We start from the raw sequence: 120,594 nt of genomic DNA, 5'->3' as shown, positions 1-120,594 counted from the left end.
TATTGAACTTGGAGCCCACTAAAATCTGCAGATTTTTAAAAATACAAAATTTCTTTCAAACTTGTGTTGAGTTTTTTAAGGATATTCATTCCTATTACATTTCGTCTTTCTCATTAATGGATTCTATAGATATTTTTGAAAAAAATCTCACATAGCAGGTCCATGGGTGTTTGGGCTCTGACTAGTCTGAAAATATACATATTAAAAGTCAATATATGGGGCAGCTAGGTGGAAGAGTGGATAAAGCACCGGCCCTGAAGTCAGGAGTACCTGGGTTCAAATCCGGTCTCAAACGCTTAATAATTACCTAGCTGTGTGGCCTTGGGCAAGCCACTTAACCCCATTTGCCTCGCAAAAAAACTTTAAAAAAAAATCAATATATAACATGCAAATATGAAATATAAAGTTGCTGACATTAAATTGTGAGATACTGAGGGCAGGGCTGGTCTTTTGCGTTTCTTCACATCTCCAGCACTTAGCACAGTCTGACACATACATAGAAGATGTTTCATAAGTACTTGTTGAAGTCTAGCTGATAAATGGCCATTTGTAAAATGCCAAAGTGGTCAACCCAACCAGCCAACTGCTCCTCTATTTTAGTCTATTGCTTTTATCAATAGAACTCACTTTCAAAAACGCAGTATCTCTTCAGATTATATGGTATAAGGGGATGTTATTGGGATTTTTTAAAATAAAAGAAAAATTCAATTTCCTTTGATAATGCTTATATTCTTAGCCCGGAGTCATTTCAGCCTCAAGTCCTTCAATTTTCTCATATACCTGTGTTCTCTTTTCCTTATCATTTGGCCAGTTGACAAAGCTTCCTTTGTTTTCTTTCTTTTTATCTCTCAGAGTGAGAAAATGGCATGCGGCTGTCTCCCAGGCTGGTGATTTAGGTGTAGGACAGGAGCTGAGGTGGGGGAGCAGCAGCCCTCCCTGCGGGCAGAGCCTCTTAGTTTGCCCGAGGTTGTTGGGAGGCTCTGACACCTGAACAGACCAGACTGGGGGTTGCGGTGATTGGAGAGAAGGTAAAGGAAAGGGGCAAGCTGTTTCCAGTGACTAAGAGAGCCTTTAGCTACTCCAATGCATCATGGTTTCATTAATGTGGTTAGACCGTCCCCTCCCACCTTCCCTGTTGTCTCCCCAGTCCAATTCTTGCCTATGTCTTCCTGTGCCTCCCACTTGGCAGATCAGCCCCTTTAGCTCTTGTGAGACCTTTGTTCTGGATAAAAGCCCCATTGTAATCTTGCTCCGGGAGATCCCTTCTGGAAGATTATATACAGTGCAAGACACCACATTGTATGAGGAATGATAACACACTAGAGAATATTGAGGGAAGGGTGACCAGGAAGATGAGAAATATGAAAACAATGTCACGTGAAGTACATTGGAAGGAACCAAGCATATTCGGTCAAGAGAAAAAAAAAAGGCTTAATGAGTAGATTCCCTATGTGAAATAGTTGAAATATAAATATAAAGACAAATTTAGATTTACTCTACAAGCTATGATGAATTGGAGCTATGAGAGGGTGATAGGCAGAATGAAAGAACTTCCTAACAAGGAGAGCCTTTCAACAATTCAATGGATTGCCTTGTAAGAGTGAGCTTTCCATCATTTGAAATGTTCAGGTAGAGAGGTTAGGTGGCTACCAATGAGGAAAATAGAAAAGACTATATGACCTGTCTAAAACCCAGGTGCCACAGTGCGGGCGCACACCAGATCCTGCGTTAGAAGACGGCTCAAATGTCACAACTGACACACTCTGTGGGACCCGGGGCATGTCCCTTTCTGGGCATGGGACTCTGGTTCCTTATGAATCAAATAAGAGGCATGCGTTAGATAGTCTCCAAGGCCCCTTTCAGTTCTAGATGTTATATGGATACCAACAACTCTCAACTCAAGATATCATGGAAGAACTTCAGTAAAGGTCTGTCTCACCTGGGTAAAAGAGGAGTATAGCCTAATGAAGGCAGGAGAGCTGGAAAGTCAGTGGGGGCTCTGAGCCACAGCACAACTCAGACCCAGGCTTAGCAGGCCAGCAGTGCAGCCCACCAGCAAAGAGGGTCCCAACCCACTCAGAAGACAAAGTTCAAGCCCAGGAATACTGGTGCAACAGGTGGGACAGAGTTGGGCTACCCTAATGAAGGGAACAAACTGCTAGTACCATAGGCAAGTGGTAAGCCAGGACTCAGAGCCCCTAGCCCCATCACAAAAAGCCCCAGCAGCAAAATGAGCAAAAAACCCCCAGAACTGGAGACATAGAAAGCTACTATTCTGATAGGGACAATGAAAAACACCATATCAGAAGAGGAAAGCAGTGACAAATTGACCACATGTGAAGCCTCAAAGAGAATTTTGAATTTCAAATCAAAAACCAAAAAGACCTCTTGGAAGAGCTCAAAAAAGATTTTATAAACCAAAAAAGAGAGGAAGAAGTAAAATGGAGAAAATAAATGAAAATCATACAGAAGAATTATGAAAAATTGGCTGAAGAAAATAACCAAAAGTAAAACTGTCCAAATGGCAAAAGAAATCAACTCCTCTAAAAGTAAAATTAACCAAGTGGAAAAGGAAGCCTAAAAGCTAACTGAAGAAAACAAAACCCCCAAAATTAGAATTGGACAAACAGAAACTAATGATTCTATGATACTCCAAGATTCCATCAAATAAAACCAAAAGGTTAAAAAATATAGAAGGAAATGTAAAGGAGAGATAATTTATAAATTATTGATCCACTTGAAAATCTCAATCAGAAAAAGAGCCTAGAAAATATCATGGGGGGGCGGTTAGGTGGCATAATGGATAGAACACTGGCCCTGGAGTCAGGAGTACCTGAGTTCAAATCCAGCCTCAGACACTTAATAATTACCTAGGTGTGTGGCCTTGGGCAAGCCACTTAACCCCATTGCCTTGCAAAAAAAAAAAAAGAAGAAAATATCACGCAGGAAATTATTATCAAAAATTGCCCTAATATCTTAGAATAAGAAGACAAAATAGTCCTTACAGGTATTCTGATGTCCTAGATTTGTTTAAATGACCAGTACTTTTCCCTGCCCCATAACTACCAAATTTGAAACTACACTCCAGGGCTTTCATCCCTCCAGGGAAAATAGTCACAGTCTTTGCAAATCAGGCTGTGGGTCCATCCACAAGCCATGCTATAATCAGTTTTAAGCCTACAGCATATCCATAGGTATTTATTCCAACTATCTAGACAATTTAAAGCAAATAACATCCACTTTAGAGCTACAAGTTGAAGGTCTACATAATGTTCATAGTAATGCAGTCCATTAAAAGGTTCTCATTTGGTCACACTTGTAACCTGTTTGAACCCATTATCCTAGGGTCATCATATGCCAGCCTGCCTTTGGTCAGTCAGTCCTGACACTTCTTTTGACCATTTTATGCCCAGAATCCTTAGACTCAGTGATTCACAGTCTCAGTAGGGAGTCACAGAGGGGCCAGGCAGGACTGACTATCAATTCCATTTCCATGGGGTCTCTGTGTCTGGAATACTGGACAGAAAAGTGATGACCCCTGGATTCAGCCCTCTTCCCCCATCTTGGCAGAGTTCCTTTTAGACTGCTGAGCCTTTGGCTCAGGCTTCAGCATGTTCAGAAGTGTTCAGTGAACATTCTCTGGTCCTGTCTTTCTACTTGTGTATCTACCAGAAGACTAGACTTCTTGATCCCTGATCATGCAGATGCGTGCTTGATTTGCTCACTCTCAGGATTTCAACTTTGGTCTGAATACTTCTCTCCTACAACCCCCTGCTTGCTATAGACATTTCTTAGCTCCTGCTTTTTTTTGGGGGGGGGGGGGTTGTAAGGCAATAGGGTTAAGTGACTTGCCCAAGGCCACACAGCTAGGTAGTTATTAAGTGTTTGAGGCCAGATCTGAGCTCAGGTATACCCCTTAGCTTCTGGTTTTGCCTTCCAGTGAAATGTTTATTATCATTGTAATGATTACTATTTTGTGCTTCAAGAACCCCTTGAGGGTTTACAGTGATGGTCCAAGATAAAGTAGGCAAAATGAAAAAGAAAAGGAATCAATAAATTGTTGTTAACCTAAAATTAAGAACCTTAAAACAGAATCAAATCAACAACAATAAATAAAAATTAGACATGAAGTTTTATTCTTTATCCACCACCAGTAGGTAATGGAGACCAATACATTAACAATAGAGGACAACATCTTAAACTTGCCTGAAGGCCATTCTATTATTTGATATCAGAGGACCATCCTGCTGTTTTCCCTGAAGGAGGCAACATGTTTTGAGTTTAAGTTACATGAGGGCAGGGTGAGTACTTATTTTTGAAGTCTAAAGAAGCATTGGATTCTTTCTTGGATTAAGGAGGGTAGGACAAATCTTCCTTTCAAAGTCTAAGGAGGACACATTCCATTCCTTGCAATAGCTAAGAAACATCAACCTTCTTCAGGAATAGTTATAAAACCTTATAGTAATTATTGTACTTTAACATTTCCTGACATTTTGATCAAAGATAATGTCATTATGTAGCTGCTGGCTACTTGAGTTTGGTTCTGCCTATGAGGAATCATTATTCAGACTTGGAAAGCATAGGTGGAAATAAAACAAAAATCTATTTAAAAGCTTACAAGCCATAGGAAGGGCGAGAGAGAGAGAGAGAGAGAGAGAGAGAGAGAGAGAGAGAGAGAGAGAGAGAGAGATAAAAGAACAGCCAAGCAGTGTTGGCTGGGCCCTGGTCAGAGAAGACTGGCCTTAAGCCAGGTTTTAAGTCTTGCCTCTCATCCAAAGGGCAAAAAGTGAATTCCCTTTCCCTATACTAGAGCCTGAATTAGGTAGAGGGTAAAGCAAGGAGATCAGGATGAAAAACAAGAATGGGGGGGGGGGGGGTCTCCACCCAAACAACTTTTAAGATTATAATTATTTCTGTTACAATCATAATTCTCTACAAGTCAATTTATATCTCAAGAGTCAGTTTACATCTCCATCCAAATTCTTTCTGTTACATTCACAATTCTCTTCATCTTTTCCCTGCATTGGTGACTCTGATGGGACTCTAACCCACAACCTTTGCATTAGAAGTCCACTGTGCTATCCATTCTAAACATGGCCAAAACTAAAATGGAAAATTTTGTTGCATATTACTTTTTGGACATGTGCAGTTTTTAAAATGTCTTTTCAGTACATTTGTTTGTACTATTTTTGATCTTTTTATTGCAACTTATGTGGTATCCATCAACAAATCTGTATTATATTGGAACCCATGTTTTTAGGTTCCCTGTTCCTGATTTCATTCATCAAAGTTGGACACAGCTGTTATCATCAATAACAATGAATTAACTTACAGATAAAAAGTTTTTTTCACATAAAGGGACTTTTACAAATTTTATCACAATGTTAAATAATCCTACATAGATGGTTCAAATCATGAATGATTTGTATATCTTCACCTTAATTTATATATAAATAGATGAAGCAAACTTGACAACTCTAATTACACAATTACACCCCCATTTTGTGCAAGGATTTTGCCAGAATTCTACAACACAGATATTCTTGCAACAGGGTTAGATTTTCCACTACATTCCCCATTTTAAAACACTCAAAGTAACCTCAAATACTCAATTCAGGGATGAGGTAATTAAGGACAAGTAGATGGGGGGCCAATAGTTCCAAAGATTCTTTTTTTAAAAGGGCTTGCTTTATGCCAGGGGAAATCCTTACAAGGCAGGGGCAAGGTACTTTACTAAAAGTTTATTGGCCTCATCTCAAGAACTTGAAAACTGAGATGGGGATAGGGGCCTATATTGTTTTGAGCATTGTAAGATACATAGTACAGAGAGAACAATTTAATTAAATATAAAACATATTTCCCTGTCCAAAATGTTTCCTCTATGACATGCCACAATAATTCAAATTAACAACATTCACAAATGGTAAATCAAAATTCCTTTACTTAATCCCTAAATTTTTAAAACTCAGGGATTCTCTTTTAAAAGCATTCCAGGTTATGCAGCAGTCCATGCTACTGTAGAAACTCACAAGTGGCCAGTCTCTGGTCACTGAGGAAATTAAACTGTTTTAAATTCCTATCAAATTGGGCCAATTAAAACTGGTCAAAGAAAACCCAATTTAGGGCTACATAAAATGAGGCTCTGCCCTTTGATAATTCTAGCTGTTACATTTACCAGTATTAATATTATAACACTTAGGCCACTCAAAATACTATGATCACAATTATGCACCTTTAAATTTAAAAAAACTTTCAAGGAGCACCTAAGTGGCACAGTGGATAGAGCACCTGCCTTGGAGTCAGGAGGACCTGAGTTCAAATCTGACCTCAGACACTTAATAATTACCTAGCTGTGTGACCTTGGGCAAGTCACTTAACCCCACTGCCTTACAAAACCCCCCAAATACTTTCAAATTAATACAATATAAATTTTTAGTAATGCATAGAAAAAAATCAACCCATATATGGTTATCCAATAAAAGGCAATTGTATAGCTTTAATACATTTCTTAATTTGGGTAGTTCCTGAGTTCAAATCCAGTCTCAAACACTTAATAATTACCTAGCTGTGTGGCCTTGGGCAAGCCACTTAACCCCATTTGCCCTGCAAAAACCTAAAAAAAAAAAAATTTGGGTAGTTCCTTTTTCCTTCAGAACTAAATTTTGAATTAAATCAAATCTGAACTTATAGATCCTTAACTCCCGATACATACATATATATTTCCTTTTTAAAAATAAAACAAAGCAAACACAAACATACACAAATATATTTATATAGATAATTATCAAAAGAAATAAAGACTATATGTTGAAATTTTAAGGGCTCTGGCCTAGCCCTCCTAAATCTCAAGGAAAAACCAGCAAATTTTTCTTTATTCTCAGGTCCATTGGAGCCTAGAGAAGAGCTGCTAAGGAAAACAACATATAGATGTCTTTTTTAAGTTATTATTGTTGTTGTTATTGTTATTTAATCATGCTAATTAAGATGGATCAGAAAATAGTTTTAGGGCCAATTATGATTTTCTTTAGGTATCACATATATATATAGAATTTCAGAGTAACTTTAAATTGATCACTAAAGCATGTTGGATCTTTCCTTTTTTTTTTAAGGCAATGGGATTAAGTGACTTGCCCAAGGTCACACAGCTAAGCAATTATTGTTTGAGGTCAAATTTGAATTCAGAATAAACAAAACATTAAACTTGCCTGGAGACCATTCTATTATTTGATATCAGAGAACTATCCTTCTACAATACTATTTTCCTAGAAGGAGGTGACATTTTTAAAGTAAGTTCCAGAAGGGCAGGATAAGTACTGGTTTTTGAAGTCTAAAAGAGAAACAAATTCTCTCTTGAATTAAGGAAGGCAGGAAAAGATCTTCCTTACAAATTATAAGGATTGTAATTCTTTTCTGGATTAAAGAGGACAGGACAAAGTATTCCTTTCAAAGTCTAAGGAGGACACATTCCATTCCTTGCAATAGCCAAGAAACATCAACCTTTAATCCAGGTATGTATGTATGTATATATATACTTAGAGTAATTATACTTTACCATTGTACATAAAGATCTCCATGGATCACATTTAAAAACTATATATTAACATTATATGTGTTACTATTATCTTTCTTTTACTGTATTTTCTCCTAGTTTAAATTTGACTTGGGCTTCCCTCAGGAAAGTTGTGGGTCACAGGTGGTCCATGGCCTATGTATTCCATATCTCTTATAATTCAGTATAATGTTGTTCAATTCTGTCTAATGCAGAACAGGGGAACCTTTTTCATTTGGATATTTATAACATTCTCAGGCCCTACTAATTTAAAAATTAGCTTGCTAAATTTGATCAAACATTTAATTCACCCCTAAAAAGCTCTTAGATTTATTGAATTTCAGGTCCCACCTGTGGTTGTCTTGGTAGCCCCAGAGCAAATGATTTCATGGACTGGATAGAGCCAGTTGTTCCCTGCCCCAGTCTAATGGCATGTGAAGCTTGATTCCCAGAGGGTCCTGCCTCTTCTTGGCCTGTATCACTCGGGGACCTTAATCTTCTAGTTGCTCTTGCTGTCCATCGGGTAAGGCTAAACTGAGTAGAGAGGATTAGGCCAGTGCTGCCATACTCAGATTCACCAATGTCACTTTGGTGGAAGTCTCCAGATCTCAGCTACATTTACTTATGTTCTCAGTTCAGCTCATGTTTGCCTCAAGCATGCCATCTCTTCATCTCATGATGATCCAGACACCCAGGCCCTAGGGATGAAGGTTCCAACATCCATGCTGGTCATCCCTGGCTAGAATGATCCATAGGAACTTGTGGTTGGCTGGATACTCAATTCTGGGTGGCAGCATTCAGCTCTTGTCAGCATATGTCAATGTACTGGATGTGTCAATGTACTGTCCAATGTACTGGATGAGCCCTAACTCGGACCAATGGAGTAGTTTATGTTCAGTATTAGAACAAAATGAGACATTTTTAGACTGTTTTTTTAGCTGCTCTGTTATCTTCAACTAAGCAACAAACATCTATTAAGCACCTACTTATTATGATCCAGGAATAGAGTTAGAACTGAGAAGACAAAGATAAATAATTCCATCTCTCCAGGAGCTATTTTATCTTACCTTGCTCTTTATGATCACCAGCTTTAGGTTCTTTATTTTTCAAATGAGGAAATTGAGGCTAGGATAGTTAAGCAATGTGTCTAAGGTCACACTGTTTTGGGGAAGAATATATGTGCCTGTACATGCAAGTTAAATATACAGAGAATACACCCAAAGTTGTCAGATATAGTAGAGCAGGGCACTAGTAATTCAGGTTAATAAGAAAGGTTTTGTACAGAAAAATGGCTCTTGAGCTTTGTCTTGAAGGAAAAGAATTCCATGAGTCAGACATGAGGGGAACCTGCATTCCAGACACTGGGAATGGCAATGACAGAGAGATGGGAAATAGGAGATATGGGGATGAGATTATCATGTGTGAAGAACAGAGAAAAAGCAAGTTGGACTGGATTCCAGACTGAGGGATAGGGAGCAATTTCCAGTGAGACTGGGTCTAGGTTGAAGGGCTTTAAAAACTAAACCAGAATTTATATTTTATTTTTGAGGCCATAGGAAGGCAGTGGAATTTACTGAGTAGGGGAATTTGCTGACGTGGTCAGATCTGACCTTAAGGAAAATCCCTTTGGTAGCAATGTGGAGGATGGACTGAAGAGGGGAAGAGTGGAGGTAGGGAGACCATTGTAGAGGCTATTGTAATATTCTAGGCAAGCAATAGAAAGGACCAGAATTCATATGGTGCCTGGATGAGCAAAGTCAAGTCAATAAGCATCTATTGAGTACCTGTAATGTGTGCCAGACACTATGCTAAGCCCCAGGGATACAAAGAAAGGCAAAGAACAGTCCCTTGCCTCAATGGGAAGTCTAATGGGAAAGAGAACATGCAAACATTATGAGCAAACAAGACATATAAAATAAACTGGAGATAATCAACAGAAAGAGAGAAGGAATTGAATATGAGAAATTTTAGAGGGGGGGAAATGGCAGGATTTGGCAATTCATCTGATTCTCACTAATCTTACAGTTTCAATAACTTATGAGCTAGGAGTTGGATTATCTCTAGTTTATACAGATGAGGAAACAATGTCAGAGAAGTGATTTGTTCAGGGTCACAGAGTCAGTAAGTGAGGTAGGATTCAAATCCAGACTTTACAAATTCAAGTCTACTGCATCTATGTTTTCTGACAAGTTTGATTGTGATTTGGATCAGTCAAAGGGTCATTATTTCTCTCATATTAGTTGGCTTGTATAACAGGGAATTCACCAGTGCCCTTCTGGTAATCTGAGCAATTTATATATTTGTAGATATTTCATTCCATTTCAGTTAAGACTGTTATTATATCTGCAGTCTTAATGGACTTGCTCATTTCATCAGTGCATCAATCAGGGACAATTTTAGGGTATCTGTGATGGAGAGAAAGAATTGTGGAGTTTAGGGGCAGTTAGGTTGTGCAGTGGATAAAGCACCGGCCCTGAAGTCAGTAGTACCTGGGTTCAAATCCGGTCTCAGACACTTAATAATTACCTAGCTGTGTGACCTTAGGCAAGCCACTTAACCCCATTTGCCTTACCAAAAAAAACAACCTAAAAAAAAAAGAATTGTGGAGTTTAAACAAAGATCAAAGACAATTACCTATAATTTTTTAAAAAGTTACCTTATTATGTAATTTTGCTCTTTCATATTTTATTTTTTCCTTAAGGATATGATTTCTCTCTCAATACATTCAAGTTTGATCACTGTATAGCATGGAAGCAATGTAAATTAAAGACTATCAGACTGCCTTATGTGGGGGTGGGGGTGGGGGAGGGGAGCAAGATTGGGGGGAAATTGTAAAATTCAAAAAAAGATTGTCAGATTTATTGGCATACAGTTGGGCAAAATAGTTCTGGATTATTTTAATTTCCTCTTCATTTGTCACGAATTCACCACTTTTATTTATGACAGGTAATTTGATTTTCTTCTTTTTTTTAATCAAATCAGAGAAAGTTTTATCTATTTTGCTATGTTTTGTTTTTTCATAGAACCAATTCTTAGTTAATTCAATTGTTTGGGAATTCATTTCTGGAACTATTGTTCAGTTCTCCTTATTCTTTTTTTCTTCTTCCTCCCATTTCCTATCCCAGTTGATTGTCTTCTATATGTTTGTGGTAAAATAAGAAATAGCCACCCCTAGGTGGCTATTTTTTTTAAGAATAATGATAAAACGATTACAGCAAGTTATCACTAGGATAATACACTATGATCAAGCAGGATTTGTACGAGGAATGAAGAATCTGGTCAATAATAGGAAAACTATCAGCATAATTGAACATATCAGTAACAAACCTAACACAAATTATATGATTATTTCAATAGATGCTGAAACAGCTTTTGACAAAATACAGCACCTATTTCTATTAAGACACTATAGAGCTGGGGGCAGCTAGGTGCCACAGTGGATAGAGTGCTGACCCTGGAGTCAGGAGGACCTGAGTTCAAATATTGCCTCAGACATTTAATAATTATCTAGCTGTGTGATCGTAGGCAAATCACTTAACCCCATTGCCTTGCAAAAACTAAAAAGAAGAAGAAGAAGAAGAAGAAGAAGAAGAAGAAGAAGAAGAAGAAGAAGAAACTAGTAACTAAATTTATCTGGAGGAACAAAGACAAGAATATCAAGAGAAATAATGAAAACTGCAAATGAAGGTGGCCTAGCCATACCAGATCTGAAATTATGTTATGAAGCATCAGTCATCAAAATTGTTAGGTACTAGTTAAAATTAATGATGGATCACTGGAATAGATAGGTACAAAGAAACAGTAGTAAATGATTATAGTAATCTACCATTGGTAAATACAAAGATTCCAGCTTTTGGGATAAGAAATCACTCTTTGGTATAATCTATTGGGAAAACTGGAAGACAGTATGTCAGAAACTAAGCATAGATTAACATCTCACACCCTATATGAAGATAAGGTCCAAATGGGCACAGGATTTAGATATAAAAGGTGATATAAGGATAGGAGAACAAAGAATAAAAAGAAGGGGGTGGCTAGGTGGCACAGTGGGTAGAGCACAGGCCTTAGAGTCAGGAGAACCTGAGTTCAAATCCAGCCTTAGACACTCAATAATTACCTAACAGTGTGAACTTGGCTAGTCACTTAATCCCATTGCCATACAAAAACAAAACAAAAAAAATTAATAAATTGAAGAATAAATAGAAATAGAACAAATAGGAGAACAAGAAATAGTTTACCTGTCTGATCTATGGTGCAGTTTATGACCAAAGAAGAGGTAAAGAACATTATAAGACAGAAAATGGATAATTTTGATTACATTAAATTGAAAAGGTTTTGCAGAAATAAAATCAATGTAACTAAGATTAAAAGGGATGCAGTAAATTGGGAAACAATTTTTATAACAGTGTTTCAGACAAAGGACTCATTTCTAAAATACATAAAGGAGTCAAATTTATATGACTACAAGTCATTCCCCAATTCATAAATGGTCAAAGGATGTGAAAAGGCAATTTTCAGATGAAGGAATAAAAGTTATCTATAGTCATATAAAAATTCTCTAAATCATTATTGACTAGAGAAAATCAAATAAAAATAACTCTGAGGGACCACCTCACACCCATCACAATATGACTAAAAAGGAAAATGATCAATGGTGGAAGGGATGTGGGAAAACCAGGACATAAATGCATTTTTTTGTGGAATTGGAAAGTGATTCAATCTTTCCAAAGAGTAATTTGGAATTATGCCGAAAGGGCAATAAAACTGTGCATACCTTTTGACCCAGCAATACTATGACTAGATCTGTATCCCAAAGAGATCACCAAAAAAGATAAAAAAAAAACCCCACATGAACAAAAATATGTATGACAGTTCTTTTCCTAGTGGCAAAGAATTGGAAATTGAGGAGATGTCCATCAATTGGGGAATGACTGAACAAATTATGGTATATGAATGTGATGGAACACTGTTGTTCTCAAAGAAATCATGAGGGAAAAGACTTCAGAATACCCTGGGAAGCCTTGCAAGAACTGATGCTGAGTAAAGTGAGCAGAACCAGAATATTATATACACTAACATAAGTCAGGTAATGGTGGACTATGATGGACTTGTTCAATTCAGCAGTACAATAATCAAAGACCATTCTAAAAGTCTCGGTATTGTGAAAATACCATCCATATCCAGAGAAAGATCTGAGGAGTTTAAAGTTTACAAAACTTAATATTTTCAATTTTTGAAAGTTGTCTTATGTATTTTGTTTTTTTCCCTCTATTTTGATTTTATTCTTCTCTCACAATGTAACATAGATGTATGTTTAGCATGATTATACATGTCAGATCTGTGTGGATTGCTTTCTATCAGGGAGGGGAGAGGGAAAAGAGGGAGGGATACAAATGTAAAACTCATAATCTTGCAAAAAAGGATTGTTGAAAACTACGGTTCCATGTAGTTGATAAAATAAATATTTAATTAGGGAAAAAATGTCAATATTGCCAAATCAATTAAGTCCACCAAGTACAATAAATTTTTTTCCTAAATTCATGATATAATTAAATGAGATCTAACCAGGATCCAAGTCTCTTTTCTAATCTTCAATGCCCTATATTCAACATGACCCCAGTCCCTCTCTTCTCCATGCTTATTTGTACAGCTATGAACATCTGGATAAATGTATCCCTCCCTGAATCTGCTGGGTCCAGAGAGCAATTCAGCATTTCCAAACACCTTTCCCACCTGTTTCCAGATGACTCTTACAGTTCAAACACTGACACCAGACCCTGGAGCTAAGCAAATGGTATTTTTGTAGCTTTCTTTGTATCATGGTTGGTCTCCTCCAGAGCAGTGGATCATCCTCCAGCTGTTTGGGTTGGGGGAGGAGGGAAGGAGGAGAGTCCTTGCCAGTTGGAATTCCTTCAACTCTCTTAATCTTGTTATTCTTTGTAGAACTTGACTCTGGAGAAATTTAAAAGTTATGATAATGAAACCCAGTTTACCCATTGAACCCTCTCCTTGCTGAAGCAGAATTGATTCTGGGTTGGATGATGTTCTCTGAGATCATCCCCAGCATGCACCATGCCATGTGAAGTAGAAGATCCACATGGACACAGATGCAATGGGAAAAAACCAATAAGATCAAAGACAGGTGATGACCTCATCTGCCTTCAATGAATTCTCTCATGTATGGTGATGGTGCCCACCAGAAGAGATTGCAGCCATTCTACGTCCAAGCTATCTAAACCTGTGACCTTCTCACCTTAAGTCAAATGTACAGAAATATTCTGTGTTTGCTGAAGCCAACTCATTTTAAATGAGTTGATATCTAGAAACAGTAAAGAGGTACAATGTTTTTGACCTTTCATCCTTAGCACTTGCACCAATTATCTCATATATGTTCTATCTATTAAGTCTTTCTTTAAAAGGGGAAAGATAATTCCGAAAGAATGAATGAAAAAAAGCATTTATTAAGATTTACTGCACTGAGCCCTTGAGAGAAAAGTTGAAAAAATCAGGTAATCCCTTTCTCAGGGAACCCTCACTATAATTGGGAGAGACATTTATATGAAAAGACCTGAAGTCCTAAGGTTATTAAGACAAGCTGAGTGGGACTGAAGGGCATAGCAACATAGAAGATGGCTAAGGGTCAGAGGACCTTAGCAAACGGAGCCAGAGCAGATGGTAAGACATAATGGTCCTCCATTTTACCTGAAAGTTTACATTTAATATCTCCCAGCTCCCTTAAATGAAAGGAACTGTGGAATAAAGATAGCATTGCTAAATCAGTCCACAAAGTATAATGAATTCTTACTAAATTCATTATATAATTAGATGAGATCAAAACCTTTCCCATTTCAGAATAGAATTTGAAAGTCTTAAGAGTTCAAGGGTGAGTTTTGAATAGCTATAGTAAGAGTGTCAGGAAATTAGAACATGGCAGTGATGTGCACAGTCCTTCCCATTGAAGCTGGGTCTTTTCTACCTTTGTTTTTCTCAGATACTGGGATCCTGGTCCAAGAGCTGACCCAGTGGAAGACTTCTGTTACATTTGGGGTGGATTTGCGTATCTACAGAACATGATTGAACATGGGATTATAAGGAGCCAGGCCAAGGCAGAAGTGCCCAAAGGAATCTATCTGCAGCAAATACCTTACCCAAGCTTTGTAGATGTGTGAGTCAAAGCAGTGTCTTGATCTTTGTCCTTGATAAGCTAGCTGGGGCAGCTGGGAGGTGCCTGTAGTGTGAGGAAGGCTCCAATCCTTTCAGTCTTTGATCTCAATCTGGGACCAGAGAAAGAATTCCTGGGGGGAGAGGGGAAGGACAGGAGAGAGATGGCCAGGTGGCCAAACTGAGAAAAATGTTCCATAGAACCATTGTTTCCCTGCTCTGATGGGAAGAACATCAAAGGAAGTAAGACAGAATAAAGAGTTAAAGCATTTTTTGTCCATTTGAGAATCATGGAATTATAGAATTCTAAAATTGAAATCGATCTTAGAAGGGAAGAAAAAAGGGAAACATTCTCAAAACTAGAGCACAAAAGTTAGGTTTGTGAAGCACACTTGTGGAAAGCCACAAAGGATGGCCAAGGCACATGAATTCCAGATTCTATAGTACATTTGTTGTCCTTCATAAGGACCCCAGTCAAGGACCCTTTCTCCACTAAATCAAGGCTCTGCATTGAAATTCAGTCTGGTTTCTAGGAGCTACTGAATAATGCAGTCCCTTTACCAATTAACGTTCCCATAATGGATGTTTGATGAAAAGGCAAAGGAATGTGAGCAAGGAAAACTGACCAGAGTGGAGGGAGAGCCTGGGTTCAAGTCCAACCTCTGACATGTGCTGATCCTGGGCAAAACATTTAACTTCTCTATGACTCAGCACCAGTGAGATTCCATTTGTGGTCCAGGAGATACTGATCATCATGAGTAGAGAATTCCTCTCTTGGAATTTTCCACACCAATGAAATCATAGGTCTGGGACAAGGTCAAAAAAGAATATAGGCTTTTAGCTCCTAGGGCTCTTCTTCCTCTGTTAACACATGCTCACTACTGAAACTTTATCCTTGATGGCCAGCAGCCACCTAAACATCTGGTCCTATGGTTTTGTTTATGGACACAAGAGTGCATTCCTTCTAGCCATGCAAACTCATTTACCAAAGGTGGATGGAGCCAGCAGTTAGCTGAGATTGGCCAGGATGGTGATACTTAAAAGTCAAGCAAAGCTATCTGAATGGTAGAGCAGGAAAAAACACTGGTTTAAGAGTCAAAGGACCTGAATTCAAATCCATTTCTGCCACTTACTACCTTTGTGACCTGGGGAAAGACACACCCTCCCTGGACTTTTGTTTCCTCTTCTGTTGGACTAGAAGGCCAATGAAGTTCCTTCTAGATCTAGCCCTGCAATGCTGTCAGTTTATTCATGTGTGTCCAGCCCATACACAATGAACTTTATTCATTGAGGGTGTCCAATAAATAGCAGGGTTAGACAGGAGAGAACCAAACTCAGTCTGGTCTACAGGTTCTCATCTCTTTCATAGCCCAGTGATTCTTACAAAGGGAAAACTTCCAACCCTTAACACCAGCTACCTTTGGTCACAACTTCTGTCCTTCCTGGAATCTATTTTGGGTTTGAAGACAGGGAGGAAGTGGAAAGGGGTTCAAGGGAGGAACCCCCAAACAGGCATGTTAGTACCAAACAGATGGGGGGAGGCAGGAGGAGGAATAGCAAGAAGGGGAAACTGACCATTATGGTCAGCATTGTGGGAGACAGCTGCTGTCCAGATCCCAGTAGTGCAGGCCTAGTGAGCTTTCTGGAAGACAAGCTCCTGTAATTCTGGACAACAAATGTAATTTAATTAATTAAGGTTGCCCAATAAATCGAAGTGAAAGCAAACCTGCATTCAGAGTCAGTTACTGCCTTAAAATCTGCTCCAATTAGACATTGAGCATCCATTCCCCCAAAGAAGTAGGATTTGATCACCATAGCAGGGGGCGGGGTGAGTATATATGGGGTCCTGGGATGTTTAGAGGTATAGGAGTGTTCAGGAAAGACTGGTGCATGTGGTATGGACTTTTGGGTTACTTCCAGGACTGCTTTCCACCTTTGGTTTCATCCAGATTCATCTAACTCTCACTTGTGTTTCCAAGAAGCTGTCGTATCCACAATGACCACAGCCTAGTAAAGCATTTTAGCAGACTGCTTAAATAGATTGAGGGTATCCAAGGGGTCTCAATAGTTGGGGATGAATGTGGCTATTCCAAGCTTGTAAATACTTCCCCCAGTGGAATGGGTGGATGGGAACAATTTATTCCAGTGACCATGAATGCAGCTAAAGCATGTGTTGTGGAGTACTAAGAGCTTGGTTAGACATCTAAGATGCTAAGGTCATACCCATTATCTGAAACCATCACCAGTTGTGCTGATTTTTGTCTTGCTACAGGTTTCTTTGACTCTCGAAGAGAGAATAAGACTGATAACATGAATGCTGCCTCACTTAAATACAATTTATGAATGAGTCAAAAGATATTATCCATACCATTTTATCATTTTTTTCTTGTGTGGTGAAAAGCAAATTATATCAAAAGATATCCATAATATTTTACCATTTTTATTTACCTGTGGTGACAGGCAAGTGATGAGGCAACAGTGAATACATTGAGAGCTGTAGTCACAACTCTTCCCAAAGACTGCCTGGGTCATAGTATTGTTATCTCCTTGGAGTGAAGCAGTAGTGGGATTCAGCAGCCCTGTGAGTGTGTCTGAGCAGTTTTCTAAGGACTACAGTGCTCTCTGTGTGTGAGGGACTATAAAAGGTGCCCTAAAATTGTCTGCTTTGCCCAACAATCTGTCCTGCTTACTGCAGATGGTGATCCCATCCTGCACTCAAAACACACAAACCAAAATAAATACAAAAAATGTTTTGAAGATGATTCCACTTGCCATTGGTACATAAAATGTGCACATACTTATGAACAACATGAAATCTAGTATAACTGAAAGATGAATAGCTCTTGTTGCAAGCAAACTCAGCAGGTATTGTATCCAATAGCAACCCTGAATGAAATAAGGCTGGCAAATGAAAGTCAGCTTACGTTGGATGCAAATAGACTTTTTTTCTGGAGAGGCCAAAATGATGGGGAATGCTGTGAGACTGTCATAGGTTTTGAAATCAAAACTAATATAATCAAACAAGCTTCCATGCCTCTCAGAATGAACAACAGACTCATGACAAAATAATTGCCACTTTTAGGAAAGCATCACACCACCATCATCAGTGCCTATGCTCTCATCATGATGAACTTTGATAAGATCAAGGAAAAATGTTATGAAGACCTGGAGACCCTCATCATAAAATTCTGGATGACTTTAATGCACGAGTAGGCAGAAACTACCAGACACAGTAGGGAGTTCTTGGGAGGAATGGAGTTTGAAACTACAATAGCAATGTTCACTTATTTCTGAAGACTTGGGTATCTCATGACTTTCTCATCACCTACACTATCATCTTTTTTATTTTATTTTTTTAGGTTTTTCTGCTAGACAAATGGGGTTAAGTGGCTTGCCCAAGGCCACACAGCTAGGTAATTATTAAGTGTCTGAGACCGGATTTGAACCCAGGTACTCCTGACTCCAGGGTTGGCCCTTTATCCACTGCCCCACCTAGCCGCCCCCACTATCATCTTTTTATGTAAATGCAATAAAGCTTCTTGGATGTTGAACTCATTGTCATATCAATTTAAGATCCGGAGAGTACACCAGGGCCTTGTCAGATTCCATTGGAAGTATGTTAGGAAGATTCTGAAGATCACATGGCAAGATAACCTATTTCACCAGAAACCCTTTCTGAGCTAAACTGCAAGCAATTCAGACTCTACTGCCATGATGTTCAAATGCCAACCTTATGTTGCCTAGTGGCATATTAAATGGAGAACTCATGCAAAGCAGGGGCACAGGGATGATCAGAAGAAGCTAAAGGACTCTCAAGGTCACTCTGGAGGACATCGTTTTGTGGACAACCACTGCCCAGCATGCTGGGCCTGTGTCAAAGTGGGTGGTGTGGTCTTGAAAGAGTTTCAGGAACTCAAAGGAATCATGAGAAACAGTAAATAAGGAGACATTTGTGTCCGGTGGAAGAGCTTTTGATGCTTGTATTGATCCCACCAGTCATAGGGAGACGCTACTTCTGGAGCCCCAACATAGTGATGTCCTTTTGGCCCTCTTCCAGAATGAAGGACAACAACCAACCAAGGGCCCGAGGCCAAATATGAACTCGGTAAGACGGCAGGCTCCCTGGCAGCGGGCCCCGAAGCCTGCGTTGGCCACCAGTTGTTCCATATATTGAGACAGTTATCAAAATATTTAAAAATAAACCGAGGGACTGGCGGTGAGGGACACCTGGGGGATCTCTATTTCGGCACACAGAATAGTTCAATGCGAGGGGGTCTGAGGAGTCACAGTGCAGGAGAGGCGGCCTCCAGCCGGGCCATCAGTGCCCGAGGAAACGCGTCCGGGCCCGCCGACCCCCAGCCCGAGCCCGGCGGGTCTCCCCACGCCCTCCACCTGCTGTTATGGACAGCCCGGGCCCCGCCCTCTCGGGGGCCGGGCCAATCCGCGGGCAGCGGGGGAGGGCGGACCGCGTGCCGAGAGGGGGAGGGGCCCACGTGGGCCGCGGAGGCCGGGCCGGGGCCGGGGCCGGGCCGGGCCGGGGCCGCGGAGGCCGGGCGGGGCGTGGCGGGGCCGGGCCGGGCCGGGGCCGGGCCGGGCCCGGGGCCGGGCGCCTCCTCAGTCCTGGAGGCTCGGGCTCTGCCTCCGACCTGCCCGGGGGAGGCGGCCCCGCATCGGCCCCGCGTCGGCCCCGCAGGACCTCCAGGTTGGCCCCGGCCGCCGCGGCTCCGCCGGTGAGTGGGGGGAGCGCTCGGCCCGGCCCCCCGGCCTCGGTGCCCCGGGCCCCGGCCCCGCGGGGCTGAGCCTCCTGGGCCCGGGCCGTGCCGGGATGGGCCGCCCTCCGGGCCCCGGGCTCCAGCCCCGGACCCCGGGCCGCAGGCGCTCCTGCCGCCCTGGCCCCGGGCCGCGCCGGGGAGTCGGGGCCCTGCGGGGGCCGGGCCGGGGGCGCGCCCCGAGTTGTCCCGAGTCGGCCCTTCCCTGGGGGGGACCTGGCCCCACTGCCCGGGCCCGTGCCCGAGACCTTCTCCCCTCGCTCCCCCCTTCCCTCCCTTCTCCTTCCTTTGTTCCTCCCCCCGCGCCCCTTTTTCCTTCCTCTTCCCTGAGGCCCCCGGAGCCCGGCTCGGGGTGGGGTGTCCTGGGCTGACAAGCGCCTCCGCCCCCCCGGAATGAAGCGCTTCGGGGGCGCGTGTCGGGGGCGGTGGATGAGGGAGACGGCTGGAGCCAGACGGCCGGCCCCGGGCTGGGCCCTGCGGAGCCGCGGACAGCTGCCCAGGGGCTGCTCCCGGTCTCCAGGTACCGCCGAAGCTTCCCCCGGGGCCCTGGGCACCGCTTCTGGGTTTTCTCTTGAGGATCTCCACATCCCGCGGTGGAGAGAGGACAGTTGGCATAAAGCTGTGCGCCAGTTTCATGTGGAAACGCTTGTAAAATGACCATTTGCTGAGGAAAGTTAAGAAAGCGAAGTGGAGAGTATTCATGTAGGAAGGTGCATCACGTCTCGGCTTTCTCAGTCTCTTACGGGGCTGTTAAGGCCGGGGACTGGCAGAGAGACGATTGAGTACCAAATCTGGCATTGGGCAGAGAGTCCTGCCATGTGCCGGACACTGCCCCGGGCCCAGGAGATAGAAGGAGAAGAGGCGGTGGTCCTTGTCCTCAAGGAGAGTCTCTTCCAGTGGGGAGTTCTTACAGGATAGAGATGAATCCGAGGTAGTTTAGGGAGGGAGAGCACGACCATCTGAGGGCATCAGAGAAGACTTCAGGCAGAAGGTGGCATTTCAGCAACGCTTTGCAAGAAAGCAGGGTTTCAAGAGGTGGAGGGAGGGAGGGAGAGTGTCTCTGGGGTACAGGGACAGCCGGTGCAAAGACACCAGGGATTGAGGGCTCTGAGCAAGCCAGAGGGAGAGCTTGGAGGAGTGACCTGGTTAGACCCGAGCTTTAGGAACATCTCTGGGGACTCTGTGGAAGATGATTTAAGAGTGAGAAGAGAGTAAAGGCAGGAAGACCAAAGAGGAGGTGAGAAGTGAGGAGAAGCTGAGCTGGAGTGGAGAGAAGAGGAGGGTAGGTCATAGAGATGGAATTACATAGGGTGGAGGAAAGGATGCTTGGACTCTGTGGTGTCTTCTTCATCAGAATGGGAAATAGCTATTATGGGCATCCCTGTCCCACTTTTGTGTCTTGCCCAGTATCTACAGTCCAAGAGACTTGAAACAGGGTCATTTTCTTTCAGGGAACCTTGAATAATTTTGATGAAGGAATGAATGGTAAAACTTGATCACACTCACTTCCTTGGAGCTGTGCTAAATGCTGGAGATGAAAATACAGACAAGGCAGAGAATCCTGCCTTCACCAAGGAGTTGACACACTAATGGGGGGAGAGGCCCACCCACCCAGAGAGTCAGAAAGCTGAGAGTGGGCTTTGAGGTTTCCTGGTTTGGAAATGTGCAGCAAGTGACTGAGGTGGTGGAGAGCCCAGCATCCCGGTGTCCTGGGTTGTCTGGGAGGAGGATGGAGGCCAGTGCTGCAGTGTCCTTGAGTCAGCTGGAGATGCCTGGAAGGAATTTCTACAGAAAGGAGAGTTTGCATAGAGAACCATTGCAACAAATGTGCTCTCAGTTGCCCTTTTTTTGGATATTATAAAGTTTGAAACTTTTTTTCATGGTTTTGGCATCTTCTTTCAGTTATCTTCTATAAATCAGTCCCATAACACCCTCAAAATTGTGTTGCTTATAGCACAAAACTGTTTATTTACTTGGTTCCAGTTCTGGTTGCTTTTCTCGTTTTTGTTCTCTAGAGGCATCTCTGTCTCCCCTGTAAACCTGTAAAGAGATTTGAGATTGCAAACTCCACAATTAGATCATAGGATCACAATGATTTTTATGGAGAGCATGTTTTTATTGATTTTTTTGTTAAGCAAATTAATGCTTCCATGAAATTTAGATAGATTTTATGGGAACAGGCTTGCTTAATTTTTAATTTTCATTATTGAATGTAGATCCAAAATAAAGAACTCTTCATTTTGGATATATAAAAGAGCAGTGGGAGGAATGTGATGTATTCATTATGTAGGTACTGACCATTTTAGAGAATAGTATATTTAAGGGCATTTCTGAACTTGGAAGGGGAAAGGGGGTAAGCTTTAAGATAAGAGACACATTACTGTGGGTAAGCTTACAGAAATTTCTATCCCCCAAAAGTTGTGTAGTTAAAGATAAAAATCTTAAAGAGGAATTTAACCAGATTGATCACTCACACAGATAGATGGTATGGGTAAAAATAGCTCAAAGGTTGAGGCTTGGAGTATTGTTCTGAAGGGAAACCATACATTCTCCCAAAATGTTTTATCTTTTTTAGAAATAAAATACTGGAAGCTTTTAGTATTTATCATCTTTCCATGTATTAGTACCTAATAATTGTTTTCTTTTTTTTATTTAAGGATTTCCAATTTCTCTTATCAGAACTTTACGGGATGGATTTCAGAAGCACTGCAACAATTAAGATATAGTAGAATGGTGCAAGCAACAAGCATGGTTTTACCATTTGCCTGATTATCTCTTTGAAGTCTTTTTGTTATTCCCAATTCTGGAAATTAGTGCACTGTCCTGAGAGCAACTCTTTGAGCAATATACATTCCAATTTAAATCATTGTAACAGCCCCATTATTGAACTGGAATACATCAAATATTGGTTAATCATGTCAGGGGATTTGCAGAGTTGTTTTGTTTAAAAGAAGCTTTCCTCTCAGAAGGTGTGTATCAGGTACTTTGTTTTTAGCATTATCTCAAGAATAAATAAATCTAGTTATGTTTCCATGTATCTAGCACCATTAGTAACAGAATTTCATTTTGCTGCCTGGTTTATTACTATTATTACTATTATTTTATTACTATTATTTTCTAACATGATTGAAGTTCATATGAAGTGGTAGTTGTGACGTTGGAATGCTTTACTTTCTCAAGCACAATATAATCTTTTTGCCAGTTGGATGTGATATAACACATAGTAGAAAGTTGGTAAATCTAAGCATACTGGAAGAGAACAGTATTGGACCTTCATATTCAAATTGGAGAAAATTTTAGGACTGAAGTTTAAACTTTTCAAGTTATTAAGTCAATTTATTCATCTTTAACATACTATTTTTTATAATTCAAAAGTTCATTATTGGCATTTTAGCCTAGATTCATTTTCCCTTAGGTCAAAAATTGTCCATGATAATCAGATTTGAATTACTTTCTTTTCCCCAAATTCAACTTTAATTTCAATTCTTAAAAATTTGTCTATTATGTGGCAGCACATCATAAATTTTACCCAGAAAGACAGAAAAGACTCTTAAGATTTAACCCAGGAGATTTAATCTTGAGATGAAATTATTACTTTCCTTTTGTAAAGATTTTGCAGAGAAAATATCCTCCTATTAGCTATCAGCAAATATTTATCAGGTCCCTAGAATATTCTAGCCACTGCTATGTAATAGAAATAGAAAGATAAAAGTGAAACCACTACAGCTCTTGAAGGGCTTATTCTTTATTGGCAAAAACAAATACAAAAACATTTACAAGTCCAGATAATATAATTTTGAAGAACAGACATTGCCAACCTCAGAATCAGGAAAATCTTTTTATGGAAGGTGTTTAGCAGAGCACTGAAAGAACCTAGACTTTAAAAGTCAGAGATGAGAAGGGTCCAAATTCTGGACATGGCAAGAGCCAAATACAAGAGAAGGGGATGGAGAACTGTTTGTGAGGAGGAGCATGAAGGCCAACTTGACTGGACTGTGGATTATCCTTTCCACCTTTAAATCTGTGATCCCAAATTCGTAAGAATTCTGTGTTGTTTCTTTGGAATTTGAGATATTGACAGGACATCTGGTTCAAAATGTCTAGTGGCAATTAGAAATATGTAACTAGAACTCAGATTAGGCAGGATATATAGATTTGAGAGTTAGCTATCTTTAATATTGTTAATTGTTGAGTTGTTTCTGACTTTAAATGAGTGACCCCTTTGGGGGTTTTCTTGGCCATGATACTGCAGTGAATTTTCATTTCCTCTCCCAGTTGATTTTACAAATAAGAAGGAGGCAAACAAGTTTAAGTGATTTGCTCAAGGTCATACAGATAAGAAGCAGTTGAGCTTGGATTTGAATTCAGGTCTTCTTGACTCCAGATCTGATGCTCTTGCCTGATGTACTACCTAGCCTGCCCACTTATCTAAACAGATGATAATTGAATCTTTTGGAGCTCATGGAGTTAATATAAAGAGAGAATAGGTGACTGAGGTCAGCCTCAGAGTCACATTCACACACAGGGATCATGAGGGAGACATTGAATCATTGATGGTGAATGGGAGGTGGACAGTAAGGGCATAGCTGGGTCACTAAAATCACCAGGAAAGGGTGTTCAGTAGCCTCAGATTCCACAAGAGTTAGCAAGGGTAATGTCATGCTTAAGAGCCAAGATCTCTAACTGATAAATGACTATTAGATTCCTGATTGGGGGATAAATGTGGGGAAGATGAACCTCAAAGGAGCGGTCTTGCTGAGTGATGGATGCAAAGGGAAAACCCTGGAGGGCACAGTATATATTTATGTATAAATGTGTGTGATTGTTTTTGTGTTTATCCAGGCTTAAATGTAGCTATCCTCTGAGTGGGGGGAGGAGGAAAAAAAGAATGGACAGCAGAGTACTGAAGAAAACCTACAAGGAAGAAAGGAAAAGATGGACAATTTTGAACACAATATATAGTATTTCTTATATAGACTTTTTTGAAATTGAAATTTATTGCTTTATATTATGAATCCTTGTATGTTTTGTTGGGTACATGACAATTTTTTTCTTATTTTATATTGAAGTTTAAAATAAAACAAAAAAAAGATTGCTTATAGATTCTGTATCTTTGTAAACTGATTCCACATTTGATGGAAATCATCTTTTCCATTTGGAAAAATAATTCGCTCTTTTTGGTAAGGGCTAGATGGCCAGATTTAACAATTGAACTAATATAACATAAAAGGATAAAATTTAGAACTATCATGGAAGCAAATTCAAGAGAATTGAACTTTGGAAATTAAGTTTGTTTGCTATTTAGGTAAAAAGTATTTACATTTTACATACATAGACGTTTCTACTGAAAGTAAATTGTCTTCTTGGTTCTGAAAAAATTCCATAAAGTATAATGTAGTGGAAAGAGTATTTTTAGACTGAAGTCAGACCTCCATCCTAGTCATATTTTTTCATTAACAAACCATGTGACTTTGGTAAATCACACAATTCAGTTGGTGGTCTCAGTTTTTCTCATCTGATACAAAGGGGTTGGACTAGGTGTAATTTATTATTTTTGTTCACATTGTAAAATTAGACTTTTGCTGAATTTTTTATATTTGCCAGGTAAAATTATTACTGTAAAGTAAAAATCTGCCAAATACATAGAATAAATATTGATTCTCTGATTCAACTTAGACAATTATTCAATTTCTTTAGGTAGAACTTTTGAAAATGTATTTTTATAGTGGTGACTTTTCAATAGTTGCTAGAACCCTGACATGAAATAGGATTCTTGGGATAAAAATTTTTGGTAAGATTATTCCTAAATATTTATGGGTTCTTTTGTGCTGATTTCTTTAAAGGATATATTGCACACAGTACTCTAGTAGAGTGTGTTTTAATTGACTCCAATTTTTAAATTTATAACTTAAGCTGAATAAATTGGTCTGTGAGATTAGAGTTTAGACTCTACATTCTCTGTTTGGAAATGGCTATAAAGAAATTCTCTTTATGTGACAGAGTTTCAGCAGAAGTTACTAATGAAGTCTTTTTATACTTTATACTTTGAAGTTTGAAGTTTTAGATCCTTTGTGTTTTTCTTAAAATGTTGAAGCTATGAATTATGAATTAAGTTTATTTGCAACATAGATGAATACATTTGTAGTATAATTACTAATTTAAGTTTGTGGTTTTTTTCTACTTTAGGTGTATATTATTGCATATTTCATTGGGTCAATCTAGCTAATTTTAATTAGTAAGTTTTTTAGGTTGTATCAGGTTTCCTAAATCAAAAGTTTTTTATATAATTGATAATGCTTTGGATTTTTATGACTCTTGCAAATTGTACTTGAACTTACTCCTTTTTCAATATGACTTCTTTAAGAGATTTATATTCCTTAGACATTGATATAGAAAACCTTGCTTTGGGAAATGATTTATTTATGATAGAAATATTGGTTTCAGCTAACATTGAGTCTGAAGTGGAATGTTACAAATTTGGATTCTCAAACACATTCCATATCCATTATTTTTTCTCCAAATCTGTTCATTCTTCTGTCATTTTTTTCCATCAGTAAACTGACTTCATTATTTCAGACAATGGAACCTCATTCGAAACTTTATTTTTTACATTTTTTTCCTTCTCCAATTTGTTCAGCTATTCTCTTCCTCCTAAATCTTCTCTTCATCTCAGTACTATCAGTTTAAAGAACCTCATTTTGCCCTCTGTGTTCTGTCTCTCAACAACTACAGTAGTTCTCTGGTCTTTTTCCTTTACTTTATATCCTTCATGCTATTGCCAGGTTTATTTCCTTACAGAGTTTGTAAAATGCTTTTGTAAACATCCAGATGTACTATGAATGTGAGCTTGTGCCTTGATCTACTTCATCCCTCCTAATTATGTAATCAGTACTTAAACGATGAGGAAAAAATCTAATTGGGTTTTCTGCTGATTATATCATTTGTTCTTGTTGAGGACTAGTCTATAGAGAGTCCTACTAAAAGAAAATTGTCTGAGAGGTCATGAATTCTTTGGCCATGGCAACTATGAAGCAAGGAAAAAAAATCCTTTTTGGTTATTTTTGTCAAATTCTTTTATGGTAAACCTGACATTCAAGGCCCACAGTTGTCAGTCCAGTAGTTTTATCTCATGCTACTTCTGTCTCCAGAACAAAGAATGCTCTTTCCCAATTATGTTTTTCCTCATACTGTTTCCTGTGTTTAAGAGGACTTCCTTGAATTCTTCCTTTTCCTTTAAAACCCAACATATAAGCCTGAAGACTTCCCTGATTGCTCTTTAGTCATTAGTGACTTCTTCCTTCTCAAGTTTTCATTTATACTTTATGTATTTCTAATGCATGTCTTCAACACTCATTTTATTTTTATGTCAGAAATTTGGGTATTTTTAAAATATCTGCTTACCAAAATGTGTAGAGTATTTTTTTTAAACTTAGACCCCCCCCAAGGGAAACTGAGGCCCTAAGAATTTCATTGATTTAGCATATGTCAAGCATACATAGCAAGGAACACAACCAAGATATGAACTTAAATCCTTGCCCTAGAGCTAGAGTTCTAGTCATTGTATCCTGCCTGCATGCACACAAGATGTATTTAATAACTATTCCTGGACTGTTACAGTTTGGAGAAAATATAGTTCCTTCACATGAAAAGAGATACATATAATGAAAATATAAACATTTACAATCTTAAACTTGAAATACTTTACCTACCAGTAGTCTGGAGATAGCAATAACTACTGCTTTCCTGTCTCAGGAGCTTTCATTTAGCATGGATACCATCCTGAGCCAGAATTAGCTGTTGCTCTTCTTCCTCCTATGCATCCACAACACCATGTAAGTAAAACCAGGGACATTTCAATTTTGTCATTGTATGCCCGGTTATATCCCATCACCTGATTGGGTGAATGACTGAATGAATGTATGTTGATGTTGCTTAGTGTATGACGATTCAGGTGTTGGGCCCCTTCCTACTAGGCTGTGGGGGGCAGCTGTTCAGCTTTCCATCCAGGCTCATCCTTGGGCTCTCCTCAAAGACCAAGGCCTGAAGGCTGAGGGCTGAGCAGAGGCTCCCAAGTAAGCAGTTTTGGCAAGGTTTTTCTCAAGACGATTGTTAGTGTTGTTGCAGCTTTATTTGGACTAAACAGGTTTTTGGTTGCTATTTATAACACTTTTAAGGGGAGAATGCATTCTGAATTTTAAGTCAATGATTTGTATAAATGAGTTTTTGGAACAGAAACCATTCATAGATTAGGGACTGCTTGCTCTTTGCTAGTTTGTACAGCCTATTTGATGTGGAAGGGAGAGCAATTTGTTTCTGACTTTTAAACTTGCCTAAGAATAAAACATTATGGAAAATTTGCTTGTTATTTTAAACAAGTTTTGAGTGAGTAATTCTCAAGGAATACTTAAAATTCATTTAATGTGCAGTGTTTGTTTCTTCACAATGGTCTATAATAAAGGTACTATTTCAAAGTTAATCAAATTTTTACAACCTTCTTGCACATAAAATTTTGGTTTTGATGTTGAGAGGTATCCACTGAATTCATGAAGATAATTTTAAGGAGAACTAACAGTTAAACTATATTTTTATTGTTACAACTTCTCAATAACTAACAAGGATGGATAATGATCAAAATTTCTCTGCTACCCTCTTCTCATCCCCCTCCCCAAGGCAGCAACATTTGTTATAGGTTATACATGTGAAATTGAGTTTAACATATTTCTATATTAGTCATGATGTGAAAGAAGAATTAAGTAGTAAGGGGGGGGAAGACATGAGGAAGAAAGAAGAAAACAAAAGTTTTAAAGAGGAAACATGGTATGCTTTGCTCTGGACTCAGAATCCATAGTTTTTCTTCTGGATGTGAATAGCATTAACTATTCTCTCAGGATTGTCCTTGATCACTGAACTGCTGAGAGGAGCTTCATTTACCATACTTGATCATCTCACAACTTTGCTGTTACTTTGTACATTGTTCCCCTGGTTCTGCTCACTTCATTTCAGCATCAGTTCATGCAAGTCTTTCCAGGCTTCTCTAAAAATCGACCACTCGATTTTTTTTGACATTGGTGTTAAGTGACTTGCCCAAGGTCACATAGCTAGGTAATAAGTGTCTGAAGCTAGATTTGAACTCAGGCCCTCCTGACTCCAGGGCTGGTGCTCTATCCATTGTACCACCTAGCTGTCCCCACTCATGAGTTCTTACAAAACAGTAGAACTCCATAATGTTCATATACCATAGCTTCTTTAGCCATTCCTCAATTTCCAATTCTTTGCCACTACAAAAAGAGCTGCTGTAAATATTTTTGTACATGTAGATCCTTTCCCCTTTTTTCCTGATCTCTTTGAGACATAGATTTATAGTGGTATTGCTGGATCAAAGGGTATGCATACTTTTATTGCCCTTTGGGCATCATTCCAAATTGCTTTCCAGAATGGTTGGATTAGTTCACAACTATTGCAACAATGCATTGTCTGTTTTCCCACATTCTCTCCCATATTGATCATTTTTCTTGTCATTTTAGCCAGTCTGATAGGTGTAAGGTGTGATACCTCAGAGCTGTTTTAATTTGCATTTCTCTAATCAGTAATGGTCTGGAGCATTCTTATCTTATGATAAAAGTTTTAATTTCTCATCTGAAAAACTGCCTGTTCATATCCTTTGCCCATTTATCCATTGGAGAATTACTGGGTTTTTTTTTTTGTGAGATTTTGAGTTTTATAACTTTTCTTGCTCCCCTGATAGAAAGCAATCTTGATATAGGCTTTACATTTATAATCATAGACCTATATTGATCATATGAAAGAAAAATCAGATCCAAAAGGAAAAAACAGAGGGGGGAAAAATGACAATCATTCTCTGGCTGTGGATAGTATTTTCCATCCCAAGGAATGACTTGTGTCCTTATATCCTTTATTGGAAACAGTAGCTGTGAAAATTTTTTCCCATCTTTCTACATACTGTCTAATCTTTGTTGCAGTGATTTTATTTGTGCAAAACTTTTTGAATTTAATGTGGTCAAAATTAACCATTTTGGAGTTTATTGTGTTCCCTGTCTCTTCTTTGGCCATAAAACTCTCCATTCCATAGATGTGACAGATAAACTATTCCTTGTTCTCCTAATTGGCTTATGGCATCACCTTTTATGTCTAAATTCTGTACCTATTTCAACCTTATTTTGGTATAGGATGTGTGATGTTGGTCTGTGCCTGGTTTTTGCCATACTCATTTCCAGTTATTCCCAGCAGGTTTTGTCAAATGATGAGTTCTTATCCCAGAAGCTACAGTTTATCAAATAGTATGTATCAGTAGTCATTTGCTATAGTTTCTTTTGAATTTAATCTATTCTACTGATCCAGTTTTTGATTTCTTAGCCAGTACCAGGCAGTTTTGATGACTGCCCCTTTAGAATATAATTTTAGATCTGGTTCGGCCAACTTCCTTTGCATTTTTTCTCATAAATTCCCTTTGTATTATTGACTTATTGTTCCCTCAGATGAATTTTGTTACTATTTTTCTAGCTCTTTAAAATCATTTCTGGTAGTTTGATTGGTATGGCACTGAATAAATGATTTAATTTAGGTAGAATTGTCATTTTTAATGTGTTAGCTCAGCTTAACCATGGGCAATTGACATTTTTTCCAGGGCATTTAAAACTGCTTTCAAGTACTCTTTTCCAGTAATATCATTACTGACTTCTTTATTTCTTGAGATGGGAAGTGGGAAAGAGAAAGAAAATAAAATAATGTTTATAAAATATACATAGTCAAATAAAACAAATTTAGACAATGGTCAAGTCCAAAAGTAAAATGTTTCATTTTGACCTTGAGCCTACCACCCTTTATGAGGGAAATGAGTACCATGTTTTATTGTCAGTCCTTTGGAGCCATGATTGATTTAATAATAATAAACAATAAATTTAATAATAATTTAATAATATGATTTAATAATAATTCTTAAATCTTTCAAGCATGCTTTTTTTTTATAAAACTTTTCACTATAAGTATTCACCTGGTTCTGCTCACTTCACCTTCTATCAATTCATACAAGTCTTCTCAGGTTTGAGCATTTCTTATAAAGAGCACATTGATATTCCTTTCATTCACATGCCATATTTTGTTCAGCAGTCTCCCAGACACTGGGCATCTCCTATGCTTTTCATTTCCAGTTCTTTGCTACAACAAAAAGCTGTTTAAAATAATTTTGTATATGTGACTTTTTTTCCTCTTTCTTTGATTGCTTAGGGGCATTTAGACTGGGTGGTATTATTGCTAAGTATCTAGAAGTTTATTGACTTAGGGTGAGAGTTCCAAATGGCTCTCCAGAATGACTGGAAAGATTAATTCATAGTTTAGTAATGTCTAATGCTAATGCAACTTTTGAGGAATATTATTTAATTTTTAATCTCTTCCTGTGTCTTTAAAGAGCCATTGAGGGGGGCAGCTAGGTGGTGTAGTGGATAGAGCACCAGCCCTGCAGTCAGGAGGACCCAAGTCCAAATTTGGCCTAAAACACTTAATAAATACATAGTTGTGTTGTGTGGCCTTGGACAAGTCACTTAACCCCATTATGTTAAAAATAAATAAAATTTTATAATTGTTTAAATATAATTTTCAGCATTCATTTTTATAAAGTTTTCTCTTCCCCACTCTTCTCTCCTCCCATCCTATGATAGCATGTAACCTTATAGGTTTTACTTATACAATTGTGTTATGCATATTTATGTATTATAGATATAAGAGTTTTAAAATATTTTAAATCACATAATTCATCTGAGCCATAGTTTAGCTAGTTGGATAAAGAAAGTTTTGGATAATAGATAAAAGCTGAGGAATCAGAAGATGTTAGCTCAAGAATCTTAAACATTTAAAAGTGATAAGAGCTGCCAAAGAAAATATTAGTACTTTAAAATCCTGTTACTTTAAATGGGAGAAGGTAGGTGTGAAGTGTACTGGAGAGGACTGGAGTTCAAATAAAGCTACCAGAAGTGTCCTAGCTGGGTGACCCTGAATAAGTCTCATTCATGTTTCACTTCTGCCTGTCTCTGATAAAGGGGGATAATACTAGTGCTTATCTCCATTATTGTGAGAATCAAATGGGATGATTGTAAAGCTGTAGGCACTATAATATGTGTTAGTAGTTATGGTGGTGGTGCCTGTAGAAATGAAGTGATTTGATTTAGGCCATTCAGTTCATACATGAGACCATCTCAGAATGATCTTGATCTGAGTGAGATCAGAAAATATATTACATTAACAAGGGGAGGGGAACAAAGTAACAGGAGTAGGTAAAACCTTGGACTTGCCTGGAGACCATTCTTATACAATGCTATTTTCCTCGTGGGAGGTGACATTTTTTTGAGTTTAAGTATCAGGAGGGCAGGGTGAGGACTTGTTTTTGAAGTCTAAAAGTGGCCGGAATTTTTTCTTGATTTTAGGAGGGTCAGACAAGTTTTTCTTTTCAAATTATAAAGGGATTAAAGAGGGCAGGACATGTCTTCCTTTCAAAGTCTAAGGAGGACACATTCCATTCCTCAGAATAGCAAAGAAAACATCTACCTTTGACCTGGAAAACAGTTCATAAAAATTTATAGTAATCATTATATTTTTAACAAAAACCTGGTTCAGAACCTCCTAGACCATTCAATTAATTTATTGTTCTACCTGGTTTAGAACTGGATTTGTTTATACCTAGTGTAGTTCAGGTCTTCTGCCATTTATGTAATTAATATAGTTAAGTTGCTCCTTTATATATCTTCACTAGTTTTAAAGTTCTTTCTCACTTCATTCTGTCACATTTTTGTTAAGATTCTTAGCATTTTTGTACATTCAGAAAGTGACCAGAATCTTTCCATTTCAGTGTCTTAAGCTGAATTGAAAGTCAGTGTAATTTAGTATTGTCATTTGAAAAGTCAAGGAAATGCCATGACTTTTTTATTTATTTAAACATTTCCATGAAGTATTTGCAACCTAAAGACTGCAGCATTGTGTGTTAAGGCCTAAGAATCAGAAAGTGGAACTGACTAATCTGTTTTCAGTTGATAAGCTGAATGAAGCAAAAAATGAATGACATTAGTGGTTAAATTCAAAATGGGTTAAAACAGTCTTACAAGGAAATTAAATGTACAAACAGGAGACTTTGGGGAAAAATTGAGATTTTTATTCTTGATTGAAGACAAATTTGAATTGTAATTCAAATGGTGAAAGACTTTATAATAATGCAATCTTTGAATATTCTAATGTGGAGATTTTGCAATGGGCAGTTAAATGGTGCAGTGAATAGTGTCAGGACTGGAGTTGAATACCTGAGTTTCACTCAATTCACTCAATTCAGACAATTCCTAGTTGTATGACCCTGGTCAAGTCACTTAGCCCTGTAAACCTCAATTTCCTCATCTGTTAAAATTATCTGGAGAAGGAAATGGCAAACTATTCTACTATCCTCGCCCCCCCCCCAAAAAAAAACCTCGGGATCATGAAGAGCTGGACGCAAGTGAAATGATTTGTGTATAGAAATGAAATTGAAACTCAATGTAATTTTAATGCATCTTGTTTTTCTTTTAAATTTATTCTATAATGGAATTTGTTGTAGGCAAGTCTAACGTAAGTCTGTACATAAGATCCTTTATTTGAAACCTAAAAAGCCTTGTGTAGGATATGTATCTATTCCAAAAAGAGATGGAGAAATTTTCTTAAAATGTACACAATAGGGTGGCTAGGTGGCGTAGTGGATAAAGCACCGGCCCTGGAGTCAGGAGTACCTGGGTTCAAATCTGGTCTCAGACACTTAATAATTACCTAGCTGTGTGGCCTTGGGCAAGCCACTTAACCCCATTGCCTTGCAAAAAAAATCTAAAAAAAAAATGTACACAATATAAGATGGGAACTATCTGAATACAGTTATAAAACACTTCACACAAAGTCAGATCATAAAAAATTGGAGAAATACTAATTGCTCATGGGTAGGCCAAGTCACTATAACAAAAATGACAATTCTAAATTGATCTACTTATTCAATTCCATACCAAACTATCAAAAAATTATTTTATAGAACTAGAAAAGATAATATATCTGGAAGAACAAAAGATCAAGAATATTAAGGGAATTAATGAAAAAATGTGAATTTTGGTGTTCTAGTCAGACCATCTCAATCTGTATTATAAATTGGTAATCATCAAAAAAATTTGGTGTAGATTGAGAAAGAGTGGTGGATCAGGTAGAATAGATTTGGTACACTATGCACAGAAAAAGATCTTAGTTGTCTAGTGTTTGATAAGCATATAGGTCAAGCTTCTGAGACAAGAACTTGCTATTGTTAACCTAAAATTAAGAACCTTAAAACATAGTTAAAATTACATTATAAAAACAATAAAGAAAAACATATTGCACATGAAGTTTTATTTCTCTGGGAATAACCCACTCCCATGGGATAATGGAGATCAGAAAATTTAAAAAGTAATAAGGGGAGGGGAACAGAATGTACAGAACAAGAGTAGACAAAACCTTAAACTTGACTGGAAACCATTCTATTTGATCTTAGAGAAACATCCTTTCACCATGCTATTTTCCTTGAGGGAGTTGACCAATAAGAACACAGAAACACAGTAAACCTGACTAGGCAGAAGACAGCCCAGAGCTTCATGCCTTCATCACATGGAAAAACAATTTAAAACATACATACATAAAAACATATAAACCAAGTCAGAGCATCTCAACCCACCCTGAACTCCAGGGAGGAAAACCCATTGCTCTCACACTTCAGTGTTCTCAAAACACAACAAAAAGACTGTGGAGTATCATCAGATAAGCCCTAATATTCTAATGACAAGTCTCCAGCACCCACCCTGGTCCAAAAACTAAGACAATCACCTCCAACTATGACAGCCCTCAGTCAAATCAGGAAAAATCCAGAGAAGAGCCAGGAAGGACAATAGCTAAAAATGGTCCTTTCCAAGAGTAGCAGAAGACCTTGGGGAAGGACTTTTTAATTCCTGGTTTTTGTGTCTTTTTAAATCCTTGCACTGTTTTTTTCCCCCATGTCCTGATTTTTTGCAATAATATCAAACCCTTGACACTTGATCCTCATACTGCCTTCTAGTGACAAGTGGCTTTTGTATAGTTGTTCATTGCTTAACTTGCATGGTGACTATTTTATCTTTTGCTTGCAATTCTCTTTTCTCTTGGCGATCTTTGTCCACCTGGCAGCCAATTCAGCTATGAACTGTGGATGTTTAGAATTCCAGTCTGTTTGGGGGAGTTTAATATTTCCTGACTGAGAAGGAGAGAGATTAACAAAATAAGTGAGAAACTGAGTCTGTTCTCCTCCTTCCCTACCATGTTTTGGACTAGAATTTGCTTCAAAAGCCTCTGCTAAAAGATCAAAAAATTGAAATACTATCTCAGCTTGTCTTTGACATTTTTAATTTTTGAAAAATCTATTGGTCAGGGAAAAGCAAATGGGATGACCTATTAAAGCTTTTGCCTCTATTTCATACCTTTGCTGATCTGTAGAAGCTACCCAATCTGTTTCCTGAAACTCTTCAAAGGTGGCTTGTGTTTGTCTTTACATACCCATTCTTGGTCTTGCCTTTTCCAAATAAAGCTATGGTTAATTGACAATGTCTGGAATCCCTGAATGATAGGAAAAGATGAGATAGGAGGGTAAGAAGAGTGAGTGGGCTGAAACTGAGTAGAAGAAGAAGCAGAACTAGAAGAGGGAGATGAGATGGGAATGCAAAGAGGAAAAATTGGGGGACAAAGAGAAGAGGGAACAAAAGGTGGAGAAACTGGGCTTAAAAGAAGTCACAGTGGGAGTAATATTTGGGGAAGAATTTTGAGAATAAGCAAAAGTTACAGTTGGGGAAGAAGTTATAGAAGGAGCAACTGGAACAGAAAGGGAAGGGAAGGAGATTGGAGAACAAAGAAGAGGTTATGGAGGGGATTAATATTGAAAGGGAATAAATTAGAGAACAGAAGAGGGATAATGATGAGTGGAAATTGAAGGAGGGGAGAGGATTAGGACAAAGTGGAAGAGAAGGTGAATGAGAAAAGAGGTGAAACCACAAGAAAGAGAAGAAATTGAGGGTGGGAAGGAAAAAGGGTTGGCAGAATAAATGGTGCAGCTGGGGAGGACATAGAAAGGTAGAAGTTTCCTTAAAATTAGGTAGAGTAGGATAAATGGGAACAGATGGATTATAACTCAGGTTTGTTGAAAGAATAGGTTCCCTAAAACCAGTCTTTAGTATATAAAGAAAGCAATGAAAAAAGAGGAGGAACATTTGAGCCTTGTGCTCTCTTAATAGCTTCTCATGACACCAATGGTAAAAACTTTCCCATTCCTTATTAAAAGTCTTAGTAGTTTTTAAAATTATTTTTGTTTTAAAGTAGTTCAATTTAGGTCTTCCAAAAGAATCCCCATCTTGACCAATATAATTTCAAGTCATCACTGGTTAATTTACACCACCACTATAAAATGGTCATTAGAATTGTAATTTTTAAGTCATATAAAAAAGCAGGAGTTCTCTTTCCTGGATCTCTGACCCTAGATTTAGATTGTTCCATGTCAGATACAACAATCAAATAAATAGCAATAATTACACATAAAATCAAAACACCGAAAACCGCAATAAGATATTAAACAAAAAAAAACCCATTTAATAGGGATGCTGGACAAAATTCCTTATCAAACAAAAAAGCCAGATTTAACCACTAGACCACTCCAAAAAATGCCACCCTTAGATCTTGAAATAAATCCTCAGCACTTAACCTGACTGCTAAAAATCAAAACAGTTCTCACCAATCTGTGAGAATCCCAAAGCAAAAGGTAAACCCTGAGAAACTTTTTTTAAAAAACAATAGTTCAGACTAGAATAGTTAAGTTTGAAAAGTAAAGAAACCTCACCTTCAGACAAAACCTGTTAACAATCTGTTAACTAAAAAACCCTGGTTCAGAATAGAGCTGGAATTTTTAAGCAACAGACCTCAAGGAGCATGTTTGGAGTCCAGACAGAGGTCTGTCTCTCTTCGAAATTTTGTCTAAGTTCATGCTGGTACCATTAATATTAACCTAAAATTAAGAATCTTAAACTAAAAGGTGATACCATAAGCAAATTAGAAGAGCATGAAATAGTTTATAAGAGAGAAATGCATGTGGATAAGGGAAGAATTTAGGACCAAATGAGTGAACATTACAAAATGTAAAATGGATAAATTTAATTCTATTAAATTAAAATGACTTTATACCAACAAATATAACCAAAATTAGAAGGAAAGCAGAAAGCTGAGGGAAAAATTTTACAGCAAATATATCTGAAAGGCTTTATTTCTCAATTGATAAATGATAAAAGGATATAAATAGGCAGTTCTCAAAGAAACCAAACTCTAGTCATCAAAGAATGTTTTAAATCATTGATTAGATAAATGCAAACTAAAATTTTGTGACATTACCTCACCTAGTTGCTTAATAAAACAAAAAAATAAGTATTGAAGTAGATGTGGGAAAATTGGGAAACTAATGCACTGTTAGTAGAGTTGTGAACTGATCTAGTATACAAGTGTCTACTGATCTACAAATACCACTATTCTGTTTCCCAAAGAGATAAAAGTGGTAGAGGGAACGAGGTATTAGTAAAAAAAAAAAAATGTTTATAGTAGCTCTTTGTGGTGGCAAAGAATTGAAAATTGAGGGTGTCCATCACTTGGGGAAAGGCTGACAAGTTATGGTATATGATCACAATGAAATTCTATTGTGTTATAAGAATAAGTAGGCTACTTTCAGAAAAACCTAGAAAGACTTATTTGAACTGATGAAAAGTAAAATAAGCAGAATCAGAATAACGTTCATTGTACCCAATGACAATACATGGTACACAATAATAGCAATATTGTGGATGATCAACTGAATGACAACTTTGTTTGCTCAGCAGTGCAATGATCTGAGACAATTACAAAGAACTCGTGATGAAAAATACTATCCACCTCCAGAGAAAGAACTGATGGAATATGACTGTAGACTGAAGCATACTTTTTTTTTATTTCTTTATATTTTTGGGTCTTTTTTATTCTGTTTTCTTTCACAACGTGACTAATAATGGAAATGTTTTCATTATTATATACATGTTTAACCTTTAACATTGCTCATTAGTTCAGAGAGTAAGGGGAGAAAGATGGAGATAATTTGGAGGTCACAATTTTGAAAAATGAATGTTAAAATTTTCTTGCATGCAATTGAAAAAAATATTTTTAAAGTATAGTAATTTTTATTTTCATAGTAAAGTATAGTAATTTTTATTATCTTTATTTTTTTAATCTCTGGATAATTCTATACCTTTTACTCTCTACCAAATTGGTCCCCTTTTTATCAGATACACACAAATACTCCCCTGGGGTATATGTGTGCACACAAAACACATACCATACACACCACCCCCACCCCCACCCCTCTCTCCCCCCATGGTACTCCAGCTGAGCCTCCCAATAGGCTTAGAATCCTAGGCCCCTGGTATTCCCAGTGTAACAACCTGGGATCCTGTAGGAAGAATTTCATAGATACTGTATTATATTGGAAATTCCACAGGCTAGAAGGAAGTTCAAAGGTCATCGCCATCTAGTCCAATGTCCTTTGATGAGGAAAATGAGGTCTGAAGATGTTAAATAGAGGATGAAATAAAGATAGTGTCATGACAGTAAGAAATATCAACATGTACAGACTTCGAGAGATAGGGGAAGACAGAAGGGCCTGGTGTGCTATGGTCCATGGGCTCAAGAAGAGCCAAACACAAATGAATGAACAATAATAAAAAAGTGTCTGAAGAGAGCAGAGCTCTGTCCCAAAACCACCACCGGAGATGGGACATTTCTTTGGGTTTCTTCACACTTGGAGCACTGGGATTCCTATTTCCCTCTTAAAGGGAATTTGAGTTTGTGCTATTTTTAGAATTAGCTGAAGAGCCTGGGAATGTTTAGCCCAGGGAAGAGAAGATGTCTTGACTCTTAATTTTCAAGTATTTGAAAGACCATCATGTGAAAGAGAGATCTATTTAACTTGGTTCAGAGGCAGAAAAAAAGCAGCAATCTGGAAGTCATAGTCAATTTGTATTCTTTTTTTTTAAAGGCAGACAATCTTTATTATCTTTTAGCTACAGAAGAGTATCAAGCAAATTCTTTTAAAACATGATTTTACAAGGCATATTTTCCATGATTATTTTTTAAGAAACTGAGATTCAATAACATCACTCAATTACACTAGTACTTTGATCACTCTAGTACAATCTTCAAGTGCAAGAAAATAGCATCAATGTACTAGTTATGAGATTATTTTTTAATGTGCCAAAAGAGGTACATTACAGCATTTAAAGTGAACTAATCTTTTTCTAATATTCATTTGTTCTTAAACTGTCCTTTTTATATAGCTAAAAAACAAACATGCAAATATCACCACCTTATGCCCCACTAATATTTACTATATTATCACTCAGCATTTCTTCCAAAATTCAACATATTAGTTTCACTCAATTTGCATTTATAACTATTTTCTTGCTTAGGCAGTGGATTGATTTCACATTTGGTAGCCCTGTGTGTACACTAATTTAAACTCTTTTCTCATTATGTTTTTTCTACATTTCATAAGCCCTGAGTTATTATATAACCTGCTAATGAATGTATACTTTATATTTATAACTTACTCAATATATCTGAAACATCATATAGTTTTACAAATGCCAGTTAATAATCAAAACAATAAATATAAATTAGCTATGAAACTAACAACAAAATTAAATGTGCATATTTATACCGACTTTCTTTAAATATATCTCTAAGTCATGTCTACAATGGTAAATAAAGTCTACTTATAGCAATAACTTGATTTGGCTAACTTCTACATGGCTTCTGTTCATTTTATTTTTTCTCTTAAAATTAAATCTCACTGTCTTATGTATTCTAAATTGCAGACCAAATTTTTTTATTCCCATGTTCACAATCCAAATTAAAAAAGCTACAGTTTCCAAACTGGGAGGAAGGCACCAGCAATGTGGCAACTAAACAGAATGCTGCACATAGTGGATGATCAACAAATTGCTGAATATAGAATGAATGATTTGAAAGACAATTATTATTGTGATTATTCTTAGGTGAACTTTAGTGGGCTAGAGAACTTACTCTACCAACCAACTCTACCAACCTTTAACTTGGAATTTCCAAATAAAAGGCAATAAATCATTAAATAACAACTTTAAAAAAGTTAATTCTAATTACTATATAACGGTATTTGATAAAAAAAAAGAAAAACATGCTTATAGCATCCTGCATGTATAACCAAATGAGGCACTAATAATTATTGTACTAAGAACTTGGGTTAATTTATACAGGCTTATGCAGATAGAATTCTATTTTTCCACCTCGAAAGAACTTTATTAAAACAAACTTTATTCCTCCAACTCCCTCGATACAGTGTTAAGGGAAGGCTGGTGCAAATATAAATTCAGTATTTAGACATTTTAATGTCTTATTTTTCTGAGTTTGATATTTTTCTAACTATGTAAGTATTTAATTAAAGTATACTTTGAGCTCTATATTAGTTAGTTACATTATAATATTCAATTTTGACTGTCTTAAAGCCAACTACACATTTTCACTTCTAGTGCAATAAGATAATTAAATAATACTATGAATAGTTTTATTCAAGAACATTTTGATAATTTCTTCTGTTAAAGGCTCTGGTATAATATTTCCATGTAGTTACAGGATAATAGCAACAGCAAAAACATTGACGATGCAGTTCATAGTTTGATTCTCCCATCTTATGGTACAGGTTCCATCAGATGTGGTATCCCAAAAACATGAGCTGGCTGTGTGTAAACCAGATCCACTCTTCTGCATTACTGCACAAGTAACTATATATGTCTTCCCTAACTTTACCAAATGTGTTAAGGATTGCTTCACTATAGCTGCAGTCCATTGGTTGACATTATTCTGATTATAATCCACACCACCCAATATAGCATCAATACACTCTTTCACAATATTGTGTGCTTCATCAGCATTGAAGACAATCTCTTCGTGATGGGGCTGGTATTCCTCTTCCCAGGGGCGGGGCCTCGGGGCCAATTTGTATTCTTAATGAAAGGCAATATCCCATCAAGCCTTGGTGTAAACTGGTAAAAGAATTGATTCCTCCTGCTCCCTGACACATTTTAAATTTAATCTGCAGTATTACAGTATTAACTATCACTTAAGTCTCTAGATATTCAATAGATAATATCTCAAGTCCTGATTTATTGCTGATTTCCTAAGGGTTAAATACTCTTGGGAGAGAGCTGACTCCATTCAGTGCATTTAATTTAAGCCCCTCCTTTGATACATCCTATCTGGGAACTGGGCAAATCCCTTAAATTCTTAAGCTATGACTCATTTTATTTTTATTTATTTTTAAGATTTTGCAAGGCAAATGGGATTAAGTGGCTTGCCCAAGGCCACACAGCTAGATAATTATTAAGTGTCTGAGGCCCGATTTGAACTCAGGTATTCCTCACTCCAGGGCCAGTGCTCTATCCACTGCACCACCTAGCTGCCCCCTCAGGGCAGCTATGACTAAAACACTGATTTCCTCATCTGTTGATTGAGGAGCTGTTGTCTAAAGGACCACTAAGGTCCCTTTCAGTTCTAAAGCTATAATTCAGTGTTGCCAATCTGTGTTGTTGAAAGGGATTTTTTTCATAAGATAGTCCCCAAACCTGTGGAATTATAAAACTGAACTCAGCCATCCTATGAACAACAATCTCCAAGTCAAGAAGGCTGCTTTGAAAAGTAGTTTTGTTCCCATTATTGGAGATCATCAATGGAATCTGGATGATTTAGAAAGGAATTTTGTTAAAGCACCACGGGAAATATTAGGCTCCACAGCATACAAGAATACTTAAGTCTTTATTTTTTTTTATTTTTTTAGGTTTTTTCAAGGCAAACGGGGTTAAGTGGCTTGCCCAAGGCCACTAAGCTAGGTAATTAGTAAGTGTCTGAGATCGGATTTGAACCCAGGTACTCCTGACTCCAGGGCGGGTGCTTTATCCACTATGCCACTTAGCCACACCTTAAGTCTTTATTTAGCCTAAAAATAATAAAATGCCTTTTAACTATGAAGTCAGAAGTTGGTGTGACCTAAAAGATAAAGGGACCAAGTGTCTTAGAACATTGTTGACTTGGATTTCTATTCTGAGACATAATAGTAGTGTATGCACATGGGACAGGTCATTTAGCTAAGGAATCTTTAAGTTACAACTAAATTTCTGATCCTATTTCCCCGAAAGAAATTTCTATCTGAAACTTCCCAAAACAGATGAAAAATCAAGTCTTGATGGAAAAAAAAATTGTACGCATGTCTATCTCCCATGTTATTTTCAGAAAGGCATAGATTAAACTAATACAAAATGTGGTAAAAACTTAGTACCTTCAATCCCTAGGTTAAAAGGCAACAAGTCTTTGAAACAGGTTAATAAATACCATGAATCCAAAAAAAAAAGCCATGAATCAAACATTGATATTTATGTGTGTGTGTATGTGTAAGTGTAAGAACATTTAATAATATTCTGCTTGGCACATGGTATGCCCTTTGAACACATCAAATATGTTTATATACTTGCTGTCAAAAACAGAAAAGAAGGAACAGGTGGGAAAGGAATAAGTAGAAGAAATCTCAACCAAGGTTATCCTGACTCTTATCTGTTGTGTTAGGGGCTCTGACACAGGGAGGAAAAAGGGGTAAAGAGATTGATTGATCAGGGCTTTGACAGGAGCCCTGGAGGGTGGGGCAGGGAGTCCTTTTTGCAAGCAGGTCCTACAAAGCAGCTCAAAAGAAATGGGAAATGTGCAAACATAGATACCTCTACTTCAAACTTTTATGTGGATTGTGCCTGACCTGTGGTAGAGCCTTCCAGCTCACATTGATCTGATCAGCCACAGTCAGACACACTGTACCTTGTCCTGGACTCAGTGATGTCATTTTGTTCCTCTTGGAGAAAGGACAACAACAACCAAAGCAGTCAATTTTATAATTCGACTAAAATATAATCCTTAGTATATAATTCTTAATTCTACCATAAATTTGCAATCCATTAACAATGAAACTGAGTAAATACTGATTAATTTGGTAGGGTATCAAAATTACTATATTTGGGGTTTTTTTTGGTTTTTGTTTTTTTCAAGGCAATGGGGTTAAGTGACTTGCCCAAGGTCACACATCTAGGTAATTATTAAGAATCTGAGGCCACATTTGAATTCAGGTCCACCTGACTCCAGGGCTGGTGCTCTATCTACTGCACCACCAGGACTAGCTACCTAGCACTCATATTTAGAAAAATCTTGTGGATGTTTAAACAGCCAAGTTCTGAAAGAATGGACTGATTAATAAATATCTTCACAATTCTCTTTTTATCACTTCTAGGTTGCTAGATATTGGAGCTCTCGAATATTTTTATAGTTGCTATGCCTGTTTTCTCTGATCATCAGAAAATTGTGATTATTACTCCATCTATCTACTTCTATTTTAAGTAAAAGGAAAGGGAACGTTGACAAAGCAAATTAAGTAAATCACAATCTGGGGTAAAGACTTGGTAACCATTAGGATTTTTTTTTTAATTGAAACAGTGGAAATAATATTTTTTCAAAGAAATGAAAACATTGAGTAGTAAAGAGCACTAAGTTTATTATTATGTATCTTCTGAACCCAGATAAGCTTATGAGATCTTTGTGAAACTATTTTTCTGTGAGTACAGATTTTCCCTTTAATGTTCATAATTACGGTGTATAAACATGGAAAACTAGCATCCTGTTATTACTTCTTTCAGAATAAATTATCTTTTGTTTTTGATGAGACTTGAATTGGGTAGAAATTCTAAGAGCCAAGGTTTCAGGTACAAAAAAAAATCAGTTAATCAAATTATAAATTGAGGACAATGATCTCTCTTGGTGACCAAAGATGCCAAAGGAACAATCTAGGCCAGTTTATATCCAAATCTGTCTTCCTAAAAGCAAATAACTGAGATCTTCCCTAACAAGAGAAAGGAACCCCTTGTTGATTGGTTGATTTATTGATTGATTGATTGATTGATTGAGGGGTTTTTTTTTAGGTTTTTGTAAGGCAAATGGGGTTTAAGTGGCTTGCCCAAGGCCACACAGCTAGGTAATTATTAAGTGCCTGAGATCGGATTTGAACTTGGGCCCACACTGTATCCATTTCGACACCTAGCTGCCCAGATTGGTTGATTTTTAATGAGGTGAACTAAGAGCTCTCAACTCCTGATTACTTCATTGTGGAAGGGGGGGGGGGGGGGGAGATCAGCTGAGGAACAAAGCTTTGTGATGATTGAGCATCCTTAAGAAATTTGATCAAGAAAAACCACTGACTTGGTTTCTCCTTTGAAAGCCAGATTGCCTCAAGCTTTGATGAGGGGACCAAGGACACTTGAAAGTCTCTTGGAAGCATTAAGCAGCTCAAGTTCTGTTTACAGAAGGAAAACCAAAAGGTCAGACCAAACCTAGGGAGAAGCAGGTATGTGATCCTAAGAGGTCTTTCTAAAAATCTAGGTTGAAAGGTGAAGGGAAAGGATTCAGAAAAGGCAGTATTACATTTTAATATCAATACATCATTAAAATTAAATTTCTTCATTCTCACTTTGGTCCTCTAAGAGACACACTCTCCTCAATGAATCACTTAACTGGTATAACAATTATAAATCCCAGTATCGACTCACCAAGGCATGACAGGACCTAAAGGTAGGTACTAAATTATGGGTTTTTCCACAATGGGCTTAAAGTGTTTTACATGATGGGAATAGTTCGAGGGAAAGAGGAAAAGAGATGGACCAATGTAACAGCAGCTTCAGCAAGCAGGGCACATGAAGAACACTAGTGCTTGGCAAATAGTCTGCTCACTAACTCATTTCTCTTGTTCATATTTTCAGTTCATCCCAGGGCTCAGTTGTCTCATGCAACTCTGGTTTCTGGAACAGTCAGACTGTAGGCAACTGGTCTTTGGCATTCTGGAAGAGGCAGGTTCTTAGAGCAGCTTCTTCTAGTAGAGCTGCTTCTCTGTCACTTTCAGAGATTCCCTTTTAAAGTCTCTTGTAAAATGGAATTTAATATAATTTAATAGTTAATTTTGCTTTGCCAATAACTAGGTTATTTGGTGAAAACTAGCTCAAACCTTTTGATTCTAATCCAATTAATAGTTATATGAAGATCATCAAATTAGAAACTGCTAAACCAGAGTTTGCACCTAGCCAACATTCTTTGCTGCTCCTATTTTTATCTAAATCAGATACTTGATTTAGACACTGAACCTAAAAAAATACTATGAAGTTCTGACTTGCAGAATAAATTCTTCTGATTATGAATTTTATATTTACAAATTTAGATATGTAAGCTAAGATCTAAGAGTGCTTTTTATATTGGTATTGATTTTACCACCATTAATTTCTTTAGAGTGCCATTCACTTAGTTTATCCTTCATCATGAATTCAAGCTCCATAAAGGGAAAAGTTAAAGGTTAACTTCTTATGTGGTTCAAGTTAGTATACTGCGGTATTGATAGACAAACATTCTGAACCCAGTTTTCATATTAGATACACACATATACATGTGTTTGTGTGTGTGTGTGTGTATTTGCATATATAAAATCATCTTCTTTTTCCTCAAAATATTTTCACTCCAGCAGCTGTTTGCTTCAGTTATTTGTTCTAGTTATTCACTTTTCAGCTGCTCCTATCTCATCTTAGATGCTGCTAAAGATCCAGTTCTAAAGAGGAGTACAGAGGTAGTAACACTAGAGCACCAGCCCTGGAGGCAGGAGGACCTGAGTTCAAATGTGACCTCAGACAGTTAATACTGACTGTGTGACCTTGGGCAAGACACTTAACCCTATTGCCTTGCCAAAAACACCAAAAACTAGGCATAGAGCCAATTACTTTTTTTTTATAAGTTTAATGGCCACACAAATGAATTTGAACAAAAGATGCAAATTGTAACAAAAGACTGTGATGGGGTGTATGCATAGACTAATAATTCCAGACTGCATCAAATGTCTATAGGAAAATGTTTGCCCTTCACAACATGCTCCAGGTTCAGTGATAGACCTAAATAAAACTGGATTTTCTTTTGGAGTAGCACAAACTTCTGCAGTTCTTTTCTTGAACATAAAACAGAAAACGTTCAATTTAACCTCACTAAATAGTAGATTTTTGTCACAAACTGCTGTAACATTGTCTGAACAAATACTCATAGATACTCAAAGACCTTACAGACAAATGACAAGTCCAAGAACTCATGTAGTTATTGTTTATGATATCAAAAAGAGTATAATTTCAGTGGAATAGTTTAGACCTCAAACTGCATGTTAGAGTAGTTTGGATATGTCACAGTATCAACCTGTTAGATATAGGTATTATTGATCTTGGTTCAATAGCATTTCTTGATTTCTTGAGTCTAGAATCAGACTCAGAATAATATCAATTATAGTCTCATAAAATTTAACCTTAAGAACACGTCAGCATTAATTGCTATTTTTCATCTTTACTATCTCTTTGACTCATAAAACTGAAATCCTGGAAATTTGCCCACTAATTTCAACTTAGATAATTTAATTATTAACATATTCATAGTATTCAAAAATTAGTATATTCAAATATAATTTATATTTGAACATACTCTGAACTGAATTTGTCTTGGAGTCCATTTATTTCAAGAATTTCAAGCCTTCAACCCTCAACCAGAATCATGATCAAAGAATTAACAGGGACCTCAGAGACCATCTGGTCCAACTGGTACCTGAATGAGAATCCATTCTTTGTATTTTATCATTTTAGAAGCATTTATCAAACACTTTACCATACCTGAGAAGGGATCTTCCAGTCTTGATTTGAACATCTTAAGGGAAGGAGAGAATCCACTTTCTTCTGAGGCGGCCCATTTCATTTTTGGATGGAGCTAAATGTTAGGAAAAATTAGGATTTACATTAGGGAAAAACTCTTTCCAGCATATATCTGTTTGCTCCTATTTTTGCCTATCAAGACCATGTGGAACAAGGATTGTGAAGGGCTTTAAGGCCTTGTCATGAGAGGATCAGTTGTTGGAATTGGATATTTTTAGCCTGGAGAAGAGAAGACTCAGAGCAAACATGGGAGCTGTTGTGGAGACTTGCCATGTGGAGGAAAGTTTGGTTTTTTTTCTGTTTGGTCCTAGAAGGAAGATCTAGGAGCAATGTGTGAAAGGGACAAAGAGGCCAAAGTAGGCTTGAGATGAGGTCTGGAATGGGCTGCCTCCAAAGGTGGTGAGGTCCATCTTATTGGAGGTTTTCAAGGAATTGTTCCTAGTGGAGGTTCCTTTCCTGTATATGTTGGATTAGATGGTTGGAGCTTTCTTCAGTGATTCTTTAAAGTTGAATGACTCTTCCATGGTTCATTCTTCAAAACTTGATGGCAGTTATCATGTCTGTAGGAGTCTTCTCTCCTGCAAGCCAAACCATTAATATACATTAATATTCCTTCTCTAAAGTCAGAGAACTGCAGAAGCCTCAAGATCATAGTGCTCTATGAACTGCTTCTGTTCTCTTTTCTCCTTAAGGTTGCATAGTATTGATCACAGAGACAAATGCTCATTTAATTACTTTATTTAATTTGATATTCAGACATCTAAGGGACTAAAGATGAGCAGATCTTTTTATTTCCTCAATAGGTGATAATGGAATTAAGGAACATTTATTGTAGCAGGTTTATAAATGAAATTTTTTCTTCAGTCTTAGAAAACAGTTCCATTTCTGCCTCCCAGACTGACAGTGAAGTTTTTTCTGGTACTGTAACATAGGCAGTCATCCTTATATACAGAATCTGGTAGAAAAACACTCTATTAAAGTTCCTAGGAGTAGCATATTTCTCAAGAGGTTCAACGATGTGTTCTGGGGAGTGAATGAAGAAAGACATTAACGATGTTAACAATGTTGTCGTCAGGTGCTATGTCCTTCTTGCTGTTGTCAGCCTTCCTGGGAAAGACATAGGAGAGTCAGTTACAGAAAGCTTCAGGATAATTATGATTTTGTGAGGAAATCAAACTCCTGATTAGTCCTATCCTATGCTGACTATCCTCTTGAGTCAGCTCTATTAACTTTATTTGCAGGCCTGTGGTTTATTAAATAAAGAAAATGGGAGAAATTTACTGACATTTCAAAATATTAAAGATCTGATCATTTAAAAGCTTCACTAATACAATATTGATTGACATTAGTCTACTATCTACTATTAACTTTACTGGAACAAGAAAATCTTTAAGGATTGACATAAAAATCCTGTGCTAAACTCTTTACAAAGAACAGAAGACAGTACATGAAACCATGAAACTCTTATTCACTGTTTTGTTTTAAATTTAAACTTAAATTAAAAAAAATAGACATTCACTATATTAATTCTAAAGCTGTTGTACTTATTTAAGTTTCCTTCTGAGCAAAAAAAATGCATTATTGATACTTTTTTTTTGTATTACTATCATTTACTCAAGTCTCTCCTTCTACAAATTAAAAAACAAAATCAAAATAACCCTTTCTTGGGCCCAAGCAAAATAAAACTCTTCATTTACCAAGTCTTAAAATGTAATCTTATTCTTCACAAGGGGTAAATGTGTGGTGTCACAGAAAGAGAATTTGGAATCTGAGTATCATCTGTGTCACTTCACTTGGACAAATTAGTTAACCTTTAATAATAGCTAGCATTTAAGGTTTGCAAAGCATCTTATCTATATAATCTCATTTGCTCTTCACTACGTCCCTGTGAAATAGTTGCTGCTATTAACCTAAGGTTACAGCTGAGAAAACTGTTGCAAGGAGTAGGTGACCTGCCCAGAGTCACACAGCTAAAGCCTCTGAGGTAGAATTTGAACTCTGGTCTTTCTAACTCCCAACACTTTATATACTGTGCTATCTGTGCCCGAGTCTGAAGCTTCTTTATCAATGAAGGGGGATGATTGAGTTCCCATTCAACTCTTAATATTTTCATGATACTTTCATTTGCTTTCTTGCTCATGCAGTATTTTTGTGGAAGAGATTAAAGAAAATCACTGATAGAAAGTATTTTATCCATTACCTTAAGGAGGGAAGTAAACAGTTTAAGAGATTCAATAAGGATCCCATGTTCTTTTAGGTAAAGTTGGATGAAGCAGAAACTTGCTATGGTAGAAGCAAATTAGATACAGTCAGCATTAATGATGAGCTTTCCTTTTTTGATCTTCCATAGCTGAGTTTATGGTTCACATGCACTAGATTTTTAGTAGGAGTTTAGCTGCAATGCTATTCATTTTAATTTTCATGTTTCATAGAATACAGAGGTAGACTCCATTACTGAAACCCTTTGATTTCTCCTCCTGACATATGCACTAGTACAAAATGGTAAACTTGAGGTAATTTTCCTTTATAACCTGAAGCTATTTTTTTTTTTAGTAGCATAACATCAGAATGGCTTTCCCTGCTCTGAGGTGGTATCATAATGAATTTAGTTGCCAACCTAACTGCCTAAGTTGACAAATTTAACCAAAAAAAGAAAAACAACCCCAACATTCTGCCAACAGTGGAATGAGTATTAGACATTTATATAGAATCTTTTGTTTGAAAACCACCCTTCAAAGGAGTAACCATTGGTGTTATAATGCCCATTTTACACATAAGGAAATAGCCCAAGTGAGGTTAAGTTATTTTGTTCAGAGATAGTAGGTGGCAGAGATAAGATTTTTTATTTTTTATTTTTTTTTTGTTTTTTTGCAAGGTGATGGGGTTTAGTGATTTACCCAAGTCTACAGAGCTAAGTCCTTAAGTGTCTCAGGTTGGATTTGAACTGACTCCAGGACCAGTGCTTTATCTACTGCACCACCTAGCTGCTCTGTTAAATTTAAAAAAAAAATAATTATACAATTATTTTTGTCTTAACTTGGAAAACACCCACAAACATGAACTTTTTCTTTACAAAGAACAGAGAACTACACAAAACCACGAATCTCTATTAGTCACTGTTTTAAAAATATTTGACATTCACTGTATTAATTCCAAAGCTATTCTCTACTCATCTGGGTTTCCTTCAGAACTTCTGTTCTGAGCCCGTTACTATCATTTACTCTCATCTCCCCATCCACTCACAAATTTAAAAAACAAAAGCAGAACAACTCTCCTTGCACCCCAGTACAATGCATTTACCAGGTCTGAAAATGTCTTATTCTTCACAAGGGACAAGATATGAATCCAGGAATTTCTGATTACAGGTTCAATAATCTATCCACTATTAAAAAAGTTACCCCCCCCCCAATAAATACAGCACTATCAGGTCCTTGAATCATTTAGGAGTGTTTTTCCTGCATTGTAGGGTCTCCCCCCTCCCGAAACCCCCTTTCTCCCATGTTCTCTGGCCTGGACAACACAAGTTGTCTTAGTGTTTCATGTTCAGGTCCTGCTTTTGGTCTGAATTGATTCCTTGTGTCTCAATTGCTTCCATTTTGGAATCGAGATTAATAACCTGTTTGGTCAGTTTTGTCCACTCTGGAAGCTGGAGTTTTTGTTTTGATGGAGCCCTGTCATTCTTTTCATTGGTTTTTCTCTAAATGCTCCAGGGCTGAGGTCAGGTAGGTCTGGAGTGACAGGGAGTGGTATGGGTAGAGAGCTGCCTTTGGGCCTTTTTAAAATTTTCTTCATTTTTTCCTTCTTTTTTTTTAGGGATTTTCCTACTCAAGAAAGAGACCCTTGGTTCTGGGGCAAGCTGGTGATAGGGGTGTCTTCCAGCAAGCACAATGACACCAAGGACACAATTTGTTTTCTTTTTCAAGGACTTGCTCAAGGTCAGTAAGTGTCTGAGACCAAATTTGAACTCAGGTTCTCCAGATTCTAGGGCAGGTTGCTCTATCCATTTGGACTACTTGACCACTAATATAATGAGCTTACATTCTAATAGGGGAAACCACTTCTAATAGGGGAAACCATTTCTTTTTAAGAAGGAAAAAAATACAGCACCAATGGAAAGTTAAAATATATTTTATCTATGTGATTGGTTGTATATCTATATTTTTATCAAGGGTTTTTAACCTTTTTTTGTGTCACGGAGCCCACTAACAATCCAAGAACAATATTTTTAGATGTAACATGAGTAGTATTATTAAGTAAATGCCAATTATATTTAAATGGTTGCTATTAGGCTGTTTTTCAGATGTGTCAGTCTTCATGATCTCTTTTGGGGTATTCTTGGCCAACACACTGCAGTGGTCTTTCATCCCTTCTCCGGCTGATTTTACATATGAGGCAACTGAGGCAAGCAGGCATAAGCGACTTGCCCAGGGTCACTGTGTCTGAAGTCAGAATGGAATTCAGGCGGGTTTTCCTGACTTGACACCCGGCACTCGCCCTGCACCACCTAGTTGCCTTCTATGCTGTTATCCACATCAGTCTTTAATCCCAGTAGTTCCAGGGGCTCGTGCTTGAGACCTCGTGACTGACGATGATGTACAAGAGGTGGCTGGAGCCGGGGGAGCGGGCTGGGGGGCAGGACCACCGAGGGCGCCCGGGCCCTGGCGGAAAGGGGGGGCGGAGGGTGCAGGCCCGGCCCGCGGCCCGGGAGAGTCGAGGCTGCCCTCTGGCTGCGGCCCGGGGCACGCGGGGCCAACGCCCGCCGCTAGCCCGGCCCCGCCCGGCCCGGCCCGCCCCGCCCCGCCCGGCCCCGCCGCTAGCCCGCCCCGCCCCGCCCCGCCCCGCCCGGCCCCGCCGCTAGCCCGCCCCGCCCCGCCCCGCCCCGGCCCGGCCCGCCCCGCCCTACCCCAGCGCGCCGCCAGCCGGAACTCGGGGGAACCTGGAGGTCTGGGACCCCCGCGGCGCCCCGCGGCCCTCGCCCACCTCGGGGGCTCCGGGGCTCCTAGGCCCCGCCCTTGGAGGGTTCGGCCCAATCCCTGGGCTCCGGGGGCGGCCCACGTGGGCCGCGGAGGCCGGGCGGGGCGTGGCGGGGCCGGGCCGGGCGCCTCCTCAGTCCTGGAGGCTCGGGCTCTGCCTCCGACCTGCCCGGGGGAGGCGGCCCCGCATCGGCCCCGCAGGACCTCCAGGTTGGCCCCGGCCGCCGCGGCTCCGCCGGTGAGTGGGGGGAGCGCTCGGCCCGGCCCCCCGGCCTCGGTGCCCCGGGCCCCGGCCCCGCGGGGCTGAGCCTCCTGGGCCCGGGCCGTGCGGAGCTTCCCGGGATGGGCCGCCCTCCGGGCCCCGGGCTCCAGCCCCGGACCCCGGGCCGCAGGCGCTCCTGCCGCCCTGGCCCCGGGCCGCGCCGGGGAGTCGGGGCCCTGCGGGGGCCGGGCCGGGGGGCGCGCCCCGAGTTGTCCCTGGGGGGGACCTGGCCCCACTGCCCGGGCCCGTGCCCGAGACCTTCTCCCCTCCTTCCTCCTCTTTCCTCTTCCCTTTTCCTTCCTTTGTTCCTTCCCCCGCGCCGCTGCCTTTTAACTTTTTCCTTCCTCTCCCCCGTGGCCCCCCAGACTCTGGAGGGGTTCGGAATTGGCGGGGCCGGAGCGCCCCCCGCAGCCCGGCTCCGCCCGGGGGAGGGTGTCCTGGGCTGAGAAGCGCCTTCGCCCCCCTCCATGAAGTGCTTCGGGGGCGCGTGTCGGGGGTCGTGGGGGACCTCGGGGGCCCGGGCGGGAGGCGCCTCCCGGAGGAGGGTCTGCAGCTCGGAGGGAGAAGCCGCCCGGCTCCGGGCCGGGACGCGGCCGAGGGCCCCGAGGGCTCGGTCGCCCCCGGGCAGAGTCGGGGCCCGAGCCCCGGGGCGCCGCGTGCGCCTCCGCCCTCCGGCTGCGGGGTCCGGCGCTGCGGCCCCTCCGACTCCCCGGGCCCCCGGTGTTCTCACCTGTGCGGGGCCGCCGCGGGCCCCAGAATCGCAGTGCCCGGCCCGGCCTTGGCGCTTCTCCTCGGTCGGGAGGAGCCGGTGCGTGGCCGGGGCCGCGGCCCCCGGGAGCAGGCGTTCCGAGGGGGGACCCCGAGGCTGGAGCCAGACGGCCGGCCCCGGGCTGGGCCCTGCGGAGCCGCGGACAGCTGCCCAGGGGCTGCTCCCGGTCTCCAGGTACCGCCGAAGCTTCCCCCGGGGCCCTGGGCACCGCTTCTGGGTTTTCTCTTGAGGATCTCCACATCCCGCGGTGGAGAGAGGACAGTTGGCATAAAGCTGTGCGCCAGTTTCATGTGGAAACACTTGTAAAATGACCATTTGCTGAGGAAAGTTAAGAAAGCGAAGTGGAGAGTATTCATGTAGGAAGGTGCATCACGTCTCGGCTTTCTCAGTCTCTTACGGGGCTGTTAAGGCCGGGGCCCGCAGAGAGACGATTGAGTACCAAATCTGGCATTGGGCAGGGAGTCCTGCCATGTGCCGGACACTGCCCCGGGCCCAGGAGGTAGAAGGAGAAGAGGCGGTGGTCCTTGTCCTCAAGGAGAGTCTCTTCCAGTGGGGAGTTCTTACAGGATAGAGATGAATCCGAGGTAGTTTAGGGAGGGAGAGCACGACCATCTGAGGGCATCAGAGAAGACTTCAGGCAGAAGGTGGCATTTCAGCAACGCTTTGCAAGAAAGCAGGGTTTCAAGAGGTGGAGGGAGGGAGGGAGAGTGTCTCTGGGGTACAGGGACAGCCGGTGCAAAGACACCAGGGATTGAGGGCTCTGAGCAAGCCAGAGGGAGAGCTTGGAGGAGTGACCTGGTTAGACCCGAGCTTTAGGAACATCTCTGGGGACTCTGTGGAAGATGATTTAAGAGTGAGAAGAGAGTAAAGGCAGGAAGACCAAAGAGGAGGTGAGAAGTGAGGAGAAGCTGAGCTGGAGTGGAGAGAAGAGGGTAGGTCATAGAGATGGAATTACATAGGGTGGAGGAAAGGATGCTTGGACTCTGTGGTGTCTTCTTCATCAGAATGGGAAATAGCTATTATGTGCATCCCTGTCCCACTTTTGTGTCTTGCCCAGTATCTACAGTCCAAGAGACTTGAAACAGGGTTATTTTCTTTCAGGGAACCTTGAATAATTTTGATGAAGGAATGAATGGTAAAACTTGATCACACTCACTTCCTTGGAGCTGTGCTAAATGCTGGAGATGAAAATACAGACAAGGCAGAGAATCCTGCCTTCACCAAGGAGTTGACACACTAATGGGGGGAGAGGCCCACCCACCCAGAGAGTCAGAAAACTGAGAGTGGGCTTTGAGGTTTCCTGGTTTGGAAATGTGCAGCAAGTGACTGAGGTGGGTGGTGGAGAGCCCAGCATCCTGGCTCTGGTGTCCTGGGTTGTGTGGGAGGAGGAAGAGGAGGATGGTGGCCAGTGCTGCAGTGTCCTTGAGTCAGCTGGAGATGCCTGGAAGGAATTTCTACATAAAGGAGAGTTAGCATAGAGAACCATTGCAATAAATGTACTCTCAAATGCCCTTTTTTGGGGTATTTATACAGTTTGAGATTTTTTTATGTTTTTGGTATCTTTCAGTTATCTTCTATAAATCAGTCCCACAACACACTCAAAATTGTGTTGCTTATAGCACAAAACTGTCTATTTACTTGGTTCCAATTCTGGTTGCTTTTCTCATTTTTGTTCTCTAGAGGCATCTCTGTCTCCCCTGTAAACATATTCTAATTGTGGAGTTAATGATTTTTTATGGAGAGCATGTTCTTATTGATTTTTTTTGGTCAAGTTAAGCAAATTAATGGTTCCATAAAATTTAGTATTATGGGAACAGATTTGCTTAATTTTCATTATTGAATGTAGATCCAAAATAAAGAACTCTTCATTTTGGATAGATAAAAGAGCAATGGGAGGAATGTGATGTATTCATTATGTAGGTACTGACCATTTTAGAGAGTAGTATATTTAAGGGCCTTTCTCAACTTGGAAGGGGAAAGGGGGTAAGCTTTAAGGTAAAGGAGACACATTACTGTGGGTAAGCTTCCAAAAATTTCTACCCCCCAAAGTTGCATAAGTTAAAGATAAAAATCTTAAAGAGGCATTTAAACAGATTGATTACTCACAGATAGATGGTATGGGACAAAAATTAGGTCAAGATTGAGCTTGAAGGGATGTCCTGAAGGAAAACCATGCCTTCTCCCAAAATGTTTTCTCATTCTCAGAAATAAAGTAATGGGAACTTAGCCATATTTGTTATGTTCCCGTGTATTTCATACTTCTCTTCTTTTTTTCTTAAAGGATTTTTACCTTCTATTTCCAGTCCTTTATGGAATGGATTTCAGAAGCACTGCAACTATTAAGATATATTAGAATGGTGAAAGCAACAAGTATGGTTTTAAAACATTTGCCTGATTATCTCTATGAAGCCTTTTTGTTACTCTTAATTCTGGAAACTGGTGCACTGTCCTGAGAGCAACTCTCTGAGCAGCATACATTGCATTCATATCATTGTAAGAGTCCCAATATTGCACTGGAAATGCATCCAATGATGTCAGTGATGTCAGGAGATTTGCTGAGTTGTTGCTCTGTTTAAAAGGAACTTTCCTCTCAGAAGGTGTGTATTTGGTCTTTGTTTTAGCATTATCCCAAGTATAAATAAACCAAATCTATGCAACTCGTTATGTTTCTGTATATTTAGCACCATTAGTAACAGAATTCCATTTTGGTTATTTGCTGCCTTGGTTTATTGCTATTTTTTTTTAAAGGAATGATATTTGTTATGTGAAGTGGTAGTAGTGACATTTGATGATTTGCTTCATCGATTCAACCTTATTGCCAGTTTGGGAAAGACAAAATTTGACTTTTTAGTTCAACCTTTTAAAGTTAACTTTAAGTCAATTAATTGGTTTTTAATAGGCTAATGATCTTACAATTTGTAAGCAAATTGTTTACCTTTCAGCCTAGATTTTTTTTCTCATGGTGTTATTTATTCAGGATCAAATTTGAGTTGCTTTCTTTTTCCCAAATTAGATATATTTTAATTTTTGTCTCATCTTGTCCATTACATTATATGGAAACACTCTCATTTTAATTTAAATTCATTTATTTTTCCAATTTCCTGCAAATTTAGCTTTCAGTAATCATTTTTTGTGAGATTTTGAGTATCACATTTTTCTCCCAGTCTCCCTTCACTCCTCCCTCCCAGTGACAGAGCAATCTAGTATAGGTTATACATGTATAAATATGATAAACATATTTAAATATTTATCCTGATGAAAGAAGAATAAGAGCAAAAAAAGGGAGGGGGATTTGTGAGAGGGGAAAACCATAAAAACAGTAAACAAATTGTAAAAGTTGAAAACAATAACCTTTGATCTGCATTCAGACTCAGTAGTTCTTTTTCTGGATGCAAGTGGTATTTTCTATCACAAGTCCTTTAGAATTGTCTTTGCTTATTGTATGACTGGGATGAGTAAGTCTGTTGTAGGTGATCATCACATAATGTTGCTATGAATGTTTTTGTACAATTGCAGATTGTAATCTTTTATGTAGAAGGATAGAAATGACTCTACAATTTAAGCCAGGAAATTTATTGTGAAGGAACATTAATATTTTCCTCCGTTAAGAATTTTGCAGACTCCTATATGAAACCAGCAAGTATTTATCAGTTTCTCAGTACGAGCTAGCCACTACTGCACAGTAGATTTAAAAAGATAAAAGTGCTCACTCTTATTATAAAAAAAAAATTATTTAAGGCAATGGGGTTAAGTAAGTATGTCCAAGGTCACACTGCTAGGTAATTATTAAGTGTCTGAGGTCAGATTTGAACTCAGATACTCCTGACTCCAGGGCCAGAACTCTCCACTGCGCCACCTAGCTGCCCCAAGGGCTTACTCTTTATTGGCAAAGGCATTTAACATAAAAAGTTTAAAAATATAGATAACGACTTTGGAGAAAAGGTAATTGTGAAATTAAGAAAAGCTTCCTGTAGAAGCTTTGTTATTTAGTAGAATTTTAAGGAAACTAGCCAGAGAGGAGGGTGGTCATTCCAGGCATGGGAATGAAATATTGCATGTGAAGAACAGCAAGAACCCCAATTTGACTGGACTATAGAGGGAAGTAACGAGGATGCTGACAGGGAAGACTGTGGAGCCAGGTTGTGCAAAGAGCTTGCAAAGGAAAAAAGAGGCATTTTTCCATGTCATCCTATAGGTAATAGGGAGCCCCTGAAGTCAGAGAATAGAATGTGGGCTTGATATGTTCAGGTATATAACCTTAGATTGGAGCAAAAGATGACTGAAGAAAGACACCAGTTAGAAAGGCATGACAGACCAGGTGAGAGATGTTTTAGGTAAGTGGACATGAGAGGAGAGAGAAGAGAATTGGTATGTGAGTTTGTAGATTGTAGCTTTAAGAATGATGGCAACCTCAAGTAGAAAAAGGGAAGGTTTCTATGAGGAAAGATAATGTGATATAGTGGAGAGAAGATTATGAACTTTAGGAGGACTTGAGTTCAAATGCAGACTCATAGACTTACTAGCAATGTGACCCTGAACTTGCCACTTACAGCTTCCATAGACTTGTTTCTTCATCTATAAAATAAGGTCAAAATAATTTACTTCCAAGGTTCCTTTCAGCTTTAAATCTATAATGCTATGTTTCTGTGAATTTTAGGCCCAGAGAGTCTGAGTGACTAGAGTTACACAGTAAACAGCAGAGATGGAAGGTGAACCCAGGGGTACCCTGGCTCCAAATCTAGTACCTTTTCTGCTGTACCAAAAAAGTGATAAAAAAAAAAAAAACCAAACCCCTTGAGTTGGCAAAATGTTAAAAGCTTCTTTATGAGTGTGAATTGTTGAAATAGACATTTGTTTTTTTGGAACAAACCATCTGCAGAGAAGTTTATGTTATGTAGTTTTATGTTGGAAAAGGAAAAATTGATGCTAACTTTCCTATTGTTTTTAATAGTTTTACTTAGAAATATTATGATTGACCAAATAGTCACATTGGTCATACTTTAATGTGCTTTGGACTGTGCTTGAGCTAGTTATTGGAGATGGTATTGATTAGCAGAATCTCTGAAGTTGAGTTGAAAGATCTTGAAACACTTTTCTTTTATTTTGAAACACTTTGTTTTCTTTTATTTGCAAGCCAATAAACTTGAGGTATAGAGGGGGTGCTACTAAGTGGGGACACTCTTATGACTCTTAAGCTCAAAAGTTTTGTCCTATACCAGTAGGACCCTTTGTCAGATTACTGTCCCCTTTTCTATAGAAGACAGAAATTATCAAAAGAATTAATTCTTAACTGAATTCATTGTGTTGATATTTTTAATACTTTATTCAACTTCTGTATGAACACTTTTATCTAAAGTATTAAGTTTTATCCAGTATTCTTCATATGAAAAGAGTAGATTTAAGTTGCTTAATATTTTGTTTAGGACATATTTTCTGTCCTTTATTTCCTGTCTTCATCTTTTATCTTCAGTGAGCTTTTTTTGCAAATAGAAAATGCTAATAATTTAAAATTAGTTGGCACAATGATAATCACTAAAAACCAGACAATAGGTTAGGAGAGGATAGTTGGCTTTAATGGAAGTGTAAATAAAAATGTAATAAATAGAGAGTAGCTGTAGCAGTAGATTTACAAAGATAAAAGTAAAACTTAAACCTGATGATTTTCTGAAATTTAAATAAAACCCCCTTAAGGGTAATGTACAATATACAAGGAGGACTTTTCTCTAAATCTTATGTACTTGATTGCATCTCCAAGATGTAGGACTGACTCCCTGATAGTTTCCTGAAATCTGTGATGGAAATTTAGAAGCAAGAAAACTTGCTTCTTAGTGAAGACTTTTGTTGATGATTATTAACATAAAAACTATTAGCTTATTCCTATTGCTTTTGACTGTTAAATGTTGAGTCATTTTTTTGTGTGTGTGTCTCCTAGGAAAATATGAAATGTGTAATGATAATTTTCTTGGCAAAACCTGTGAATTAGTTTCAGGGCCATGCATCTTGTGATGAGTTCCTATGGGACTATGTGATACAGCATATCTTTTTAATAAAATAGGAATTTTATACTCAGAATAGACAACACTTTCTGAAAGATGAGAATAAATTATAAAATGTGAATTTGGTTTTAACCTTGATAATTGTTTTCAATTTGTAATGTCCTTTTAAACCCTTCTTTACCTAATAGTATTATTGTGAGCATCAAATGACTGATGTTTTTGCAAGGCAATGAGTTTAGGTGACTTGCCTAGGGTCTCACAGCTAGTTAATTATTAAGTGTCTGAGGTCGAATTTGAACTCAGATCCTCTGGTTCCAGAGTCTGTGCTCTATCCACTGAACAACCTAGTTGCCTGATAATGACTTTGAAATATCACAGGGTATATTTGATTTCTAGCCCCATCAATCAGAATGCATCCTTTTGATTTTGGGGTCATCTTGTAACAATCTGTGGTTTCACTTTAGATAGAATAATAAAGTGGCTATCTGTGAATTGTGGCCAAAAAATAACTGGCACTTCAATGTATTGTTTTCTTGGCAGGGAGCAGTGAACAGTTGAGTGTCCTGTGTCCTTAGTTATCTTTTTCTCCACCCTCTATAGAAAAGGTGCTCTCATTTTCATAGTATTAGTTTCTTTTCCATTTTGTTTAAAATATTTTAATCATTTAGTCTAGAGATGTATAGATAACTGTCAATTTGAAAATCCCAGAGGACTCATGATTAAAAATGCTTTCCACCTCCAGAGAAAGAAGTGATGGCATCTGAATACAGACCAAAGCATTCTACTTATCACTTTTTGTTTCTTTCACTTTATTCTACTTTTCTTTCAGAAAATGACTGATATGGAAACATTTTACATGACTGCATATACATTTATATGTGTGTGTGTACATATATATATATACACACACACACATACATACACACACAAAGAAAACACATCAGATGGTGTAGGATTTCAGGCTGGAGGAGAAGGGATAAAGGAAGAATTTGGACCTGAAAGCTTAAAATAGGTTTAAAATATTTTTTCCATTTAATTGTGTGGGAAACAAAACATGTAAAAAAATTTTAAATATTGCCTATAGATTCTGTTCTGTACTTTTTTTTTTGTAAGGCAGTGGCGATAAGTGGCTTGCCCAAGGCCACACAACTAGGTAATTATTATATGTCTGAGGCTGGATTTGAACTCAGGCACTCCTGACTTCGGGGCCGGTTCTCTATCCAATGCACTACCCAGCTGCCCCTTAACTGTACTTTTGATGAAAATTATCTTACACCATTTGGAAAAACTGCATTGCTTTCATTAGGGTGGGCCTGGGAGAAACTCAGCTGATCTGACTTAGCAATTGTACTTCTCCACCTATAAAGGGAAAAAGTTGGAAGGAGAGTTAGCATGGAAGTAAATTCAAGAGAATTGACCTGTAGAAATATGAATTTGCTGTTTAGATAAAAATCTTTCCTTTGTATTTTACTTACACAAACACACACACGCACACACGAATCAATAATTGTTATCCTGGGTCTGGCTGATTTAAAGTTTCAGTCACTTAATAAAGCATAATATAGTGGAAATAGTTCTAGAGTCAGACCTATTTCTAGTCTTAATATTTTATTAACAAACCATATGACTTTAGGCAAATCACACAACTGGTATTTGAGCTCTCAGTTTTCTCATCTGTGAAACAAGAGTTAGGATTAAGTATAAATTACATTCTCTGATTATGTAATACATGGTTTTGTTCAGATATTGAAATTAGATATTTTAATTAATATTTCCTATATAGCAGGTAAAAATTATTGCTAAAGAAATATTTATCAAATACAATTGAATAAATACTGAATATTTAATAAAACTTAGAAAATTACTCTATTTTTTTAGCTAGACTTTTAATGTGTATATTTAGGGTGTGGCTTTTGTCAACAGTATTGGTAGAACCCTGACAACTTAACTAGATTTCTTAGGATAAAAAGTGTTGATGAGCTTATCTCTAAATACTTGTCTTGTGTGCTGATTTCTTTAAAGACTATTTAATATATTGCACATGTTACTTTGAAGGCTGTATTTTAGTTGACTCAAGTTTTTAAGTAATGTGGACAAAATGATATGGGAGATTAGAGCATAAACTTTCTGTTTCTTATTAGGAAATAGTTACATAGAAATCCTTCTTACATGACTTATTTTCAACCAAAGGTCAGTAATGTAGTCTTTTTATCCTTTTAAACAAACATGAAGTCTAAAATTTTAGATCTCTATCCAGTATCATTAAAGTGCATTATGAATAATTATAGGACAAATTTTGCATCTCATATTAAAATGCTATAGCACTCAATTATGTATGTATTTAAAGTTTAATTACAACGCAGTAGATGAATACATTTGCAGTAATAACTACTAATTCAAGTTTGTGGTTAGTAGCTACTTTTGGTGTTTATTATTTCATATTTTAGTGGTTCCATCTAGTTAATTTTAATCAATAAAAAGTTTAAGTAGTATTTGACTTCCCAAATAAATTTTATTTAGCTGATAATGCTTTAGATATTTAGATTAATGCTTTAGATATTCCTCTTGCTTTGAAAATGTACTTGAGTCTATTTCCTAATTTTAAAGTTCATATTTTTCAGTATGCTTTCTTAAGTACTAACATCGGAAACCCTTGCTTTAGAAAGTGAATTTTTTGTGATGGGCGTGTTAGTTTCACTGAACATGATGATATGATGATGTGAAGTGGAATTGGCATCTCAAGCATCTTCTCTCCAAATCTGTTTATTTTTTTACTTTTTCTGTCAGTAAAACTGACTGTTATTTCAGATAATGGCATCTTATTCAAAAACCTTAATTTTTTTACTTAATTTTTTTATTTCTCTGATCTGTTTAGTTGTTATGTCCTTTTTCTACTCGTAGTACCATCAATCTAAAGAATCTCACTTTTCTCTCTTTGTATGTGTGAGAAATTCTCTGACTGGTCTTTTAGGTCAGCCTTTCCTCTCCTTTATCCTAAACATTTCTATCAGGCTAATTTCCCTGCTGAGTTGATAAACTGTAAATAACAAAATGGCACTGAGAATGTGAGCTATCCTTGCCTTCATCTCCTTCTTTCCTCTTAACTTAAATAATGAGGAAACTAAACCAAGTGGAGTTGAATACCAATTTGCCCTTCTTTGAACCGGTGTGTGTATATATATATAGAGAGAGAGTCCTATAAACAAAAGATTGTCTAACATGTTATGAATTCATTAACCATCCTAACTGTTAGGTAAAGGGAAAAAAATATTCCATCTGGGTTATTTTTGCCACAGATTTTTTAATGATTAGCCTGACATTCAAGGCCTATGGGTGCCAGTCTACTAACTTTTTTCTGTTGTATACTCTATAACTGTCCCTAGAAAAAACCCTGTTCTTGCCCAGCCATGTCTTTCTCGTATTGTTTCCTGTGTTGGAGTGGACTTCCTTGAATTCCTCCTTTTCCTTTAAAATCTAATATGCAGCCAGCCCTGAAGACTTCTGATTCCTCCTTGGTCATTAATGACTTCTCTCCTTGCCCAAGTTTTTATGTTATCCTTCATATATTTCTTAAGTATTTATTTTTTTTATTTTAAGTTTTACAATTTTTCCCACAATCTTGCTTCCCTCTCCCCACCCCCCACAGAAGGCAGTTTGTTAGTCTTTACATCATTCCCATAGTATGCATTGATCTAAGTTGAATGTGATAAGAGAAATCATATCCTTAAGGAAGAAACATACAGTATAAGATATAGCAGAATTACATAATAAAACAATATTTTTAAAAATTCAAAGTACACAGAAAATCTTTGGTCTTTGTTCAAACTCAACAATTCTTTCTCTGGATACAGATCGTATCCTCCATTGCAGATATCCCAAAGTTGTGCCTAATTGTTGCCCTGTTGGTATGAGCAAGTCCATTAAGGTTGATCATCACTCCTATATTACTGTTAGGGTGTACAATATTCTTCTGGTTCTGCTCATCTCGCATTTATATATTTCTAATGCATGTCTTCAACACTTGTATAACTGTTTTTAATGTTAAAAGTTTGTGTATTTGTTATATTTGTTTAACAGAATGTGTACTTGTAGTTAAAGTATATTTGTTATTCCCAAGCAGGGGGGGGAGGACAATTTATTTCTAGCTTTAAGTTCACACAAGAACAAAACCCATTCCAGTAAGATGTGCTTTTAAATCTGTGTTTTGAATGAGCTAACTTTTAAAGGAATAGTTTAAATTCTTTACAAGTGAATTGAACAGCATATATGTTGCTTCACAGTGGTTTAAAGAAAGGTATTGTTACAAAGTTAATCTAATTTCTACATTGAAATTGAGTAACCTTTTTTGATATTAAATCATACTAAATCCTTTCACTGGAATTTGGCACAGTCAACTAACTAGCTCTGGTGTGTATTTGTGTTTCTTTTTTATTAATAACTCTTTTTGCAGGAAATAGATCTTATTCCACAAAACCATTTTCTCTTATTGTAAGAACAGAAAAAAAGAGCATCATATATGAAATTGCAATCTACTCTATTGCATTGGTTTTTTAAAAACATGATAAATTGAACCTTCAGCTTTCAAAGCTGTCCTGTTTGTGTTTGTTTCCTTCTGTTCTTCTCCATTTCCTCCCTTTGGCTTTTTTTTTAAAGTTTTTTTACAAGGCAGTGGGGTTAAGTGACTTGGCCAAGGTCACACAGCTAGGTAATCATTGTTTATCTGAGTTCGGATTTGAACTCAGGTCCTCCTAACTCCAGGGCTGGTGCTCTATCCACTAAGCCACCTAGCCGCCCCTCCCTTTGACTATTAATAAAAATGCTTCTCATTCCTCTTTTCTAAAGACAGGATTAGTACCTTCATTCTCTTCCTCATGCCCCTACTCAAGAAATAAAGAAGAAAATAGTTCCTATATAAATAAGCATAATAAGTAAAACAAATTATTACAGTTGTCACGTCCAAAACCAAAATAATTTATTTTTATTTTGTACCTTAAGTCTATTATTTCTCTGTTAGGAAATACTTCTTCAAAAGTCCTCGGATTCCATGGTTTATTAGTGCATTTAGAAGAATTCTTAAATCTTTCCAGTAGTGTTTCTTTACAATTCTTTAACTATAAATGTTTGCCTGGTTCTGCTCACTTCCCCCTTTTATCAGTTCATAGAAATCGTCTTAGGTTTTTATACAACAACTTGGATCACTTCTTATAGCATAATGATATTCCTTTCATTCATATACTGTAATTTGGTCAACTATCTTCCAGATGGTAGGGATTAGAAATTAGAAAGTGAGAAAATCCTCATAGTATTAACTTCTTTTTTAAACTATGGGGGGAGGGGTGTGTAGAGTGCAGGGTGTTAGACTTGGCACTTAGAAGGACCCAAGTTCAAATTCAGCTCAGACACACACTCTGATTCTGGAGTGCTTTAAGATAAAGATTATACTAGTATCTGTCCCCTAGATAGTGATTATAAAGCTTCTAGCACAGTATCTGGTAGCAGTAGGTCACTTGATCTAGGTCCCTCATCTCATTGGGTATCCAGCCTGATCTATCACCAGGTCCATTCCTCCCCTGGTTTAATTCTGCCACCTGTATAATTAACATAGTTTCAGTGCTCCCCTTATATATCTTAACTTTCTCTTATCCTGCCACATTTTTGTGCAGATTGATAGCATTTTTATACATTCTGAAAGACCAGGATCTTTCCATTTCAGAATGTCTTAAGAGGACTTAAAAGCCAGTGTAATTTAGTATTGTCATTTTGAAAAGTCAAGGAAAGTGCCATGGCTTTATTTAAATATATCCACGAGTGTTTGTAATGTAAGCACTATAGCATTGTGTGTAAGCTCCTGAGAAAAAGTAGAACTGACTAATCTGTTTTCAATTGATAAACTGAATGAAACAAATGAATGGCTTCAGTGGTCAAATTCAAAATAGATTGAAATTTGGATTTCTATCTTACAATGAAATTAAATACTCAAACAAGTTACTTGGAAAAAATGAGAGTTTTTCATTTTTCTTGATTGAAAATGAAATGAATTGTAATTCAAATGGTGAAGAAGTTTTTGATAAAACTCAAATCGTGTAATATATTATTTTGTATATTTTGTAGTAGATAGCCAGACAGTGCAGTGGATAGTGCTAAGCCTGGAATCTGGAAGCTCTGAGTTTAAATTGAGCTGCACTCACTTCATAGCTGTATGACCCTGATCAAACCACCAAATCTTGTGTGTCTCGGTTTCCTTATCTGTTAAAATGAGCTGGAAAAGGAAATGGTAAACCTTTCCATTATCTTTGGCAAGAAAACCCCAAATGGGATCATCAAGAATTGAACCTGAGTGAAACAACTGAACCACAGATTTTGTAGTATCAGGATTTGTTCTGTGTAGAAATGAAATTGCAACCCAATTGAATTTTTTTTTTTTTTTGCAAGGCAATGAGGTTAAGTGACACAGTTAAGAAGTATTAAGTGTCTACAGCCACATTTGAACTCAGGTTCTCCTGACTCCAGTGCTGGTGCTCTGTCTACTGCTCCATCTAGCTGCCCTCTAATTGAATTTTTTTTAAAGTTTTTTTGTTAGGTAATGGGTTAAGTGGCTTGCCCAAGGCCACACAGCTAGGTAACCTATTAAGTGTCTGGGGCCGGATTTTGAACTCAGGTACTCCTGACTCCAGAGTCAGTGCTCTATCTACTGGGCCACCTAGCCACCCCTCTCTAATTGAATTTTAAAGCATTATTGCATCTTTTAAGTTGAGGATTCTAACCTCATGCATAAAAATAGCCTCAGAGAAATTACATGATTTTTCTTCTTTGGATATTATCCAAAGGAAATTTATTACTGAAGAATTCTGGTGCTATCACTTGTAAGGTAATACTGTGATATGGATCCTGAGGATAATTTAATAGACTTTTAATTCAGTTCTGAATTAGTTGCTTAATAAATATTTAATTGAATTGAGAATATGTGTGTGTTTTGACTATTAAGTGGTATTTTACTCGTATTTTCTAAGTGACTAATACTGATAATTATATATTGTGAACATTTCTGTGAGAAGTGGCTTCTGCTATAATGTATTTTATGTAGATAATCATTTTGCTCTGAATAATTTATAAATGTATAGATTTCTATAGTTTATTAGTAGGCACAAATAGATTATTAGTAGATTATTGTCTCTTTAACATATACTTTTGTTTATGTTTTCTAAGGACCTTTTTTTTTCGGTTTGTTTGTTTTTGCAAGGCAAATGGGGTTAAAGTGACTTGCCAAAGGCCACACAGCTAGGTAATTATTAAGTGTCTGAGACTGGACTTGAACTCAGGTATTCCTGAGTCCAGGGCCAGTACTCTATCCACTTTGGCACCTAGCCACCCCCTAAGAACCTTTTAAAATATTTGGTAAAAAGTTACATTTTTAATTTGTTTTTAAATTTTCTTTTAATGAATGTCACCAAAGTATTTCATTTTCAAGAGTATAATGCAGCAAGAATATATGAGGCATCCAGTGTTTGCCGTATTCTTTGTTTGGTACTATGTGTACAAAAACCAAAGAGTTCCTGCCCTCAAGGAGCATATTGCATTCTCTTAGTGCTGATGGTATGAAGGACTTAGGAGGGAATTAAAACAGGAGTGGTTAGTTAAGGCAGTATAATGTTGGTTTTTCGGGTACGTGGGCTCTTTATATTCATGTTCATAAATATAAATCCTTTCAGATATTTGTCGCTCTCCATGTAAGAATTACATCTTTTTTGAATATAGAACTATCCTGAAATAGTTCAACAAATATTACATAATGATTATGTATAGCCCTTTATCTTTGTGGATGATATATAGTGTAAAGGGTAAGAGCTCTGGATTTGGAGTCAGAGGACTTGACTTCATCCTTGTTCTGCTACTTAGTAGGTCTGTATGAAATAAATAAAAAACAACATAATTAAAATGAGTGCATTGGCCTAATTGGTCTCTCTGATATCAGCCTTCTAGTTTTAAATCTATGGCTCTTTGAAATTAAGGCTCTTAAAAGGTAGAGAAAAGATGCCAGAACATTTCAGACATAATGAACATAGTTCAGAGGCTAAACTCTGTAGTAGAAAATGAGAGAAACAGAAAGTCATTTTGACTTAAGATGGAGGGAGAGTATATTAAGTATATATAAGTATAATATATAAGTATATTAAGATTTTTTTTAGTTTTTTGCAAGGCAAATGGGGTTAAGTGGCTTGCCCAAGGCCACACAGCTAGGTAATTTTTAAGTGTCTGAGACCAAATTTGAACCCAGGTACTCCTGACTCCAAGGCCGGTGCTTTATCCACTATGCTACCTAGCTGCCCCTATATTAAGATTTTTAAAATATGTTAAATGACCTCAATTTCTGGATTAAAGTATGGTATGATGTAACACAAGATTCCCAGCTCAGATATTGGATGTGCCAGTTTGTAAAAAGGTTTAATTGTCAAAAAAAAAGTTAATTTGGTCATAGAGACAACAGGAAGTTTTTTATTCAATCATTTTCAGTTGTGTTCAGACCTATTTGGATTTTTTTTGGCAAAGATACTAGAGTGGTTTATTTCCTTCTCCATCTCATTTTATAGATGAGAAAACGGAAGCAAATAAAGTCACTTACCCAGGTTCATACAGCTCTTGTTGTATCTGAGGGGCAGATCTGAACTCAGAAAGATGAGTCTTCCTGACTAAAGGTTCATCTTTCCATCCATCTCACTACCTAGCTACCACAACAGGGAGTTAGTTATTTATTTGAAGTTCATAGAGTAGGATAGTGAGACTTCTGGAGCCTATGCTTAAGGGAATTCATTTTTGTAGCTATATTTTATAATAGCCTGCGGTAGCCTCAATTGGGGAGGCTATTGTAATAGTCCAGGCTACAGTGATGTTTGTGCTAAATAAGAAGGTGGTGGCCAGGGGACAGCAAATAGGAGACAGATTTGAGAGATTTGGGTAGAAGAATAAGATTTAGCCATAGAGAGATTAATGGAAGTGAGTCAAGAATGGTACAAAATGGAGAAGCTAAGTAGTTAGAATGATGGTGGCTCATTCTACAGAAATAGAGGTGTTTTTTTAAAAAACTTTTTTTGGGGGCGAAGCAGTGAGGTTAAGTGACTTGCCCAGGGTCACACAGCTAGGTAATCATCAATTGTCTGAGGGCAGATTTGAACTCAGGTCTTCCTGACTCCAGGACTGATGCTTTATTCACTATGTCACCTCACTGCTCCAGAAATAGAGGTGTTTGGAAGATAAATGGCTTTTGGGGAGTGTGTTAATTTCTGTTTGGGGCATATTGAAATGCTGGTGGAGATCATCTGGAAATGAGATGTTTATTTGGAAGTAGATAATAGAAACATGGGACTGAACAGCATAAAAATAATTAAACCCATCTGAGTTGATACAATGTTAAGAGAGTATAGAATGAAAAGAGGTCCCAAGAAAGATTTTTTTTTTAGGTTTTTGCAAGGCAAATGGGGTTAAGTGGCTTGTCCAAGGCCACACAGCTAGGTAATTAAGTGTCTGAGGCCGGATTTGAACTCAGGTACTCCTGACTCCAGGGCTGGTGCTCTATCCACTGCACCACCTAGCCGTCTCCCAAGAAAGATCTTTAAGGAATAACCACAGTTATTAGGCATAATACACATATATATGATGATCCAGCAAAAGAGATTGAGAAGGAGCAATCAAACAGACAGGAAAAGAGGACCAAAGAAGCTGTGTCACCAAAATCTAAGAGAAGAAAGTATTTTAGGTGAACCCAGTGACATGCTACAAAAAAGTAAAGAAGGATTGAGAAAAGATCATTAGATGTTAGCAATTAAAAGATAGTTGGTAACTTTTAAGAACTTTTTCTAAGAGTTTACTAGTGAGAAGGAAGAGCAAAATAGGATGACAGCATGAGATTATGATAGGATGCAGTGGTTTTTTTTTTTTCATATTGGAGAAGATGTTTACATGTATGTAGGCCCCAAGGAAAGTTCCAATAGTCAGTAGTCAAGATTCTTTAACCTAGTGATTTCACTGCTAGGTATGTATCCCAAGGAGATCATTGACAAGAAAGACTGTTACATATAAATGCATTTGTTAATTTGACTGTGTTTGAATGAGAATATCTAGAGTAGCACGTTTTATAACATTGAGGCATTAGAGACAGGGTTAGATATCCATAGATTTTGGGAGTGGTTAAATATATGGTATATGAATGTGATGAAATTTAAAGAAATAACAAATATAATAAATCTAGATTAAAGAGAGACCTACATGAACTGAGCTAATGGAATAAGCCAAGATGATGCAGAATAGGGAGAGATAGGTAAGGTTCTGGAGTATAAAAACAAAATTTAAATAAGTTGAGATAGGTTATAACAATAAGCCAAAGAATATGGAAAAAATATAGGCTAGGGAAAGTCTATACTAACTGCTTTCACTGTCGTTTGGAAGCATTGCTTCTTGACTTGATAGAGCTGAACTAAGAACTGGAAGTAGAAGTTAAAAGAACAAAATTGAGTTTTGTTTTGCTTAAATAATGTAAAACTTCTTCATAATGAGTTTTTCAGAGTGAAAAGTGCCTCTCTAGGAGTAAATGGATTTCCTTTCATTAAGGACTTTAAAAAGCAAAACAAAAACAAACCCAGGACAAATTACTGCTTACCATGATTTTGGAGTTTTTATATGAGTAAAATAACTGTCCATTAGGTCATTGTGGATTTTTCTCAGTTCTAAATTTTTGAATGCTTTCCACCTCTATGATATCTATTAGACATTGTGCTCCAATTATACTGGATTTGCATATCAAAACTGAACCAAGACTTCTGACACTCCTTGTAGTGCACCTCCATGGCATATTGAGACATTAGAATTGTATTTTAGTAGAGGATAAATTATATTATTTTGGTGTATCAAATAAAAATTAAAATGATATTTTAATAGACTAGAGTTTCTCCTTTAATATAGTTTTCCTCATTTAATATTTGCAATTTTAACTTAAAAATGATTTCACTGCCCTTTTTTTCTTCATAATTAAATATATTTCTTTTTTTAGAAAGTCAACTTGTCTGCATAATGTAGTTCATGGATGTCTTGGAAAGAGGCTATAATAAACAAAAACCAAATCCTCAGGTCATCTGATACAATTGTTAGTGCTGCAGAAGTAGTTATTGCAAAAGTGAAAGGTAAGTGACTTATTGTGGCTGGGAAAACTGAAAATATGCACTATTTTTTTTTGCTTCATGATAAAATTAATAATCTCAGTAGACTGAACAAATTGTGGCATTAGAATATAATGGAATATTATTGTTTTATAAGAAACAGCAAGCAGATATCAGAAAAACCTGGATTTACACGAAGTGACATTGAGTGAGGTGAGCAGAACCAGGAGGACATTGTACACAAAGCAGCATTGTACAGTGATCAACTATGTTGGACTTAACTCTTCTCAGCTAAGTCTTAAAAGACCTGTCATGGAAAATGCAATCCACATCCAGAGAAAGAACTGTGGAATCTGAATGTAGATATCTTTACCTATTTAATTTTGTTTTTTGCTTTTCTCAAGGTCTTTTTCCTTTTTGTTCTGGATTCTTCTTCCACAGCATGACTAATATGGAACTATGTTGAATGCAATTATACATTATAACCTCTGTTAGGGTAGGGTGGGAGGGAGAGAACTTTACAAAAAGAATGTTGAAAATATCTACATATAATTGGAAAAAGAAATATTTTTTAGAAAAAAATCAATAATCCCTAATGTTCTTAAGCACTAAAAGCATCTGCTTAAAATGAAATAAAAGGGAAAACCTTTGCTCTTATGAATTTAATTTTCTTTTCGTGAAAACACAAAAGTCAAATCACAATTAATGCATTGTATACCAATGGGAATGTAAATAAAACATTTAAACAGTCCCATCTTTCTAGGAGCTGGCATTCTATTAGGAGATACTTATCCTTAGGACTTAGGCAGTCTAAATAGAAGATGAATAAATACATATGTACACAAAATATTTTGAAAGGGAGGGTCACTGGCAGTTGGAGTACAATCCAGAAAAATTTCCCACAGAAGATTGTACTTGAACAGTCTCTTAAAGAAAGAGGCAGAAGTAAGGAAAGAGTTTATTCCTGACCTAGGCCATGGATGGAACCTGCACGTGGATGTCATGGGTGTACCATATAGTGAAGGGAGAAGAGTTGTTATTTGATCCTACAGGCAAAAGAAAGCCCCTGGGGGGATCTGAATCAGTACACAGAAGAAAAATGATTGTCAACAGAGTTTAGGATGAATTGGAGTAATATTTCACTGAGGCATGGATGTTGTAAGCATTTTGAAATTGTTTATGGATTTTTTTTTGCTTTTCAATATTTTTCATTGGTAAAGATGTTTTAACTATTATTTTTAATTTTGTTTTTCAAATTGTACATAGATAATTTTCAACATCCAATTTTTATAAAATTTTAAGTTCTTTATTTTTCTCCCTCTTTCCTCCTCCTTCCCCAAAATAGCAAGTGATCTGATAGAGGTTATATATTTACAGTGATATCAACTATTTCCGTATTAGTCATGTTGTGACAGAAGATTCCGAACAAAAGGGAAAATACTGTGAGAGTAAAACAAATTTTAAAAAGTGAGGATAGTATGCTTTGGTTTGCATTCAAATTCCATAGTTCTTTCTGTGAGAAAATGTTGTTAGTTAGGCTTCCACAGGTCACTATCAGAACAATAAATCACAAAAACAGGGGCCTCTGGGAGATTGATGAGCCCCAGATAGTACAGCATACATGCAGGAATATGAAAAACAGGATGAGAGGGAAGGGGAGTGGAATGATCCTGTCCAATCTTATAGCTAATAGAATTCTCTAAGTTGAAGGGGCTCATACCTAAACCAGCTCAAATTGGAATGGTCAAGGAAGGGTCACTAATTTTTCATTAACATGTGTGCTTAATTAGCTTCATGCATATTAACTTATGCAACCTCCATGGCGATTGAGATTTGTTAACATAATGTGATGTGTGACAAGGGAGGAGGAACATATCAAGGAGTGATTTGAGGTATGCATATTAGGTAGGCTGTAATCCTGAAGAACTTGGCGGTCACCAGTACTGGTCTTGATGGGAGGGGGTAGGGCTTTACTATTTACCTTTAAGACTGTATCTCACTTCTATTAGGGGTGCTCCTCCCTGGAGGGTACATTTGCTTCTTGCAAGAATCATAATAAAGAATTCTTTCATTTGGGCCTTAGTTTCGTTATTAGGAATTGGACACTACTCCGCATTACAACTGGGAAAGCCGCAGGCATTGGCAGCTTGTCCCAGGCTAACTTTCCAACTCACCTGAAAGGAGGGTTCTGAATTCCACTTAGAACAATTCCCTGGATGTGTATGGCATTTTCCATCTCAAGGCTTTTAGAATCATCTTTGGTCACTGCATTGTTAAGAAGAAGACTATCATGGTGGTCATCACACAATGTTGCTGTTCCTGTGTATAATGTTTTGGTTCTCTCTTTACTTAGCAACAGTTCATGTAAGTGTATCCAGGTTTTTCTGCAGTCCACCTGCTCATGATTCTTTCTTTTTTAAATTAAATTATTTGTTTTCCAATGAACATACAGTAGTAGTTTTTACTAATCCTTTTTTTTTGCAGTTTTGCAGTTTTGAATTATTAAAATTTCCTTCCCCCCTCCCCCAACAGAAGGTAGTCTGAAAGAGTCTTTACATTTGTTTCCATGGGGGAGAGGGGAGAGAAGGAAAAACAAATAAAATTATCTTACATGGTTTGAAAGAGCATTATTAGGAAATTGTTAATGTCAGCTTTGTGCTAATCTACTTTGTACTTACTATAGGATATCCTTATAAATAGAACATATTTAATGGCTAGCCATTGTTAGTGATTTCCTGATTTATTAAAAAGATAGACAGTTACTTTTAGGATCTTTCATGTATGTATGTGAAACTAATATCTATGGGTAAGCAAAAATTAGTACACTTTCATTATTTGGAATTCTATTTTATTTCTACTATTTTATAAATGCTTGTTTGATTGGGAAGCATTCATTGGCTTGAATTGGACCATATTTTGAATTCAGGTCTCAATAAGTAAAAGTATTAATCTGGTTCTGGGTGTTGCCATACACTAGGGGTACAAAGACAAAAATGAAATCAACCCTGCTCTTAAGTAGGTAGTTTATTAAACCTTTAAGGGAGAGATTATGTAGGTAGATATCTGGGAATCAATACAAGGCAATATTTGTAGGGTAAGTACTGGTCACCTTAATTGAACATTTAAGATAATTTTAAATGCTTTTCTTTGAATAGAAATATAAATAGGAAGTTCATGAATTTGCTTTTTAATCTTGTAAATATTAGACATGTATTTATATAGTTATCTTATAACTTCATCTGGAACATGGAAAAACCAAACTGGTTTATGATAGGAAAAAATAATAGCTATTTTATCACTGGTGCAAATTTTAAAATTTTACCTATTCATCATTCATATATCTATCTATCTATCTATATTCACTAATTTATTTGCAAATAGCATCATATTTCATTTTTTTGTTTTGTTTTTACAAGGCAGTGGGGTTAAGTGACTTGCCCAAGGTCACAGAGCTAGGTAAGTGTCTGAGGCTGGATTTGAACTTAGGTCCACCTGAATCCAGGACTGGTGCTCTATCCACTGCACCACTTAGTTGCCCTTTATCACATTTCATTTTGGTAGGGCAATTTGTGTCTATAGATAGCAAATTTCCATGCTTAATAACAGTGACTATGTTTCATTGTTATTAGTAGCTATTGTGTTTAGTCAGTTTGTCCTGGGGAAAGAGTGTGCATGTTTAGAATTGATACACGCATTCTAGAAGTAAGATGTGAAGAAAGCACTTTCTTCCAGGCTGCTTTGTATCTTGATTCTTTGTAACTTTGGGTTTAACAGCTTTTTAAGTTTTTTATTTGCTCCTATTGATATCTTCTTCCTTGGGCTCATTAGTGCTGGTTTTTTTTTTTTTGACTCACTGGATGATTCTGAAAGGGGATGATTTCTTTAGCCTTTTAAAATATTTAAAGCCATACACAAAGTTAACAGTTACTTTGGAATTAGCGAGCAGTTTCACAATTGAACATGTATGTTTTCCCCATACATGTTCAATTTTGAAATTGCTTTCTAATAACTACAAGACCCTTGTCATTAGTGCAGGATTTCACAATTTGTTACATTTCCAGAGATGTTTGGCTAGTGGATAGGATATGTGTGAGTTATACAAGTGAATTATTTACTACTTGTACATTATTTATTGTCCAATTTCTATTGCTTTGTCTCTGATTTAATCTTTTTAATAGCTAGTAAACTAAGAAGGTTATATAAAATAAGAGAAATGCATTGACAAATTTTGACATTTCTGAACAAATACAAATATATATATATAAATGCTAAAGGTAAATTCTTTTAGAGTATTTTCTTTAAAAATATGTATTTTAGGAACAAGTTATAGTTACTGCTTCACACACACACATATAGTTATAATTACTGAATCATCTGTGAATATGAAGGAGAATGAAGTTAAAGTCAAATATATTTTTGAATATATGCTTAGGTGTTCATACCTGAACATGCATGTATATCAGTAGTAACTAAATATAACAACACTTATAGATTTTTGTAACTGATGCTTTAACTATGTTTAAAAGTTTAACTTTGTATTTTAAATATATTGAATAAAACTAAGTGATGAGTAAAAGGGGGAAATGCTGTTAAAATATGACTGCCACTGATATGATTTACTTATTTATGAATGATTGTAATGGTAGATTTCACATACATATGTGCACATACACACTCATATATATATTACATACACATACAAATATGCACATATATAACATATATATTACATACACATACAAATATGCACATACATTTTATATATATATATATGAAAACTAATGGACTGTAGATCCAAATTAAAATTTGTTTGTCTTTGTCCTCCTGAGCTTAAAAAGAAGTACCTGGAGTAAAGTGCTTGAAATGTACTTTTTTTTTCCTATGTTAATTCACTAATGAAAAATTTTGGGAGCAGCTAGGTGGTGCAGTGGATAGAGCACCGGCCCTGGAGTCAGGAGTACATGAGTTCAAATCCCACCTTAGACATTTAATAATTACCTAGTTGTGTGGCCTTGGGCAAGCCACTTTAACCCCATTGCCTTGCAAAATCTTAAAAAAAAATTCCTTTCACAAAGGAAGGCTAATTTCATGTCAGATCAGTCCTCTCTTTTGTATTATTTTGTATTATTCTCATATCAGTCATCTCTTTTTATTTATTCATCTATTTGTTTGTTTGTTTATTTTGCAAGGCAAATGGGGTTAAGTGGCTTGCCCAAGGCCACACAGCTAGGTAATCATTAAGTATTTGTGGTTGGATTTGAACTCAGGCACTTCTGACTCCAAGACCAGTGCTTTATCCACTGTGCCACCTAGCTGCTCCCAGTCATCTCTTTTGTAGTATTTTGTATTATTTAAAAATTTTGTTTAGGTGTTCAGTAAAAAAGATTATGTATGAGAGCCTTAAATATAATCAAAATAATGGGAACTCATTAGTAAAAAGTATGTTACTTGAATGCAAGTTGGGCTTATTTCATTTCATTTGACAGTTAAACTAAAATTCACATAATGTGAAAGTTTTGCTTTGGTTGTTGTTTTTCTCCTTAAATGATTTTTATTGTGTTCTCTTAAAAATATCTATGAAGAACATTTGTCATAGTTACTGAAACATTCATGAGTATGAAAGAGAATGAAGTTAAAGAAAAGTGTTAATTCTTTTTTTATAACTACAGATATTTAGAACTACATTCTTCTTCATACTCATGAATGCTTCAGTAACTATGACAAATGTTCTTCATAGATATTTTTAAGAGAACACAACAAAGATATCAGGTTTTTTTTTCTAAATTTAAGGTAATAGTCCTTGGTCTTTGTTCAAACTCCACAGCTCTTTATCTGGATACAGATGGTATTCTCTATTGCAGACAGCCCAAAATTGTCCCTGGTTGTTGCACTGATGGAATGAGCGAGTCATCAAGGTTGATCATCACCCCCATGTTGTTGTTAGGGTATACAGTGTTTTTCAGGTTCTGCTCATCTCGCTCAGCATCAGTTCATGCAAATCCTTCCAGGCTTCCCTGAATTCCCATCCCTTTTGATTTCTAATAGAACAATAGTGTTCCATGACGTCATATACATATACCACAGTTTGTTAAGCCATTCCCCAATTGAAGAACATTCACCTAATTTCCATTTCTTTGCTAATGTTGTAGTCTTCTTCAAAAATGAAGGATAAGCATTAGAATCAGTGACTTTAATAGTTTCTTCTACCTGTTAATAATTTATGACTTTGTCAAGGCATTTTTTGAGAGCATTTGGATCATTGTTGAGATGTTAGTATAATAAAAATGTTCTTAAGAGTTAAACTGGTGAATATGCATATATGTGTGTGTGTGTTCAGAACAGTTTAGTATGTGTGTGACTGTCATGTATGCATAGAAAATGTGCATATATATTTCTTTTAAAGCAAATTAATCAAATTCATCATTTGAAAAAATTGAACATCTTCATACATGTGATGGGCATATATACGTTTAGGAATTCAGTATATACTTTCATTTATAAAAGTTTTGGGGGGGAAAACCCCTTTTTTCCCATGGCATATTACATTCCATATTGTGGTTTGACTGTTTGAGAAGAAACAGCACAAAACAGGCCCTATATTGGTGGCAGAATTCTAGTATGGCTTCTGCTCTGTGTTTCCAGGGTTAGATTGTTCTCACACAGCAGAATTATTCATAAGATCTGTCTGTTGATGGCTCAATATGTTGCACAAATTTGGAGTGTCTCCCACTTTCGTGTGGGTGATATTCCTTAGCCTATTATTTTCTTAATGAAGAGGTGATAATCATTTTGCATGCCAAGTTCTTCTATCTGCATCTCTGCATCTTATCTTCATGTACCATGAAGTTATTTGGTGACAAGTTAAAAAGTATATGTTACTTCTCTATATGAGACTTATAAGAATTGTCCCCGTATTTAATATATTCTCTCAGTGATATTAATGAGGAAAATAAGACATAGTTTCAGTGAAATATTTTCTTGTATGGAAACATTGGCATTCCCCTTTGGTGGCATGAAAGTAAAAATTGGTCATTTAAAGGAATTTTAGGTCCAGGGAAGAGTGAGAGTATTTTGTTTTTCATTGTCCCCAGAAATGTATAATTAAACTAAGGATTAAAAAACATTACAAATTTTCTGTAACTATATCCTGTACAACTTCATTATCAGACTTAAAATTGTTAGGAAGTTAACTGTTAAGACGCAAATATATTCTCCCTGGTTCTGGTTTATATTCTCCAGTCCTTTATATACTGTTGGATCATTTTTATAGGGCTTAGAACTGAAAGGTACTTTAAAGATCATTTAGTCTAATCCCCTTGTTTGGAGATGAGATCTTGAGACTCAAAGACAAAATAATGTAACCCAGGTCCACAAAGATAGTAAGGAGCAGACCTCTATTTTGAAGCTGATGTTGTTTTTACTGTGTTGTGCTGCTCTCCCTTTTTGGTAAGGGGTGGGGAAAGAAACACTTTTGAGTAATTTGATACACGCTTTTGAGTAATTTGATACACGAAAAACTTGTGTCATAACTTTTATCTTTTTCTTTCCATGACAGTGTTTCAGATTTCCTTATGGGAGATGTAGGCAGTGATTCGTCTTTGGAACTTCCTGTGTTGCTGAAAAACCAGGTAAGCTGTTATTAATTGTGGGACACAGTTTTCTGTTTGGCAAGCATTTCATTACAATAATTTCTTGACTTCTAATCTGACCATAATTCATCTTTTTTACTGAAGTCATTAAGATATTGACTCTTAATGTCAGTACACATGCAGGATTAGTTTCCATGATTATGCTCTATAGTCAGTTTCAGGAACTATCATTTTATTTAGAATAAGGACACAATGAATCCTTTTATGGACTCTCATAAATATTGTTGTATTAGTAGTTTCAAATTGTCTTTAGGATAGTAATTCTCACATGTGTTCATACCAATGTCAATTACCCTTCCACCAATAGCGATTTTTGGCATTATAGAGGATACTAGAGACTTGGAGATTTATAAAATGTAGAATGCAGATTCCTTTTGGATATTTTTTCAGTTGTGTTTCCTCAGTGTCTGTCATTCTACCTTAAAAATAATAGATATTTGACCTTTTTCAGAAAAAGACATAACTAAGTAAAGTCTCAACCTATTTATATGCCACACAGATTATCTCTGCCAACAGAAAGAAGCTAGGTGGCTAAGTGAATAGAGCATTGGCCTTAGATTCAGAAGGATGGGAGTTTGATTCTGACCTCAGACACGTGACCTTGGGCAAGTCCTTGACCCTGGTTGCTTCCCATTCTGGACCATCTCCAGTTGTCCTGATTCATAACTGGCTGCTAGATCCAGATGACTGTGGAGGAGAAAGTGAGGCTGGTGACTTAGCATAGGCCCACTCACTCAAAACCAATTACTGTGCTTGTCATGGGATCACTTCCTTGTTGTTGTCTTCTTTGAAATAAAGGATAAAATATCATCTTTGCCAACACTGAATAGTTTCTAAGAACTCTTCAATTGCCAACAATGGGATTCTTCCCCTAAAATTCCAGTTTAACCATGACTTGGGAAGGGACTGGGGTTGGAGTATGGGAAGGGGGGAGAGGAGAGTTGGGCTGCTCCTTAGTTTGTTTTAATTTTATTTATTTAAGGCAGTGGGGTTAAGTGACTTGCTGAAGGTCACACAGATAAGTAAGTATTAAGTATCTGAGGCCAGATTTGAACTCAGGTCCTCCTGACTCCAGGCCTGGTACTCTATCCGCTGTGGCCATCTAGCTGTTCCCCCAGTTTGTTTTAAAAAATAAATTGCTAATGATTGTCTACTAGCTTGACACTTGTGCAAGTAGAGAAATTTGAAAATATTTCCAATGTAGAATTTTTAAAGGAAACTTATAGTTTAAAAACAGAAGCTTAAGATCTTGAAATAGATTCCAAAGGGATGTGAATTTAACTACTTTAAATTTATTGGTTAGGGGCAGCTGGGTGGTGCAGTGGATAGAGCACCGGCCCTGGAGTCAGGAGGACCTGAGTTCAAATCCGGCCTCAGACACTTAATAATTACCTAGTTGTGTGACCTTGAGCAAGTCACTTAACCCTATTTCCCTTGCAAAAACCTTAAAAAAGTAAAACAAAGTCAATTTAATGGTTAATGCATCTTTATAGATGTTCCATTGTTAAATTTTATTCATTTGATCATTGTGAACATATACAAAACTTAAACTAAGTTTTATATTATAAAGAAGACTACAAAATTCTATGTATTTCAGAGCTTATTTGAATATTGTTATTCAATCATTTCAATTGATTGTGACTCTTTGTAATTCCATTTGGGGTTTTCTTGGCAAAGATATTGGAGTAGTTTGCCAGTTCCTTCTCCAGCTCATTTTAAGGATGAAATGGAGGCAAACAGGGTTAAGTGCCTTGCCCAGAGACACACAGCTAGTAAGTGTCTAAGACCAAATTTGATGGGTCTCCCTTACATTAGGTCCAGCACCACCCACCTGCCCTATATTTGAATATAGCTATGATCTAAAATGAAATGAAGGCTGATTACTTGGCCTTAACAATTTTAAGTCAGAATTGTTCCAAATTTGTGAGCAGTGTCCTAAGAAAAGTGTGCATTTATCATAGTTTGTGGCCCATGGGATCAATTGGGCCAGCTACTTTTTTTTTGATTGTTGTCAAGTTAAGAATGCTCTTTGTTCTAAAATAATACTATATTTGGAAATGGAAATACTATTTTTAGCTCACAGGGCATACAGAAACAGGTAGGTGAGTGACTCAGGATTTTATGCTTTCAGCTGTTGAATATGAAGAGTTAATTTTACAGTGATGCTAGATTGCATGATTGAGTCACAGTGGTGAATGTAGTTTGAACAGTGATAAAAATAGTAGATGGATGTTCTGACATTCTTTAGCATTGTGCTCATTGTAATAAAGCAGCTTCACAATACCTACTGCTTAGGGATGCACTATTAAGTCGGCAGGGCTAAAGTAATACTTTACATAAGGGCTAAAGTAATACTTTACATAACTTTCTTCTTCTTAGGCTTCCACTAAATTTTTGAGAATGTGAAGTTTATTTTTTAAATTATTTTCCTTTTTATATGAAAAAACTTGGCAGGTTTCTGTTTCTTCTTTTTTTTTTTACTTTCCTGTAATTTGAGAGATTATGTGCATGAGAGCAGTCTTCATATTTAAGTGCCTTTTTGAGATTGAAATGTGGTCAACTTATGATTGAAAGGACTCTGAAGTAAAAATGTATTATGAATGATAGGAACAGTGGCAGGACCTCCTATGTTTTCCTTTGACCTTTTTCTTTTTCCTGTGACTTTTTGTTTTCAGAGTTGCTTGTTATGTACATTACATATTTTTTTCCTGCCATTTCTTTGATAGTCAGGGCTATATTTTGTTAGGGAAATAATAGCCAAAGATTTTAAACTTACTGGCAACAGAAATTCTCTTATTAGCTCTCTACAGATAATACACAGATAAATAGCAGGAAATAACTTAAAACCTTAAAGATTGTTTTAAAAATTAAGAAATATCAGTTGAACCTGCTTCAGCATCTCTTTCTATGTATTCTATAAGAGAAAGTGGATAGAGAGCTGACTTTAGAATCTGGAAGATTTAGGTTTAGGTGCTTTTTTCTGATGTAGACTGACTTTGTGACCTTTAGCAAATCACTCAGTGCCTGAGCATCCTACTTCTCCTAGTTAGGACCAAGTAGCAGAACTGTTGCAGGATCTGCATTGCTAGAATGATTTCTTCACCTGGAGTTGTTTTACATAGATGAAATCACAAGTCTAGACTAAAACATTTGTAAATTTGAGTAATAGAAAAACTCTGTAGTGATTAACAGAGCTTGTGTCCAAGAAGAGGAAAGGAGTTTTCAGATGCTGATTTTAAATTAAAGATATTCATGGATGCTTTTTTCCTTTCCTTGTTCACAAGTCAGTCTTCAGCCTAGTAGAGGCTAAGTTTAGGGGAGATGTTATCTCTTAGTTATTCTTTTCATCTTTGTTTCTGATTTCTATTTGAGAGATGAAAGAAAATCTATGCTGGCAAATACAGAAAGTAGTCATCAATTCATACAAATAAGTAGAAGGAAAATGCTAGCTCATTGACCACTTAGTATATTTCTAGGAAAAAACCTTTTAGCCTTAGTTATACAAAATGATATTCAGTCTTGATTGTATGGAGAATTATTTCCCATATGTATTTGAAATTTGAGAAAATATTACTTAGTAAATGGTAATAAGTTGTATTATTCAATAAGATTAGATTAAGATTATTTAGCTATTAGATTAAGGAATATGATTTATTCAGTGAGAATTGATGTGACATTAAATGAACTAGTGGGTTTTGCACATCCTCAGTGGTTCCCATAGAAAAAAGTTGAATCCTTTAAAAAGTTGAAATACTTACTTTTTCTCTTCCTCTCTTGGGACCCACTCCTCAGCCTTTTGGAATATAACCTCTGACCTCATCCCTTAACCTAACCAGTTCTCTCCAGATTTACCATTTGCCAAATCAAATGTTCCTTTTTCTTCTATTCTCATCTTTCCTTACCTCTCTGCTTCATGGGGCACTGCTGACCGTACACTTAATCTCTCCCTCTCCTCAGTGTAGTAGCTCCTTCCTTCTCAGTCAGTCTCTTTTACTGACTCATCATCCATATCATACAGTGTCACTGAGGATTTGCTAAGGTTCTTCCCAAGGTGTTGTCCTTGGGTTTCTCCTTTTTTTTATCTTTCCTGATCTTACTACCTTTCCCTCTTAAGCTTCCTACCTTTTTCTTTCCCCCAACTCCCCCCCCCCCCCGCCTTATCCACCTTCCTTACTCCACCATCCCCCCCATAACCTTATCAACTACCTTGTGTTCATGAAATTGATTCCCACATATGTGCATCTAGTGCCTGGCTTTCCCCTGGCTTTAGTCTCATATCACCAGTTGCCATTTGGGCATTTCAAACTGGATATCCCTAGGACAGTTTATGGTTAACATTACCAGACTGGAATTAATCATCTTTCTCCAGCCTTCTCGTTTTCCAAACTTTATTATTTCTTTAAAATGCGCTTCCATCCCTCCAGAGTCCTAGTATCTTAATGTTGGCATTCTCTGTAATTCTTTTAGGTTTTTTTGCAAGGCAATGGGGTTAAGTGGCTTGCCCAAGGCCACACAGCTAGGTAATTATTAAGTGTCTGAGACGGGATTTGAACCTGGGTACTCCTGACTCCAGGGCTGGTGCTTTATCCACTGCACCATCTAGCTGCCCCTCATTCTCTGTAATTCTTAACCCCACCCCCCACCCCGTTCAATTACTTTTTTTTTTTTGGCTCCTTTTTTTTTGGCAAGGCAATGGGAGGGTTGTATAGTCAATTTTTAAGTGTCTGAGGTTGGATTTGAACTCTGGTCCTCCTTACTTCAGGGCTGGTGCTCTATCCACTGAGCCATCTAGCTGCCCCCATTGTTAGTTCTTTTAAATGTACTCTGACAGTGTTTCTCCCATAGAGTGCCTTTTTTTTTTTTTAAGGTTTTTGCAAGGCAAATGGGGTTAAGTGGCTTGCCCAAAGTCACACAGCTAGGTAATTATTAAGTGTCTGAGACCGAATTTGAACCCAGGTACTCCTGACTCCAAGGCTGGTGCTTTATCTACTATGCCACCTAGCTGCCCCGAGTGCCTTCTTTTTTACTCATCGTTGGCCTTAGTTTCAGGCCTTTATCACCTCTTGCCTATCTTACCAAAATGACTTGATTAATCTGCCCAGCTTCAAGTATCATCCCACTTAAGTCTGTCTTATGCACTGTTAACCAAAATAATTTTTCTCAAGTTTAAATCTGATCATGTGACTTCCCTGCTCAATTGTAGCAACTCTTTGTTGCCTCCCGGATCAAATATTAACTCATCTGTTTAGTATTTGCAATCCTTTAATTTCTTTCTAGCCTTAATGGATATTAGACACACCCTCCTGAACTCTATATGATCCAGACATGCTGCTTTCTCTGATTTTCTCTCCCCCCATCCTGCACTTCTCAAATGGCTACCATTCAATGTATCTGTGGAAGTATGTGTGTATGTGGGCGCGCGCGCGCGCACACACACACACACACACACACACACACACACACACATGTCTGGATGGGAAAAGCATCTTTCTTCTTAGGAAAGAAGGACCTAGGGGCAGCTAGGTGGCTCAGTGGATAAAGCACTGGACCTAGAATCCAGAGGACCTGAGTTCAAATACAACCTCTGACACTTGATACTTAGAAGCTGTGTGATTTTGGGCAAGTCAGTTATTCCCATTGCCTCACACAAACCAAATTTTAAAAAAAGAGGAAAAAAGAACCTTTTACAGTTAATTTGGGTATTTAGAATAACTTGGTTGCTCAGTGTTGTTCTTAAAACAATATTGCTGTTTTTTAGGTTGGGGATATTAGGATGTGTTTTAGGCTTTTAGGCCAATTTGAAGCAACAGCTTCACTCTTGGTTAACAGTAACCATGGCTAATGTTTTATGCAGAAGAATCAGCATATACAAAGCAATGTCCTTTTAGAAACCATTAATCAGTCACTCATCAGATAAAGATTTGTGATTTTGATCTTATTTTATTACTGATGAGCATAGTTGAGAATAAAGAAACACAACTGAAAAGGGTTTTTTTTGCCTTGCTGTTTAGTATATGTCTAGGAAGGTTCTTTTGGTCCTGCTAATTTTACTCTTTATTTTTTTTTTGCCAGCCTTTCCATGTTTTTCTAAAAATCATTTGTTATAATAGATTAATATTTCATCATAAATATATATCGTGATTTGTTTAGCCATTTCCCACTTGATGGGTATCCCCACAATTTCTAGTTCTTTGAAACTACAAAGAGACACGTTATCAATTTTTGGAACATTACATTTCTTTTGCTTTTTCCCTTAATGATCTTGTGAAACAGATGTCATGTTATTTCTGGATTAGGGTATAGGCAATTTAACAATTCTTTGGGCATAATTCCAGATTGCTCTCAAATGAATAGATAAACTCACAGTCCACCAACAATGAGTTAACGTACAAATTTGTCTACATCCCCTCCAACCAATTGCCATTTTCTCCTTCTATAATTTTCACCAATTTGATAGGTATAAACTATTTCAAGGTTTTGATTTGCATTTCTCATGTCTATAATTTATTATGATTTTTTCAACCAAAAACTGCCTGTGGATATCCTTTGAACATTTATCAAGAGAAATAACTTGTATTCTTACAGGTTTGATATAGTTTTTTTATGTATATTTGAGATATGAGTCCTTTTTCTGAGGAATTATCTATAAATTTTTCCCTCTATTTTCTGCTTTCCTTCTGATCTTTAATGTAATCTAAATTATCAATTTTATATCCTACAATATTCTCTATCTCTTTGTAAATTGTTCATCTATCCATAAGTTTGATAGATAACATGTTCTATTTTCTTGTAATATTTCCCTTTATAACTAAATCATGTGTCTGTTTTGACCTTATTTTGGTAAAGTAAGTTATTGGCCTATACCTATATTCCGCCTGACTGCTTTCTGCCTTTCTTAATAATTTTTATCCAAATAATTCTTTCCCTGAAAACTTAAGTCTTCATTTGTCAAACATTGGGCTACTATATTCGTTTGCTGTTGCAGCTTGATCTACCTTTCTATTTCTTAGTCAGTACCAGATAGTTGTGATAACTATTGGCTTATAATGTAGAATAAAACTATTCATGAATTGTCTTGACAAAATCATTACTAATGTGATTTCCATATTAGGAGTAATTTGGTAGCTGCTAAATTTTCTTTCTTTATGTATTCTTTTTCTATGAGTTCCTTTAATATTCTTGACCTTTAGTTTTTTCAAATAAATTTTGTTATTTTTTCTAACTCAGTAAAATAATTTTTTGATAATTTAAATGGGATATATTATTGACTACGTAAATTTTGGTAAATCCTGCCTACCCATGAACAATTAATGCTTCTCCATTCATTTAAATCTGATTTTATCTGTATATAAAGTTTTTTATGATTTTTGTTCATATAATTCCTGGGTTTGCTTTAAGAAGTGTTTTGTGATCATTTTTCTTTAAAGAATTTTTTCTTTTTTACAATTCTGTTTTCCTTTAAAAAATATTGTTTTTAATTTATATTGACTAAATTTCTGTCAGGAAGGCCAAATATGAAGTGCTATTATCTTGGTTGAAATACTGTTTTTTAGGAAAATATTACTTTTATGCTGATGGACAAAAGTAAAAGATGGAAGGAGGATGAGGACACGTTGCTCTTTCTTGATATCCATATATTATTTCCTGTTTTCTAATTTATTTGTTTTAAGGTTTGTATGAAGAGCTTGGGTCAACTAGGTAGTTCAGTGGATATAAAGTGCGGGTCCTGAATTTGGGAAGACTATTCCTTCTGAGTTCAGATTTAGCCTCAAACACTTCTAGCTGTGTGAGCCCAGGCAAGTCACTTCACCTGTTTGCCTCAGTTAGCTGATCCATAAAATGACCTCGAGAAGGAAATGGAAGGCATAAAAGAAATCTTTCAAATGAATGAACTAAATTCTTATGTGTGCTTTTCCTCCCTCTAATCTATAGTATATAATTTTTGTTTTTATTCTGTTTTTTCCACATTGTAGTCCTTGGAAAACATTTCTGTGGAATCAGTAGGATTGCTGCATGAAAAAGATAATCTTCAAGGTACTTAAGAATATTTATTATTCTTGTCATATTTGTCTTTTTCACTTAGCATATTTGCTAAAAATTGTATCTACTTGCTAACATGAATAACTAACTATGTAAAGCCTCCACATTACTGGGGAATTAATGGAAACTAAAACTAAAACTGGGGCTGGTCTGGACAGATGAAGCTTTTGTGATTTGAGGGATGTTTTTTAGAGGGAAGAAAAGACAAAATACAGAGTATAGAAATAGATTTCAAGCTATGATGTTTAAGTTGCCCTAATAAAAGCCTATCGGTTATATTAGCATCAACTTTCATTGGAGATTATCTGAGCTGCTTTTCTTGCTTAGAGAACTGACATAACTGCTTTCCTGGTAGTATTTAAATATGTTCATTAATGTTTTCTTTCTTTAGAACCTCTGTGTCCCAGAGAACTGGATAGCATGCTTCTGAGAAATGAAGATGGAGTTGAATTGGCTTTGTCATATGCTAAAATGTGGTCAAAGTATACCAAGGATATAGTTACATGGGTTGAGAAAAAAATTAGTCTGGGTAAGTGACTGAGACATTTAATTCAAACTATTCATGAATTGTCTTGACAAAATCATTACTACTGTGATTTCCATATTAGTAGTAATTTCACTGAAGAAAGTAAAAATAATTAAGTTTCATATTTTTGACATAAGGAAATCTTTTTTGTTTTTGGGTTTTTTGCAAGGCAATGGGGTTAAGTGGCTTGCCCAAGTCCACAAAGATAGGTAATTATTAAATGTCTGAGGCCGAATTTGAACTCCTGACTCCAGGGCCAGTGCTCTATCCACTGCACCACCTAGCTTCCCAGGAAATGGTTTTAATTTGTAGTTGGGTATCTGCAATAGATGAAGCATTGAGCTTAGAATCAGGAAGACTTAATCTTATGAGCTTAAATCTTGCCTCATAGTCATGTGACCCTGGGCAAGTCACTTAACCCTGTTTACTCATCTGTTAAATGAGCTGGAGAAGGAAATTGCAAACTACTTCAGTATCTTTGCCAGGAAAACCTCAGTGGAGTTATGAAGAGTTGGGCACAACTGAACAACAACATATACTTTTTTTTTCTTTTCATAAATGCTATGTATTGTCTTGAAGTTAGTGATTTTCTCTTCATTTGGAGGTATTCAGAGAGTCTGCATACTGCTTTTTTTTTTGCTTTGAAAAACTTTTTTCAAAAAGATTTTATTTTTTTTGAATTTTACAATTTTCCCCCTAATCTTGCTTCCTACCACTTTACATTGTTTCCATGGTATATATTGATCTAAGTTGAATGTGATGAGAGTGAAATCATATCCTTAAAGGTAGAAAAATAAAGTATAAGAGATAGCAAAATTACATAATAAGATAACAGTCCCCCCCCCCCCCCAAAATTGAAGTTAATAGTCTTTGGTCTTTGTTCAAACTCCACAATTCTTTCTCTGGATACAGAAGGTATTCTCCATCACAGATACTCCAAAATTGTGCCTGATTGTTGCACTGACGGAATGAGCAAGTCTATTAAGGTTGGTCATCAACCCCATATTGCTGTTTGGTTGTACAGTGTTCTTCTGGTTCTGCTTATCTTGCTCAGCATCAGTTTGTACAAATCCTTCCAGGCTTCCCTGAATTCCCATCCTTCCTGGATTCTAATAGAACAATAGTGTTCCATCACACACATATACCACAGTTTGTTAAGCCATTACCCAAGTGAAAGACATTCACTTAATTTCCAATTCTTTGCCACCACAAACAGGGCTACTATGAATATTTTTGTATAAGTGATATTTTTACCCTTTTTCACCATCTCTTCAGACCCAGTAGTGATACTGCTGGATCAAAGGGTAGTGATTTAGAGCAATTTTTCATATGACTATTGATTGCTTTGATTTCCTCATCTGTCAATTGCCTTTGGCATATCCTTTGATCATTTGTCAATTGGGGAATGGCTTGTTTTTGTTTTTTTTTAAATTTAACTCAGTTCTCTGTTTATTTTAGAAATGAGTCCTTTGTCAGAAATAGTAGTTGTAAAAATTGTTTCCCAATTTACTACATCTTTTTTGATCTTGGTTACAGTGGTTTTGTCTGTGCAAAAGCTTTTTAATTTAATGTAATCAAAATGGACAAGTTTGTTTTTAGTGATGTTCTCCATCTCTTCCTTGATCATAACCTGCTTCCCTTTCAGTAGATCTGACAGGTAAACTATTCCTTGATCTCTTAGTTTGCTTATAATACTGTTTTTCACATCTAAATCCTGTATCCATTTTGATCTTATCTTGGTATAGGGTGCGAGGTATTGGTCTTAACAGTTTTTATTGAAGAAAGTGTTTTTATCCCAATAGCTGACTCTTTGGGTTTATCAAACAGCAGATTACTATACTTGTTTCCTGCTATTGTACCTAGTCTGTTCCACTGATCCACCACCCTTTTTCTTAGCCAATATGAGACAGTTTTGATGACTGATGCTTTATAATAAAATTTTATATCAGATAGGGTTAAGCCACCTTCTTTTGCACTTTTTTCCATTAAATCTGTGGAAATTCTCGACTTTTTATTTCTCCATATGAATTTACTTACAATTTTTTCTAATTCATTAAAATAATTTTTTGGAATTTTGATTGGTAGGGCACTAAACAGGTAGTTTAATTTAGGTAGAATTGTCATTTTTATTATATTAGCTTGACCTATCCATGAGCAGTTGATGTTTGTCCAGTTATTTAAATCTGATTTTATTTGTGTGAGAAATGTTTTGTAATTGCAAAAAGATTCTGAGTCTGCCTTGCCAGATAGATTCTCAAGTAGTTTATATTGTCTGACGTTACTTTGAATGGGATTTCTCTTTCTGGCTCTTTCTGCTTTATCTTACTAGCCATATATGGAAATGTTGAGGATTTATAAGGGTTTATCTTGTGACTTTGCTAAAGTTGCTAATTATTTCTGATAGTTTTTTAGATAATTTAGATGATTCTCTAGGTATAGCATCATGTCATTTGAGTGAGAGTGAGAATTTTGTCATTTCCTTCCCAATTCTTATTCTTTAATTTCTTCTCTTATTGCTGAAGTTTTCTAATACAATATTCAATAGTAGTGGTGATAATGGGCATTCTCTGTTCTTATTGGGAATGCCTCTAACCTATCCCCATTGCATATAATTCTTCTTGATGCTTTCAGATAGATACTGCTTATTATTCTTTTTTTTTTAGATTTTTTTTCAGGGCAATGGGGGTTAAGTGGCTTGCCCAAGGCCACACAGCTAGGTAATTATTAAGTGTCTGAGGTCGGATTTGAACCCAGGTACTCCTGACTCCAAGGCCGGTGCTCTATTCACTGCGCCACCTAACCGCCCCTTCCTTATCTCTTTTAGCGCTATCTATTTTTGCAGCTGCTTTGTCTAAGATAAGGATTGCAATCCCTGTTTTTTTTCACTTCAGGTGAAGCAAAATATATTTTGCTCCCACCTTTTACCTTTACTCTATATGTATTTCTCTGCTTCAAATGAGTTTCTTATAAAGCAGCATATGATAGGATTCTGTTTTTTAATTCACTCTACTAATCATTTACATTTTAAGGGAGAGTTCACCCCATTCACATTCAAAGTTATAATTACTGCCTCTTTATTGCCCCTATGCTATCTTCCCTCTATATTTTCCCCCTTTTTTCACTTTATTCATATTCCCCAGTATTTTGTTTCTGAATACCCCACCTTCAGTGTGTTTGCTCTCCTATATCCAACCTACCCTCCCCTTTCTTGCCCCTTTCTCTTTGCCCCTTCTTCCTTCCCTTGTTTCTGTTAGTACCCCTTTTCCTCCCCCCTCCCCTTTTAATACTTGAAAGGTAAGATAAGTTTCTTAACTTTACTGAGTGTATGTTTGTTAGTTAACTTTAAGCCAAATCTGATGAGAGTAAGTTTCAGGCGGTTCTCACCTCCTCTCTTCTTCCCCTTTATTGCAATAGATCCTTTGTACTTCTTAATGTAATGAGATTTACCCCATTCACTCTCTTCCATCCTCCCCAGCTCCTTACTGTCCTCCCTTTTAAGGTGGTATTGTTTTTAAATCATTCTATCTGAGACACAGAAAAGTCATGAGTGTCTATCACTTCTGGCTAAGTATATTCTCTCCAATAGAGTTAAAATTCTTGAGAGTTATTAGAGTCTTTCTTCCAGGTAGGGATATAGCCAGTTTCATCTTATTGGAGAACAGTTCTTCTTTTCTTTACTTTTTTTTTTAACCTTTTCACGTGTCTCTTGAGTCTCCTATTTGATGTTCAAATTTTCTTTTTAACTTTGGTCTTCAGGAAATGTTGGAAGTCTCCCATTTTGTTAAATGTCCATCTTTTCCCTTGGAAGAGAAGGCTTACTTTTTCCAGGTAGTGGATTTTTGGCAGTATTCTGGGCTCCCTTGCTCTTCAGAATATCTCATTACAGGTTCTTCAATCCCTTAATGTTGATGCATCCAGGTCCTATGTAATCCTTATTGTGGCTCCTTGGTATTTAAATTGTTTCTTTCTGGATGCTTGCAGGATTTTCTCTTTTATTTGATAGTTCTGGATTTTGGCCATGATATTCCTTGGTATTTTTATTTTAGGATCCCTTTCCAGAGGGGATCGATGTATTCTTTCAGTAGCTATTTTGCCCTTTGGTTCTATGATATCAGGACAGTTTTCCATCACTAAATCTTGTAATATTAAGTCCAGGCTTTTTTTTTTTCCTCTTCAATGTTTTCAGGAAGACTAGTAATTCTTTCCTGTATCTATTCTTGAGGTCAGTGGTTTTGCTGATTGAGGTACTTTACATTTCTATTTTTTCAGTCTTTTGACTTTGTTTAACAGAATCTTGTTGGCTCATGAAGTCATTAGTTTTCAGAAATCCATTCTTTTTTTTTTAAGAAAAGAATTTTTTTCCTTTTATCTTTTGCAACTCCTTTTCCAATTGGTCAATTCTATTTTTGAAGGAGTTTTCCATTTGCCCAAGTGTGGTTTTTGAGAGAATTATTTTCTTTTTGAATTTGTCCAGTTGAGGGTCTGAGAGAATTTTTCTCATTTTGTATTTGTCCAATTGTATTTTCCAAGGATTTGTTTACTTGTTACAAGATAATTAATTTTCTTTTGCGTTTCTTTTCCCAATTTTTCCAATTAAATTTTAAACTTCCTGATTTCTTCAAGGAAGTTTTCTGGACTGCAGACCAATTCATATTCTCCCCCAGGAGTTATAGGTCTCTCTGGTTAGGATCTATTTCTTCTATGTATTTCTCTATGGGGGCTCCCCCTTTCTGTTGGCCTTCCTTTATTTTCCTAGGATCTTGTGTTGGGGGGGGGCAGGGCTGGCTCTCAGAGGTTTGCTTTTGAAAATCTTAGAGGCTTTGTTAACTTGGCTTAGTAACTCCAAGTGGGCAGGCCAGTGGGTGGAGCTGGTTGCTTCCTCTGGAATCTTTGAGGCTCTCTCCCTAGACCTGGAGGGAGTGAGGGGGTGTCATGAGGGTCTGAACTGTCCCTGAATAATGGGCTGGGCCCTGAGCAGAGGTAGTTTATCTCCCTTTCAGCTGAGGGAGCTCTGCTGCTCACACCTCAGCCTGAGGGGGTGGAGGGGTTGTTACTGTTTGTTCTGGGAAGAGGGCTCTGCTAAAAGTAAGGAGCTCAGGCCCCTAGCCACACTCTGCAACTCTGTGCTGGAACTCACCCTCCAGTCTGTCTGGGACTCACCAGCTCCACTCCAGCCAGAGACTCCATGGATAAAGTTGGTCCTCGGACCCACCACTCACCAAAGCCTCTGTGGCTAAGGCCAAATCCTCTGGCTTCACCCCTGAGCTGGTTGTCTGCTCTCTGCTCCTAGTTCACCCATGGTCCCTTGAGATAGTCCTTTTGGTAGGTGTTCTTCTCCTAGTTTCACTTTCTGGGTTTTATTGATTGAATTTCTTTAAATAGGTTTCTTTCATGTTATTTTTGAGGGGAAACCAGGAGATCTTAGCTCAGTGCTTTTCTTCTCTCCACCTGCTTTCCCCTTTACCTGGCCTATTTGACTTGAACTTTTCTCCTTGAATTCTTGCTTTCCCGATGTATTATAATGTGAGTTGGCTTCCAGGAGCTTTGATTTCCCTTCTTCTGAGATAGAATGAATTTTCTTTAAATACTAAATCTTGGAAGGTTATATTTATTGTAAACCCTCAATTTCCTTAATAGAATCTGTTTTCTCTCATGGAACATACATTAGTTGTACTCTCTCACTATTGAAAGAAGATTTTCTTCTTTTTCCATCCATTACTTTGCTTCCTCATCCATTTTCCCATAGGTTCTCATCTTCTTGAGGGAGCATTACTTTCATGTCTCTACTGAACTGTAGATTTGCCTAGAGTACTTTCTTCCCCTCCCTATTTTATACAAACAGCCCTCCCTAACCCTCCCCAAATAAAACAACATTATTTACCTGTAGACAGGGAGTTGTGGGATTTTATTAATTTATGATGTTTTCAACCTTCACTTCTGTAAGATCTGTTTTCATCCTTGTTTCCTATGTATATTTAGGAAGAAATAATTGTCTCTTTGTTGTTTATCTGAGGTTTGTGGAAGACAGTTTCTAAAGATCTACTTTTTTTCCTAAGAATGTTTTAAAAGTCTCTTTCAATGGAGGGTACAACTTTTTTGATTGTCAAACTTGGTTAGTTAAGTACCTTTTGTTGCATTTTTAGCTTCTCTGTTCTTCAGGACACTATTCCATTCTTTCCTATGGTTTCTAGTAGATGCAGAATAGTCTTATGTTATATATGTATTCTTTTATATTTGAAGATTTTTCTCCTCACAGAATTCGTTTTATCTGTGAAGCTGTTAAATTTAGTTACTTGTATTTTTGAAGTTTTTTTGTCTTAGTGTGTTATTTTGAGAGATCTAGAATCCTTAAGTTCTCTCTAAGCATCCTTCCTTTGAGATTGATATTTATTTAAATTGGGTATTTTCTTTTAGTGTTACTACTTTTTTCTTTTCTTCTTCCCAGTTGTTCTTCACTCCTTTGTATTTGCAGTTCCATTTAGTTATTATTGATTTTGTTTCTTTATACTTGCCACTGTACAAAGTTTTCCTAGCCTGCCATTTATTTTGCATTTTTCTTAATTCTTTTTTAAAAATATCTATTCAGAAACTTTCTTCTGTGTCTTTGTATTTCTTCAGAATGCATGGGTCCTCTGCTTCATGGAGTGTTTATTCATTTTCTTTTGTCTTTCAGTATGTATTCATAGATGCCTTTACCATTTTAACCGAATTGATCTATATTCCTTTATCCTTACTAATTTTCCTATGCTCAGGGTTTTACAGGGTCTTAATTGAGTTTACCTTCCAACTCTCTCCCCCTTTGCATATGATTTCCTGGAAGCTGGACCTGGATATGCTAAGGCATATCATGGTTCTCTTTGGTCTCTGCTTCAAGTAGATTCAGAGGGTCCTAGTTGGATGCTTTGTGGAGTGCTTCACAGCCACATGTAGGTGTCCCCATCCCAGCCCCTCACTTCTTTGATTGCGGGCTGTCACTCTCCTTTCTAGTTTCCTTTTTGGTTTTCTGTGGCTTTGGTGGGAATGAGCAATATAGCTGAGTTCTGTGGAGAGCCTGTGGCTTGGTTGTGGTGGTCCTTTCTGACCTGGGGCGGGGGGAGAAATGCTGAGTGCATATGTTGAGAGCTAGAGATTAGCCTTCTTTACCATTAGTTCATTGATCCTTGTTTTGGTCCTTGGTGTCCCAGACTGTGGAGATGACTGTGTATAATTCCTGCTTTGGAGATGTTTAGAAGGTCTTTCATCATGTGACTCATATAATTTTTTATTGTGAATTAGAAACATTTATAGTTTTGTTTTAAAGATGAAAATTAATTAGAACTTTCCCTTCCAGAATTGGAATGTGCAAGAAACATTGCAAAGATGGCAGAGACAACTAAAAGCATTATTGGACTCCAGGTAACTATATTGTGAGCTCTGAGGTTTTTTTAATCACCTGTCCTTGATCAAATGAAGTATTTGAGAGTGAAGCATAATATTTCCTTAGGCTTTAACTTTATTGGTCAAAGACAGTTTTATTTTTATGTACATTCATTTTAAAATAGGATACTCTTTTTCTCTGCCAAAACAAATTTTGATCAAAATTTAGTTTTACAGTTAATTTTTCTTAATGATCATTGTCATCATTATTATCCCCAGTTACAGTCATCAGAAAATATGCTCTGAATGAAGCTTTGATAGGACTTCAGTCTGTTTTTGATTAGAAGGATTGACCCAGTTGTTCTCATGGCACTTCTTAGGTGTGGAGTGTCTTTTTCACAGTCACCTTGATGGAGATAGGGACTAACCATATTTCCATTTTGGAACTGACTTTTGTATTTTTTACTTTAGGAGTTTATGCCATTCCAGGCTTTATTCTTAAATGCTTTTGATAATGATATAGAGAGCAGTCAGCTTTCACAACAAACAGCAGCAGCTCTTCAAGCCAACAAATTTATTCAGGTAAACAGTTAAATGCATTTATAATTTCTTTTGCTTTCAAATTCAGAAATACATGTTTTTTTTGTTGTACTTGTACATGTTCATTTGTAAAAAAACAAAAAAAATCAAACAAAAAACCTAACAATTTTTATTTTTGATAGCCCCTCCTTGGAAGAAAAAGTGAATTGGATAAACAGAGGAAAGCAATTAAAGAGCTTTGGCAACGAGAACAGAAGAAAATGGTTTGTATCACAATGGAATATGAAAGTAACCATTCCTCCTTTCTCACCACTTGTTCATGCCTTGCCTGTCATCTGTCAACACCTGCGAAGTATTTAAGCATCTCTTCTTTTGCAATATTTTTTCCACTGCTTTCTCATAACCAAGGTATCTAATGTGCAGAAAGATTATTTAATGCAAAGTTTCAATATTTTTTCCTAAACAGCAAGAGACAGAGGCATCTCTCAAAAAAGCAAAACTCTTATGTATACAACAACAAACTGAATATGAGAAAGCCAAGTCTTCTACAGTACGTGTTGAAGAGGAACGACTTAGCTCAAGTGGAGGACTTGGGAAAGAGACCAATAAACAGTTAGAGAAAAAGCGAAGACTGGAAGAAGAGGCTCTGCAAAAAGTGAGACTTCCTTGTGGTCATTGGAAATTTGAGCAGCAATAGCAAATTAATTTTTGATTTAATTTTACTTTGCCAGAGGCTGGATGACTTAGAGAGGGTGGGGTATGTATGTATGTAAGACAGAATATAGCCAGTTAAAAAAGTTACCTATTGGGCAGTTTACATATGCTACTGTTCAATTTTTAAGATCATGACAATTGAGATCAAGAATGGTCACTGAATTTAACCAAGTATTCTGTAGTTAGAAGTCTGTTGAGGCCACATTAAGGCATTTGGAATGCTATTGCTCATTGTTAACTTTGATATTCTTTAATATTCTGATTTTCTATAGGTTGAAGAAGCAAATGAACATTACAAAGTGGTTATGATAGATATGGAAGAAAGGCAAAATGATTTAGACCATACTAAAAGTGAAATTTTAACTCAGCTTCGTGAACTTGTTTTCCAGTGTGATCTAACTCTTAAAGCTGTAAGTAATTTAAGGAAACAAAACATTTGACTGTGAAGGGGGGGTAAACAGTTGTCATATTTTTGTATAATTAACGGAATTTTTTGAAGACTAACAGGAAAATTTGATCTACAAGTTTTTTGAACCTACATATTATCTGTAGAATTGTGGTGTATACTTATCATCTTTATATAGTTAGTGATGAATGTTGAATTTCTTCCTTTTATACAATTCTTTTCTATGCAAGTCTAAGTTATCACTTATGGCTCAACTATATTGTGAAATTTTTCCATTATACATTATTCTGGTTTGATAAAAATATTAAGTTTTTTTTTGTGTGTTTTTTAGAATTTCATCTATGCTGGATTGGGATATATAATTAATCTGCTACCTAACCAACCCTTTATCAACACTACAAAGCTATTAGTTGCTTTTCTTAAATAGTTGTTAAGCTTTCTGTTTACTAAATGGAGCAGAAGATAATTTGGGAATAGAGAGTAAAGATCTTAATTGTTTTTATTTATCTCAATTGTTTCCAGCTAACCAATCCATGTTTGATGTGATTATTTACCTCAACTTGAGAAATTCATTTTAGGAGAAAGAATTGGAGTCTAGCAGTGTTGAGAGATTTCTTTTTTATCTTATCACAATTTCCTTTTCTTATTTGGTTGCTTTGAAATAATTTGACATTAAAAAAAAGACATAAGCTTTACATCAATTGTTTCGTTGCATAGAAAAGTATGGAGTTGCATAATGTTGTCTTCAAGAAGCTTATAATATGTTTATTAATCCAGAGTCAACAAACATGAAATGATTAACAAATAATCACAGCATGAAATAAATACTTAGTAATGTGGTACAGATTATTATAGAAGGTTAGAGATGAGAAATATCTCTTGTGACCAAGAGAAAGTAATTTTGGAAGGTGAACATAGAGTTGCTGATACTCTTACCTGGACCTTAGAGGATGAGTAGGATTTGGACAAGGAGAGAAAAACATATGAGGCAAAGTAGTATGACAAGAATATTTAGGATGGTAGGAGCAATATCTGTTTTGTATTGACTGTATTGATTTTCTTTGAAGGGAGTTGTGAAGGCCCTTCTTGGCATTACTGTTGTTTTGGCTTTTCTGCTCACCTGAGGCATAAAAGACCCTTCTAGGCAGAATTGGTATCTTAACTTTTAATGGAATTCTCATTGTTCCCTGTTCATTGACCACCCTTCTGACCTATTATGGCCAAATATCCAGAATACTGAGGTGGGATAGAGTAGAGTTTAATCTGTATTTGTATGTATCTTTTCTAATTTCAAGTTGTTTTCATTGCATTCCAAGTACTGTCCCTCTGTTTCTGTCTGTGTCTTCTCTCTGTCTCTCAGTCTCTGTCTTGCTTCTCCCAGTTCCACTTTTATTCTTTGACCTACTGACATTTGACTTCCTACCTTTTTCAACAAATAAATCACTTCATCTTTTAGCTCTTAAGTATTTTTTTGGTGCTTTTATTTTATGCATAAACCTCTATGTGGTCAGGTGGAGAATGTTATTTTTTTTAATTCTGAATTTAATAAACACCAAAAAATAACATTTTCATATACAAAGTAGAATAGAAATAGGGAATTTATGTGAAATTGGGAATTTTACACACTATTGATACCTGTCACTATCTTTTGTATGATATTAATTTTTAGTTTACTTTAGAGAGTACTGGAATCTAATGTTGGTCTTAAAAAGATAAGCCTTTTGTAAGGGAGTTTTGCCATTTCTCAAGGACAGTTCAATAAATGAATGCATAAATGAACAGATAAAACAAATGAGTGAAAGACCTTCTAGAGTGGATATATTGTTTTACAAGTGTGTGTGTGTATTCATGTTCTGAACACTTGAGTTATTTTTAGAATTTATTTTCTTACTGAGTAAAAAACAGTCTTTTAAAAAACATGTTACACATGAGTAGAAATTTTATCTGTGAATTTGTCTTTGTCGGTCAAAACTGCATAGTAAAAAGTAGTTATTATGCCTTTTTCTTTGCTAAAAATTCTTCCTCTACTTTTAAAATTCTGAAATGCAAATCAGAAAACACAGTAAAAGTTGTTAGCTTTTGAAAATTAGACAAGAAAAATCTAAATGGAAGGAATGTTTAAACTAGCCTAACTTGCAAGTAGTTTGTGAAATTTTCAGCCTTACAAAATTGTTAAAGCAATGAATTTATTTGATTAACTCAGAATTAAGACAGTTAGACAGGAGGTATCTAGCTAGGTGATTAGAGTGCTGGTGATATATGTGTGTGTGTGTGTGTGTGTGTGTGTGTGTGTGTGTGTGTGTGTAATATATGCTCCATGATAAACTGAATCCTATGGGAAGAATATTAGGTATCTAGTTTCTTTTGAAGTAGGAAAAAGTATGAAATCATCTAGTCTATATCAGAAAATTCTATATGAATAAATTCTAGCATATTTTAGTGAATCCTCATAGGTAAGAATTTAGATGTTGTAAATAATACTGTGTGATGTTCCATTTAACTTAGAACATTTAAAGATCTGTTTGTTTAAGACTTTTGAGTATTCTTTTCCTTTATTTTTTTGGCAAATAGGCAGTTGTAAACCTCTTCCAGATGCAACACGAGCAAGTGGTGTCTCTTCCTGTTAACTACCAGTCTCTTTGTGAATATGCCAAGTTATGTGACCCTGGGCGAAAATTTGCAGAATTTGTGAAGGCAAAAATTTCATCTAAGAATGGTGTTCATCATAAATCTATTTCTCTAGACAATTTAAAAATTGATGGGTAAGAATTAATGTGGTGTTGAAATTAAGTAAAGGGAGCTCATTTATTGACAGATGTAAGTCCAGTTTGAGTAAATTAATCCCCTTTGACAGGAGCTTCAAAATTGATCATTTTTGTCTCTCCTTATTTGAAATAATACATAGGCTGAAAGGCATCAATTGTGTGTTGAAGGGGATTTATTTTTCCATGTTATGGTCAAAAATAAAAACTGCCATTAATTTTGAGCTGATTCTCAAAAGTTCAAAAACATTTCATAAGAAGGGGAAACCAAGAACCTTAGATATCAATTTTGAATTTCTAAAAAATTGATAGAAAAATTTGTAAATAGCTTAGCTAACTAAATTTGTTAAGTATTTAAATTAATCCTTATAAGTTTAAACACTCATAATTTTAAAATGTTAATTGGTACTTTATTGATTCAGTAAATATTCCATGAGCACTTTCTGCTTCACTCAGGGCATTCTGCTTCCTTAGTACTTTGTGATGTTCACAGGTGACATAAAATTTGCTTCCTGTCTTAATGAGAAATAAAACAGTTAAGAGATAGGACTCATTTTTATATAAAATGTGCATTTGAGAATTGCAAAGCAACCTGCAGGTTAGGTCTAAGAAAAAAGGAATTGGGGGAGTTTTCATCAAGACACTAGTAATGGTGAACTCTTTTTTTTTTTTAAGTTTTTGCAAGGCAATGGGGTTAAGTGGCTTGCCCAAGGTTACACAGCTAGGTAATTATTAAGTATATGGGGCCGGATTTGAACTCAGGTCCTCCTGCCTCCAGGGTTGGTGCTCTATCACCTACACCACCTAGTTGCACCTAATGGTGAACTCATAAGAAAAATGGTGGAGTACTGTTAATAATTAGGGGAAGAGGAGAAGGAAGGACATTCCAGGAGAGTTCAGAGAACTGCTTAGGCACATGGGGAAGAAGAGAGAGAGTGGTTTAGTTTAAATGGATTATGAACTGTGTAGAGAGTGAAAGGAGTAATGTAGTAGTATCAAATTGTGATGGTATTGGAATAATTTTGGATTTCTGTAGCACTTAAGCCATATTATTCTCTTAAAGTGAGTGCATATTTAAGTCATTCTTTGAAAATTCAATAATACAAAATACTGAATTATGAAATTAATGTATTTTTGGAATATTTAATATAAAATAAATAGCAGAATTTTCCCACTCTTAACAGACTATATTTGTTGTTGGATTTTTCCCCTTTAGACTTTTAAGTAAGGGATTGACAAATAATCAACATGGATCACATGGAAATGTGTCTCAGAATTCTGGAGACTGTACATTTCGTTTATTAGAGGATATTGGCAGCCCTATTTACCATTCTGAAAAAATTGGAGATAAGAGGTTCTGTAACAGCATAGATATCCCAGGTAATTTTTCCAATTCTAGTGACTTATATCAGGTGAAATTATTTTTAAAATATTAAATGAGTTATCCCTGAAAGTTTATAAATCAGATAAAATAAGTGATCATAAACTTTTCAGATGTTTGCTATTATACATAAAAATGAGAAGTATTTGAAACCACAAAAATCTTGCCTATATTTTGGTTGTGTGACTAGGCAAGTCATACCACTTCCTTAGACTATGAGTTGCAGAGAAGATGCCATCCTGCTTTGGTACAGGGAAATTCTTCCTCTTGGTATTCCCTCTACTAATGAAATCACAACATTACTCCTTATTATACTGTCTGTATAATACAAGTATCAATACCTTAAATAAAATGTTCTCTCATTTGAAGTTAATTGTGATTTAAATAATTTTATTTTGCTTACAAACATTAGGAAGTGATGTAACTGCATTTAAATGTGGCATTTGCTGTTTTAACTTAGTTATTTTTCATTAAAATTTTACTTTATGAAATCAGATTCTAGCTAAGTCATAGCTTTATTTTGTAGAAATCCTCAATTATCTTTTTTTTTTTTTTAAAGCTTTCAGAGGTCGGCCACCTCCTGTCAGATCATGGTCCGTTGGTCATCAAGGTGGTGGAATGTGCAGTGATTCAGAGAGTGCTGGAGGAAGCAGTGAATCAAGGTCTATGGATTCACCCTCTGCCAGTCCAGGTACTTAAGCATTTCTTGTTATCTGTGGTAGTGTTGTTGGAGAGGTACAAATATTGATAGAATTTAAAAGATTTAAAAACCATTTTTATTTATTTTTGTCACTGCTGTTTTTGATCCCAAACCATAACTTTTGTCCAGGGCTCTTATTCCTTTGCTTGAATGTTCCTAAAATGCCCTTTCTATCTTTTCTCTGATATCATAGTTTGTGTATGTAGAACTTTTTGAAGAAGCTTCTAGATGGAAATCTGTACCCATGAAAACTGAGTTGACGTCTTTCCACATTAGTATTATTCCACCTTTCCCCTACCCTTCCTTCCTTCCTGAGCCATCCCTGCCCTTTTAGGTTGGTTTTTGGATTTGCCTCTGTCTGTATCTTTGGGGCTTTTCCTTTCCCTTTTTAGCCACCCTAAACTCCAGAGGAATGCTAGGACTGTGAGTCCTCTTCCGGTCAGGAAGTACTGGAAGCAAAGTTTATGCTATGTGTGCAAATACTTTTATAATTGGACTTCATAAGACATACATGAGTAAGTTCCAGGGGGTAATTTACTTTCCATGTGTTCCTGCTAAAACTACTTCAGACTCTAGTAAGGACTTAGGGCTTTTCCCATTTCCATCATATACCTATGAGGTAAAGGATTATATCCACATATAACCTACCCCACAAAAAAATGTAACTTTTCCTACAGGGAAATAGGAAAAGAATGAGAAAAGGCAGGAAAGATAAAAATGGAGAACAGATTAAAGCAGGTAGTGGTTTAGACTTTAGAAGGAGGGATAGGATAGAGAAAGAGAAAGAGAGAAGAAAATGGAAGGAAGGAAATACATAGTAATCATGACTGTTAAAAAGAATGGGATGAACTCACCCATTAAACAGAAGCAGATAGAAAGATGGTTTAGAAATCAGGATCCAGGTGGCTCAATGGATAGAGCACTGGCCCTGGAGTCAGGAGTACCTGGGTTCAAATGTGGCCTCAGACACTTAATAATTACCTAGCTGTGTGGCCTTGGGCAAGCCACTTAACCCCATTGCCTTACAAAAAAACTTTAAAAAAATAAAGAAATCAGGATCCAACAATATTTTAAAAGAGACACATTTGAAATAGACTCACAGGGAGTTAAAAATAAACAACTAGGACCACTGAATATATATTAATTTCAGTTGAACTAAAAAGACAGGGATTATTAATCATGATCTCAAGCAGAGCAAAGGTAAAAAGTTAAAAGGGATAGTCAGGGAAAAGACATTATGCTGGGGCAGCTAGGTAGCACAGTGGATGAAGCACCAGCCCTTTAGTCAGGAGTGCCTGGGTTCAAATCCGGTCTCAGACACTTAATAATTACCTAGCTGTGTGGCCTTGGGCAAGCCACTTAGCCCCATTTACCTTGCAAAAACCTAAAAAAAAAAGAAAAAAGAAAAGACATTATGCCAAAAGGTACCACAATGAAGTAATGTCAAAAATTTTCATAGTAAGTTACTTATAACTTACTATAAGTGATTTTTTCAAATAAATACTGAGTCTGGGACAATCAGATTTATAAAAATAAGAGCCATTCATCAATTGATAAATTATCAAGAGATGTGAACAAGCAATTTTCAGATAAATCATCAAATCTATCTCTAATTTCATGAAAAAATGCTTCAAATCTATTGATTAGTGAAAGAAAAATGAAAGTAACTCTGAGGTACCAGCTTTCACCTAGGACAAACGCTGGAGAGGATGAAAGAAAAATAAATATACTAATGAAATGTTAGTGGAATAGTAAATTGGTCCAAACATTCTGGAGATGGATTTGGAACTATATATACCAGAATATCTCTAACAACTCTTTTTGTGGTGGTAAAGCATTGTAAATCCAAGGGTGCTCATCAGTTGGTGAATGACTGAACAAGTTGTGGCATATGATTGTAATAGAGTAGTACTGTGCTATGATAACATGACAAGACCTAGAGAGGTAAAGCTGGTAGAGTATTAACTGGATTTTTGCTTAACAGTAGACCTTAGGGAAATTAAGTTGATTCCAGCTTAGTCTCAGGAATTTGATTCCATTCTTGATCACACTGCTGATGGCTCAGTCAAGTTGGATTTCTTGGGACTGGGTCCAAATCTCCAGCTTTCTCAAGGAAGGAGACCAGATCTCATGAAGGGAGTGGTGGAAGGGCTGTGGTGAAGCTAGTGGCTAAGTATTTATCTAGTTGCAGATTCTTATCATTCTATCATTCTTGATCCCATTCTTAAGTCCTTTTAAAAATCAATTTTGAATTTGAACCCAAATTAAAATTGGTTTTTTAAAAAAACTAACTCATTTAATTATAACTATAAATTGTATAATATTTTAAGTTTGCTAAATACATTATATCTTTTATCTTATTTAATCTTCACAATCAGCTGTGGGATATATAGGTAGGTAGGTAAGAAACCAAGAGTTAAGGAAAATAGACTTTTATTGAACAATGTATTTCTCTCAGTACACTTGTAGCATACTACCTCTCATTTTATAATAGGGCTGGGTTTCATTATTATTCCTTTAGAATAATACATTGACCAGAATTTTGGTATCTTTTAGTATTGTTGTCACATTTGTGTATGTTTGTGTGTATTACTCTCTGTTCTGTTCATTTTGTTCTACTTCAGTTTATATAAAGTTTGCCAAATTTCTGAGGTTTCTTCATATATATATATCATATATATATCACAGTTGTTTAGCCAATATTCTCATTGATGAGCACTCAATTGGTTTCTAATTTAAATGCAGCACATTTTATAATATATTGTACTATTTAAGAATTGTTTGCATTATTCAGGAGTGAAAGCTAGTCTTTTATGTTGTTTTAGCCTGTGAGACTAGGTATATGTATGTGTTACTTATGTGTACTTCAAAAACTCGCTTTAATCCTCTGAGTACTTCTTCCTCCACTGATGTAGATTGTAACCTTTTTAACTTAGTGGTGGTTTTCTGGAGGTTCTTTGTTTTTTCCCTTATTTAAATATAGTATTTTTTCCTAATTACAAAGGAAAACTTTTTTAACAGTTTTTATAAAAACTTTAAGTTGCAAATTCTCCCTTTTCTTTTTCTCCCATTGAGAAACAATTTGGTATATATTTTACATTTGCAGTCATGCAAAACAATTTTCATGTTATTCATGTTATGAATGAAAATGAACTAAAAAACCCCCCATAGAAAACAAAGAAAAAGCAGGCTTTTGTCTGCATTCAGATTCTTCTATCAGTTCTTTCCCTGGAGATAGATTGCATTTTTCAATAGTTATTCAGCATCATCTCGAATCATTGTATTGCTGAGAAAATAAGTCTTTCACAGTTAGTTGATTATTAAATAATATTGCTGTTACTGTGCATACAATGCTCTCCTGCCTAGTTCTGATCATTTTACTTTGCGACAGTTCATCTAAGTCCCAGTAACCTGTTTGTCATTTCTTATAGCCAGTAGTGTTCCATCACAGTCATAAACTACAAATTCTTCAGCTGTTCCCAATTGATGGACAGCTACCACTGAAAGAGTTGCGATAAATATTTTTGTACATATAAGACACCTAGCCTTTTTTTTTAATCTCTTTAGGATACAGACTTAGTAGTGGTATTACTTGGTCCAAGGGAATGCATGGTTTTAAAGCCCTTTGGGTATTCCAAATTATTCTACAGAATTGTTGATCAGTTGCTTCTCTAACAGTAAATTAGTTTCTCAGTTTTTTTCCATATTCCCTCCAAGATTTTTCATTTTCCTTTTCTATCATTAGTCTATCTAACAGATGTGGCGTGGTAGCTCAGAGTTCATTTAATTTGCTTTTCTCTAATTAAGTATGATTTAGAGTATTTTTTCATGACTATAGATAGCTTTGATTACTTCTACTGAAAAAATTGAAAACTGCCTGTTAATATCTTTTGATGATTTATCAATTGAGAAATGGCTCTTATTTCTATAAATTTGACTTAGTTCTCTTCACAGTTAGGCTTGGATGTTTTCCTTCATCCCATTTCCTTCCTGTTTATCCTACTCCCTCTTTCCTGTCTGTTCTCAAAAGTATTTTGCTTCTTTCTCATTACTGCCACCCCCAATTATCCCCTTCCTTCTCTCTCTCTCTCTCTCTCTCTCTCTCTCTCTCTCTCTCTCTCTCTCTCTCTCCCTCTCCCTCTCCCTCTCCCTCTCCCTCTCCCTCTCCCTCCATTCTTATCCCCCTACAATTTGACCAGTTTTTTTTTTTTTTTTTTGCCAGGGCAAATGGGGTTAAGTGGCTTGCCCAAGGCCACATGGCTAGGTAATTATTAAGTGTCTGAGACCGGATTTGAACCCAGGTACTCCTGACTCCAAGGCCGGTGCTTTATCCACTGTACCACCTAGCCACCCCCATTTGTACTTTTTAAGGAGTTTTTTTTAATGAATTTTTTTTCCCTTTAACCAGTTGTACTTTTTTCATGGCATGTGTCTCTTCATTGAATTTTTGGTGGTTTTCTTACCATTTGGCCTGTTCTATCTTTTAAGGGGTTATTTTCTCATTATTTCTTTGTGCTTCCTTTTACCAAACTATTGACTATTTTTTCATCACTCTCATTTCTCTTCCCAATTTTTTCTCTACTTCTCTTACTTAACTTTTTTTTTAGGTTTTTTTAGTTTTTTTTTTTTCAAGGCAATGGGGTTAAGTGGCTTGCCCAAGGCCACACGGCTAGGTAATTATTAAGTGTCTGAGACCGGATTTGAACCCAGGTACTCCTGACTCCAAGGCCAGTGCTTTATCCACTGCGCCACCTAGCCGCCCTTACTTAACTTTTAAAATCCTTTTTGAACTCTTCCCTAAACTGAGTCCATCACTTTTTTCTTTGAAAAGGCTTTGAATATATCAGATTTGATATTTGTTATCTTCCCAATTTATGCTTTGACATTTTTCCTTTCACTGTTGTAGTAACTTTCCATAGTCAAAATCATTTTCTGCTGTTTGCTCATTTTTCCAGTATATTTCTTGATTTTTTTTACCTCCATGCCAAAATGGGGCTTTGCTTCCAGAGTGGAGAAGGCAGTCAGTATCTGAAGTTTCAAATTTTTTGTGCAGCTGTTTTTGAGATAATTGGTTCTCTTTTATTAATATTTTTCCAAATACATGTTATGAAAGTTTTTCAATATTCATCCACATGTATATGTGTATTTTTAAGTTACAAAATTTCCTTCCACCCTCCTTTCCCACCCCCCTCCCCTCAGCAATGAATAGTCAAGTTAATATTGTACATACACATTTGTGTTAAATGTGTTAACAGATTAGTCATTTTCAGTTTTGAGGCATTAGGATTAAAGGAAACAAGTACCTAAGAGATATTTTTTTAATTTTTTTTAATTTTTATTAAAGATATTATTTGAGTTTTACAATTTCCCCCCCAATCTTGCTTCCCTCCCCCCACCCCCACCCCACAGATAGCACTCCGTCAGTCAGTCTTTACTTTGTTTCCATGTTGTACCTTGATCCAAATTTGGTGTGATGAGAGAGAAATCATATCCTTAAACAGAACAGAATTCTCAGAGGTAACAAGATCAGACAATAAGATATCTGGTTTTTTTTCCCCAAATTAAAGGGAATAGTTCTTGTACTTTGTTCAAACTCCACAGCTCCTTATCTGGATACAGATGGTACTCTCCTTTGCAGACAGCCAAAAATTGTTCCCAATTGTTGCACTGATGGAATGAGCGAGTCCTTCAAGGTTGAACATCACTCCCATGTTGCTGTTAGGGTGTTCAGTGTTTTTCTGGTTCTGCTCATCTCACTCAGCATCAGTTCATGCAAATCCCTCCAGGCTGTCCTGAATTCCCATCCCTCCTGGTTTCTAATAGAACAATAGTGTTCCATGACATACATATACCACAGTTTGCTAAGCCATTCCCCAATTGAAGGACATTTACTGGATTTCCAATTCTTTGCCACCACAAACAGGGCTGCTATAAATATTTTTGTACAAGTAATGTTTTTACCCTTTTTCCTCATCTCTTCAGGGTATAGACCCAGTAGTGATATTGCTGGGTCAAAGGGTATGCACATTTTTGTTGCCCTTTGGGCATAGTTCCAAATAGCTCTCCAGAAAGGTTGGATGAGTTCACAGCTCCACCAACAGTGTAATAGTGTCCCAGATTTCCCACATCCCCTCCAACAATGATCATTATCCTTCCTGGTCATACTGGCCAATCTGAGTGGTGTGAGGTGGTACCTCAGAGAAGCTTTAATTTGCATTTCTCTAATAATTAATGATTTAGAGCATTTTTTCATATGGCTATGGATTGCTTTGATCTCCTCATCTGTAAATTGCCTTTTCATATCCTTTGACCATTTGTCAACTGGGGAATGGCTTTTTGTTTTAAAAATATGACTCAGTTCTCTGTATATTTTAGAAATGAGTCCTTTGTCAGGATCATTAGTTGTAAAGATTGTTTCCCAATTTACTACTTTTCTTTTGATCTTGATTACATTGGTTTTATCTGTGCAAAAGCATTTTAATTTAATGTAATCGAAATCATCTAATTGGTTTTTAGTGATGTTCTCCAACTCTTCCTTAGTCATAAACAGTTCCCCTTTCCATAGATCTGACAGGTAGACTAGTCCTTGTTCTTCTAATTTGCTTATAGTATTGTTTTTTATGTCTATGTCCTGTAACCATTTGGATCTTATCTTTTTTCTTTTGCAAGGGAAATGGGGTTAAGTGGCTTGCCCAAGGCCACACAGCTAGGTAATTATTAAGTGTCTGAGACCAGAATTGAACCCAGGTACTCCTGACTCCAGGGCCAGTGCTTTATCTACTGTGCCACCTAGCCGCCCCCACTCATTTTTTAAAATGAGATTATTCAGTTTCCAATTTTCTCTGGGTGAGATATTTTTTTAAAAGTGGATGTAGTGTTCATCAGATTCTGAAGGGATTTGGGGGGTGGTGAGGCATAGCATTGTCCATAACTGGTCTAAAAGGGTTGTAACCTAGCTCTCTGAACTACTGAGAACATCTATATTCATCAGGGTTGATCATCACACAATGTTGTTAATATGTACCTTGTTTTCTTGGTTCTGCTCCCTTCATTCAGCATCAGTTCCTGTAATTCATTCCATGCTTCTCTAGAGTCTGACCATTGAGGGTTTCTTAAAGAACAATAATATTCATATATACCATAACTTATTTAACCATGCCCTAATTGATGAGCATCCCCTCAATTTCCAATTCTTTTCCACTACAAAAAGAACTGCTATGAGTATTTTGGAACATGTAGGACATTTCTCATTTTTATAATTTCTTCTGGATAGAGACCTAGAATTGGAATTGCTGGCTCAAAGGGTATGAATAGTTTATCGCTCTTTGGGCATAGTTCCATATTGCTCTCCAGAATGGTTGGATCAGTTCATAACTCCACCAGCAATGCACCAATGTCCCAATCCTCCCACAACCTCTCCAACATTGATCATCTTCCCTTTTTGTCATCTTGGTAAATCTGGTAGGTGGGAGGTGATAACTCATAGTCATTTTAATTTGCATTTCTCTAATCAGTAATGATATGGAACATTTTTTGGTACGATTATATATAGCTTTAATTTCTTCATTTGAAAACTGTTCAGTTGGGGAATGATTTAAAACCTTATAAATTTGATGCAATTCTCTATATTTTAAAAACGGGACCTTTATCAGATTGTTTTCCAACTTTCTGCTTTCCTTCTAATTTTGGCATTATTGATTTTATTAGTGCCAAAAGTTTTTAATTAAACATTAAAATCATTCATTTTGCAGTTTATAATGTACTCTTTCTTGTTTGGACATAAATTTGTCCCCTTTCCATAGATCCCATAGATAGAGTATTTCTTGACCTATTAATTTTTCTATGGTGTCTAAATCCTTTACCTATTTTGACCTTATTTTGATGTAGGGTGTGAGATGTGGGTCTATACCTAGTTTTAGCCATACTATTTTCCAGTTTTCCCAGTAATTTTGGTCAAGTAGTGAGTTATCCTAGTAGCTAATGTCTTTGGGTCTGTCAAACTGGATTATTGTAGTCATTAACTACTGTTTCTTTTGAAACCATCCTAATCCACTGATCCATTACTCTGTTTCTTAACCAGTACCAGGCAGTTTTGATGACTTGCTTTATAGTATAGTTTTAGATCTGGTAGGGCTAGGCCACCTTCCTTTACCTTTTTTTTCAGCAGTTCCCTTGCTTTTCTTGATCTTTTATTGTTCCATATGAATTTTGTTAATATTTTTCCTAGCTCAGTAAAATAATTGTTTGGTAGTTTAATTGGTATGGCATTGAATAATAATTTAATTTGGGTAGAATTGTCATTTTTATTATATTAGCTTGACCTAACTGAGCATTTGGAATTTTTTTCAATTATTTAGATCTGATTTTGAGTGGGAAGTGCTTTATAATGTCTTTATATTAAATGTGCTTTATATTGAATACTTGTGCTTCAAATGTGTTTCTTGTAAACAACATATTGGAGGATTCTGTCTGCTTCCATTTTATGGGACAGTTCATTCCATTCACATTTACAGTTAAGATGAATATTTCTGTATTTCCCTCCATGCTATCTTTACCCATTTATATTTTTCTTTCCTTTCCTCTTATTCCTCCTCACCAAAGTTTCACTCTCTTTACTCCTTAACTTTTCTTTCAAAATTTAACTTTGAGTTTATTTTCACTTATGCCTTCGCCTTCCCTTATCATTACCCTTCTCCTCCCCCTCCCCCTTCCCTGTATAGTTCGATAGATTTTTAAACCCAAGGGGGAATGTATCTTATTCCCTCTCTGGACCAAATGTATTGAATAGAATTTACTCAGTGTTCATACCCTCCCTTCTTTCCCTCTAAAATTATAAATCTTTGTGCCTCTTCACCTGGTGTTATTTATCACTCAAGTACTATTGATCAGGTATCATCGATCACAGCTTGCTTGAGTGCTTGATAAGCTCAAAATGTTATCAAAGTAGCATCACATTGATCAGTACCATTGCTTCAAAGTCACTAAATACCCTTCCCTCTTCCTGTCTCATTGGAAGGACACTTTTCAAGAGTCTTGAATTACATTAAATTATAATCATTTTGGCATGCTGGTTCTCTTTCTTGCCTTGGACTGAGACTGGGTCTGCAATCCAAATGCAGTAGCATTCTGTCCCAGTTGCCAGCAAAGGCACCTCTAGAATCTCCTTCTGACCAGTTATCTGGCTGCCTTACCAGTCTGAGGACTGAGTGGTCCAGAGATTCATTTGCTCCCAAGCCCTCTTGCTAGTTGACTGCACTACATACCACTCCTCTTGTCTGCCCATCTTCTCAGCTGTTTCAGGCTGGAAATTATTTTACCTCATCCTTTTTATGAGTTATACTGCTCCAAAATTTGTTTTGATTAATTATTTAAAGCTGTTTGGAGGGGGGATTATAGGAGAGCTCTTGCTAATGAATCCCTTTCTGGAGGTTCTTTTGCTAAAATCTTTATCACTATGAGACTAACCTAGTGACTCATCCCCTTGTCTCTGGAGAGACAATGAACCTATCCTCAGGCCTGCCATATTGGAAACATTGGGTTGGCCTGTAAGAACCTGAACATGACAGGCACTACTAGTAGTGTGTGTGTGTACATGCGCACACACCCCTCTCCCTCTAAGATTCAGTTAGTTTATTTTTAAATGTTGAAATGAAATGTTGAAATTTAAATGTTGAAATGAAAACTCTCTGGAATTGTACACACAAATAGTTTTACTACATCCGTCTTTTTCTAGGAGATTTTAAACGCAGACTTCCTCGGACACCATCAATGGGGACTATGTCTTCTGCTGATGAGCTAGATGAAAGAGAACCACCTTCTCCTTCTGAGATTGGTACTGTACATTTTACTTTATTTGACGCAGTTTTAATTAACCAGATGGATTACAGTGATGTCTTAATCTTAATATGAAAGTGGCATTTCTTTAACTTTTTATAGCAAATAATAATTTACCAGACAAATTATTACAAATAATAATATAACAGCTTAGATTTGCAAAGGTATTTTACACTATACAGAAAGTTTTCCTCAGAGCAGCCTCTTTTAGGTGAAGGCAGTATAGACAGAATCTTGTCCACATTTTGGATGTGAGGAAAAGGCTAAGTAAAAACAGTGACTTGCCCAAAGGTACCTAACGGGTAAGTGATAGAATAGATAGATGTATGTATCCCAGGTCTTGGAGTCTTTTCATTACTCTTATACACTAGCTTTCATCAAGAATATTGATTTTAAAATAATACAAAAATTAGACTCCAAGTATGACTTGAACAAATATATTAGCCAAATAAACCCCAGTAATATTTTTCAGGAATAATTATTGCATGACGTTAGAGACATTTCGCATGGGTTAGAGACATAATGATAGACCAGAAATTCTGTTTCCATCAAACTAATAATTCATAGCACTGAAGAGTTAAAGTAGTCCTATTCAGTGGAAACAGTTCAGAACTCTCCAGCAATCAGGTATGATTCCTGGTAGAAAAACTAATACAAATTTGAAAAATTAAAGAACATTGAGGGACAACAATTCATCTTGGTGGCTGAGTTTAGTTTATATCTTGTTCCATTTGATTGAATACATTACATTAGAAGCTTGAGAAGTAAACCTGCTTTGACATCAATTCAAGATAAGTTACTAGAGATTGAAAGAACCTTAGAGATCAATGGAAAGGTAAGGAAACTAAGGTTGAGAGAGAGAGAGAGAGAGAGAGAGAGAGAGAGAGAGAGAGAGAGAGAGAAAGGTCTTACAAAAGAGGACATGATATTAACAGAGGTAGTCTTATTCCTCATTTCATGTGTTCATATCAGTAGGATTTTTCCTGTCCCCAGAGTAAGTTAATGAGCCTGCCAAGAAACTTTATTACTACAATATTGTCAGATGTAAAGTCAAATATTCTCCTAGAAGTACTAAATAAATAATTGTTGAATTTTGTTTTCAAGGCTTAAATGAGCATGTACCTGAAATGACTGGTTTCCACGGCCCATTTAGGAATGCTGTCAAGTCAAAAGCTGCTCTCAGCCATAAGCTTCGGAAACTGAGGACTCCATCAAAGTGCAGGGAATGTGACAGCTTAGTCATTTTCCATGGAGCAGAGTGTGTGGAGGTAAGAAATATCAGAAAATAGTACAACTTATGTGGGGGGGTTTTAAAGATGTACTATAATAATTACTTGCTGTTTTTCATATTCATTACTCTAATAATAATTGAAGGACTGAGCATCTAAACTAAATAATCATCCAGAAACACTTCAATATGCCATTTGGTTGGGTCTATGATCTCATTTATGAGTTCTCTCTTCTCTGGTTTTGGATCATAATCCTTTCCCTTTTTCATTCTCTGTGATTATTTTCTCTTGTCTCCTGTGTATTCCTCCCTTCTAATTTCTTGATAGGCAGCAGTAGATTTTTCTGTTTCTTCTCTCCATGCTTGATAACTCACTTCCTTTCATACCTGTCCTTGATGAGAACCTTTCCTAACTAAATGTACATAATTGATTGAAATAGCACTTGCAAGCCTTGACGACTGCTAGTCATCTCTCTTTTGTATGATCCCCTCAGAGTGGGTTGTCATTCTTTATGTTCTATCTTTGATTAAGTACCTGCACCATATCTGTTCTTTGGTTATTGAACAAAGACCTCACAGGTAATTCAATGTTTGTATATGATTTAGCTTTTATTTCTTAACTTGTTATATTTTATATGACTAATATAATGACTCTACAAAATCTCCTTTCTTGTAGTGCTCCCTTGCTTGTCACAAAACATGTTTGGAAACGTTAACCATTCAATGTGGGCACAAGAAACTTCATGGCAAGTTACATTTATTTGGTGTGGAATTCGCTCAAGCTGCTAAAAATGCCCCTGATGGCATCCCCTTCATTATTAAAAAATGTACCTCAGAAATTGAAAGCCGAGCCTTGAATGTGAAGGTATAGTTTAATTTTGTTTATTTAAAATTTTAAGCCATAACTGATTTTTTTTCTAGTTAGTACTAAAAAACTTTTGGTAAGAAAAATTGTCTTCAAATATTATATAACCAGTATCCAATTTTCTAAGAGATAATATCTTAGATTTAAATCACTTAATATTTTTTTGAAATGTCATTTATTTCCTGGTGAAATCATCATTTTGAAGTTCTTGTACCAAAGGAAGTTTTTTTTGCTTTCTCTTTTTTCTGTCTTTTAAGGGCATCTATCGTGTGAATGGAGCTAAAAACAGAGTCGAAAAACTCTGCCAATCCTTTGAAAATGGAACAGATTTAGTAGAACTTTCAGAATTCTCTGCACATGATATCAGCAATGTTCTTAAATTATATCTTCGAAAGGTAAAGACTCTTCACTTGAAATTTGTTTTAAATTGAAGCAACAATCTCTGGTTGTCTTTATGAGGGAAACTATTCTTTAATCTTTCCTTATAATGAGTATTTAGCATTGGAATCAGTTTTTGCCGGTAGTATATTGTCTGTGATATAGAGAGCCCTTGAAAAATCACCAGCCCAGCTCATTCACTCCAGTTATGAGTAAAACAGGAAATTATAAGAACCTCAAGCAACTTGGAATAAACTATATCAGATTTCCTTGCAAACTTGAAAAAGTCTCCATAGATCCTGGAATAAAATTCTGCCTCTTCTTTCTCTGGAACCATGACCAAATCATTTGACCTTTATAGGCTTAAGTTTCCTCCATATCAAATGGAAGCAACTAGGATTGATGGTTCTGAGGTTCCTGGTGCTTGAATGCAGCTGGCAGGGCAGGGGTTCCAGGACCTGGACAGGCTTAGATATGTGACCCTGAGCAAATTGCTTAATTTTATTCTTACCTCAGGAATAGGATAGGAATAAGATAGGAATAATAGGGTTGTTGGGAGACAAAGAGAAGTCATATTTATCCAGAGAAGTTAGTAAAGTGCCTGACACATTGTCAATGCTCCATCAGTGCTTATTGCCTCATTTCCCATCTTTGATCCTTTGATCTGGATGAGTACCTGGGGCAATTCCCCAGAAGGGGCTACACTTAGTATTTGAAAGAGGAGGAGGAAATACGTATCTGCAAAACTCAGAACATCAAAAAACCAGAAGCTGATCTAGTGTTGATAGGATTCAAAAGTGCTAAATTAAACAAGATATAAGGTATAGGAAAAAATAGATAGTATAATGTACAGACTAGCATTCTTAAATTTTTTTTTTCCTTTTAGTTACCAGAACCCTTATTTTTGTTTCATCTTTATGATGAGCTTATCAGTCTTGCCAAAGAGAGCCAAAATGTAAATGAAGACTTGAAACAGGCAAACCCTGATGCTGTGGGTGCTGAACTAAGTAAAGTGCTGAAGAAAATAAAAGATCTTCTAAAAAAACTTCCAGGACCAAACTATAATACTATTGAGTACCTTATAGGCCATCTTAACAGGTAAGAGCTTTACCATAGAGATTATCTCATTGTGAATAGTAATGGGCAAAGGTAGAAGTGGGTGCAGAGGGTTTTAGGTTGGTTTTTTTTTAAATTTTTTTTCATTTTCAAGTATTGCTTTCAAGTCCTCCAGAGAAGAAACCTGAAGCAATAGAAGTAATCATAATGGATATGGATTCAGAGTCATCTTTTTTTAATCTTAATAATTTGAAAAAACTATTGCTTACTCTTCTTTCATTCTATTTCCTACTATGTCTTGTGCTGGTGTATAGTTGGTACTGTGGAATCCTCATCTGGAAAGGTGGTGAATTAAGATGTCTGAATCCATCTTCATCATTGCAAATCTTTTTTGGGGACTATATTTGAACTCAAGTCCTCCTGACTCCAGGACTGGTGCTCTATTCACTGTGCCACCTAGCTGCCCCCATCATTGCAAATCTTTCCCAGCTTTCTAAGCTCAAAAGAAAGCCTAGAAGATTTTGATAGTCCCTCTTTTTTTTTTCCTCTCCAGAGTTGTTGAGCAGGCTGAAGAAAACAAGATGCCAGCCAGTAACCTGGGAATAATATTTGGACCAACTCTGATCAGGCCTTGGCGGACAGATGCTAAGGTTTCCCCTTCCTCTTTGGTGGACTATCCTTATCAGGCTCGAATTGTGGAACTTCTTATAGCTTATTTTGTGAAGATCTTTGATGTGTCCTTGCAACCACTCTCAGCTTCTACCAATGAAAGCATCGGCCTTAGACCCAGAAAACATCAGTCATGTCTTGCTTCAAAGGAAGTGAGTGGAGTCAAATGTGGAATTATGCCTGAGTCTTGTGGAGTTTGTATGAATGAATGGCAGGTTTTTGACTCATTTCATTTGCAATGTATGTTTTCATTTTTAACCTATTTTTTTAAAAATTCTGTTTCATTGATAGGGCATCCTACCTTCTCAAGATGAAAATAAAATTTCAGAAACAGCTACATCATTTGAAGGATTACATGAGCATGAACATGCACTGGAAGGAGCAGATGCATCTGTGAACAGTGAGTAGCTATTTTCAAAAATCACTATGGTTAAAAATGGTAGTGTTCATGGTGGGGAGTGATATATGAAAAGACTGAAAGAAAGGGGGCAATTTATAAGGAGCTCTTCTTGCCAGAAAAAGGATTCTGAATTCATTCCTAGAAGTAATAGGAATCCATTAGAGTTTTTGAGTAGGGAGACAGATATGGGCAGACATGGGATATCATTTTTTCCTGGATAGAATAAAGTAGAGTGTACAGAGACCTGAGGTAGACCAGATAGGCTGGTAAAGTCATCCAGGGTTGGGACAATGACCAGTGGAACCATAGAAGCTATTTGTGGTGGAAGAGGCAGCTGCAAGAACATGAAGGTTTTGGAAGGGAGTGATGGAGCAGTATCTCCCTGCTCAGCATCTCCAGTCCTTTCTGTTGATCTTCTTAGAACAGGCTTCAGGCATTTCCCCATCTTGGTCTCTCTGCTCAAGGAGCACTTGAGTTTGAATCTTAGTACTTCCTATACCAGGGGCTCCCCCAACCTCACAGACTCCAGCCTGGGCATGACCAGAGCAGGCTAGAGTGCCCTGCTTTCAGCTACACATGGAGTGTGCTGGACTTGGAGTCAGGAAATCCTGTTTGAAATCCTTCTTGAGACACAAACTACCTCTGGGAAAATAGGGATAAACCTAGCCCTTCCTCTCAGACTCGAAGGAGATATTGCTGTAAAATATTTGCAAACCGGAAAGCACCATGTAAATAATCACTATATTGGTACTATTATCTTTGTGTCTTTCAATCAACAAGCACTTATTAAGCAACTCTTAATGTGCTTAATTAAGCACTGAGATACAGTTATCCCTCTCACATTGTCAGGGTCAGGGTTAGGGGAATCTGGAATCTGGAAAGTCTGCATAAAATTCTTTGGCCCTTCTTCATACCAGACTCAGAAACTTTTTTGAAAACAATTATAAAACACTTTTCACACAAATTAAATCACATTTAAATAACTGGGAAAATATCAACTGCTCATGGATAGGTTGAGCTAACAATAAAAATGACAATTCTACCAAAGCTAAACTACCTGTTTAGTGCCCTACCAATAAAAATTCCAAAAAATTACTTTAATGAGTTAGAAAAAGTTATAAGTAAATTCATATGGAGAAATAAAAGTCAAGAATTTCCAGGGATTTAATGAAAAAAAAGTACAAAAGAAGGTGGTTTAGTCCATCCTGACCTAAAATTATATTATAAAAGTATCAGTTATCAAAAAAAATCTTATTGTAAAATTTGGGTTAAGTTATTGATTCTGTGTTACTTATGGTTTCCATGAAAATTTACATGTAATTTCTTACACCAGCCTGAAACATATGGAAATCATATATTGTGGAAGAGATAACTGTATAAAGAATGAACAGACCCTTGCATTCATGGAGATTGCATTCTGATGGGGAATAGACAGCAAGTCCCTATACACAGAGGTGCTGCAATAACTACAATATCATACTGCTGGAAGCAAAGTATTTAAGTAGCTGCAAGTTTGGGAGTTAGAGCACTAAGGGTTAGGTTCAGGAAAGGCTTCTTGTAGAAGATGGTGCCTGAGTCATAGAATCTATCAGGATTTGGAGATGAACCTCTAGTTGAGATGAAGGGTTGGGGCATGGCCCATGTGAGAAATAGACCGGTTTGGCAGAGAAATAAGAATAACTTGACTTGATGGAGTACCAGCTATGGCCCAGGTGCTGCACTATAGACTTCACAAAGATGATTTCATTGGCTCTTTAACAACCTTAGCATGTAGGTGCTGTTATTATCCCCATTTTATATTTGAGAAAACTGGGAAGTGATAGAGGTTAAGGTTTAGTGCAAAAGGTTTCAGGTCCTCCTAATTCTAGGTCTAATGCTCTATCCACTGGGCCACCTAGCTACACCAGTTTTTTCAAGTTGTCTTTTTTTTTAATAATATGGTAATAATAGAGCCTATAGGACTTAGAGTATGTCACTAAAATATATTTTGCATTAAATTTTTTTTGGAACAAAATGGTAGTGATGTAGCCTTTAACATTTTATTTTCAAGGAAATGAAAATTTTCAAATCATTTTTCCAGAAAAATTGAATTTGTCAGGTGAATGGTAAAGAAAGCAATAAGTTCGTTCTTCTTATGTATCTTCTCTATAGGGACAAACTTATGAAATCTTTGTGAACCTAGCTTCTCTTTATGAGCAAAATTATTTGTTTCTAATTTAATGTGTTCGCATTTAGGGAATGTGGAAATTGAAAATAACATCCTATTATTACTTCTTTCAGAAAATGCTGTGTCTTTGGTTTTTGATGAGACTGACCCTTACCTCTTCAAGAACAAAGATAAGTTTAAAGCTAATAGTCGTTCAAATGTAAAATGTAATCAGATAACCTTGAGATCACCAAGGGTGAAGACATCAGTTAGACCTGTGAGTCTGCCAGTGGAGCAATTTCTTCTTCCAAACTTTTTAAATGAGAACAATTCTAAAAATATGGAAATTTTAAATTCAGACAAATTTGTCAGGAGTTCTTCAACTATTGAAGAAATGTCTGAAACAAAATCTTTTCCTAACTCATCCTCTAGACTTTCTTATTATGACTCCAGAACTTGGGACAAGCAATTCAGACAATATGATACAAGTACAAGGACGGCAGTGGTTATTCCCAGTGCACTTCAGGAAAACAGAGAACCAGAAAGTAGTGCTGCTTGTGTTTCATCTCTCAACTCGGATAACCCTTCATCCTGTACTGTTCAGCTTAGCCAACAAGACTTGGTACCAGTTAGGGCATCTAGAATAATAGCAGAAGGTTGCTCTTCAGATTCTAATCTTCTTCCTGCTTTTAGACCACGGAGAACTTTGCAACCCCCACCAGGGACATTTTATAAGCCACCTCCCAACAATAAGGTAAAGGGAAATGGAGAAAGCTTTCCAGACACATTTACAACAACACCTGTTAGAGTCAATCAAGAAAGTACTGTGGATTTTGTTGTGAACTCAGATTTATCTGGACCGTGGATAAATCAACCAAGAGCTAGCCCTGAGGAACTTCTGTCTTCTGATGTGAAACCAACATGCCAGAGACTAAGACCAAAACGAATTCAAGAGTTGGAGCAAAGAGAAGCACAGTTCGTATAGGATTGCTAAATCTTTGTTTTGTTTAACTTTTGGTTGATAGGAAGGGTACTAGGAAGAGGTTGAATATCTTCATTGGGACCAATTTTGTGCTATATTTGAATTATTTTTATAGGTATTATTTTAAATGTTGAGTTGGGAGGGTTCTATGAACTAAAATGAAGTTGACTTATTTTTATTCAGTAAGTTTGTTTTTTTTCATATGAGAGTCTATTTAAATGTATCTCAATAAAATACAGTTCTTGAGCTATTAAGTGCAATTAGTAAGAGTTAAAGCTTCAATTCCTGAAGTAGATCTAAATGCTTATTTATAGGGGGAAAAAATAGTATTTCTTTCCATAAAACTTTTTCCTGTATATTAATGTGATTTTAAAAACAATCTGAAAGTTTAAATTTTTGCATATTGTTATATAAAGACTTCAGTTTTTCAATCTGTGCAATTCCATATTTTTGCTCCTTAATAGATTTTCTGATGGCCAGACTGACTTATCCTATCCCTCTATTATGTCTATTTTTATGCTTATTTTTTCTATTTGGCAGTTTTTTTATGTGTTATTTTAATTGTACCAAGAAGATGCACTTCCTAACTACCTTTTCCAAAATCAGACTTCAGTTCTCCTACAATGACATATGATTTAGATTCTTCTTCTTCTTCTTCTTATTTGTCCTTCATGCTAGAAGAGGATCAAATCATCATCTTGAATTTGGGGTCAATGTGCTGAGTGTCTGACTGTGGCTTATCAGACCAGTATGAGTTTGGAATCACAGGTTGGGCACAAATAGTCCTTATGACTATCTGGAGTGGGACTTGTCCCTAAATTTGTGTATCTCACATTTCTTTGGAGCTACCACTATTCTTCTTTACTCATAGAACTCAGCACCTTGTTTTTAGCTGGCTCTTTGTCCTGGATGATCCTGTGCCAGTATTTCTTGTGTCTCATGTTCAAGACCAAAGTTCTTCAGAGAAGCCTTGAGAATTGTCTTTGTTTCACTTAATCTGACCATTGTGTAAGAGAAAATTAATCTTTTAGGCAAATGTACTTTTGGAATTAAAACATTGTGGTCAGTCCATTGGAATTATGCACTCTTCTGTAGAGTTTGAATGCTTGGCAGTTCGGCTTGAGAAAGGACCTCAGTGTCTAGTACTTTATCTTGCCAGGTGAACTTGAGAATCTTCAGAATCTTCAAATGGAAGTGATTAGTTTCCTGACACAATCCTGGTAGGTCATGTCCAGGTTTCACAGGCACACTACAAGGAGGCCAGCACAATGGCTCTGTAGACTTTCAGTTTGGTAGGTAGTCTCATGCTTCTTCTCTCCCTCACTTTACTTCAAAGCCTCCCAAATACTGACCTAGCTCTGGCAGTGTTCGCATCAACCCCATCATTTAGTGTAAAGCCCAGGATACTATACTGTCAAGGTAAGTGAACTTCACCATAGCCTTCAACATCTTTCTGTTTGCTGTAACTAATTGGTTTCATATACAGATGTCATGATGCTGGTTGGTAAACCTTCGTTTTCTCGGTGTTAATTGTTGGGGCAGCTGAGACTGCTTTGCATCTTAGCCTCAGAGGCTGCACTGAATGAATACAATCATTTGTGAACAAATAGTCATACAACAACTTACCTTCCACTTTAATGGGGACTTTATAACCTTTTCAAGTTAAATAAGTTGTCCTCGGTTTGATAACTGGATGCAGTCTTGTATCTCATTGAAGGGGTCTGGCAACATCACTGAAACATCATGCTAAAAGACATGAAAGCAAGCAGTCATTCCTGTTTCACTCCTTTGATGACAGGGAAAGTGTGAGGGTATTGCCTTTACCTTGAAAATGTGCAAGTCTGCTGTCATGAAATTGCTGTACAATACTGTACTAGGCAACCACATTTCACCATAGGTTTATGAGGTAGTTGGGGAAGACCTAGCCTCCTTGTCAGTCCCTTTTCAGGTCTGCTAAGCTTTCACCTGTGGCTCCAAGAAGCTATTACAGGACAGTAGTGACAACCCTGGTAGATCACCTCAACAGGCAGGTTAAATCAGATTGAGGGTAACCAATAGGGAATCCACAGGTGAATCAGGATTGTCTACCGAAGCCTCTGAAGACTTCCTTGGTGGAATAGGCAGATGTGAATATTTTTCTCAACAGGCCATGAAAGTGGCAGAAGTAAAAAGATACCAAGGTCATCCACTTCATCTTGGGCTATCACTGATTTGTTTTGCCCATGGAATTACAACACTTTGAGGGAGTGGGGATCATGGAAAAGGTCTTTTTTTTTTCCTGACCATTCCAGGGAGTAGATTGGGCAGTTGCTTGGAACCCCTATTCTTGAGGCAATGGTAGTATTGTGTCAACAATGACAATTATCAGTCAGTAGTAGGTGGGGGTAGTTTGTGGTTGGTGGAGGGCAAAAGTTTTTAAATTGTCAATCTCCTTTCTATGTTTGCTGTGTTTTGCTCAGTTTTTCTAAGATTGAGTACACAGTATGAGTCACATGAACAGAATGTTCTCCTTTAGTATGTGCATCTGATACACACTTGTATTCAATGTTTTTATATGATCATGTTACAATTATTAAAACATGCTAACTTTTTAACCAAATCAAAAGACTCAGTTTTTTATTAATCTGTTTGAAGAATTTGTTGTCTTTTAACTTTGGGATTTAATCGGGAAAGCATTAAGTTTTCACTACAGATTTTGTGTTGGATTCATGCCTTTCTGAAATATAACAGGGGAGGGATAAGGGAAATTAGGCTTTATAAAATTTTTTTGTTAATTTGTATCTAATAATTCATCTATGTTGGGAAGTTCCAGATAGAAACTCCTACTGGGGACATAGATCAGTAGCTTATACTAAGAGACTAAATGACCTGCTTCTTGGTTGTGCTTCTCTAGTATGTTATTAGAAAAGAGCTAATGTCCCATGTTTTTGCTTTAAGACACCAATCTCTTTTATCATTAAGGACATATTGACTTCTGATTTCATATTAAAAAATAGTTTCCTATCAGAAATCATATGATCATATCAATAGATGCTGAAAAAGCTTTTGACAAAATACAGCATCCATTCCTATTAAAAACACTAGAGAGTGTAGGAATAAATGGACTGTTCCTTAAAGTAATTAGCAGTATCTGAAACCATCAACAAGCATTATATTCAATGGAGAGAGGCTAGAGGCATTCCCAGTAAGATCAGGGGTGAAACAAGGGTGCCCATTATCACCACTACTAAACAATATTGTATTAGAAATGTTAGCATCAGCAATTAGAGAAGAAAAAGAAATTGAAGCAATTAGAATTGGGAAGGAAGAGACAAAACTCTCACTCTTTGCAGATGACATGATGGTCTACCTAGAGAATCCCAAGAAATCATCCAAAAAACTACTGGAAACAATTAGCAATTTTAGCAAAGTTGCAGGT

At 36.9% G+C, this 120,594-nt stretch overlaps 1 protein-coding gene across 5 annotated transcripts; it reads left to right on the top strand.

Annotated features, from left to right (window-relative positions):
• The first annotated feature begins 19,304 nt into the window (after positions 1-19,304).
• Positions 19,305-119,946, top strand: LOC141488257 (rho GTPase-activating protein 29-like). Of its 5 annotated transcripts, XM_074188205.1 has the most exons (24): positions 19,963-22,448; positions 27,232-27,311; positions 43,899-44,020; positions 50,211-50,332; positions 69,439-69,568; positions 77,100-77,172; positions 85,167-85,227; positions 85,625-85,762; positions 93,090-93,154; positions 93,587-93,697; positions 93,838-93,918; positions 94,122-94,310; positions 94,642-94,779; positions 97,347-97,537; positions 98,754-98,917; positions 99,478-99,609; positions 109,352-109,450; positions 110,557-110,720; positions 111,357-111,545; positions 111,803-111,940; positions 112,810-113,021; positions 113,533-113,800; positions 113,940-114,048; positions 116,329-119,946. In XM_074188205.1, the coding sequence occupies exons 6-24, from the start codon at positions 77,116-77,118 to the stop codon at positions 117,177-117,179; spliced, it is 3,357 nt and encodes a 1,118-aa protein (XP_074044306.1). In that variant the 5' UTR covers positions 19,963-22,448; positions 27,232-27,311; positions 43,899-44,020; positions 50,211-50,332; positions 69,439-69,568; positions 77,100-77,115; the 3' UTR covers positions 117,180-119,946. The 5 variants fall into 5 exon arrangements, with proteins under 5 accessions (XP_074044307.1, XP_074044306.1, XP_074044308.1 ...); XM_074188204.1 differs by lacking the exon at positions 19,963-22,448 and having other exon boundaries at positions 25,734-27,311; XM_074188206.1 differs by lacking the exons at positions 19,963-22,448; positions 27,232-27,311; positions 43,899-44,020 and adding an exon at positions 19,305-19,440.
• The last annotated feature ends 648 nt before the right edge of the window (positions 119,947-120,594 follow it).

The sequence above is a fragment of the Macrotis lagotis genome, chromosome 5 (assembly GCF_037893015.1).
Source record: "Macrotis lagotis isolate mMagLag1 chromosome 5, bilby.v1.9.chrom.fasta, whole genome shotgun sequence".
Taxonomy (NCBI): Eukaryota; Metazoa; Chordata; class Mammalia; order Peramelemorphia; family Peramelidae; genus Macrotis; species Macrotis lagotis.
This window is presented reverse-complemented; position numbering and strand designations above follow the sequence as displayed.

What these genes read in the sequence shown, in the direction of transcription:
- LOC141488257 (XM_074188206.1), top strand. Translation starts at nt 77,116, where the DNA reads ATGGGAGATGTAGGCAGTGATTCGTCTTTGGAACTTCCTGTGTTGCTG. An exon ending in TAACAGCATAGATATCCCAG is followed by an intron (nt 98,918 to 99,477) that starts GTAATTTTTCCA and finishes TTTTTTTTAAAG; the next exon opens with CTTTCAGAGGTCGGCCACCT. An exon ending in ACCTTCTCCTTCTGAGATTG is followed by an intron (nt 109,451 to 110,556) that starts GTACTGTACATT and finishes TTTGTTTTCAAG; the next exon opens with GCTTAAATGAGCATGTACCT.